Raw genomic sequence first — 110,713 nt, forward strand, 5'->3', positions numbered from 1 at the left:
ACGGCGATTCCTTCTTCCCAGCGAAAGCTGAGAATTGCAGGATGGAGGATGGAGATTGCGTGCGCGTGAGCAAATACTCTCCATCTCACCATACTTCCATGGTAGGTGAAGAGGTAGAAACCCTTTTGATGTTTCTAGTGGACATACAACTTTACTGCACCAGCGCTTCAGAGTTTTAGGATGTGGCATACGAACCACAGTGCCATCTCTTAAGAACTACCTCTCAACCACAGCCTTCTTGTGGCAATATGGGGATAATCACGATTATAGTGCGAATGAGCCTACCACTGTGATTTTGCCTAAAGTAGGCAGGGATTTGAGAAAAGAACTTTTAACGTGGCTGCTTTCCTGCAGAGGCCAGAACAGCTGCAAGGGTGCAGGTAGAGATCCATGATCAAAATTAGTGTATTAAGAAACAATGGCTTTGCAGTTTGGATTTAGAGAGAATCGGACATATACCGTCAGTTGAGGAGCATTGAGTAGGCTGAAGCACTTTGGGGGAGCGGGGGTTGTCTATACCCCAACTGAAGCAGGATTAGCAGAGCTGTTGCATGAATTAGAAGTGTCACGATGACCCCCATTTACATAGACACCATAGGTCTCTCCTAAACCCGGTAGCATTTCCAGGAACATCTCGCTGCTGAGAGACAATACAAACTTTGCAGAACGCTTAACAATTGAGCCCTACCTTACAGGGTTGTTGTAAGGATTACGGAGACAATGTATGTGAAGCGTTTCAATCACAAAAAAGTATTGTTACTAATTAGGGGAAACATGGAACCCCCAAATTTGTCACCCCATTCTTAGGCGGAGTAACTGGGGAGGAGTTTTGGCAATTTTCAAGGGGACAAAATGTGGCCAAAACATGGAGGTCTTTCCATTGGTGGCACTCCTGCTGTGGGTAGCTAATGATTTAATTTCCCGTAAGTCTCCTAAGAACAATGCTGCGATGGCATTTAGCATCACTCACCTGTGGACCTATAGGAAATAAAAATGTAACTACTCACAATTCGGAGGAGTACTACCAGTGGCTGCAGCAGCACAACCACCATTGTCAAGAAAATGGAGGAAATATCAAAAGGTGAGCTGTGGGAAAATTTATCTCTTGCCCCCTGCTCCCAAATTTCAAGCCAAAGGTTTTTCAGCTCAGCTTTACTATTATTATTTTCAACAATAGAAGTTTGATGCAATCTGCCACCAAAACCACTGCCACTCATTCCTGTACATTTTTACCGAGAGGCAAGCCCTACTATGTTCAGTGGAACTTACGCCTGAATAGGCACACATAGGAATATACAAATTAACCATACAACCTAACCATTATGTTGACTTTATTGTGTGTGTGTGTGTGTGTTTTAAAAAATTGTTATTTTGCAAGTCATTTTGAACCTCTTTTTTTGGAGTGGGGGAGAAGCAAGATGTAAGGATTTTAAGAAATAATTAAAGATCCTACGGACAGCGTAATAGATTATTTTAACAAAATGTTGGTCCTGTTCAGAAGACACCTTAAACCATGGCCAATTCACCATGGTTAAAGCCATGGTTTAAGGTGTCTTCTGAACACAGCCCGTCTTTCTGGCTTAACCACTGTGGTTAAAGCCATGGTTTAAGGTGTACATTTAACAGGAGCACGTATAGAAGACAGAGTCGGATCCGGACTTAAGTAATACTTACAGTAGATCCATTGAAGTGAATGGGACTTAAGGTGGTCATGATTAACTTAAGTCCCATTGAGTTGTGTCCAGTGTTAGTCTACTTACAGTAGATCCATTGAGATGAATGGGTCTTATTATGATTTAAGGTGTCTTCTGAACACAGCCCATCTTTCTGGCTTAACCACTGTGGTTAAAGCCATGGTTTAAGGTGTCTTCTGAATGGGGCCATTGAGTTGTTTGTGGTAGAGAAAAATCACCTTCTTCACCATTTATGTATCCGTTCAGTAATTGTCCCAGTTCAAGAAGGGCATTAGACAAATTCAGTAGATAACAATTGGTCATTGATAGATCTACATGCCACAATGGTTGTACAGAACCTCCATTGTCCAAGGCAGTGTTCTGTTCAATAGTGGTTGCTGGCGGTGGGGGAAACAGTGGCTCGATTTGACAGCCAATCTGCTCAAGTAAGCTTTATTTTATTGCAGGCCGGTGGTACTGGCATTTAAAATAAATAATGGCAGAATTTTTCCAAGATGCTCAGGACCGCAAAGAACTGAGAATATCTGTATAAACACTTTGTACATTTCAGGCATTGTGAGTCCCCGATTGTTCATCTCCAGTTGATACCAAACACGGTGGCCAGCCTGGGATAAACAAAGCTAAGAAAACACAATACACACACCTCTGTTTACAATACATACATCACAATCTTTGGCTGTATCTTAATGAGCCATCGGAGGCTATCACAAGTTGTGAAGGTCTACTGTGGTTCATATCAGTTTTTTCAGTTGCATCTGCTATAACAAGCTGAATGGCCTCTCGTCAGGGAGACGTTGGATATTTAACTAGATTCCGTTTGAAATTATATACTGCAACACCCAAATGGTTTGTGTACATCTCAACAAATCCCCCTTACTGTGCGTGACTGCTCTCCTTTGTGGAAACTTGCATCCGTTTTGATTGGTCAGGTGTACATTTAACAGGAGCACGTATAGAAGACAGAGTCGGATCCGGACTTAAGTAATACTTACAGTAGATCCATTGAAGTGAATGGGACTTAAGGTGGTCATGATTAACTTAAGTCCCATTGAGTTGTGTCCAGTGTTAGTCTACTTACAGTAGATCCATTGAGATGAATGGGTCTTAGACTTATTTTCATCGGGTCTACTCTAAGCATGACTATCTATGGATCCAACCCAAACTTTACACTTTGGATGGCATTATAGGCTTAGAGCCAAACTACACAAGACCTAGGAGATCTCACCATTAGCTCATCTGACATTTCCATATTTACTTTGAGGCAGCTGCTGGAGACTCCAATTTTGGATGATGCTCAGGGAGGGGTTGTTTAACCCGCCCGGCTACCATGAAGCGTTTTCGAGCTAAATCTAACACATTTTCCATGTTGTACCACTTTCAAACTTGTCCATATACTTTCAGAAACCCAAAAAATTAAAATTGGATGCTCGAAAATGTAAACATATTCTGTACATTTGAAGCTTTGAAATCACTGCCTTTATTAAAGATTTACAAGCAACTCTCCTACACGCTTGCTTGCGCATGAGTTATTTAGTAGTCTCAGCAGGATACTTGCTGAGCTGCCCCCAGGAAATAGAAATATGGCAAATAATAACATCAAATAGTACCGGTAGCCTGCCATTCAACGCAGCTGAATTTGGAAAAGTGGAAGTCAAGTATACAAGCACTGCAAAAAAATCAACAATCCCCAAAACCCAACAATATTAACAGCCGAGATTAAAACAGTGGCTTCAAAAGCAAATGTTACTATAAAATCCGAACTTTACCCTAAATATATTGATCATAGCTTCACCTAAGAAAGCTAGATTTCTTTTGAAGTATTTGCAAGAGCACACACATGGATGTTGGTGAAATCTGCAATAGAATCAAATGAGTTTGGATTTCTATGAATCCAACCTGTGTTTTCTGTGGCAGACAGGTTTATCCTGAATTGCATGGATTTTGCAGACCTGCGGGGTTTTTTTTTTAACTTCCTGGAATCTTACACAAGTTTAGTCATAGAAAAATATGCAAAATTTAAAAAAATATCCAGCTGAAATTCAGTATTTTCCCCATATGCTAAAGCCTGATAATGCACGAACTGCATATTTTTTTTTGGGGGGGGGGGAATTGCACATTTTTGCAAATGTGAATTTGTGCAAATGTGAATTTCCACAGATTCAGGAAATTGGGAAAAAAATCTGATTCTGCCAATGAGCATAGAACAGAATGAGAGGCACCTGACAATCCACGAAATACAGACAGAACAGATTTTACAAAGTCTGTACAGCCTTAAGTTCATGTGAAAAACGTGTCTCAGTGCCAACAAAGTTCAAGCTGAAGCTTGGAAACGAAGGAATTGTAAAACCTCATCTCAAATGAGACATGAGCTTTTAAACCCTCCAAATCCTTCTCTATTAGATAAAATATAGATGGATATAGTAAATGGCTGCAGGAACAGCAAGATAAGTAAAACAAGGCTATCCTAGCACCTCTGCTGAGACAACAGTTACCATTGGCTCCTCCAAGCCAACACATACCTGGCAGCCATTCCGTCAAGCAACCTGAGCTGTTTCCATCCCAGCTGGTTATGTTAATTAGTGTAACTTTAAGAACTGTTGCCTGAGTTTGCTTGTTTCTCTCTCACTCCTGATCCCTTTTTCTTCCCGTGCCAAGTGTTCTTGATTGGAAACCTGAGTGCAGGGCCTGTCTTGCTACCAATATTTCTATGCAGCTCTAGGAACCTTTTTGGCTAAAGCGAGATCAAAAAAGCTTTAAGTAAAATAAACAATCCAACCCACCTCATATGGAGGACGCATCATGGGTAGCCTCCCCAATCTTAGTCCCAGGTCTTGCCCCTCCCACATCTATCTATCTGGTCCTGCATAATCTAAAGGAGCAAAGCCGCTCAAGTAGATTGTGTGGGGTAGGCAGAAAGATACTTCACAGGTTACATGTGGAGGACGTGCTACTGTTCTATGTACGGGAACTTCATGTATGGAGGATGAGTCATGTGAGCCCCACCAGAAGTGGGAATTTCAGTGGTGCAAGGAATGGACGGCTGCCCTTGGGAAATACAGAACTTCCTTTCCTTTAAAAAAAGACATGCCACTGCACCTTTAATCAGCTCCACATTTGCTAGTATCAAGGAATTCTTGCTCCGTATACAGTGGGGGAGTATATTGATCTGCTACACCACGTAAAGCCCTCTCACTTCTGCATTGTGTCCTCTTCTTTCTGGAGCCGAGTTCATAGTAGAGATGTCCTACTCAGAAAGGGGAGTCTGGAAAAGGGAAGAGACTTTCAGACCATACCAGAGCTTTCCACAGGCAGAGCCACTCATGATATGGGAGAGGAGATGAACAAAGGAGCAGGCTAGTGATAATGCAAGGCCCGCCCGCCTGCCCCAATTTATTTTAGTGGGCTTATAATCAACAACCTTTTGATTCTCTTCAGATATCTGGCATGAGAGGGAACCCCTATATTTGCTTTGAAATTAACTTTGGGCAATATTTCAGTGACAATCTCCTAGGTGGGTCAAAAGTTAGGGCATGGATGTCCAGGTGACTTAACAAGACATTCTCCAGCTGTTATGTAACCCATTAAAGGCACCAAATTCACAGCTTTTAGATACCCGCCCCCTCAATGTGCAACATCAGTGGACTGTTATGATATGCATCTTCTCATATAGTGATTGGCATATTCCTTTAAGGTGCAATCCTATGCATGTTTAGACAGAAAAAAAGTCCTACAACTCCCAGCTGCTGGCTGGGGAATGCTCAGAGTTGCAGGACTTTTTTGTCTAAACATGCGTAGGATTGCACCTGTCGTGCTTCCAAGCCCTCCTGCTGCAGTGCAAGACAATACAGAGGCCTGTCAAGTAATCCACAAAACTTTATGAAGCAAATAAACATCTCTTTGCACCTGAAGAGAGTGTAAACACTAGGAACTTTCCTCTAGGCTAAAATTTAGCTAACTAAGCAAGACAATTGTCCTTCAACAAAAGAGGCTGGTATTTCCCCTGAATCCCTTAACTTCAGGGAGGATTCCTCTGAAGAAGCCTTTGGTGAGAAGCTAGCTGAGCTGATTGCCTCTCACCTGCTTTTAGCTCCACCCATTTGCATCTTCAGTGGACTCTGGGATCGGTCAACTCTGAAGTCCCTTCCCCCTCTGATGGGGGCTGGACTCGATGGCCTTTTAGTACCCTTCCAACTCCGCTAGTCTATGATTCTATGATTACTGAGTCCTCAAAGACTCTGAGGAGTTCGCGTTTCCACTGATCAGGTCTGGTGAAGAGCCTGGGAGAATCTCCTCCCCTGCTTCCTGTATCGGCTGGTACATTTCTAGTCCTGTTTCTTCTGGTTCAGAATCTGATTCTGATTGATAGCCTGAAACTCCTCCCCCACCCATTAAGATGAACAGGCCTGATCATGACACCACCTTTAAAGTACAGTTATTTCAAAAGTTAAATGTGAGTATGATGTTATTGACAGTGTCCTTTGGGACAAGGGCACCCAAAATAGTTCATTCACTCCTAAAAGATAGATACCAAGTTTTAATTGAAAATACTGTAGACATAGTCTACAATGCATATTTACATCTCTCTCTCTCTCTCTCACACACACACACACACACACATACACACACACACTGATTTTTACTCTCCATCACAACAGTCTACTACTGATTAAAAATGTATTCTCTTTTAATTTTCAAAAGAACAGTGCAGAAATGAAATCACAGGATTACATTCCTTAACCATATTATTATTATTATACAAACCCAGACACCAGTGAATAAAATTTGACGTGTGCATGTATATAGAGGGATATCATTTTAAAGCCACGGGTACTTTGGTACAACAAAGTAATGACCGACATCGTTATGCTGGCATCACAGTCTATCAAGAGACATATAATAAAAACTTCCACATTCAAGAGTGTAAATCTTTAACATGTACAGAGCTGCCGCATAGACCAACATCAAACATGCTCAGAGTAATCTTAACAGGGGGAAACACACCAAAGCAAACAAAATATACCCCAAAAAAGAAAAAGAAAAAGCAATTGATCAACTAGAAGATTGTTAGTGTTAAATCAGAAAGACAAAGGATACAAAATCTGGAAAGGATCATTTCAATAAATATGTTGAGACAAGGTACATGAAGCACCTGGAATATAGTTATGTACACTGAAACCTCAATTGTGTTGGGAGGATGGGCAATTATAGGAGGGAAATATTTCATAAAAAATCAGTTTAAAATGTTGGTATGAAATTAAGTGTAGAGCATAAACATTGCCACATGCCCTACTCTAAACACAAAGAGAATAAAATGTGTGTGTGTGTGTGTGTGAGAGAGAGAGAGAGAGAGAGAGAGAGAGAGAGATGTAGTAGTTAATCCCCAGTTCCAGAATTTGCCCTATGCAGATGAGGTGGAGAAGTCATAACAAAGGTTCAGCATAGTCAAAATGAAAGTTTGTTGCTTGCAGGGCATTCTCATTCTCATTCTCATTCTCTCTCTTGTATGAACATTTCTTGGTACAATGCTAACCCTGCCAAAATAGCAGGGCTCTACCCACTTCCCAAAGACCTGATTATAATTCTGCCTCTTCTCCCTGTGATAATTTGCTCTTCTTAATCCACTTCCGTAACAGCAGGAGACACAGCTTGATTCAGATTATGTTTCCTTTAGTTTGACCTTCAGGAGAGAAGAGAAATCCCTGACCACCTCAAGAGAGGAGAGAGAGGGAGAGAGAGCCTTGTAAACCTCATGCTCCTGAGAGAAGCTACAGAAGATTCCATAACCGGCTCACACGTGCACAGTTCCCAATGGGGAAGCGCTCAGGGGTCACAAACAATTCTTTCAGCATTCACGTATTTTAACCCAGACCACCATTTTGCTCACTGGGAAAGTGGGACTTCAAGGGGTAGGCTTTGTTAATAAAACACCAGGCAAAGTGTTACTTGAGTACTTTGTAGATCTGAGACAGAAAGGTTCTGAGACTAATATTCTTTTAGTAAGATATTGAGCTTTTCTTAAAGAACGTGCCAGTCCAGTATCATTTTCAGAGCACCACATGTCTTTCACCACACAGTCTGTGTACTTCCTCACATAAATACAATTAGATCAAGTGATCAAAGCTCCCCTTCACATGTGGCCAAAGCAGTGTGCAGTCCCACGTTGCTGCAGTATGCAGGGGAATACTAGATGCATTACAACACATCAGCAGGCGAGAAATGGCTAAATGGTGCTAACGATCTTACCACCACCACCACCACCAAATCCAATTCTCTCCTCATCTGTTATGTGTTAGGAGTCTTGTGAAACCATCTAGCAGAAGTGGTTTGGCCAATAATTAGGATATGCCATACAAAAGCATTGCAGAAATGCTTGAGAAGTTGTAGAGTGCCACTGTTTGTTCCTTTTGGACACTGTTCAACTTTTTCAGCCTTCCCCAACCTGGTGCCCTACAGATGCATGGAACTGAAACTCTGAGCATCTGGAGAGCACCAGGTTGGGGAAGTCTGGACTATGGGGAATGTGTCAACAGTGTTGTCTCTGGCCACAGCTAGACCTAAGGTTTATCCTGGGATCATCCAGGGTTCGCCCCTGCCTGAGCACTGGATCCCCTGTGTGTCACCTAGATGAACAGGTTTGACCCTTGGACGATCCAGGACAAACCTTAGGTCTAGCTATGGCCCAAGTCTCTCTCCCTCTTTCTCAAACACCATGAAGCTATGTTTGGTTGCAAATATTCAGCACCCATTTGTCTCTGCTGTGGCCATAGTTTTAAACAGATCAAAAGGAAGCCTGCAATTACAGTAACATTTTATTTGCATACCAGCATTTCTATTGCCCTGACCATTATTCATCAACGAACTGCAGATGAAATGTATTCAAGTATTCCATTGTGTGTAACCTTCTTTTGTGAAGGACCGTGAGGGCAAGTTAACTTTCCTACATACTTAATACTTGATGTCACCCTTACACATCCTGCTCCCCCTCATTTCCGGCTCTGATGAGACAGTGAAGAGGAGGTGGGATCACAAGATACCACAAAAGATTAACGATGTGATATGGAATGAATCAGAACAGACGTCACTGAAAACCTCAGATGGACTCTAGCGTAGCAATCACAGCAGCCTCCTAGTTGGATCCAGACTTCAGGACATGGTCGTGGATTAGAACAGAGATGGCATCAAGCCAATCTGGGAATTTGCATCTTGGTGGCCAATAACCACAGATGGATTAGCACTATGTTCATTTGTAAGAGTGAAAGAAAAGCATGCAACATTTGGAAACAAAGCGGCATGCTTCTCAAACATCTGAATCCTATGCATGCGGGGGCCCGAGTATGCACAAGAAAAGCCACGATGCCAACAGCTGCCCTATCTTGTTCAGCAGAAGTACTTAGTGCGGTCAGAGGAGCATGTGCGCATAGAACGTTCACCCACATTGTCATTGCGCTTTGTAAAAAGGACAGGTGGACTGAGATGGAGGCATGAGCGGTTGGACCTTTGTGCCTTGCCACGGCACTACTGCTACCGTTTCTCCTGTGATGCTGCTGGCAGTGAAGGGCCATGGGGAGATGCAGTTCTGGTGGGCAGCTCAGCATGACGGTCCAAGATGATGGCCACATATGACTGGGCTCTCATGACTTGGCTTAAGTCCTTGAGGCTGCTGATCTAGAGTGGGGAAGGGTAGCAACCAAAATATGCATGCCAGACCAACAAATATACCTACTATTGGGATATCAGTGTACCTGTCTCTCCAACTTTGGATTTACACTGCAAGAACCACCAAATGGTGATGTCTAGTCAAGTGCAACTCTAAATAAATAGTCTGGGATCCCAATTCTACAGTGATAGAACCTGTTGCTTAATACTATTCAGAAGACAGCATTGATGGGTTGGGAAAAGCAACCCACAACTGAGGATACTGATGGACGTATTTAAAAAGGGGGACAGGCCCTTCCTTGAACTCTGAGAAAATGTCTCTCTCCTAAGTCTCTCTCATACTCATTGTTGTGATAGGAGAAACTCCAATGGTGAGACATCTGTCTTCCTCAGAACTCTTTAAACAGACTGCATGTTTTGGAATATGGCCACTCTCCATATATTTCATAAACTTGTACAAGTATGGATACCCCAGCCAATATAGCTGGAGGCTTCAGGAAATCTTGGGTGCTGGAATGTTGTGGAGGACAGGGTCCCTGTACCTTTAATAGCATAGAGAAGAAGAAACTTCAGCAAGAGCAGTTTGCATCACAAACCCCACCTGCCAAAATTACCCTTTCTTCACATCTTTTAAAATACAAAGGAATACTTTGTTCTAGTCCCTGTAAGGAAACTGCACAGGTCAACATTCTCCATTGCATGGAGCCATTAAAAGCACAGGGGGCTCCCTTTGAATCAAACGTTTCCAATTTATAGAGGCATTTAGACTTGATAAAACATTAATAAAAGATAGAAAGTTGGGGTCTCCATAGCAGGTAGTGAAGATGTCTTGCTATTTTGTCATTGGTCAGAAAAGGAACTTGTCCGTGGCAAAAAGGGAGATAGCTACTCTTGCATGGGACCATCACTCTAGTATTTTTTTGTTTTGTTTTTTGTTAAACAATATATTTTAAAAAGCCAAACTAGCAAAATACACAGGTTTTATGAACTGCTCTACCAGCTCATCCATATCAGCTTTTTTTGAAGAAGTCATTTTGTTAGATGCTTTGCAGGGCAATTACTTGCTGTGGTCAGACAGACACTCCACGCTTGCAGCAATCCAGCAGCTGCCGCCATCTTGCAAGCGCACATTTTCAGCTTCAGTGAGCAGCTTTCCTGTGCCAGAGATCTTGCCGCCCATGTGCTCCTATGCACCCTGCCGCCACCACCCCTCAGGCTGGATTCAGGATCTGAGGGCCCTCCAAGAAGGCAGCTTCAGTGGAGATCCTGAACGAGTGACAGATGGCGGGGCCTGATTTCAGAGAGAGTAACACAGAATACTCTAACCAAATTATTTAGGCAAGCAAGCCAATCTATGCTGCATGCCAAATTCTTCTTTTGCTTTTTGCTTCTTCTTTAAATGTCATCTCCCAACTCTCCATGTTGTTACTAATCAGGCAGTTTCTCAGCGTTTTCCATAACAGGGATGCCCAGTCCTGCCTTCCACCCTCTTTCTACGTGAGATCACAACACAATAATCCAGTCAAGATGAAGAAGAAAGCCAAGAGCACATGGTTCTTAAGAGGTGGGTGGAGTTGGTCCAGATTTCTTCAGCCTTTTCAGTGAGAACTGGTTAGCCTCATTGGAACCATCCATGTTGCTCTATGACTTCACCAACAGATCCTCTACTCTGAAGCGGCATCATATAGGAATGGTACATAACAGAAGGAAAGTGGCTGATTTTTTTTTTTTTAATTTCAAAAGATACATTTTACTACATCACTGTCCTATCATATTAGGCTCTAAAGTACACATGCCCTTATTGGACACCATAGCAACAGAAACAGAATCACCCTTCCTACTTCCACCTCTCTATTCCTATACCTATCTTTCAAATTTTAAATGCTTCAAAGTGCCGGCCCATATATTATGTATTTCATCAAGGTTTATGCCTTTCGGTGCTCCGTTTTCCAAATCAACACTCACCACAGTTTCACATTACGAAGTGAACCACTTGTAAAATAAAAATAAAAATCCACAGTATGAGAAAAAGGGCATTAATTAGAAAAGCTAACTGCACTCATATGGAACTTAATAAATACCCCTCCTTTCTCTTTCTCCCCTAAGAATAGGAGCCTCCATTTAAAAACAAACAAGCCACAATTCTAAAGTCTCCGGGGGTAAGTGCCCATCACACCCTTGCACATATTTTTAGGAGACAGGGCTGATACGTTGGCCTGGGTGTTTGAAGGACAGGCAATACCTTTTAGTACAGAGCCAAAATTTCACCATACTATTTCTTCCATTCTTAGCCCATATCCTGCCAATCTTGATGATCAAGCTTTAACCTTACACAGCCCTCCAACTTATTCTGGATTCTAAGCGTATCAGGAGCTCAGGCAGCTAAAAAGTATTCACAATGGCAGCTTGGTATTAAAAAACAAACATACACATAAAGACATTTATAAATAAGCCACATTAAATACCCTTTTGTTTCTTTTTTATAAATGGTCTTTAGCAAATGCATAATGTACACTGTAATAAAAGGCAACCGGATTCGAAGTGATGGCACAGGCCTAAAGGGTAACCCCATAAAAGCTATCTCCTAATGTTTCAACAATCCTGTCCCCAAGATCAGGAAGTCTTTCCTCTGTTTACTAGGCTAATTGTATTGAGAAGATGAGGGCCTTTGGGTTTTCCATGAAGATGGCACTGCAAAGGAGCATCTGTTCAAACACAGAAGCATGACTCTTTCAGCATCGAAAAAAGCCAGGCTTGCTTACGACAACAACAGCTGCCCCCACGTGGGCTACAGGAGCTTCCAGGGTAGAATTTTGTGGCTCGTTGACCTGCCTTTTCTGGTTGGGCAATTTCTCATCCGTTCTCCTCAGCTCGAATGACCAAATCAACAGGCACACTTCTTCTCTTCCGATTTTTCTGAAGCCAGCTTCCCCGAGTTTCCCCCGTTGGCCGTGTCGGAGACTTGAGTCTTGTCAACACACTGTTCCATACGTTTCATTATCAAGTCCAAGAGCATTTCCACTGCTTTGTCCACGTTTTGGCCAGTCGCTGCACTCGTTTCAAAGTATGGAATGCTAACGTAGGAAAATATTAGAAATCTTATCAGAATGGGTATTTTAATGGGAGCACTGAGAACACTTTGGGTGGGATCCCCAATGTCAGCTATCTGCCAGTGGATCAGAAATCGCAGGTGGAAACAGATTTTCCCTCCTCCCTGCAAATCTGCTCTAAAGGGCTGGGGACCCCCTTGGGCTGATTTAGGGGATGCACAGGGTGGCGGAGGAAGAAAAGCAAGGGAAAGTCCAATTGCATGAGCAAAAGTCTGCTTCCTTGACATTGGAGTCTTCCCTCAAGTCAGAACTACTTGTCATAGAACTGGTTCATGGGCCTCCAGTCCAGATCATTCTCTGGGAATCCTAAACAAACCTATTTTGACTCCTCCCCAGTCTTCCTAACATTTAAGAATAGAAACCACAACTTCTTATCATTGCAGGCCCTTGCTTCAGGAGAACCAGATAAAACAAAGTTTCAGCTCCACCACCCTGTATAGAAAAGCAAAGCCTATAAAGATAAAATGTTTTGCATCTTGATCAAAATTCCCATTTTAACCAACTAAGCATTTCTGGTTTTATACATGTGGGCAGCACTGCACATCCCAGGAGAGACAAATGGAAGTGTTAGGGCATGACTTTTAAGAACCATTGCTGTCAATAGGGTTAAACATGTGCTTAATTCTCTTCCGCTGAAACTAAAGAGACTTTAAAAGGTGCTTTTTCATTGCACCTTGCTCTTATTCCCCCACGACTGCGATGGCCACGTAGATTTCTGCCGAAATTAACTCAGCGAATACTGGCTTACCCATATTTGTCTGCAAGATCTTTCGCTTGTCTTTCATTGACCTCCCTCTGATCTGACAGGTCAGCTTTATTTCCAATTAATACTATGTCTGGGTTCTCACAATATGCATTTGCTTGTAGTTGGCCTAAAAAACATAAAGGAATGTTGAAATGCTATCTGGAAACAGATCAGTAAAAACAATTGTTTATTCAGTACAGACATGTTCATTACTGATTCTTTTAGATCAGGGCAAGTTATGTGCAACAGAAATGGAACGATAAAGGATTTTTTTTCTTGCCCTAGAGTACACTGTATATTCCAATAAATAAATATAATGGGAAAGATATCAAGTTAAAATGCTGAATCTACAAAGGGGAAGTAGCATGGACTTTCTTCTTTCCATTATAATAGCAACAAAACAGTAATTCACATGTATGTGGTTTATCTCAAGCATTCAAAACACTTCACATACCTCATCTCAGTAATCCTGATAATAGCCCTATAGGGTAGGCCAAGATTAATACAAGTGTGATGGTGGTTGAGGCTTAAATGTTGCATTGGCAAACCAGCCCAATTCAAGGTGCTGGTTTTAACCTATAAAGCCTTACACGGCTTGGGACCACAATACCTGACGGAACGCCTTTCCCGAAATGAACCTACCTGAACACTATGTTCAACATCTAAGGTCCTCCTCCGGGTGCCTACTCCGAGAGAAGCTTGGAGAGTGGCAACAAGAGAGGGCCTTTTCTGTGGTGGCCCCCCAACTGTGGAACAATCTCCCTGATGAGGCCCATCTGGTGCCAACATTGTCATCTTTTTGGCGCCAGGTCAAGACTTTTCTCCCAGGCATTTAGCAATATGTAATGACCCTGGGTCTGGTTTCTTTTTGGCTCATTGTTTTTAAAGTTGTTATAGTGGTTTTAAATGTATGTGTATTTTGCTTGTTTTTGCAGTTTTTAATCTTTGTATATTGTTTTTAAGTGTTTTATCTCATGTGAACTGCCCAGAGAGCTTCGGCTGTGGGGCGGTAGACAAATGCAATAATTTATTTATTTATTTATTTATTTATTACATTTATATACCGCCCCACAGCCGAAACTCTCTGGGCGGTTTACAAAATAAAATAATAATAATAATAATAATAATAATAATAATAATATCCCCATTTTGCAGATACGAGCATGATGGTGGTTGAGGCTTAAAACAGGAGTTGGCAGAAGGTAGTTCTTCAAATGTTTTGGACTTCACTTCTCAAACGCCCCTGCCAGCATGGCCAATGGTCAGGAATCTGGAGTTGAAGTCCAAAACAGCAGAAGGTCTACTTTCTGAGGGGCTCCAAGCAAAAGTCTATGTCATCCACATTCTGTGGCTAACCAGATGCCTCTGGGAAACCTACAAGCAGAAAATGGATGGTCCTTTCTGAATTTGTGGTCAAGGCAAGATTTGAACCAGGAACCTGCTGGCTCACACCTCTTAGCTCACAGGTTCAGCAGGGGTTCGACATTTCTTTTGAAGAGACTCAGGAACGTGTCCCGGGGCATGGGTTTTTTCTTTCTTTTTCTTTTTTTTAATCATCCCAAACATGAACAACGATGCTATCTTATAGGGGGAATACTACTGCATGAAGGATGACAGATGCTATATAGTCTAATCTAAAAGCACTCAAGACCGAGAGAGGCAGCTGCTCCTTCCACTTACTCATCCAGTTCCTGACATTTAAGAAGCTCTGTTGACTGGTGAGATCAAACATTAACAAGAAGCCCATGGCATCTCTGAAAAATGCTGTCGTGAGACTTCGGAATCTGCCAAGAAAAAGTGAAAGGATCAGCGTACAGAGTCAGCTCAGAAAAAAAAAGTAGGTAAATGTTTCCCTGCTGCATTGTTTAATGATGCTGAAATCAAAAGATAAATGACAAGAGAAAGTGTTAACATTCTCTTTTTTGTAGGGACAGGAAATATATGCCCTGATTCACTGTTAGCCAAATGTTCCGGTAGAAGCAAAAGAGCCCACAAACCATCCTGTAGCCCACAAGGCAGCCCCCGAGGGGTAACGTATTTGCTCACATACATCTGTTGATGTATAGAGAAGGGTGCAAAAGTTAAGATTCTGCACCCTATGTGAATCATATAAATTAAGAGGGGGTTTGCATATTTGCATGTTTTGCATAATTGAGTCTAGTTTTGCTATCAAGGGGATGGGCAAACATCTATTCAGGGTACTGAATCATGGACAGTGGAAAGCTGATTCAGGCACCTCTCCCTTCAAGCACAATCCTAGCCATAACAACTAAGAAAGTGGGGGTGAGGTTAAGTGAAAGCTGAAAATTATATGACATTCTGCACTTCTGCAGAATTCAACGCACAGACAGAGAGAGAGAGAGAGAGAGAGAAGGAGAGAGCTGGTAATATCCAGTTGCTTGCCATCATCATTACTAGGGCTTTCACCTGATTAATTAACTGACAAAGATTTACATAAAGCTGTAATCAATTTTTTGCATTCAATCTGCAGATGACTAAAATAATGGTTCAAAGGCGGCGAGGGAAGGGATTCTTTCTTTGCTTGAAAGATGATGTATACACACATCACAGCAGCCACCATCTTGGGAGAGGCATTCCCTGCTGCGTGGAAGAGAAGGAATGCCTCTAAGATATTGCCTGTCACCCAAGGTCGTTGGAAGGATAAAAATAATTATATCAACAACATAATAACATCAACATCAACAACAACAAATCACTACCCAATTGATCAGAGGCAACTTTTAAAAATACAAAACCTTGAGCTTCAAAACTAAAAACATAAAGCTACAAACTGAAATAATTGTTGCATTCTTCTCTCTCCCTCCCCTCTTCCTTCCTCAGGGCAAGGGGCTGGCCTTTGCTGCTTATGAGACTCTGTAAAGTACTATATAAAAGACTAGTGGCCCTATATAATTAACAATCATAAATCAAAATGTTAATTTATTAGACACACTCACAGAGCTGCTTCCTTGATTATGACATGCACAGCAGTTCCCTGCCCATGTAATCACAGCAAAACACATTTTATGGGTGACTGAGTACACATTTTCTCTTTGACAGAGCACATCTCAAGTTTCAAAAAATAAAAGAAAAACCATCCACTCTAAAACAGCCCTTGCCTTGTCAACAGCAAATATAATCCTGCCCTTTAGATGGAGCACACGGGATGATGCCTTACTGTTAAACCATTGCCACAGGGTCACCAGATCACTGCTGCTCAGGTGTGCTGGAAAAACACTGCAGCGGTTGCAGTAACAAAAAACACGTGTTGGCTTCATATGTGCTACCACCCCCCATGCACGGATAACCACTGCAGCTCCTGCTGGAATCAACGGCACATGATGCCGATCCGAAGGCAGGAAGAAGCACAGGTCATAGCTGAGTTTTTAATAAAAAGGCTTGGAAACAACCCAGACAAGAAAAGGACTGTGGAAGTCATGCAGTGCTGTGCATTGTGATAGAGGCATGAGGGTTAAGAGGTGAGAAATTTCCGATGAGGGTGTGAAACTGCATGGGGGAGATAATCTCAAACAGATTTGTGGAGTATATAAATTGTTTCTTTTCCAGTCCCCCTAAAAATGCATCACATCTCTTGCCATCTAAAATTACTGATTAATTCAACTTAAGAACTAGAGTACATTTCCCCCTCCTTTCAAGAATACAACAAAAGTATTTTAAAAATTACCCTTTTACTAACTTGCCTAACCTGAAATGGCTTAGCAGTATCTAATGGAGCGTCTTTCATTTGCTCTTCCAGTTATATCTGCATCAGAGATTTTAAGTTCTTGTGCATTACCTTTCTTGCCCAGCTGTGTCCCACAGCTGCAGATGGACCTTAAAGGCCTTCCCAGGAGATCCATTTGAGCCCCGGCTGTTGTACACCTGAAACACACCAATGGAAGCCTAGCTGTTTATTAAGCCCTTTGGTCACTGACCAGATGCAACTTCATAAAGGGCGAGAACACACAACAGACTGGCAGAGCACTGATCAGGGAAGAGGTCAACAGGTGCTGAAATGGTCATGTGGCTGTTTTGTCACTGTATGGTGGATGCAGAGTTAGACTTGGGCTGGAGAGTCTTAGCTCTGGTGGTGGTTATTATTATTAATTGCATTTGTATACCGCCCCATAGCCAAAGCTCTCTGGATAGTTCACATAAAACACTTAAAAACAATATACAAAGATTAAAAACCACAAAAACAAGCAAAATACACATACATTTAAAACCACTACAACAACTTTAAAAACGATGTGCCAAAAAACAGACCCAGGGTCATGTAACAAGAAGCCACCGTGGTTGAATTCCCTAGTGGGCCTTCTTGTTCTGGCAGTGGCCACCTTTTGAATATTCGGGTCACAGCAGGGGCACACTATGGCTTCTTGCGACGTGTGAACCCTGCGACGGTGGGTTGTTTGGATAGTTGAAAAACTACCTGCAACCCTAAAACAGCCCATGGGTTTTGTGTGGCTTGTCAACCACCCCAACAACCCACCCTTGCTGAGTTCACATGTAACAAGAAGCCACATTGGTGGGGGCTTGGATTGCCAACCTGGTGCCCATGGGTGCTGCAACCCATGATGGCTAATAAGCCACGGTAGGTTGCGGTGATTGCGTGAACCAGGTCTTGGAGTCAAACCTCACTTGGCCATGAAGATGACTCTTGTTCAGTTTACCTCACAGAGTTGTTGTGCTAACAGCCTGAGGAAATCCCATGCAGCTTGTAAGACAGGTGTGCATAATAGAAGCTGCTTAACACACTGAAATTGTGGCCTGACCAGACAGACCACACTGGGACAGAAGACATGTGCAGCTGTTGGTAACAATGGCTCTAAAAGACTGCTTTGAGTTGTCTGAAAAGTTATCATTGTTATACAGCCTAAGTTGTAGAGTGTGGGAGGTATCTTAGCCTTGTGACTTTGAGGTTTGCTAATTAAAGGTTGACATAATGAACTCCTTCCTGGGAATCATAAGGTGTGCATTTGCCATCTTTAGGGAGTGTGTTCCTAATGAGTTCAGCCACAGTATATTTCAGCCTTCCGCAACCTGGTGCCTTCCAGATGTGTTGGTCTAGAACTCTCGACATTCCACACGTTTGGCTATGATGGGGGAGATTTGCGCAAGTTTCAATCGCTGCTCGATTTGCGCAAGTTTCCCGTTTGCGCAGAGCGAGCAGCAGTCACAAATGGATGTCGGGGACGAGACAACTGTGGCGTTACACCCTACAAGTCAGTTCCCAAATGTATGTCTGAAGTTTGTAAGTCTGTGGTTTTTAGAATGTTGGCCTGAGTGGGCGGAGTTAGAATGTCTGGGGAGGGGGAGGAGTGATATATAAGGGAAGGACTGAGGGGATTGAGAGGAGACTTTTTAGGTACTCTTAGAGTTTTTAGCTCTCTGTATGTTAGCTCTCTGTGTTTAGAGTACTTAAGTTCTGGAGAATTTGAAGTTCCGTGTAGAGAGTGGTGTCTTTGGAGTGTGGTGTGCACATAGTTGTTGTATATTAAACAATACTGATAATAAAGAAAGCTCAAGAGTGTTTGTGTGAGAGAAAGGAAAGCGTGTATGTGAATGGGTGGAAGGATTGGATGAAAGGTTTCAAAAAGGGTTTTAAACGTTTTATTTTGAAACAAAGCTTGTGAACTTTTAAAATATGTTTTAATTATTTTGTTTTAGCTACCACAAAAATCCCACGTGTCTGTTTGGCATATATTATCTGAAGTTTATACATTTAGCACCCACTCTGACAACAATTCACCTCAGCACATATAACTCACAGTGTATTATTTTATATTATTGAAATCCTTCTCCGTTTAACCCCTTTCTCCACATAGTTTAGAGGAAGGTGGTTTTTGTCCCTCGCTTCAGGCATATCAAGTGGTGGTGCTTGGCTTGAGCAGGAAGTAGCCGTGGCCGGGCCTGGTGTTCAGAGCCTGTGTCGTGGCAACAACCACTGAGACAATGTTCAGAGAATCCTGGCGATCTCAAACATCGCTCATTTGACCATCCTACCTGTTAGTGAGCTCCACAGAAATCAACAGGAATTACTTCAGAGTGGGCGCGTACAGGATTTCACTGTTTATACACTGGGAACAGCTCTGTGAAAGTGAGGCCTTAGTAGCAAAAAAGAAGAGTGGAATAATGGCAAGCCTATGGATGTTTTTTAGAATGGCAATTTCTCATCTATGTTTTGTGCTGTTAACAAACAGAATTGCACACAGTCACTATCAAGAATTATCATCTGAAGGAGACACCATATAGCTTTGACATGGGGGGCGAGATAACTAGTGTAAACCAATGTTGCGAGGAATGAAGACTGCAGCAGCAAAAATGGCTTCTAGCATTTCTGAAAAACATCACACTGCCCCACATACCATTTCCAAGTCCTATCCTACAGCAATATAGAGTTCTTGGAAAACTTACAAGTGTCTCTTAGCTCTGAACCCCAAATGCGACCTTTGATGATTAGACAAGCTAGCAGATGAGTGGCCGAATGGTCCCTGTAGCACTGGGGTCTTCAACATGGTGCCCTTGGGCATGAATATGCCCAAGGACACCTCTCTTGGTCCACCAGGCTAGGCTCCCCATCCCTCCTGATTTTAATATTATTTCTTAAAGTTTTTTTAAATTATCTTTTTTTTAAAAAAACTGGAAGCTGGCTTGCTGCAAAGAGAATTGCTACCCTCCAATGCCACCTTTATTTAGGTTTTGGTGCTCAAACTCCACCTCTACCCTATACTTAGGTTCTTGGACACGTTTTCTTTTTAGTTTCATCAGTTTGGATTCTGGGAAATGAGTGTTCTTTGACAGGCCAATACCCACCAGGGCAGCCATTTTATGAATCGAAAAGGCACCGGCATGGCAGCTACTTTATGAGAGCACCCATGACACACTTTCAAATGTCCAAATTGCTGCCATGGCAAAAAGCTTGGGGACCTATACCTGTAAAGGTTTTATTGCAAGAAGCAAGTCCGCTCAATTTCCCTCTGACGGCAAAGCCTGCTTTTTGAAAAAAAAAACTATTTTAATGTGTTTTTATTCTGTTTTTATTTTATTTTATCTTGTACACTGCTCTGAAATTTTGAATGGAGAGCGGTATATAAATATTCTAAATAAATAAAATAAGTCATTTTTTAAAAATTAATATCAGAATATAATCAAGGCTATTTGATTGTTTTGCAAATCATAGCATACCCAACCTCCATAGACCAGGGGCATATCTACACGGGCTCTTTACACCGAAGTAAATGAGCAGATGTGCATTTTAGGACACATGACGCTGCCGTTCATTTGGAGCAGCGCCGTGTTTTTAACCCGATAATGCGCATATTTACAGTTGCGATTTAACACATTTCTTGAGCAACATACGAATGTGCACTGTGTTAAACTGATGTGTCGTCGGGGGAGTTAAATCACCTTTTGACATGTGGGCGTATCTTCCTGGGCAGGACAAAGTGATTGGCCGAGCTCCCGCCTTCCCACCTATCACATCCTCCTCTGGCTCCCTTGTTCCTTCGCACCCTTTCATTTTTTAATTCTATGATACTCCGGAGCGTATATTAAATATGAAAACAAACAGGGGGAAACAGGCAGCCAGAGGCAGGAGACGTGTTGCTTTCAACGCTCTGCTTCCCCCCTGCCCTTTGTTATCCTCCTGGGCTGCCTCGTTCCTTTTCCTGGCTCATTCCTTTCCCCGGCTCGTTTCTTTCCCTCGCTCACTGTTGGTGCTGCAGTGTGATGCTTGTTACGTAGATTCGAATCTATGAAAATTCAGCTTTATATTTAATGAGGAGCAATCCCATTGTCGTATAGACGGGGACCAGGAGTTAAAAGTATATGAAAGACTTGCTAAACTGAAACAACACGTAAACACAGGCTCTGACTGAACAGACAAGTTGCACTAAATTCAGATGAGAATTACAGAAGGTGCCTGAGATCCCTGGAGGAATGTCACGATAAAATGAATGTTGCAACATTAAAGGTAGACCAGTAGCTTGCAAATATTTGGAATTCTTTCTTATTTGAACGCGAACCCCAGAAAGAGAAAGCTTCTTTTTTTTTAACCATATATAGAAAAAACTCACCACCCGCTTTTCCCGGAAGTCGATTCCTACTGTTGTGATGAACTTTGGATTGAACTTGTTGTCTGTGTATCTGTATAGGAAAGTTGTCTTCCCAACCCCAGAATCCCCAAGGGCCAGGAGTTTGATCAGATAGTCGTAGTCCCCATCAGTCATAGTGCTGACCTTGATGAACCTGCAGAGCAGAGAGAGGAAAAAGCCAGGTATGAAGACAGCAAAAATAATAATAATCCAGTGATACAAAATCCACTGTGAGCATTCTTAAGGGCTGGTGGAATCCAGCTCTCTCTTACCTACAGCCTACCACTCTTTCCCCACAGCATCTTCCATTCTTGGAGTGAGTAAACCATGGCTAAGGGGCTGTCTATACACCTTATTTGACCCATGGTGGCACTGCGTTGGTTATATGACACAGCTGCCAACTCAACCCAGAAAATTTGTTAGTTCTGATATCAGGACACACAACAAACGCTGAGGCTTTTTAATCAAGCGAACTGCGTTTGCAGTTGTGCAGTTTGTCCTTTCTTTTTTCTTATTACAGCTCCTGAGGAAGGATTCCTCTGAATCCGAAACGTCGAGCATTTTCACATCATTACAAAAATAAAAAGTTCATTGTTTATCTATACACGGTACCAGAGCTCGTCTCTCTTTCTTCCACCTTCCACCATATGACCTTGCTTCAGCGTCGAGGTGGGGGTGTTCTGGGGCAGATGGCAACTGTTGATAGGTAGCCGGAAGGCTGGACAGAGGGCAAGGAGTGGGGCCTATGAGCCGAATGGCCACCGGAAAGCTCGGGCTCTCTCCCGCAGTGGGGATTTCCTGCCCCCACCCCGCAGCAATGATACCGCAGGTTTTACAAGGAAGGAGCAGCAAAGCAGTGCCGTGAAGACATCCCCTAACAAATATATATTTCAAGTGGACTAATTAAGATTGCTCCCATGGCATTTTTTAATTACAGCCCCCAGAAGAAGTGTAGGCAACGTTTTGGGGCCATGGGCAAATTTGACAATTTGAGAAACTGGCCTGCGCACTACCACAAAATGGTTGCCTGAGAGGCATGGCAAAGGGCAATAACCTGCCCCAAAGACATGAGTATAAGGCAGAGATGGAGCCTGAGCCCCAACATACTAAAGTCCTTTGAACCCACAGTTTTCAACACCAACAGAAATCTATTTCACAACAATCCCAGCTGCTGGTAAGAATATATTAAGTGGGCGGGGGTAGGGCACCTTTGTGGGCACCAAGAAAAGCATCTGGAGGTGGACTGGTGCCCGTGGACTCCATGATCCCTATCCCTGCCTTATAATCTATTTTCATCCACAGTTCTTGGTATGTTTTACTATGCAGTTTACTGTTGCTGTGGATTTCTTGCAGTTTTTAGTATTCTATTAGTATTCTATTTAGTTTTCTAGCTTGCTTTTGTTATACCTTGTTCTGAATGTCATAGAAAGGCAGGCAAGAAATACCAAAATAAATAAATACATAAATATAATATATCTGTACCAACATCAATTGAAGTTTAGGTTTTCCTTTTAACCAGGATTTACATGTTTAATGCTGGTTTCAAAGTTGGCTATAGGGGAACCCAGATTGTTCTCAGCTGTAGCTCAATATCCAGACCAATGTGTCTCTGAGCTCCATCAGACGGGAGATCACGCTTGCCTACCATCGCTTCTCCACCCCCGCTTTTGTTGCTTAATACTTTCTCTTTCTCTCAGGGAGAGGAAAGAGGAAGTAAAGAAGCACATGTGGCCCATTCAGGGGATGTCTTTATCACGCCGCTTCTCCTGCACACAGCAGGAGATAGCAGCAACTTCTGTCTTTAAAAATAATACGGACTTAACGGGGGCTTTTTTTGTCACACAAAGAAGACTAGAAGGGGTGGGAGGCAGACAACGATGTGAGCGGGACCCGCAAAAATCTGTGAGTGCCCAGTAATGAGCTTGCAATAAAACGCTCACCTAATGATGCCCTCTTAATGTGGTTAAAGCAGGAAGGGAGAGGAAGTTCCCCCCTCCAACAGAAGAGGAATTATTGAATCCTACAGCTAGTTCTGAGTCCCCTACGAATAGTTAAGAGGGAACCAGCATTATGTCTGAAACAGTCTTACGTAGTTGCCATCAACCTCTCCTTAAAATTTACTTCTCCATAAGCAAGTCTGAATCAGAACTCACAACTTTGGTGATGTTTGACTTTTCTTAACAAATTTCAGTAACACTGCTATTCCCATCCCTGTCCCTCACCCTCCAAAACTTACTTTTAAAAGTGGGGTGTGTGCAAGGGGGGGAGGAGGATAGGAGGACATCAGTTTTATTTCCCAAGTGTGCCTGCCAATCTGGATGTGATTTTTTGAAATATCCTGTTCACTGTTGTGGTACGAAGGCACAGGGCAAGTTGTCCTTTGAAAAAAGTGTTGTTTAAAAAAGTCATTTAACTTTAGATCAACAGATTCCCCCCCCCCCCCTTCTTGTGAAGAGATGGCCACCCAGTTTGGTTTACTGATCGCAGCTTGCATCTGGTCAGATACCTTTTGTCATTTCCTATCTCAGCATTTACCCTCTAAAATATATTTATCTGCACACACATGCTCTTGGGCAGATAACAGAGCAACTTATCGAATGCAGGAAACCCAGGCAGGTTTTAAGAAAAAGAGTCATACTGCCTAACCTACGCTGATCAAAAGGGAAGATTATCCAAAGAATTATCCGTTTTGGGATCACTATTCCTTTGTTCTGTGCAAAGCAAAGAAGGGAGACAATGCATCAGATAAAAATCCTCTAACAACTCCCTTGCTGGTGCTTTAAGCAAGAGAACAAGGCAGTCACTCAACTACAGATCCAAATGTAAAAATAAAAGAGAAACAAATTCCCCTGTCTGATGCATTAAACAAAGACGTGTAGAGAGGAATTTTTCCTCCTTCTCCCTTGATAATAGAACTTGGGGGGAACACCCAACAAAACTCACTGGACGAACAGATGGAAGTTCTTATTGCCTGACATATGGAATTCACTGCCATAAGAAGTGGTGATGGCAATTGAAGGATAAGGCAATAAGGCACAGCATTCGCCCACAATGCATAAATGGAACCTCCATGTTTAGAAGCAGTGTACACCTGAATATCAGGTACTGGAGACCAGGGCCGGTGCCAGACTATTTTGCGCCCTAGGCAAGGTGAGCTACTTTCACACACACCCACAAAAAAAATGCCAACTTTGATTTTTAAGAACTTATGTTTCCTGGAAAAAATAAGCACAAAACTTGAAACTGCTAAATTTATTTTAAAGTGCAAGAAATACGTCATGCCAATTATAGCAAATGAATTGGAAAGGAACGTCTATGGGTCTAAAATGCATTATTTAATAGGAATATCACCTCCAAATCATCCCCCTCAGCGCGCACACACACACTCTCAGCATCACTCACTCCAAACAAACACATGCATTCACTCAAAGACCCATGCACCCCATGCACCCATGCATTCTCTTTCTCTCTTTTCCTTCTGGAAGTCCGAACGTGGAGCCGCCCCACCCTCACCCCAGCGTCCCTGGCTTCGCTTCAGCTGGGTGGGCGCGGGGTGCCATCTCGCCCGCCCAGGCCCAGCTGAATCCTCATGCTGGCCCGGCTCACAGCCAACGTGCGTGAGTGCTGCACTGTGCCCGGCACCCCTCTTAGCTTGGCGCTCTAGGCAGCCGCCTGAGTGGCCTCTATGGTAGCACCTGCCCTGCTGGAGACTAACAACATGCAGGGCTGTTGCTTCTCAAAGGCATCTGGATCACCCCAGAAAAAATAATCCTGGATCATATGAACCCTTGATCAGATCCAGCAGGGCTTTTCTTACATTTGTATATAAGAATCTGTGCAAGTGAAGGCCTTCAAGGATACACAAATAAGCTCCCGCTGTGTTATGGGTCCATATCTTTGTCTTTCTTTTGCAGTAGGAATCCAGACCTGCAGCAAAATATTGTACTATGGGGGTTCTGTTCCCAGTCATGACTCCTTTCCATCCCACCCAGCAAACACTCAGAATTCTATGACCACTGCGCATGCTTAGTCAGTTCTGGGTTTTTTTGCCCCCATAAGTCCCCCCCCCCCGATTAAAGATTATTCCTACATCTACAAACTTTGGGGTTCCTTCAGCATGTTTACTCCTTCCTTTCTGTCTCGTTACCTCTATTTTGGTTATAAAGCTGTTATAATTCGGTATCGAAGTTCGTTATTAGCATATGAGAGAATCAAACTCCCAATTATCTGAATACTTCAGTGTCTTGTCAGTACATCCTTTGGTAAATTACAACTCAATTTATTTGAACAACTGATTCATCTTTTCCACGTCCCTGAGGATGAACTGAAGTTGCACTTTCTGTCGGACATACTCATATATCCAGAAAGAAATTTAGAGTGCCAGTACAGAATAGATGGTAAGTCTTTGGAAATAATGTAGATTTCCTGCCGTTTCTAATAACAGAAGCTTGGACATTTTTTCCTCTGACCAAGAAGACTGTACAGCAATTACAAATTTGAGTATCCCCTGATAGACAGCTTCTTGGACATGCCATTGAGGAAATACTGCCTCCTGAAATTTGAGGTTTATCCCCATTTCAAAACTAATGTAAGACTAACTTCATCTCTAACTCTGCAGGAAGAATTTACCTAAATTTAGCTTGTACTTCAAAGAAAGAAGTTCAAGTATTGGATCAGCTACCTAGGGAGGTTGTGGGCTCTCCCACACTAGAGGCATTCAAGAGGCAGCTGGACAACCATCTGTCAGGGATGCTTTAGGGTGGATTCCTGCATTGAGCAGGGGGTTGGACTCGATGGCCTTGTAGGCCCCTTCCAACTCTGCTATTCTATGATTCTATGATTCTATGTTTCATCACCTTATGTCTTCAGATTCCATGCCCAGTTAGTTTTAATCAAGTGCCTTCCTCTAGTAAGCCTGAAAGTAATTACAAAGCTCACAAGGCCCCCACTGAACCCCCCAGGACCGCCGTCTCATTTGCCATGTTAGAGTCGCTGTGTTCCTTTTGGAATTATAATCCAATTCAAGAGATGTTCTGAACAACTTTATTACTGCTGAACCTGACAGCTCATTCCTCTTGTTGTTCCCTCGCTCCAGACAAAGAAAAAAAAAGGAATGAATTTATTACATACATTATGTAACAGTCCTCACACATGGCAAGGAAAGATACTGTATTTCTTCGATTGTAAGACGCCATTGATTGTAAGATGCACACTAATTTCAGTACCACTAACAGAAAAAAAGCTTTGATTCTAAGAAATAATAAACGCACCCGTGATTCTAAGACGTACCTCGTTTTTAGAGATGTTTATATGGGGAAAAAGTGCATCTTAGAATCAAAGAAATATGGTATATTCCCTTTTCCAAACACACTCCATAGAAATGGCAGGGGTACAAAAAATGAACTTCTCTGGAGGAAATATTCTCTATGGACAGGGTTGTCCAACAGTGTTTTCATTATACCTTAATCAACAGAACCATAAGGGTGTGCCATTGAAGGCACACCTTTACGTCTTCATCCTCCAAAGCAAACATTTATTTATTTATTTATTTATTACATTTCTATGCCGCCCAATAGCCAAAGCTCTCTGGGTGGTTCACAAAAATTAATGTGATGAGAGATAATTCAATTGCACGTAGTTCAGAAGGACTGTGACCCTAGATACACTTTCCTCTTTCCTTCCTGAAAAAAATTGCAGCTTCCAGACATGCTGTTTCTGCAGAACATGCAAGTTGCTATTGGTGCACATGACACTGCAGTTGTCTTTTGCTACATGGTGATAATCTCAGTGAAGGAAAAAGATGTGTGCAAAGATGTGGGCAGTTGGGTTGGCTAGTGGAACTGGTTTTCAGCTGTGTGAGAATTCTAATGTTTCATTGGGTTTCTTTCTCCAGGGCATTTTGAAAGCATGTTCAAGGCAGAAATACTTGTGTCATGTACTATTCTTTAATTTTATTTTATGTATAGTTTTCATTCCTCCGCTCCCCCACACAAGAAAGTGGTTCTCAGGGTGGTATACATAAAAAAAAATCAACATCTAAAATATAATTAAAAATAAAACATTGGGAAAACAATACATAAAATTGGGAGGAATAACTTTTCAACCAGCTAAAATTACAATAATTTAAAATGGTTTTAACTTAGCACCCTAACAAATAGTGTTATTGTTATATTTTATGGCAATGACATTGAATGTTGACAGGTTTGATAACTTTGTTATCAAGGGGAGGTGCCAAAAAAGCAGGGGGCAGTTCATCTGGTTTAAAGACAAAAATATGAACTGATTTTTAATCAGTTGTTTGTAAAAATATTTAGGGGGCAGACCCCTCTGCCAGCCCTGCCCCCGACTACAGGCCCATTTGGAAGCAAACTTTGAAAATGAAGCCTTTTCTCGCTTTGCGTAGCAAGAATCAAGCAGGCCTTTCAAACACAACTGTCCTTTATTGCTACATCACACGTCCGGAAATAAACTCCTAAATTGAGCTATGGCAGCATGCAAAGTACAGGACCTCAGAAATGTGGTCTCAAAAGCACCAGCAGTGAACTACAGTGCCCCCTGGCATATTTCACCGCCTCCTCAAATGCATTTTTTTGTACTGGTTGTGAAGACCGAAGACAGAACAGCTATATTAAGGTTTGGCAAGTATTTGAGGATGGTTCTGTGTACTACAAGTGGGCGAACTGTGATCTATTGAGCCTCTTCAGGGCAGCTCAAGAAAGGGAACGTGAGCTCCTTTCTCTCCAGTGTTGGGGCTGCTGATTTGTCCCTCTCCAGCCCCTGAAACCTCACCAGTGACACAATGAGGCACAGGGAGCATGGGAAGAACGCAAAGGCCGTGGCAGGGGCCCAAAGTAAGGGTTTTGTGATTAGAACAGGCCAGCATGGGCCTCTTGGGAAGCCCTCAAGACAGAAGGCCATATGAAATGTTTAAGTGTTAGTAGTGTTAATAACCAATTGCACTCTCCCAGAGCTATTTTCTAAAGTCGGGTTTGAAGTTTTGAGCCCTACAGAGAGGCAAGGTAATAAACTCAGGCCCTTAGAGGCCTGGAGTTTTCCTATTTGGAGGTGGTATCCCTGAGAGGCGTAGTTTCATTTCTCCAGTTTCTCCAACCCCACATCTACAGCATAAACCCCACGTTACCGGGAAAGGCGAGCTAAAGCAAGGAAGGTGGGACTCTTGAGGAGGTGGGGATCCTTCAGGAAGTTGCTCAGGGGGTCCAGGATGTAGAAGGAACCCTGACAGGGGGGCAATCCCTCTTTTTGCATGGGACAGGAATTTCAAAAAGCGGTTGCAGGGGAAGCGTCAGGCCTTGCTTGAGGTCAGAGCAACAATTCAAAGCTGCTCTGCCGATCCTGTGGCAAAGAAAAAGGAAGCGCCAGAGAGCATTGTGTCCTTTGTCGCACCAAGCCGGCGGTGCAGAACAATTAACGTGGTCAACCAAGCTGTTATCTCATTTAGTGTTGTGTACTGCCTCTTTAAAAGGCCTCAGCAGGCCACGTGAGAGGAATGCTTTCACTTCAGGGCAGATGTCACTAGGAACAGCTTGGCCAGCCTAATCTACTGAGGGGCCAAGGAAATCCTGAGCATATTTATTTATGTATTTATTTATTACATTTCTATACCGCCCAATGGCCGAAGCTCTCTGGGCGGTTCACAAAAATTAAAACCATAGTAAGACAACCAACAGGTTAAAAGCACAAATACAAAATACAATATAAAAAGCACAACCAGAATAAAAACCACACAGCAAAATTGATATAAAATTAAAATACAGTTAAAACAGTAAAATTTAAATTTAAGTTAAAATTAAGTGTTAAAATACTGAGAGAATAAAAAGGTCTGCTTTCGTCAACTGGCGACGAAAGCAGTACAGTGTAGGCGCCAGGGGGACCTCTCTGGGGAGCTCATTCCACAACCGGGGTGCCACAGCAGAGAAGGCCCTCCTCCTGGTAGCCACCTGCCTCACTTCCTTTGGCAGGGGCTCACGGAGAAGGGCCCCTGTAGATGATCTTAAGGTCTGGGCAGGTACATATGGGAGGAGGCGTTCCTTCAAATAACCTGGCCCCAAACCGTTTAGGGCTTTAAATGTCAATACCAGCACTTTGAATCGGGCCCGGACCTGGAATGGCAGCCAATGAAGTTGTAAAAGGACTGGCGTGATGTGATCTCGCTGGCCAGTCCCTGTTAGTAAACGGGCTGCCCTGTTTTGTACCAGCTGAAGCTTCCGGACCGTTTTCAAAGGCAGCCCCACGTATAACGCATTGCAGTAATCCAAACGAGAGGTTATCAGAGCATGGATCACTGTAGCTAGGCTATCTCTGTCCAAATAAGGGCGTAGTTGGTATATCAACCTAAGCTGATAAAAGGTGCTCTTTGCCACTGAGTTCACCTGTGCCTCAAGTGACAGTTCTGGATCCAAGAGCACCCCCAAACTACGGACCTGATCCTTTAGGGAGAGTGCAACCCCGTCCAGGACAGAACCATATATATGACAGAACCAGTTACCAAGGACAATCGTTCAGTAGTAGGTAGTAGTTATTATTATTATTACATTTGTATCCTGCCATTTTTCCTCTTGCAAGTTATACAAGATAGTGTACATGGTCCTCCTCCTCTCTATTTGTACCTTCAGAACAATCCTGTGAGGTAGGTTAGGCTGAGAGCCAGTGACTGGCTCAAAGTTTACCCAGTGAGCTTGATGGCTGAGAAGGGACTAGAACCTGGATCTTCCCAGTCCTAGTCTTACACTCTAACCACTATGCCACATTGGCTCTCAGTTCAGTTGTTCGTGCTCCTCTTACAAATCAAATAATGTTCAGTGTTTCTGTAAGCTTGAAGACATCAGGAGTGTGTTGCTCTTTGCCATATACAAAGGAATAACCTTTTTCCCCCAATACTTGTGTTTTGCTGATGTATACTCTTCCTGTTGCCTCTTTCCTTCAACTTTGTCATTTGTTTTTACCAAAGGAGAAAGAACAGCTCCATTTTTCTCTACAGGCAAAGAGAAAACTCAGTTGGGCACCCAAGTTGACACCCTTTCTCCAAATGCTTTACAAGGTTATTTTTTGGAGCAATCTTTGCAACTTAATCAGGAAGTAAATGCATTTCAAGTGCACCAATACTTAAAAGCCCATTATTATATTTACGATTTAGTGGCCAGGATTAAAACGCTTTTAGAAAACAAGTCATTCAACTATTACATCCTGTTCATTTTCCTTGTCAGTTGCAGAACAAACAGACTTTTCATTCATACAGGGTAAGGTAATGAGACCTAGCCTTCACATTTAGAAGCTAACCAAAAAAATAATAAATGTTCTTTCACAGATGTGCAGTTTACCAGAATACTGAGAAAAACAGATGGAAATTGTGTTGCCCTCCAATCTCACATTCTAAGAAATATGTATTCTCAAAAACTTGTTAACTATTGATCACATACCTATCGCCTTTTCAATCCTTTTCATTAAAAAAAAAAGGGAGAGAAAGATGCAACACAAATCTGGCTAGTGCAGCACAGCTGTTTTTCCTCTCCTTGGATTCCCACCCTCTGTGTCCTTTTGCATGTAACACTAAACTATGGTTTGCCTTGGACTCCTGTTATTTCCCCCTTTGTCTTCTCTTTACAGCTGGTGCTGGAGAAGATCAGAAGCTTTGGCTTCTGGTTTTAAACCTACCATTACATCCAAACTTGGGAGAATTCTGGCTAGTTTCAATTCTGGTTTGTTTAAACAAGCAGGATCAAACCATGATTTACTATACTGGCGTGACTAACAAGTTTAAACTAACCAGAGTTCTCCAAGTTTGGATATATTGAAAAATTCCAGTTTAAACACACAAGTATCTGATCTTCTCCTTGTGACTGTGCCAGAGGACAGATAAGGGGAAACACACAAGCCCAAGGCTTGGTGTTGCTCAGGCATGTATGTGTGAAATGAGCGATAGGGTTGCCATGTCCAGATGCTGAGAGGGCTGCAGCACCCCTGAATGGGAGAGAGAAAATTTTACTAAGTGCAGTTTTCTCTCAACACAGTGCTCCAATGTGGAAAAGATGGACCTGGCAAGACTTAGGCCATAGCTAGACCAGGCGAAATCCCGGGGTGATCACCACATGACGCACAGGGGATCCCAGGATCAGGGAGGGATGATCCCTCCCTTGCCCCGGGATTGTGCCCTCCCTTTCAGGCCTGTTTTTTCCGCGGTCTTGGAATGTGTGGCCGGGCACTGCTGTTTGTCCCGGCTCCTCGCGGTTCCTCGCTAAGAGCCAGGACCCGCACATGGTGTGCAGCGCTCCTCAGGAGCACTGTGCCCATCGAGAGTAGGGTGGGGGGAGCGGGGAAATTATTTTTTTTAAAAAAAATCTTACCTTTTGTGCACGAGCGTTCGTGAGCTGCTGCCTCTTTAAGGAAAAAATAAAAAATGGCGGGTGCAACACCTCTCCATCTGAGGTCGTAGCGCGCCGCATGTAAACTGAGGGGGGATCTCGCGATAAAACCATTGCGAGATCTTCACCCCTCCGTCACGGACTAACAGGTAGGTCTAGCTAAGGCCTTATCCTTTCTTATGGAACCCTTTCAGAGTTTGAATATGGTAACTATTCATATGAGGGATTCCAAGCCTTTTTGAGTTCGTGGGCACGTTTGGAATTTTGAGAGAGTGTCATTGGCACTCTCACAAGATGCTTCTAAAGGAGTTGGCCGTTCATAAAACGGCTAACATGGTGGGTTCTGTGAGAGAACTCTCAAATTTCCCAGATCAGATGCCAAAATGCTGAGACTAAAACAAAGAAAGAAAAAGAATGTCCAAGAACCCAAGTACAGGTCTGAGGTCCAAAAACAAAAGAAAAACCACTCTTTCGAACCCAAACAAACTTTACAGGAAGCCAACCTTCTAATCTAAAAAAGATAATTAAAAAAAATCTTAAGAAATAAAATGAAAATCAGAAGAAGCAGGAAGCCCGGTGGGCCAAGAGAGCTGTTGTAGTTACATTGGTGCCCATGGACACCATGTAGGAGATGCCAGTATTATACTTTTTCCAGGCAAACATAAAACAACGCAGTCAGTATTGTCACTACATGACTAAATCCTCAATGAAGATGTGGTCCCAAATATGGCATTTTGCACTCGGCTCAGTTTTTTTCTTCTTCTTCCCTGCCAAACTTCTAGTAAGATATTAATAAACCCCTTGAGTTTCACCATTTTCAAAACCTGCTTGGTAGCTACATGAATCATTCCTGTCACAGATTCCCGGAAAGCAGGCATGTCTTTAATAAGTACACAGCCCATTCTGTCACCCATGAGCAATAGAACTAGGTAACCGTGGCTACTGATAATAAAATCATTGTTTGGCAGGGCTCAACCCATCCAGTGTAGAAAATATCAGGCATATGCCAATGGCAACGGCAACCTGTTACTGAACACCTACTCATTACAAGCTACCGCCAAGATTTCCATTCACACAACAGCAATCAGGAGTAAATTTTTTAAAAAAAACATGCAAAGGCTTAACGGCTTGGAGTTGCTATTAACAAAAACACCAAAAGAAAATCAAAGTGATGGAAGCAACTCCTGGGGTGGGGAGGGGCTTTGAATCAGGATTAAGACAGGCTGCACAGAAACTCGAAACTACAATAAAATCAGTCACACTTGCTCTCACATCCTGAATAATTCAAAGACATTTTACAAGCATTTAGACCCATTCTTCTCAGTGGCAGGTGAACAATGAGAAACATGGGTATTCATTTCAAAGATGCTTCCTTTCTCCTCTTGGCCTTTAACTACTGAGTGACAGGCAGAAATTCAACAAGCTCAGAGTTTCCCACACTGCACCTTTCTGGTCCCAAAAGCTTCATTTCCTGAATTAATTCTTCTCATGCAACTCTTCCCAGGGTCACCAGATTCAATGGAGGAAAAGCAGGAGTCCTGTGTCTTTAAGTGGCCTAGAAGAAAAGTTTTCAGCAAGTTTCTCACCTTTTCATGGCAAGTTGCACCTGCTGAAATTCTCTCTATAACACAGTTACAGGAATTGGAAATTTCTTTTATTTATTTCTTTTATCACATTTTTATACCAGCCAATAGCTGAAGCTCTCTCTAAATTTGACCCTAAGTTTCACTTAGGGTTAAATTATACATTATGTTAAATACATAGTATGCAACTATGTCTGGGATTTTCAAAATTTAATAGTAAGTGCAGGGGAGAGGTGATTTTCACTGGGACCACATTGTGTGGAGAGGATAGATATTTAATGTAATCCTGGTGAAAATTACCCCTCTACACTACCATTAGCCTTTTGAAAAAATCTTCCAATGGTGCCAATGGGAGGGTTTCCCGCCCCCTAAGCCTAATGACAATCCACCTGGATTGTCATTAGACCATCAATCAATTTAACTGGGTAGTGCTGGGACAAAATACCCACCCATACGCATAATTTTTGCAGCCCCATTGACTGGCCACAGAAGTCGGGGGGGGATTTTAGTGATTGTGTGGGTGTGGGTGTTCAATGGCATGATTTAGGGGAGCACGTCAGCCAGCAGCCAACATTTTGTTTTCCGCAGTAAATCCATGAGAATGACAAATGCCCCAAAATACAGAAGGAATGTAGTTTCATCCCTGAAATTCTCCCCCTGGGACTTTCTGCCTGCAAAAGATGTGCTCTGTCAATGAGATACCCCCCACCCCCAGTTAATTCCTATAGGGCAGTTACTATGAATATCACTCCAGGCCATCTCTGTTACTGGAGGCCCAGGTGACCTCGGTGGCCCAGACCGCCCATTGTGAACCACCCAGAGAGCTCCGGCTATTGGGCGGTATAGAAATGTAATAAATAAATAAATAAATAACAACTTCAGTTGGTGCACCAATTATGACCATTCCTGGATAAGGATACCCTAGTAATGGTGATCCATGCACTAGTAACCTCGTAATTAGACTACTGCAATGCTCTCATTGACCCTGTTCAGACGACATGCTAAGCCACGGTGGTTAAGCATTTTGAGCTAAACATTATGGCTTGTCATGTGAGCCATTCCAAACCATAGTGGCTTCATAACTGCAGTTTAAACACACTCACTAACCATTTGCTACAAAAGAGTTAGCGGCCTAAGCATGGCTTACTGTGTTGTCTGAACAGGCCTGCTGTGGGGTTGCCCTTGGGCCTCGTTCAGAAGCTGCAGCTACTGCAGAATGCATTAGCTAGGATGCTTACTGGGACAACCAACTTTGTTCACGTAACACCTATGTTAAAAGCTGCTTATTAGCTACCGAGCCATATCCAAAGTTATGTAACTCATACAAAGCCCTAAACAACTTGGGACCAGGATATCTAGCATACCGTAGTCCAGCCCACCTTCAAGATCATCAGAGGAGGCCTTGCTGGTCATTCTGAAACCAACAGGTTGTCACCACATAATACCTTGGCCTTCTCGGAAGCGGCACTCACCTAGGCTTGTCCTTCGTAGGGAAATCCTCGCGATGGACCTGGCTCAGCTTGCGTTTGCGAGCTGAACTACCTGACAGTTCCTGAAACCCGGCGATTTTGATGGGGGGGTTGTGCAAAATGGTGATGGCGGCAACAGGACTCCCTGCTGCTGGTGCCAGCACTATAGCTGCCATGTGCAAACCTCTCATGCTCTCCTTGCTGACATTGGCAAGGAGAGTGCAAGGGGTTTGCCCATGGTGGCAGCGAGAGCCCCCAGCGCCGCCACCAGTATCACCACGTGCAAATGGCTGCTTCTCTGCCCTCCTGGTACCCAAGAGGTGGAGAAGGAGCCATTTTCACACACTGAGGCCATTGTGCACATGTCTTTCCTTCTCCCTCCTGGGGTCAGCAAGGAGAAGGAAAGACATGCGCATAGCAGCCCTACCACTGTGCACAAAATGGACGATGAGAGGGGAGCACGCTCCCCTCTCACCCTCCTGTTCCTGCTGCTGCCTCGCGGGAGGATGATGGGGGAGCATCATGGCACTCCCCTCTCATTCTCTCTCTCCTGCTGCCGTGCCGAGGCAGAAAATGCTGGCCCCATTCAGCGTGGGCCAAGTTGGGCCGGTGAAGAGATGTCCAACCGGAGTCCGGGGAAGATCAAGCCGGTGACAGCCCCCGGAGTGCCACCTCCCAAGTGGATTCCTCCAGCACCCCTAAGCCCACCCTCGGGAAACCCCTCCTCCATGCAGTGCAGGAGGCAGAAAACATGGTGTGTTTCAAACTCCTCCTGAAAATGCACTCATTCACCCAGGGTTTCCCTAACTTGTGACTAATTGTACTTAAGCATGCTGCTCCATCTTGCTGCTGCTTCTACTGCTCTGTACTATTGCCATAACTGGAATTGTTCTTAATTATGTATTCTAAACGTGATCTTAATATATAACACATAAATAAGTATTTTCAATCAGCTCTAGGAGTTGCCACCTTTTTCTGGCAGAGTTTGTGTGCCTTTAACTACAAGCAGACAATGGCGATATGAATTTCCCTGTTGAATTTCTGTCTGTCATAATCTGTTATAAAACTGAGTCTAATGGCACCTTCAAGACATCTATCTGGTATAACCTTCCATGGACTAGAGTCAACTTCATCAGATGCATGAAGTGTTATCCTCAGTTGCCATGTATGTATACACAAGGGGGGGGGGAGAGAATGTAAATAGCAAAGTTAGATGGAAATGAATGCAAAAACAAAAAAACAAAAAGCCAATCTGTAAAATGCAAACAACAACAACTGTCCAAGGCACAGGAACCCAGCTGGGATGAGGAAGAAGAGATGGCAAACTTCTATTGTAGCACTCATAGTTTACTGACAGGCCAGCAAGAAATGCTTTGAACATAAGAAGAGCTATGCTGGATCAGACCAAGGGTCCATCTAGTCCAGCATTCTGTCCTCACAGTGGACAACCAGCTGCCCACAAGGAAACCACAAGTAAGACATGAGTGCATCAGCTCCCTTTGGAGCTTCAAAATCACAGAATAAACCTGGTGGAAACCCAGAATGTAACCTCACAGACAAATTGGCAGTAGTAAGCCGTGCTGAATCTTGCAAGTGTGAGGCACGTAGGAAATAAAAGCTGTGGCGTTGGTAGAACACGCCTCCCCCTTGGCTTTATTCTGCTGCAACAGCTTATTTCGTAAGGACAAATCCGGTAAAGAACAAATACGTCATTTGAAACTCGCAAGACTCCCATAAGGTGTAGCCAAAACGCTGAGCTGTAGCTGGGTGAATGCCAGCCCCAACTTCCTTGAGCAGTTGGCTTTGCCCCACCATTTACCTCCACAACCCCGTCTTCCTCTCACTCTCCATCCTGTGGGGCTCCTACCTTTATCCCTGCTACTTCCCCAAACCATGCATTGCCACTCAGTTCCTCACAATGGAAGTGATAAGCCCACATCTGGACTGGTGAGTCCTTATGTGAGTCATTGCTCCTACTCACAAAAACGAAGCGAAAACACCTATCTGACAGCACATAGACAATCAGCCTGCCAGGAGAAACGTTTGTAGCCTCGCCTTCTTCCTGATATCTTGTTTTCTCTGTGCAGAAAGGAGAGGGTGGGTTTTGCCCAAGGAAAAGGGGGCAGGTCTCCAAAGACTGGATCGCCTTCCACTCCTTTCCATAATTTCCTCTCCCGCTGGTGCCAAAGTCATTCAGGCGGACAAACAGATCTACCCCTAAAAGTCCGGGTTCTTATTATAGAGTTGCCAACTGATCAAACGCCGCACCTGAGCTTGTGCCTTAAACAGCCACTTGATATGCAGAAAATCAGGATAAAGGTCTCATAGCAGGGCAGAGATGTTTATTATTATTATTTATTTATTTATTTATTTATTTATTTATTTATATAGCGCCATCAATGTACATGGTGCTGTACAGCAGCAGTCAGGCCCCCTCCATCTACAGCTGGAAGGCCCCCCCCTTCCTGCTATCAACTCCACCGCTGGGGGCTTTAGAGGAAAAGGAAGCAGAAACAGTAGCCCTTCTGCGATGTTTAGATCCATCGCTTGCTGAACTTTGCAATAAGAATCTAGTGCCCGAATTTGCTTTTTCCCTCCTCCCTCCCAACTCCCCTTCCTTCTGTGCCGTGTCTTTTAGACTGCAAGCCTGAGGGCAAGGACTGTCTCATTTCTTACCTTTGCAAGCTACTCTGGGATCCTTTTTGGTTGAAGGGCGGGATAAAAATGCTAAACCTAAATACAAATGGGCAACCCTCCTGCAGATAAGGAGCGATACTAATTTACCACACAAAGGCGGGGAAACGGCAGGAGCCTTCAGCTGAAATGAAACCAGTGTACCCATGAAGGTATCAACACTACAGCCACTTCTGCAACTTGTGGCAAGGTTTAGAGGTGAAGGCAAAATACACACGCAGGCACCTCCTCCTCAGTCACATTTCAAGGAAACAGGATGTTGTGGGAAAGAGTTTTCCCTGTCAGAGAGGCTAAAATCAGAAGTAATTTCACAGTACACCTTCCCTGCTTCTCCGTTCTTCCCGTTCACAGCTGGGTGCACACTTGCTCAGGGATGAAGGAAACTCCAACTGTGCTGGATTTTGCATTACCAAGAATTAACACTGTCTTTAGGTGGCATCTCAGGAAAATAAAGAATTAATCTTATTATGTATGAGGCAGGAAGTGAGAGTACTTCCTGCATCACTGCAAGCAAACAATGAGGTATTGTTTATCACACCGTTTTTCTTTGTCCCCTTACTCGAATTATATGTATTTTCAAGTCTTTCTACAAGGCACAATTGCCCTGGTATTTCTCAATCAGAAAGTATTTATGGAATTAGAAAGATTGCTACTGCAAGTTGTTGTTGTTTTAACAGTGGAGTTGCTACCTTTCTCTTGACAAGGACTCTGTGCCTTAAACTGTTGAGTATTTATTATTATTATTATTTATTTATATAGCACCATCAATGTACTAGTAACAGGTAGAGATTCATGTTGACTTTTCCAATTTGTCCTGGAACTGCTACCTTATCTTGAGGGTGCACCTGTTGGATTTCTGCCTGTGGTACAGCTGTTAAAGGCACAAGGCCTATCTCAGTTAAGGTATATTGTTTCATCTGAACTTAGACTAGGGCCTAATCTACACCAAGCAGGATATAGCACAATGAAAGCGGTATATGGTACATGTCAATGGGCCCCAACAGTTGTCAGTGCACTTCAATACCACTATAAAGAAATAGTGCAGTTCCTGCCTTTTATATACCACTTTCGTGGTGCAATATCTTGCTTGGTGTAGATTAGGCCTAGGTAGAAGTGTCACACAACACATTCTTCCCCATTAGAAGATGACTTTAAAAGAAATTAAGGGTTACACAAACTTACTTTTAGCCATGTCAGAGAAGAAAAAATATTGTATGTGTTTCACTTTCTGATCCTAATTTGCCCAATAACCTCCACCATTTTAGTTGCCCACAACTTGCCAGTTCCCATGGTAAATCATTATCTCAACCCTGCACCCAAAGGTCAACAATGAAGACTTAGCCGGAGGACCATTATTCTTACATTGAGAAATCAGCTCTCCCCACTACCCACTCTTTATAGGGTGGCCAATTGCAAAAGAGGACAGGGCTCCTTCTCCTACATCTCCTATGTAGAAGACAACCACACCTGCTGAAATCCCCTTCTGCATCTGGGCACGCTACTTCTGAGCTCCCACCAAATCCCTCTCATTCTCTAAAGGCCTTTGAACCCTAAGCCACATTTCTTTCACCAGCAAGGGGGCAACAAATGCCATTAAAAAAGGCAAGCAAGCAAACAATGAGCTTAAACTTTAAAGAAAACTCCATGGAACAGTTTGGAGGAACTCTGCAGTGATGTTTTGTCACAAATGGTTATATGTTGTAGCTCACACATGAGTAAAAATGAACAAAGCTTTACAGAGGAATATAATATTAAAGGTGACTATATGAAAAGGAGGACAGGGCTTCTGTATCTAACAGTTGCATTGAAAAGGGAGTTTCAGCAGGTGTCATTTGTATATATGGAAAACCTGGTGAAATTCCCTCTTCATCATAACAGTTGAAACTGCAGGAAATTATACTAGAGAGACCAGAATTAAAAGAGGGCAGGGCACCTGCAGCTTTAACTGTTGTGATGAAGAGCAAATTTCACCAGGTTCCCCATATATACAAATGACACCTGCTGAAGTTCCCTTTTCAATTCAACTGTTAAAGATACAGGAGCCCTGTCCTTCTTTTCATACGGTCACCCTAATATGGTCACCATATAATATTACTTGGAAACTCTTTTCTGGCCCCTGCTGAAACTTGTATCTCTTCCACCCTTGGCCTCCTGAAGCAACATTCTTCCCTACTCACTACACTGCTTCAGCTTTCTGCCTCTCACTTGACTCACAGAGACTTCAATGCCATTCTAAATGCACTCATTTGAGAGCGGTTGTACCTAATTTACTGAGATGTTAGAGAGGAGACTCGGATCCCTCAAATCCTTCCTTATTCCCTCCCCAGCCATTCACCAACAGACTTTAAGGCCAATCCAGCTTACCTTGTTAATATTATAGAGGACTCGGTTAACAGGCAGAGTGGAAATGCAGGTCTTTGGAGAAAGAACCAATTGCTGTTTCATGACTCAGCAGGCCTTTGCCTCTGTCAAAATGTGCTCCACCTTCAAATGCTGAACTTTCTTGGAGAGCGTGCTTCTCTACCAACCCCTTTAAACCTACAGCCAATTTATTTTAAGGCAAATTCACACATACTTCTGCATACAAATCACCCGATTTCCTGTCAACCCAACTTGAATTGAGATAATGCTGAGCCAATCTTGTGAGTGGCTCAACAGGTGTCCGGACTTCAGGTCAAACCATCTGTTGAACATTTTGCAAAAACAGACAGTGGCTGGGTTCAGACGTCACGTTAGCCCAGTGTGGATTGCATTTGAGAGCAATCCACTGTGAGTTAGTGTGTCGGGCGGGCGGGCGTTTCCCCCTCCCCCCGCATGATGGGTACTGTATCCACATCTGTTACCCACCCTCTACAGTGTCATGATGTGGGAGTAGCGCCGTTAAATCTGGCGGCTCTGTGGGAAACATGTGTGAGCATGGAACTTGTGGTGACGCTCTAGGCAGCGCAGCCCGATCCTATGGTCTCCGTTGCATAGCAACAGATGAAGTGGCTGTTGCGGCCTGATTCCCACTGTGGTGGGAGCAGGACGATGGGGACTTACCTACAGAGCAGGGATGGGTAAGTCAACCATGGTGCGCTGCTTGGTTCCTAGTCATGTGAAGGGCGCGCACACTGTAGTTTTCCTATCCCTCCCCCCAGCATCCGTGATTGTGTGAACAGGGCCGTGGAAGAACCTGGATACCCACTGAATCACAGGCTGACTGCAAAAGAAATATAGGCTTAGTGGGAAATGGTTGCGTGAACCAATTCTTAAACTTGAGAGCAGTATTTTATATTGCTTTCAGTCATCACAGCAACATTAAACTGCCACTATAATTTTATGTATTTATATAAAATATTTGTACCCCCTCTATTTAAAAAAATATATCAAAAATTTAGTACCAACATTTTTCAAGGCAGCTGTCACCATTTTATAGTATGGCGTGTATTCCTAATATATACATTGTGGAGCTCTCATGTGTACTCTTACTTAGCTTCCTGCATTTCTGGGAGCACACAGTTATCACTTCAAGCAATCACAAAGAGTGAAATAGATAAACATGCCAGAACATATACCTTCTGTTTCCTGGTTATGAAACCCCCAGACCAGCATGTACAGTTAACAGAATATTACAAATAAACCTTAATGATGAAGAAAAACACTGCAGCATCGTTCAGAAATGGGACTTGTATCAAGATATTCTCCGATCTGACACCAGAGATGCCCCCACAAATCTGTAGCCTGCCACTTGGAACACGGCAAGGCGGAAATAAGTTTATTTGTGTTTTTTGGCAGCCTCCAACTAAATGTTGTCCCTTAATTTGGACCTAAAGCAGCTTGACGGAACTCAAACTCTCTGCTATGAACAGAGTTGGGAAAATCTGACTCCTCAGGATGTTGACAATTTCCCCACCGTAATGCAGGATGATCCACACTCCGATGCTGGCACCTAGGAAACATTTATAATTATGCCTCGCATCTCTTTATGTCTGGCTGTTCACTCTCTTCCTCTGGACCATTTTGCTGTTGTGGGAGGGAAAGATGTTTGAAAGAGGGGTGGGTGGGGGGAAGTAACAGATGGCATTTGGGGAATGTGCAACGTTTCCCTTGAGTGAGAGCCTCAAAAGATGTTGCCTCACAGATATCCTTTCCTCTTAGGACATGGTTGGGTACCTTGTGGCCTCCAGATGTTTGTTTGTTTGTTTATTACATTTCTGCACCACTGAATAGCTGAAGATCTCTGGGCAGTTCACAGGTTTTGTTGGTGGGCTGAAACTCCCATCACCCTCACCATTGACCTTGCTGTGTAGGGCTGATGGGAGCTGCAGTCCAGCAGCATCTGAAGAGCCACGAGCTGCCCTAGGAGCTGCCTAAAGCAGTGGTTCCCAATTGGGGGTCCGTGTAACCCACCCAGGGGGTCCGTGGCACCATTCACATATTCACCATTCATTTCTGGAGTCCACTGACGACAGATTCCTACCAGAAGTAAAGTATAACATCAATGAGCACCTGCTTGATTTAGCAACTAGCTTCAGAGATTACTTCCCTGCACCTAATCCTGAAAACTCATGGATAAGGAATCCTTTTGAATGTGGTGATGTACAACTAACAACTCTATCTGCGGAAGTCACTTGTTGACGTGACTTGTGATGGTTCATTGAAATCATTTTTCAAAGAATATGGACTGGGCCCAATTCTGAGTGAAGGTTTTTCCTGATTATGTTAGGTGAAAAAGCTTTGAAACATCTAGTTCACTTTTGTTCCACATATCTTTGTGAACAAACATTTTCAACATTTTGTTATATGAAGAACAAGCATAAAAATCGGCTTGATGTTGATCCAGATTTGAGACTAAAAGTAGAAAATACTGAACCGGATGTGGAAGGGATAATTCGGGACAAAAAGAGTCATGATTTCTCCCATCACATTTAGGTTTAGTAGCTGCTAGACATGTCATAATTTGTTCAATTGTAAACTAGACGTTAGTAAAATTAAATTCGTCTTTATATTCCTAACTAAATCATTGTCATTTTTGCGTGGTAATATCACAAATATCACAGATTTTAAGATCTGTGGGTTTTTTTTTGTATACCTAAAATCCTTTGCTTATTAGGGGCTACCCCTTATTTTCTCCAAAAAATTGCTTTGCACAGGTAACTACCATAGAGATACCAAATTTTTCAAAATTCCATGGCTTGGCATTTGAAAAACAAGGGGTCCACAGTACGTAGCTAATTGGGAACCACTGGCCTAAAGGAAAACATTGGTGCCTTTGTGACATTTATTTATTTATTTATTACATTTATATACCACCCCACAGCCGAAGCTCTCAAACATTAGCAACCATTACAGCTCTCCTCATCTCAGACTCATTTGCTTGTCTGACAATGGACACATCTAACATTAAGAAAAGGAGGAAATTCTGCCATGCTTAAACATGAAATGAAAGAGTTAGAATCAATGGGGTCAATAGAGAAGTAAAGTGAGAAGACACTAGCACAGCAAGAGTCTGGAAACAGAACTCAGGGCTAAGCAACTGCTAATGCTGGTAGCAGTGCCCCATCACCTGTTCTCACACTTTAGGTGGGAGAAATGCAGAACTGAGCGGTGGTGTGGGAGCTCAACCCTTTCTTTGCCTATTTCCCAGCTCCCATATGGTTTTCCTGGCCATAGGGGTTTCAAAACATGTTTGCAAAGGTAGAACTCATGGTGAAGGGGTGGTAGAACTGAAATGTGCACATCTTCTTAGCTAGAGCCCACCCTGATGGTCACTTTCCTCTTCCTATTCCCACCATTTGGTGGGTATGTTGCTACTAACATGCATGCAACGTGACTCAAAGTGTATTGTGTATCTTGGGAGTGTCTGCCTTGAGAGTTTCTCTATCTTGTAAGGGAGGCTGCACACTTTTGCCTAGGCTTTAAATAGCTGCTGATTATACTACGAAGCAGATTTTATAAGAAGTAACAACTCTAATACTCTTTCTTTTTAGGCAGATACGATCACTGTCCATCATGAGAACTGTTCCTTATCATTGTTCAAACTTTCTCAACGCCTAAGCCAAGCTGGGTGTGCAAACACAAATGTTATCAAAACTTCTTGTACAGTTACCTTGAACACCAGAGGTTTTGGGCTAAGAACAAAAGAGCCATGCTGCATCAGACGCAAGGTCTACCTAGCCCAATGTTCTATTTACACATTGACCAATTAGCGGTCCGTGGGAAGCCCAGCAGCAGGACATGAGTGCAAGTGCACCCTCCTATGTTCCTCAGAAATTGGTATACAGAGGTATGCTGCTTCTGAACCTGGAGGTAATATATAGAATAAGGTCTACTAGCGTCAGATAGCCTTATCCTCCATGAATTTGTCTAAACCCCTTTTAAAGCCATCCAAGTTAGGTGCCATCACTACAACTTGTGGTAGTGAATTCTGCAGTTTAACTATGTCCTTTGATCTGCCCTGAAACTCTCACCATTCAGCTTCACAGGATGACTCCAGGTTCTAGTATTATAGGAGAGGGAGAAGTTCTCCCTCTCCCATGATGCTATAAACCAGGGACATCCCATCTCTCCATCAACTCTCTCTAAACAATGCACATTTTTGTACACCTCTATCATGTCTCCCAGGACTTCCTTTGCTCAATTCTTGTCCAAGCTAAACAGTCCCAAAATTGCTCCAGCTGCTTGATCATTTGGGTTGTTTTGTGGGGGGCAGGGGCATGTTTTTCAATTCCACAATATCCTTTTTTAGGTGCCAAAACTGCACGGTATTCCAAGTCTGGTTCCATCATAGATTTGTATACGGGCACAGTATGATATTGGCAGCTTTATTTTTAGTTCCTTTTCTAATTATGCCCAACATGGAATTTGCCTTTTTCATAGTACTGGGTTGACATTTTCCTCAATCTATCCACTTTTTTCATCGAGCTATTAAGCTTCTATTTATTTTTTAAGGAGGAAGCACGAGTCAGTCAAAGCTTAACACTTTTAGGGACTAAACTTGCCACGCAGGGCACCCGTATGTATGCTGAACACACGTTCTCCCTGTTCACAAGGAAGGAATTGACGATTTACAGAAAATGGATTATGCAAAGGAGGGAAGTGCAACCCATCCACCTCCTCTGTTTTACCTTGTTACACTCTGTAGCTTTTAAACAGGTTTCCTTGGTCTGGTTCTGATACTGGAAGTGAACAGTACAGGCAGAAAATTGTTTAGAGTTATGGAGCTCAGCAAGGAAATGTCGGGAAGGGACAGGTTTCGTTTCACTTCACTTCCCCCTGCCCTCTGCTTTCTGTAAAGAGGAGACCCCTCCCCTGCCCCTGCTTTACATGAACCGGGCAAACAGATGTTTAACATACTCTGCAAATCTAGATTAGGCCTAAATCTCACTGTTTTGAAGACCAAATTAGACATGATGTTAATTGCATGAGTGCAATTAATGTGCACATTGTTCTTATGCAAATAGCAGCTGTGGGGATGCCTGAGCAGTCTTGGGACTGCAGGGAGATGGGAGGGGAAGGGCTAAATCTTTATCCCTCTGCAAGTGAGAGGCTTCCCTTGAAATGCTTCAGAAAAAGGGATACCTGTAAAGATTGTGGCAGGAAGATAAAGGGTTAACCTTCTTCTCCCCAGCTCCCCTGGTCCCAAAGCGTGCGTTAATTGCACTCATTCAATTAACATCACAACTAGTCTGACTCTTAGTAGGAGAGATGTAAGCACATGCTTAAATCTCCCATTGAAATCAATGAGATGTACAAGTGCTTATATGGTTGTACTGATGCACAGTTTTGTACCAAGCCTAAAGGAACAACTTGTAGCAAGAATGACAAAGTTATGAATTAGAAAATAATTCTTTGATGACCATTTCCATGTTAGTCAGTTACAGCAAAACTAACAAAGAGTCTGGTGTCAACTTAAACACTAACTAATGTAATATGGCATAATATATTTGATAGTTTTTAAGGGGCCAGAAGATCTCTTATGCAAGGTCAACCTGGTGCTAACGTTGACCCTATTCAGATGACACGGTAAGCCACGGTGGTTAAGCATTTTGAGCTAAATATTATGGCTTAGCGTGTCATGTGAACCATTACTTAACGTGTTGTGTGAACCATTCCTAACCATGGTGGCTAAGTAACCATGGTTTAAACACAATCACTAACCATTTGCTGCATAAGGGTTAGCGGCCTAGCCATGGCTTGGCATGTTGTCTGAACAGGCCTAATGTCATCTTATCGATGCCAGGTTAAGACTTTCCTCAACTTCAAAGCATTTGGCAGCTTGCGATAGGGCTTTTTAATGTGAGTTGTTTTTATCGAGTCCTGGGGGTAATCGGCAAAGCAAGTGAATCAAATACACTTCTTGTTTATATATGGATCTTCTTCAAATCGCTTTGGTCCAGCAGCAGGAGAGCTGAATGTCATCAAGCCCAGAGGTGCTGCTCAGCAAACGGGAGAAGCTTATTTCCACTCCTGTCCAGGCTCCCCACTGCTGCTGTGTTCAGATGAATGGGAACTGCAGGCTAGATACTCACTGGGAAAGCAACTACTTTGCAATTCTGGAGGCTTTATGAATGAAAAAGACAGGCTGGATACTCTTGACTGGCAAAAGCTGCAATTGCGAAGGCTAGGAACAGTGCTGTTGAGCTTTTATGAATGAGAAATGGGGGCTAGATAATTTCCTTGGGGAAGGCAACAACTGAGCAATTGTGGAGGCTGGGAACAGCGCTGTAGCACTTTTATAAATTGGAAAGGCAGGCTATTTACTCTGACTGGAGACAGCAGTGCCAAGGGGGGGGGGAAAGCGAATGGGGAGGGGTACCCCCACCCCTTGACCTCGTAAATGCCAGGTCACAGCCATATCACAGATGTACGCCCAGGGTTTAATGTGACGGGATGGGGCACACTGCAGTGGAACCACCTGGGAACCGCTTTAAGTGAAAAATACAGACTAAAAGGATTTCTAGAAAATCTGGCTTTTCAACAAAGAAGCTGCTGGTTGGCTGTGGACTGGTGATGACGTCACGTGTCTCAAAGGACCTCAAACTGCTCTCCCCCCACACTAAATGAACTGCGATATTTTTAGGCATCTCAAAATGTTTTAAATTTCACTACATTAAAGGTTTTGTATCATGCTTTAGTATGCTGAATTTTAGGGTTCTGATTTTTGTAAATGCCCAGATATGTTTGGCTAAATGTAATAAATGTAATGTAATGTTTCTTGTTTTTATGTCCAGAAACACTTAGCTAGGAGTTGCTTCAAAGTACAACTTAACTTTGAGATGAAGCATAACTTCACGTTCTGACCATTTACATTCTTGGGCCTTCAAATATTTAATTTGATTCTTCCGCTCCATTTTCCTTCTTCTTCCAAACACTTCATATAAAGATAATTTCAAAACTTCAGCAAGTCATTCAATAGGAAGTGCCTGACTGAGTCCACACCCACCTGAACAACACACAGAAATAGCCACAGACTTTTCTTTCTTGATATTTCACTTTGGTGTCTTGAAAGTTTTTGGTGTATCCTCTTTTTCAGCAATGTACACCCTTTTCATGTTTATGCAATGTGTAAATAACCACCAAATCTTGTTGGGGGCATCAGAATCTTGTTGCTTCTCCCCTGCAAACCCAGAACTGACTTCAGGAGGTGGAGGAGGGCCATTGGTTCCCTGTTCCATGGCGTCCCGTTGCTGGTGGCCAGGCCACCCAGTATCAGGAGTGGGAGCTAGGATGTGCTTCCACTGCAATGGTGTCTTTAAATGCAGCACTGTATTTTTCCCTACTAGCATAAATGGCAACCATCAATTCACAGCGCACTTGCAATTCCTGCGTAACATGGGGCTAAACCTGCTTCGTGGCCTTGGTGACCTCAGCCATTAGGAATCAATCCTACTTCTACTTGCAAAGCTCCCTCTCAGATGCTGTTTCTCGGTCACACTATAAGTGTGACAGAAAGTTGGGAACCAGCTTTTTTTTTTATATATAGATACTTCATTCAAATAATAATGTCACATATTCCCAGTATTGGGTTACCACCTCTGTCTACTGACTTCCTAAGGCATTCCCCAATCTATCTAGGGAGAACCACACTCCTAAAGAAGGGTTCCAGTTGCCTATAATTTGCAGGCAACAATACACATTTGAGAATAAATGCTGTGTATTTGTACTGCATTGTTTTCAACGGGACACACATTTTAAAATGCATTTGCATGCATATCTCTGTCTACGTTTTGACACAACTATTCATGCATAAATACCCTTTTAAGTGCAGCTAGAATTGGGTCAGGATGACCTGCAAAACCTATAAGCATGATGGGATGGAAAGTGAATGCTGGAAACACTAGGGGTTAGACGCTGGAGGGAAGAACCTCTCCCTCCCTGCCTAGTATCAGATGTGTGTGGATCAGTAGCAGAGGGGATGTATGTGAGAGTAAGCTCTGGGGCAAAATGCAGGTGGGGAGGAGGGGGACAGAATTTCCTAAACTGCAAGTCTATCTGTCTGTCTCCTTTCTTTCTTCCATCCATCCATCCATCCTCCTTCCAGCCTCAGCCACCCCTTTATTCCTAGGTTTCTATTCTCTACATATACGGGATACATATCTTTCCTCTAAAGAAATGGACGATATAACAGGTTAATGCTTCAGTTTTTAAAAACCACTAATCCTTAATTAAAATATATTATAAATACGGTGCCAGATTATGCAATTTCACACACTATGGTCAGTAAAGTGTTTATTTGAAAATAAGTATATATCTTCCTGAACAATCTGCCTTAGGTACTTCTGGTTTCTTGCTTTCATACCCATGAAAGTCGCCATCAAACATGTCAACATTTAATTTGCACAGATGCTTTGCCTTTATATGTTAACAGGAAGATAATATTATTGGTCAAAATAATGCCCATTTGGGAGAACACATATTCAATACAGCTGTTGCTAACAGGAACCAATATTCTGTATTGCACAACCTTAAAGAGGTTGTGTACAGAGTCAAGCTCCACATTTTTTCAACAGTTGCTTCCTCCACCTATTTGCACATGAATTTTCAGTCATGACAATCATGCACTTCACTGTTTTTTATGGAAACAAGCTCTAAATGCAACAGCTCCTGCATGAAATTCAATCACTGCTGAGAGCCACGAGGTGGCTGGAAGTGTAAGCTCATGACTCTGAAGTGGAGGCATTATCACAGTGCAGAACAACTGTGGGAAGGAAGGGTGCTGGTGGGTTGGAAGGAGCCCAATGAACATAAGAACATAAGAAGAGCCATGCTAGATCAAGAAGGCTGCAGAAAGCTGGAGTGTGTTCAGAGGAGGGCAGCGAGAATGAACAGGGGGGTCTGGAAACAAAGTCCTATGAGGAGAGACTGAAAGAACTGGGTATGTTTAGCCTGGAGAAGAGAAGATTGAGGAGAGACATGATAGCACTCTTCAAATACTTAAAAGGTTGTCACACAGAGGGCCAGGATCTCTTCTCGATCTTCCCAGAGTGCAGGACACGGAATAACGGGTTCAAGTTAAAGGAAGCCAGATTCCAGCTGGACATCAGGAAAAACTTCCTGGCTGTTAGAGCAGTATGACAATGGAATCAGTTACCTAGGCAGGTTGTTTGGCTCTCCCACACTAGAGGCCTTCAAGAGGCAGCTGGACAACCATCTGTCAGGGATGCTGTAGGGTGGATTCCTGCATTGAGCAGGGGGTTGGACTCGATGGCCTTGTAGGTCCCTTCCAACTCTACTATTCTATGATTACCTTCCCATTACTCTGGAATGGGAAGCCCTATGAAGAGAGACTGAAAGAACTGGGCATGTTTAGCCTGGAAAAGAGACGATTGAGGGGAGTCATGATAGCACTCTTCAAATATTTGAAAGGCTGTCACACAGAGGAGGGCCAGGATCTCTTCTCGATCCTCCCAGAGTGCAGGACACGGAATAATGGGCTCAAGTTACAGGAAACCAGATTCCGGCTGGACATCAGGAAAAACTTCCTGACTGTTAGTGCAGTACGACAATTACCTGGAGAGGTCTTGGCCTCTTCCACACTAGAGGCATTCAAGAGGCAGTTGGACAGGGATGTTTTAATGTGGATTCCTGCACTGAGCAGGGGGTTGGACTCGATGGCCTTATAGGCCCCTTCCGACTCTATTCTATGATTCTGTGATCAGACGAAGGGTCCATCTAGTCAAGCATTCTGTTCACACATTGGCCACCCAGCTGTCAACCAGGGACTCACAAGCAGGACACAGTGGAACAGCACCTCCCTTGCCCAGGTTCCCTAGCAATTAGTGTATATAGGCTTGCTGCCTCTGATACTGGAGGGAGCACATAGCCATCTGGACTAGTAGCCATCGGTAGCTTTCTCCTCCAGGAATTTATCCAACCCCCTTGTAAAACCATGCAAATTGGTGGCCATCACCACAACTCGTGGCAGCAAATTCCATAGTATAACGATGCGCTGTGTGAAGAAGTCCTTCCTTTTATCTGTCCTGAATGTCCCATCAACCAGCTTCATGGGATGACTCCAGGGTTCTAGTATTACGGGAGAGTTAGAAAAATGTCTGCCTAGCCACATTCTCCATACCATGCATAATTTTGTACACCTCTATCATGTCTCCCTTTTGCCCTCTTTTTCCCCATCCTAAACCATTCCAACTGTTGTAACCTTCCCTTATAGGGGAGATGCTCCAGGCCCTTGATAATTTTAGTTCCCCTTTTTGATATCCAGGAGCCCATATAAACCTAGCTTAGATGGCTTTTTAAAAGGATTCAACAAATTCATTGAGGTTAGGGCTAGCTAGCTAAACAGAATGTCCAACCGGAGAAGCAGTGTATTTCTGAATCCCAGATGCTGGGATAAACAGGGGGTGGGGCAGGGGGTTGCTGGCTTTGTGTGTTGCTTGTGAGCTATCCAGAGGCATCTGGTTATAAATAGGATACTGAATGACATGACCCCTTGATCTGATCCAGCAGGACTCCTTTTATGTTCCTAACCTGCAGCTGGACTTGGCTGGAGGATAGCCAGACAAACATGGCTGGGGAGCAGATTCGTTTGGCCATTCCCCTCCTTCCTGCTTCACCCACCTCTGCTGTCACTTGTCAGGCCCAGGGCTCATGCTGGCAGGGCTTGTATTTCTTTGACCACAGACTGAGGCTCCAAACGGAGCAGCAGGAGCCTTGGGCGAGCTAAGTGAGAGCACTAGAAGTCATCTCTCTGTATCCTCCTCCAGGCAACCTAGCAGAGCAGCGTGAGCAGGTGCCCCCATCTGGAGTGAGTTAAATGGCAGCAGGGAAGGGTGGGCACAGAGGGGGGAAATTCTGCCTTAACCAGTTTCCTCCTTTCCAAAGCCACTCGTGGGTTCTAGGCAACTTGATCTTGATACTGATTACAATTTTCTATCTGTCCACATGAAAAACTGGCAGAGGGCATCCCTATCACAGTCTAAATAACATTTGTGTAGCACTTTCAAGTATTCAAAGCATGGCTTCCGTGAGATGTACTCCCAGTTAAATGTATTCAGCAGCCTTCCCCAAGCTGGTGCCCTCCAAATGTTTTGGATTATAAGTCCCAGCATTCCTGACCATTGGCCATGCTGGCTGGGGCTGATGGGAGTTAAATTCCAAATCATCTGGACCAATTTGGGGAAGGCTGGCATATAGGATTGGAGACTTAAAGTAACATGTAGTTTGGCCCATCTGCACATTTGTTTGGAAGTTGCCCCACCAAACTCAAACTAGGCATATCTATGAGTAAATATGCACAGGCTTGGGCAGAATCTGAGCTTGACATATTTTCCTGAAGCAGCTGTTGTTGCTTTGGGGCAACAGCAGAAAAGACCCTACTTCTCTCAGGTGTCATCTCGATATCCCAGTTGGCAAGACTTAGAGCTGAAATAAGTGTAGAGCTCTAGAGCTGAAATAGAGCTGAAATAGAGCTGAAATAAGTCACTCTCCATTACTTTTTCTACTGAAATTGCTTCCAGGACAATCTCCATTTCCCACCACACACACACACACAAGTATTTGCAACACACAACAGTGTTAAAAACATTTTCTAACCTAGAAGCACAGAAAACCTTTGCTGCTTTACCTTCTTCACTTATTTTATGCTGGGGTAAAATCTACTGTCTGGATTGTATGGAGGTAATATGGTAATATGGTGTAACAGAGAGGAAGTTATGTCCTCTATGGTGTAATTGGTAAAAGAGCAGAATTCTGTCAGTCCATCCATTGCTTATGTATACCCATGACCCACATGCGACCCCACAGAATCCCAGTGATGTTACTGATGGTTTATCGGTCTATATAGAACTGGATGATCAAACCTCCATTAACTTCAATTGGAGCAGGTTGGGACCCAATATATTGTTTCAGTTACCTAGCAATAGAAAACAGAATCCCTATTATCTAAAATATCTATAATTGCTTGGAGATATCCGCTTGGAGATTTTATTATATTAAGCCTCATGTAAGTATTACTACTACTACTCCCTAGCTACCCAGATACAGGCTGTGCCAAATCTTTCCCAATATCACCTATACACACACAACTTCATTTTCAAAACTTCTTTCCCCCCTTTAATTACTCATTTATCCAAATTTCTGATAATCAAACACCTTGATCTTAAAACACATTATCTAGAGGTAAGTCCTCTTGATTTCAGTGAAACTTATTTCTATGTCAGGCATTCAGTGTCCTGGTGTAAGCTTCAAATAGCTGAAATCAAGCTGAATTTACTTTAAATATATTTAGGAGTGGTGGACACACAATGTCAACGTCTCACCACCATCTCACAGCAATTCAGGTAAATTAATGAAGATTATATATAGCTCATGCACTGCAATCTTCTGCGTATTTACTCAGACATAAGCCTTACTGTGTTCTAGGGTGACCATGTGCCCTACTTTACAGAGAACAGTTCTCTATTTGAAGGCATCCGATAGGGGTCTGATGGCAGGCTAAACTGTCATTAGGGAGCTCTAAGCCCCGCATGGCACAGATTGCAGTTGAAGAATAGAATTTGGAATGGAAGGTAATGAAGCAACGCCGCTCCTGGAGCCCTGGATGAGCTGAAGACAATAGCAAACATGTACAGAGGGAAACAGAGGCAAGGGAGGGAAGTGAACTAAGTGTCTGAGATGCCTGGCTCAAAATCCTGGAAATATGTTGGGCCATATGAGGATTGAACCACTGACCCTACAGCCCACAGTTCTTAGGAGCTATGCCCAATGCAAGACATCTACTTCCTGGAATCCAAGTAACCCACAAAACCTTCAATACTGCAGACACATATGCATTGTAAAGCCTCCGAGGGGTAGTTCCAGGCAATAGGCTGTTTCCAGTGGATTTGGTCTGTATTGCCTAAATGGGTGCAGACTAAAGGCATTAATGGGTGCTTCAAAAGGCATGAAGCTCTATCTACGGATGCAACATGGCGGGTCTATCTAAGCATATAAGGCAGCAAGGTGGTACAAGTAAAGAAGGAAACTCTGGGCCTGGCAAAATAGGTTCGGAGAAGAGGGAAAGCTAGAAGCAGATAACGAGGAATGGGTAGCATGCCAGGCAAACCCCAGGGGACTCTTAGTATGTCCTGGATCTAGTGAACAAGACTTGAGCAATGCTCCCGAGTGCTTCAAGGCTGTTCAAGAGTGCTCAAAATACGTTTAGTTTCAGGAGCAGTTATAAGCAGTTATAAGACAATGCAAAGGAGATGACAGTTTTGGACATACTCCGATTGAGGTTAAACAAAGGAAGTAGCTTGACTATTGGGAATGAAGAGGAGCCTTCCAGAAGTTCTTGGCTTCTGGCTAGCTGGCTAAGCTTCCAGAAGCCATGGTTTTGAGGGTTAATCAGGCAGAGAGTCTTAGGACAAGGGAGACCATGCAGGATACCCAGGTGGCTCTTTAGCTGATCTATCTGGAGGTGAAAACGCCTTAGGATTGGCCTACATTTCCTGCCAAAGCTTTAGATTAGTCAATTTGTAAGTTATCTCATGGGTTGCTTGTCTGTGGTGGTGACATGGAAGTCAGGAAGGGATCCAGGCTTCCCATTGTTCCCCTATCCACATGAGGGACACTCCTTTTAAGTGAGTTACAGATCGTGAGGTCTAATTACAATGAAGACAAGTAGCTGGCATACTACCATCTGAAACCTTTTGGTCCTAAGTGCCACGAGTCTCTTGCCTGTGCAGCTTTGCCCCTTTTGAACAAGGTTCTAGGGTGATGCTCAAAAATACTAACTGTACAAGCCATCATGGCTGCGATCCTAAGTAATATTTATGAACCTGATCTGCAAAGGGCGCAAGCAAGAAAAGTCCCCCTGTTAGGACAACACACAAAACAAACGGGATTACCTTGTTCATGGTAATCTAGGACTCCTTAGAATCCTGGCTTACCGTTCCATGTGAACATGGCCATTGTGTTCAATGGGGCTTGCTCCCAGGAGACTGTGTACAGGATTGCAACCTAAATCACCTTTGACTGCCACTTTTTCCCTCCTTAGCAAAACTATTTCAGGTTACGCCTTTTTTCTTTTCTTTTTTTAAGTTACCACAGCACTTCCTGTACACATCAGCAGAGATCAGTATCTTAAAAACTAACAGCTACATTACAAAAATGCTGTTAGAGAGTTGTACTTTGTAAAAGCCATATTTTAAAAGGCCACAAGTAATAGTGAATTGGGAAGTAATAGTTCGATCAATTAGAATAATTTATCTCGAGAGAAAAAGCAAAGCTATTTTCACATCTGCAAGGTGTCCTGCGATCCTGCTTAAAAGCTTCATGTGTAAAGTAGAAGCGTAGAATAGTAGCTTTGGAAGGGGCCTATAAGACCATCGAGTCCAACCCCCTGCTCAGTGCAGGAACCCACCTTAAAGCACCTTAAAGTAGAAATAGTCTGGCAAAAAAACCAACCACCCTGCATCCCTGAGATCTCCCCAGCTGTTCGACAGGCAAACACCCAGAAACAAGCAAGGTGTTTTTAAATTGTCTGGTAAAAGTTTGCATTTAAAAAAAGCCTTAAAAGCCCGTGACCTGGCTTACAATTCGTTCAGAAGTAACTAACAGCAAGAATTGAAAAATAATATTCCAAACCTGTTTGTCCTTTTTAAGGCCTACCGTCCTGGCATACCTTCAGGTCTGGTTTTCTTTTAGCAAAGTTACTGAGCGGTTAAGAACGTGCTTACAGGAATAAGGGTGTGGGAATACATTTGCGAAATAATAAACGGGCTCTGGGTTTCTCCCCTCTCCCGGTTGTGAAACTTACCGGTGCGTAAAGTTGTTCCTCTCCTGCGGATTTGGTGTCCGATTACAGGGTCCAATCCCCGTTTCGCCTTCCCAAAAGACTCCCCCCACGGTCAACTCCTGATAGCCAAAAGAATGCTCCGAAGCAACCCAGCAATCCTTGAAAACATTGAAGTGAGTGAAGGGGGGCGGGGGAAGTCTTCTGGTTGCAGAGCCCTGGAAGATTAGATTTAGCCCTCGCTGCTCGGAGCACAGCCGCGCAGCAGAAAAGTCGGCTTGCTTTTGACTCGGCGCCACCCCTCGGCTCTGAGCTCACAGGAGCTTCTGCCTGAAAAGGCTGATTGGAGGGAAAAGGCGTTCCGTGTCAGCGTCCACACGGATGGGAAGGGATGTACCCGGGGCAGAACGTGCTCATGTCATGACTCAAATGCATACCCTGCTAACTGCTAAGCACACACTGCTCCTTGTTAAAACTTTGCAGGCTCTTTTCTGTTCCTTGCATGACTAACTTGGAGCTCTCCATGTTAGTGAGAATGTTAAGAGTCCTGTATTAAAAGGACAGCGCAGACTTCTTTTGGTAAAATAAATAGCTCTTTGCTTAAGCATTTATAAGCCACATTCTTCATTAGGAAACTGCACCCAAAGTAGAATGCAAAGTGGGGTCAAAATGTGACCCACAAGCTTTATTATACATGGCAAAGTTTAGCTAGGCTGAGCTTCAAAATCTGCTTTTACTGTAGGAGTCAGCCCTGGGGCAGATAAAATAGTGATATAGAAGAGTCATAGGCGTGCACAGCACATTTCGTTAGGGTGTGCACCCAGGAATCTTTTTTAAAAGGCAACATTTATTGAATACTCAATCATAAAGGAAATTATTTTTCATTTATTAAACATTCTATACACTGATGCCCGACTCCGCGTTTGGCTTGCCTGACCTCAGGTGGTCTGTTGCAGGTGAGGGTGGGGAATGAGGAGACGCTCCTCAAGCGCTAGCATTGGTGGGGCTTTATGGTGACACTGGATGGAGATGGGGCTTATAAGGTGATATTTGCCTCCAGAGGCCCTCCTCCAGGCCTCTTTGAAGCATGGTTAGAGTAGCTCCTGACAGAGCATTCCGGAGGGCAGCGATAGGAGTGTTCCCACTGCGTCTGAATCCCTATTGGATCCCTACTCAATGGCCCCCTCAATTCAGCACTTATTGGTTGAGACATTAGGGTGAGCCCTTGTGTACGGCTATGTGAAGAGTGCAGTTAGAACATATACAGAGTCCTTTGCCCTGACTATTAAGTAATCAAAAGACGTTTGGAAAGCTTCGTCTGTTACGTGCATAACAATTCAGGTTTTCCTGGTAGTTGTTTAATGAACTGGGACGATGGTCCATGCAATGAATGAATGCACCCAGGCACTCGGGTTCAAATACCCCCAGAGATAAATATTACACACACTGCACACACTGATATTGGCTTGGGAGATCCAGAATAATGGGGGGGGGGGGTGTTGAAGTGGGCAAGGAGTGCACCATTGAGTATCAGAAGTCCTGCTAAGGCCAGAAACTACGCAAAATCCTGCTTTTAACCTCCACCTCCACTCTAATGGCTGAGGAGAATGAAGGACCACGGCGGGTGGCCCAATGCTCGCATGTTGCTGTAGCTACAAGCAGGATGATAATATAGAAAGAATCAGGAAATTGTGAATCAAGGTTTACCAAACAGTTAAAAAAAATCCATGATGAATCATTTAAAATATGTACATTGCACAATTGTACCTGGGGGGAAAAGTCATCTCTGTAGATGCTGCTGTAAAAGCTCACGTCTCAGATGTCACAGAATATTTGATAAATTTATGGACCCACATACCATGACTTAACAAATACTTTGGGAGATAAAAATGATTAAAACGCGTATACATCACTAGCCATGTAAAATATGAGGAGCACTATCAGTCTCACTGCTTAAGATGTCACCATTAATTTGGTTTATTTTATATGAATACAGTCCATTCAGGTATTTATAGTGGCGCATATTAAATTGACCAGTAGTGCAATTGACCTCAGTCAATAAAAGTCCCAAATGTATCATGTAATCATCCAATCCTTGCCTCATTTCAAAGGCTGGCAGGAGCAGATTAACCGGCAACTACACGAGGCTGCAATTTAAAATGGCAGCATGATCTAAGGTAGTAGCTGTAGTTAGATCTCCAAAATGAGTTGTCCCTATACAAGCTCATGATTAAGGTAGCTTCTTTGAAACAGGTAATTGGGCTGGCTTTGAAGCATTGCTTTGAAGCAAGTCAAACAAGCTTTTTTGTTTTTTAAGGAAGGTTCTAGCCTCTAGCTGCTCTAGCACAAAGGCAAATTGAACTTAGGCACCCACACCCCATTAGGGACACAAATCGCCTCAATATAACCCAAGACACAGGTTGTATTTCCAATAAGAATTCAAAAGTAAGAGATCTCCAGAGACAAATTAGAAGTATGAATCAACAGAAGAAGAGCACGAAGTAAGAGCACATGGCTTAACCTTGCTTTACCATCTTATATCAACTTAATTAACTGGAAGACCATATTAATTTCTTGTAGTAACTTTCTTTAACCCCTCACCTTTCTCTTCACCTGCAATGGAGATACATTTACTCACATGCATCCCTTGTTATACTTGGCTTCTAGTGCCTCATCCCTCTGCTCCCATGCCTAAGTCAGTCAAATTGTAAGCTTCTTGGGGCAGAGCTTCTTCTTTTTTGTTGAACATTGCCATGCAGATTATTTGCTACATATTTATACTGCCCAACAGCCTAGGCTCTCTGGGCAGTTTACAACTAAGGCCATAGCTAGACCTAAGGTTTATCCCTGGATCGTCCAGGGGTCAAACCTGTTCATCTAGGTGACACACAGGGGATCCAGTGCTCAGGCAGGGGTGAACCCTGGATGATCCCAGGTTAAACCTTAGGTCTAGCTGTGGCCTAAAACCATGATGTGACAATGCAATTTAAAACTTTAAAATCACATAAAACCAGCATAAGTTACAGTCCAGGGAAGACTTGCCTAAAGAAGTATATTTTTAGGAGGCGTTTAAAAATATTACATTTTCCTGTTTATTTATTTGTTACATATTTATTTGTTTGTTACAGATATATTGATGGCCCTTTGTAAAAAAAATTCTGTAGTAATGTTCCAGAGGTCTGCAAATATGCAAGACTATTCCAGGAATGGGCCAATGCATCAATTTTGGTTTTGCTCTGTATCATCTTTTTCCAACTTTAATTAAATTTTGTCCTATTTTGCATGTTTGTGATCTTTTTTTAAAAAAAAGGTCCATGTATAGATTTTTGTGCAAATTTCCCTTAAATTATGCATTTTTATATGCATGTTGGCCTATAATGTACCCATTTTCAAGCAATTTTCCTAATTGCTTGAAAAAAAATATTCTCCCAGTATTTTAACGGTCTATAAATTAATTTTAACTTGAATGTTTTAAATTTGTATTTTAAATTTGTATTTTTGCATTGCTGCTGTTTTTATTTTGGTTGTGCTTTTATATTGTATTTTATATTATGGTTTTATACTGTTGTTTTATACTTTGAATGGTCTTAATTTTGTGAACCGCCCAGAGAGCTCCGGCTATTGGGCGGTATAGAAATGTAATAAATAAATAAATAAATAAATAAATATAGAAATGCAATAAACAAATAAATAAATAATATAGTGTGTTTTTGTATGTTATTTTCACATATTCATGTGCATACTTTCTCCTAATATACACGTTTTTACACATTTTTGGTATAAAACTGCACCACAAAATTCAGAAAACTGTGAATATTGAAGCATAACTGTTTTGGTTCGTGTGTTGCTTCGGGAAATGCATATTAGGTAGGTTTGCATTAAAATGCAAACTATATGAATTTCTCGCCTATCCACACCATTGATGTGTTGGTGCTGCATGAGTGAGGGATGTTTAGAGGTGACAAAGGGGAGATACGATAGAAATTTATAAATCATTCATGCTGTGAAGAAAGTGGATAGAGAGAAGTTTTCTCTGTCTCTCATAACACTAGAACTTGAAGTCACCAAATGAAGCTGATTGACAGTTTATTCAGAACAAATAAAACACTGTACTTCTTCACAAGATGCATAATTACTTCATGGAAGTAGAATGTGGTGATGCCCACAAGGGTTTAAAAGTAGGGTGACCGTATGAAAAGGAGGACAGGGCTCCTGTATCTTTGCATAGACAAGGGAATTTCAGCCGGTGGCATTTGTATATATGGAGAACCTGGTGAAATTCCCTCTTCATCACAACAGTTAAAGCTGCAGGTGCCCTGCCCTCTTTTAAATCTGGTCACAGATTGTAAGCTGCCACAGCCTGGAAGACCTTGATGCAGGGCTTCCTGAAGGCCCCTTGGCCTCACCTTTCCTGGGCAGGGAAGGCAAGGGATGAGGGAAACAGGCTCTGTGGGAATCAGCCACCTCAGGTGCACCAAGAGCCAGTGCATTCCAAAGGCAGTATCTCCCCCTCATCTTAATGACAGCATGGAAACAAGAAAAGCTGTTCCATGGGTCTCCAAAGGACAAGAGGTTCTTGTAAGAACCTTAGCTAAGGTTCTGTGAGTGGGTCCTTGTGTGGGCCTTGAGGTGTGTGTGTGTATGTGAGAGAGAGAGACGCCTTGTCTTGTGTGTGTGTGTGTGTGTGTGTGTGTGTGTGTGTGTGTGTAAATGCCTTGGGGTTTTGCATGGGTGAGTCTGTGGGGGTAAATGGTTTGGGGGTTGTGTATGCTATGGGTGCAAATCGGGGGGGGGGTTGCTGATGGGCAACATTTAGTGCAAGAATGAAAGACGTGATTAATGGAGGGGGCAATTCTTCTGTTCTAGTTCTCATGACCATAAAGTCACTCAGTTATCTATGCAATGGAAGTTGTTTCTGGAATTGGAGAATGTGGGTCCAAAGGAATCCTTGTGTGAGGCGTTATGAATTCCCTGACCTACTTCCCCCTCACAATCTTAAAATTTATGTGCCACAGTTTCCCCTTTCTGTGGTCTGGATTTATTTATTTATTTATTTATTTATTTATTTATTACATTTCTATACCGCCCAATAGCTGGAGCTCTCTGGGTGGTTCACAAAAATTAAAACCATTCAAAGTATAAAACAACAGTATAAAACCATAATATAAAATACAATATAAAAGCTCAACCAGATAAAAACAGCAGCAATGCAAAATTAGAAATTTAAAACACTGAGTTAAAATTTATTTATAGACTGTTAAAATGCTGGGAGAATAAAAAGGTCTTCATCAGGTGTCTAAAAGCATATAATGTAGGTGCCAAGCGAACCTCCTTAGGGAGCTCATTCCACAGCCAGGGTGCCACAGCAGAGAAGGCCCTCCTCCTGGTAGCCACCTGCCTCACTTCCTTTGGCAGGGGCGCACGGAGAAGGACCCCTGAGGATGACCCTAGGGTCCGGGCAGGTACATATGGGAGGAGGCGTACCTTCAGATAGCTTGGCCCCAAGCCGTTTAGGGCTTTAAATGTTAATACCAGCACTTTGAATCGGGCCCGGACCTGGACTGGCAGCTAATGAAGCTGGAAAAGGACTGGCGTGATGTGGTCTCGTTGGCCAGTCCCTGTTTGTAACTGTGCTGCCCTGTTTTGTACCAGTTGAAGCTTCTGGACCATTTTCAAAGGCAGCCCCATGTATAACGCATTGCAGTAATCCAAACGAGAGGTTATCAGAGCATGGATACCTGTAGCTAGGCTATCTCTGTCCAGATAAGGGCGTAGTTGGTATATCAACCTAAGCTGATAAAAGGTGCTCTTTGCCACTGAGTTCACCTGTGCCTCAAGTGACAGTTCTGGATCCAAGAACTTTCTCCACACCATGCACAACTTTCTAAGCCTCTATCATGTCATCCTTCCACCACCAATTGCCTTTTTTTTTCTAAATGAAGAAGCCTTGATGAAGAGCAAGCCCTTCCCCCATGTCAATGACAGGTCTATCAATGTTTATTAGCCATGATGGCTATATTGAGCCTCCATGTTCAGAGGTAGTTTGCCACTGAACAACATGGAGGAATGTTACCTTCACGGTTGTGGGCTTCCCAGGGTATCTAATTGGTTATGGTGGGAAATAGGATATTGGACTTCAGTGGCCTTCCCTGACCTGGTGCCCTCCAGGTGTGTTGGATTGCAACTCCCATCATCCAGGTTGTGGAAAATTGGGCTAGAGGGACTTTTCACCTGATCCAGCATGGTTCTTTACATTTTTAATAAACAAGGTTCAACATCAGAATAAGGAATAATAAGCACACAGCTTGGTGAAATTTCAACTGGGTAGTGGTAGCCGAGTGACTTGGTTTTCTGTGTTGCCATCATTCACCTTTGCTGGGCAGAGAGATTTGAACAAGAGGATAAATGTCTCACAATATAAATTAATCTATGTAACATGATTGCAGTGTGATTATGAGGTGTTGGAGGGTGGGGGGGAAATGGCTTGAAATAGATCTATGACTAATTACTTTGAAAGGGCTGTGAGATAGTACATGTTAACAAAGTCAAGTTAATCAGCTGTTGTACGCTAGTACTACATGGCAACGTGTCGCAAAGTATACCATGCAAGCTTGACCTACCTGTCAATGTACCAGCAGAGATATGATTCACTATCCTGACGAGATGTTAGAATTGTGCATTGCAAATAATGAACAAGCCTTTCATTTTCAATGAAAAGCCTAGCCATGAATTTGTCAAACAGTGTGTAAACTGAATGTCAGGGCTGGCCTTACCATTAGGTAGTGTGAAGCAGATGCATCAGGCAGCAGATGATGGGGGCAGGGTGGGGAATGGCAGTAGGGTGCCATAGCTTAATGCAAGGTTCACAGAATTGGTCCTCCTTCACTCTCCTCCCCTGCTCCAGCAGTGAAGAGGTCAGAAGCATCAACTTCTGTTTCCAATGAACCACAGTTTGTCATTTTAACTATGTTGTATCCAATCAAGCTAGGATCAAAAACCAAGGTAGGATGTAAGAGAATTTCATTTTTACTCGCAAAACATGCAAGAATCTCCCGTTTGAAGCCCTGAACGCAAACATGAGTGTAAGCACATGTCTGTTGAAAATGTTTGCAAACTGTTGAACACATGCTTGTTTTCTCATTCCTAATTCCCAGTTCAATTTGCGCAAATTTTCTAATTTGTCTTCCCCAGGAGACTGAATCAGCCCACTTTAATCTATGGAGGATATTTGTGCAAATTAGGAGATTTGCACAAATTTGGGGAGATTTGTGCAAATCTCCCACATGATTGCTGCTCGATTTATGCAAGTTTCCTATTTGCATAAAGTGAGCAGCGATTGGAAGGGTGAACAAGAATCAGGCATGAGATGAGCAGTGAGACAATGTTTGGAGAATCCTAGCGATCTAGAATATAACTTGTTTGCTGTTCTCTACAGAAACCATAGCTAGAAATTGACTTGTTTGGACCAACCGAAGTTAAAACTAACCACGGTTTGTTCCAGTAAACTATTTATTCATTTATATGTGTTAAGGTGCCTAATAAAACAAATTATGTGAGCATCAAACAAGAACAATTAAAACATAACAACAAAAATATAATAAAAATGCAAAAATTATTCTTCAAAAATCCAACCCAGCCTAAAAATGCAAATATACAACTATCAACACGATAAAATACAAATTCAAAATGGTGGAACTAAAAAAATCAAGCAAATAAGTGGAGTGAAAAACCACCATCGATATCACACGGAATCAAATAAAAGACCTTACTAAGCTTGGGAGAAAAGGAAAGTCTTAATGCAGTGCTGAAAGGACGACAATGCGAGTGCGAAGCGAGCGCGTATGGGGTGGAGAGCACTACTGATTATATGAAGATCTTTGCCATGGAGAGGAGAATTGGAAGGTGTAATAATAAGCCAGGATTGCTGAGAATTTTGGCTTATCATTCAGGAGTAGCATGCTCACGCACACTGCCTGATTGCTGCTGTCTGGCTCCTCCCACCAATGAGGGGAGCTAAACTAGAAAATAACAAGGAATCAAAGGCTTCCTGTTACAGCTGAACCCTTTCCCCAGCTTGCCATTCCGCTAACAAACCAGGAATGGCAAACCAACTTTAAGTCTTATCTTCAGAGTCTGGTTTATTAGGGGAATGACAAACTATGAGTCCAGGTTTTTATGTTGGGGAGTTTTTGCTTCTTCATTAGTGCCTGGTTCATTAGTGCCTGATGTGGGGGAGCAAAAAGAGGGCAATCACGTAGTGTGCATCAGCATGGTTCTTCTGAACAATAAGCCAAACTTCTCATCAATTCTGGCTTAGCATTACATCTGAACACAGCAAATACGGTGCTTTATTAAGAGCTTGTGCGGAATCTCTGTTTTCATCCCACTTCCATCTCATAGCTGAAAAGCCTTAGTGGTGCTTAAGGGTCCCCGTATAAGAAGAAGAAGCCTAGATGACCTTTGGATCCCTTCTGTTGCAGTGTTTTTATTTAGTATCATTTCCTTCTCCGTTACAGTAGTAGATGAAAGCATTGAGGGACTGGAATTGCAAATACCTGAGTGCTTTCATTTTTAAGGCAGATGGCCTGGGTGAAGATAAAAGACGGGATTGAAAAGGATTAATTAGCATCTACCAAAGAGGAATGCAAAATAGGGGAAATAGTTCATAAATATTCATCCATGTTTAAGCATGTACTTCCATTCCACCCTATTTGTGTCCCTGGCAGAGCAACATTTCCACAAGCATTTGTCTAACTAGGGATTTACCACTGCAAATCTTTGTAAAAAGGACGTGAATATTCATAAATAGAAGTCAAGGAAAGTACAATTTTCAGTCTACCACAGATTAAGTTTAGAGTCAATTTGCCACAAAAACAAAATTGTTGGAGAGAGAGAGATATCAAGGTGTGATGAAGATTTAAATACTGAACAGTACAAACTATGTATGTATGAGTGTGAATATTAATTATTAAATGTATATCCCACCTTTCTTCCAAGGGGCTCAAGGCTGTTTACACAGTTCTTTCCCCAAACACACAACCCTGTAAAGAGGTTAGGCTAAGAGATAGTGACTGGCTCATGGTCACCCATATTTGAAACCAGATGCTTTAACATAGGAACAGTGTGCGATATTCTTCCCATTTTAAAGGCCACGTTTGGATGTAACGGTGGTTTCCAGCTGCAATTTGTGGGTTAATTAATTGTGGGGATGCACACTGTGCACAATGCGTGTCCGGTTTTCAGGAACAACCTACAACGGTGGCATTCGTAGGTTGGTTCCATGACATCCGAACCTGGTCACTTGGGGTTGTGCATAGGTTATACAACTCCATGTTAACCCATGGTTTGTTCTTGGGTTAATTTGGTGTTGATTAACCCACAAACAGCCCCGAGTGCCTGGGTCTGCACATGAAATAAACAACTTACGAATGCCTCGGCCGTAAGTTGTTCCTGGAAACTGAAAGTAGCTTGCGCACCGCATGTCTCCCTACAATTCATGGGTTAATTTATATGGGTAAATTAATCCACAAATTGCTGCCAGTCACCACCATTATATCCCAACAGGGTCTAAGTGTCTCAAATGCCTTACATACATTAACTACCTGATAAAAGCCCGGTAAGGCAGGTCAATGTTATTACGATGGGAGGACTGATGCTGGAAGACTGAAGCTTGTATAAAGCATCCTAGTGAGTTAATGGCCTACTTGAGGTACTAACCAGGAACATCCTGTTCCTGCAGGTTTAAACTATCATGAATAGTTTTCCACAAAGAGCTTCAGCTACTAAACAGTATAGAAATGTAAGAATTTTTTTTTTAAAAAAAAAATACAAGCAGCTGCCTGAGAATGAGTTTCGCCATCTAGCCCAACACTGGAACTCACTGGAACTTAATCTGACTGGAACTCACTCTCTTGGTCCCAAGCAATGGTATTTCTCATCCCAGGTACCTGAGATCCTTTTAGCTAGATACATCAGAGATTAAACCTGGGACTTTCCACAGACAAGGTGTGCACTCATTAAGTCATACCTCCCCATTAGAACTCCTTACAAACAATTTTTTCATTGCTTTACTCAGACTTAGTTGATTTTGACCTTAGCAAATTGTGTTATGTGCTGCCTATTCAGATGGCAGTACCAACTTATATAAAAGCCAGGAGCCACACTACTGCTTTATAGCAGTATTGAAATGCACGGCAGGATCTACACTATTGCTTTATAGTGGTACTGAAGTGCACTGACAACTGTTGGGGCCCATGACACATCTACACCAAGCAGGATATAACACTATGAAAGTGGTATGAAAGCGGTATAAGGTATGTGTCAATGGGCCCCAACAGCTCAACTTCTGCAATGTGCTCTACATAGGGCTACCTTTGTGCCTAGTTTGGAAACTTCAACTAGTTCAAAATATGGCAGCCAGGCTGGCCACAGGTACACCTAGGGGGGGACCACATTACACCAGTTTTAAAATCACTTCACTGGCTGCCAATTAGTTTCCGGGCCAAGTATAAAGTGTTGGTTATCACCTTTAAAGCCCTACATGGTTTGGGTCCAGGCTACCTGCGGGATCGCCTTCTCCTGTACAATCAGCCCCGCACACTCAGGTCCTCTGGGAAGAATTTCCTTCAGCCAGCCAAAATTAGGCTGACAGATATTACCCAGAGGACCTTCTCTTCCACTGCTCCCAGACTGTGGAATGGCCTACCGGAGGAGATTCATCAACTTAACAGCCTTTTAGCATTTAAGAAAGCCGTAAAGACTGATCTCTTACAGCAGGCCTATCCAGTGGAATTTTAGGATGCTTTTAGGATGCTTTTTAGGATGTTTTAACAATGTATACTATGTTTTTAATCAGTACTTTATGTATTTTATACTTACTGTTGTTCCCCGCCTCGATCAAAATGGAGAGGCGGATAAGAAAATTTATTATTATTATTATTATTATTATTATTATTATTATTATTATTATTAGTGCACTTCAGTACCACTATAAAGCAGTAGTGTAGATCCTGCCTTTTATATACTGCTTTCATAGTGGAATATCCTGCTTGGTGTACATGAGCCCTCTGAGTTTGGGTGTAATTCATTCTTTTATTTTTTCAACAGGCCGCAATGTTAGGTTATTACCTACATGAGAAGTGTCTTTGCAAAGTTTGAACGAAATTTTATATCAGCTTAAATAACCATATACAAACTTCACTATATATTGTTTACCTAATGTGTTCAAATATAGTTACATTTAATGTAATCTGCTCACAATGACATTGATGGTGCTATATAAATAAATAATAATAATAATAAGAAGAAGAAGAAAAAGATAACCATGGTAAATGAAAAACATTACTTGAAGGAGGTTATTTGCCTAGTCTGAAATGCATTTGTATTTTGTTGCTTCTCTGTAGCCCAGCCAAAACTTTAATGCTTGGGCATATCAAGAGCACTCTTGCTAAGTTCCCATTCATTTCCTCTTGCTAGAAGAGGCCTAGGACATGAACTGTGGGTTCATAAGGCAGCCACCTTTCTGAAGCTAAGCAGGTCTGGTGAATGCCTGGATGGAAAACCAGCTGGAACCCATGAACACTCCCTTAACTTCCAATGAAGAAAAATGGGATATTAATGTAATAAATAACATTCCCAGTGATAGTACAATCTTATACATGTCTACTCAGAAATAAATCCCACTGAGTTTAATAAGGCTTACTCTCAGCTAAACAAGCTTATAGGATTGCCACCTTAGAGCACAATCCTATGAATGTTTAGACAGAAAAATGTCCTACAACTTCCAGCATGCTCCAGCTGACTGTCTAAACAAACATAGGATTGCACCTTAAAAGTCTTAGGTTTTCGGACAAATGTCGGTAAAAGAAGCCACTGCAGATTCTCACCCCGCCCCCATGTCATTTGCATGATTCCCCATGATGCAGTATGGCACACAGTGAGGCGTGGATGGCTTCCTACCCACCCTACAACCAGTACTGCAAATTGTGGGTTTTAGGTAGGTACAGAGCCAACCCCACCATGCGCTGGGTTCAGACAACACGCCAACTTGTACTGCATCATAGGGAATTATGCAAATGATGGTTGCGTGCAAGGCATGCATGGGGGACAGGGGGAGAAGCCATAGTGGCTCGTTTTGCTGTCTGGTTGTCCAAAGCCAGCACTGTTTACACAATGCAGAATAAAATTTCTTTTTCGTTTTAACTGGGCACAGGACTTTCATCCTTCCATGTGTCTTGACAAATGTATAAAGTAATCTAGGATGCTCTGTGTGTGCTGGAAAGGGCTGAAGAGGAATTGCTCTTTAAAATCTACACAGCAAAGCTAACTGCTGAATATGATGGGAAATCTGAAAAATGGAGCCCATTGTGTGTGTGTCCCCCCCCATTTTTTCCTATCCTAGTAATGAAGTTAATCTTTTGTGGGCTAAAGCAGCCACAGTGCCATAAAATTAAGCTGCTACATGAAAATATCAAGGTGATGTTGTTGCTGAGAGATTTCAGGAAGGAAACCATCTTGTGGTTTAGTACAACAACGACCTGGCTTTTTACTCCAAACGTGCCTCTGTAAAATATCTGTAAATGTGAAAACAGTAATATCTGTAGAATAGTAATAATTCTAATCTGCTCCCACACATATGAGATACTTTCCATGCCTGAGAATTTATGCACCGAGCTTTCCTGAACATGCAAGTTTCCATTTGATTTTACAGATAATGAAAGAATCTGAGAAACTTCAAACATCAAATGGACTTGAATCTGAAGGCAAAGTTTTAAATTTGATACTCTCTGGTCATAGCCCTATGGAACTGGAGAACCATATGCTATAAGTGTTGGCATGTATGTAAAGTGTTGGCATGTTTGTAAACCGCCCAGAGAGCTTTGGCTGTGGGGTGGTATATAAATGTAATAAATAAATAAATAAATAAATGTATGTGTGACTTGCTAAGCTGTGGCTGGCTAGGCCTACTTGGACAAATCTATCCAGTTCTGAACTCCAAACTTCAGCTTGCACAAGCTAGCTGCTAAAGTGTGCTGCTATGACTCCCTTCTCAATTGGCTTTAATTTCCATATGTGTTCCATATGTCCTCAACATGGCCCTCCTAAGAGAAAACCAATGATGCTCTCTCAACCTATGGAAAAGAAGATAGCCTCTATAAGCATGGTCATCTACCCCTTTTAGAGTGGGTGGGAAGTCCAATGGGAGGGGAGGGGAGTCTTCGCATTCTACTGGGAATCCATTCTCCTATTGCGATGTTCTGTTAAGCACTTTCCCAGATTTAAATATATGAATATATGTATCTTTTAATAGGGCATTGAGACAGGATAGGGATTCTGTGGGTATGCCACCCATCCCATTACCCGAGGTGGTCTCAGAGGTGGTTTTGAATTTCTCTAAATCAATTGTCTTGGGGAAACTTAGGTTCAGGGCTGGGTTTGATGGCTTCCATGGGAACCATAGGCCTGTCTCACTTCATATCTGGCCCCACAGGGCAGAACTCCATTGTTATGGGCAGACCATTACATAATAAGAGTTTAGATTTGCTAGTACTCTGAACCTCTGCAGTTGTGGGGACCCTGATAAGATGGTGTGCCCCCAGAGATGAATGAACCCAGGAAGTTTCCCAAATGTTCTGAGGGATTTTCCAGCCACTAGAGCTGGCAATCCTGTCGAAGCTGTAGTTGACTTGTAACATGGGGAGGTGATTGAATGCAACCGAGCCTGGGCTAGAGCCCATTTCAAAGCCTATTCCATGACAGTAGGGGCAGCGAAGAAATTATTCTCTGCCGCAGCCACAGTAGCATAGTATTGTCCAGCAGAGTTGTTTTGAGTTGTAAAGGGGCTGCTTCATTCTGGGGCCCCAGAATAGTGAACGGATGTTCTTGGCAAAATGCTATGACGAGTTTGCAAAACACTTTGTTGATAAAACTGCTTGCATCCATTCCAAATTGAGAACAGGCTCCAGGGTGATGATTAGGCAGCTGCTTCTCCAGTTTTGATGGATGAGTTCCATCTTGTTGAACCTGAGGATGTGGGCAATGTGCTATGAGGACTGTGGCCAGTCACTTGTCTGTTGGACCCTTGTCCATCCTGGTTAGTACAAACTGCCAGAGAGAGAGAGAGACTGGACAATTGAATGGTGGAGGTAGTAAACACTTTCTTGGAGGTAAATGTGACCCAATTCCTTTAAAGGAAACTGTGTAACATCATTGGATCCCACCACCCTAAATAACTATCAGCCAGTGTGTTCTGGATGGGATTGTACTGCCTCGTGAAGGATCATATTCTCAACTCGAGGGAACATCTGGACCCAGCAGGCCAGGAGAGCCTTTGCCTGGCTTTGGTTGGTGCACTAGTTGCACCATTTACTGTAGAAGGCAGATCTGACCACAGTGATCTATGCCTTAATCATCTCCTGTTGAAACGATGACAGTGTGCTCTATTTGGGGCTGCCCTTGAAGAGCGTTTGGAAACTGCAGCTAGTGCAAAATGTATCGGCCAGATTGCTTTCTAGCGCATTGTTTGTTGACCATGTTTCAATGGTCGTGCACTAACTAGCTGCCAATTTGTTTCTGGAGAAAATTCAAGGTGCTGGTTCTTACTTACAAAGCGATATTTATTCATTTTATTTATTTATTGCACTTGTATACCGCTCCCATAGCCAGGGCTCTCTGGGCGGTTTACAGAAATTCTAAAATTAAGATATAAATGAGTATACAAAATTTAAAATTCTAAAACACAGAACAAAGCCATAATGCCAGGATACCTGAAATACCACCTCCCATATGAAGCTACCCATATTTTAAGATCTGCTTCAGAGGCCCTTCTGTATGTCCCAGCACTAAGAGAAGCTAGATTGATGAGAACATGGAATGAGGCCTTCTTTTTGGTGGCATCCCAACTGTGGAACTTTCTCCCTAAGGAGGTAAGACTGGCCCCTTCTTTATTTAGATTGCTTGTTTGCACTTTGTATAGCTCCTTTAATGTTCTGGCTGGTTCTGAATGGATTTACAGCCCCACCAAAATCAGAGCTACCAGCCTACACTGATTAAACTGTATATTCTCTGCCCATATGTATGTATGTATGTATGAATGTATGTATTTAATATGTATCTATGGTTCCTCCAAGGAGTTCAGAGTCATGTAGTTAGGATTACTCCATTTTATCCTCACAACAATCCCGAGGTAGATTTCGCTGTGACAACTTTGTGATTACCACTGGGCCCTTGTGGAAGTGCTGCGGACAGAGGAGATGATGTGGTGTGTAGTCAGAGAGATGTGGAGTTCGCAGAATATACAGTTGCTGTTTCAAACAAACAGAAATGTGAATTTGACATTAACTGACCGCCAAACCTGCACTGCACAGGCTTGGTCAAACCTGGAATAGAATAGTTGCATCATCCTGAATGTCCAAGGGAGACAGTTCAAGCCTAAAAAATTATAATCTGTTTCATGATCTGTTATGAGCAAATACAAGAACTAGGAAACACATCCGAAGTACACCGCTTGTCTCATTTTAAAACGAGTGCAGTTCGTGATAGGTTTCCAATGGAAATATTGAAAGAGATGAGTTGTACCCAAGACCATGATGTCTTAGGCTGGAGATTATGTCAAATCAAGTAGAATTCAGATGAGTCATGGTTCTTTTCCTTTTCCACTAGTACCCCTTCCCTTGAATGACAATGTAAGTAAACAATAACTAAAGTATATATAGAGAAAACTCATCTAGGCACATTGATTTCAGGTCAAATATATCACTCTTCCTTCTCTATACCCGGTTCAAACTAAGGGCTCATCTACACCAAGCAGATAATCCACTATGAAAGTGGTATGAAAGCGGTATATAAAATGCAGGAGCCACACTACTGCTTTATAGTGGTATTGAAGTGCACTGACAACTGTTGGGGCCCATTGACACATACCATATACTGCTTTCATACCACTTTCATAGTGTTATATCCTGCTTGGGGTAGATGTGTCAATGGGCCCCAGCAGTTGTCAGTGCACTTCAGTACCACTATGAAGCAGTAGTGTAGATCCTTCAGTGCACTTCAATACCGCTATAAAGCAGTAGTGTGGCTCCTAGCTTTTATATACTGCTTTCATACCACTTTCATAGTGGAGTATCCTGCTTGGTGTAGATGAGCCCCATGACTTGCTTTCAGTTATTCATACGTAAATTGCACTGATTGGGATTTAATTCCTAATAGAAGTGCTTAAGATGAGGAAGGGTGTTAAATCCTCCATCCTCCACATCCCTTTTCTTTTCCCCTACTTGTTTAATGTTTCTTACCAGCTAATACATTCTGCATTCTCCCAGGCAAAGGGATAAACATCTACTAAACTGCCCCAAGGGACTGCATAGCGTTCCCCCCCCCCTCCTAATCCTTCCCATTTCCCACTACACAAAAGAAGTGGGATCCTGCAGAAAAAAATGACTGGGTTCACACAACAACGCTAACCCACACTCAGCGGTTGAATGTGGGTTGTTATTGAATCATGGACTATTGTTGTAGCATGGGTTATCGTCTGAACAGAGGGTGTCTTGGTAACCAGGCAGTGTGGTTCATTTTTCTCAAACAAGCCATCTTGACAACTCATGGTTTGCTGTTGGGTGATTCAGGATGGTTAACAAGCCACCCTGCAGAAAACATATGCATTTACACAATACGATAACCCATGGTGCAACAACAACTGCTTATGCTTTTTACACTGTATTTTGTATTTGTGTTTTTAGACGGTTGGTTGTTTTATTATGGTTTTAATTTTTGTGAACCGCCCAGAGAGCTTCGGCTATTGGGCGGTATAAAAACGTAATAAACAAACAAACAAACAAACAGCTCACGGTTCAACAACAACCCACACTCAACCATTGAGGGTGGATTAGCATGCTGTGTGAACTCAGCCAATGTTGCAGTGTGAACTGCTTCTGTTCAGGGTTCCACCCACTCTGATCCTCCTCCCACCCCCGATCCCACACTCAGTGTTTTTCTTTTCATAGCATCATTCAATCACAGAATAGTAGAGTTTGAAGGACCAAATTTACACCTATAAGGCCATAGTGTCCAACCTCCTCTGCTCAGTGCAGGAATCCACTTTAAAGCATCCATGACAGTTGGCTGTCCAGCTGCCTCTTGAAGGCCTCTAGTGTGGGAGAGCACAACCTCCCTAGGCAATGGGTTCCATTGTCATACTGCTCTAACAGTCAGGAGTTTTTTCCTGATGTCCAGCCGGAATCTGGCTTCCTGTAACTTGAGCCCATTAGTTTGTCCTGCACTCTGGGAAGATCAAGAAGAGATCCTGGCCCTCCTCTGTGTGACAACCTTTTAAGTATTTGAAAAGTGCTATCATGTCTCCCCCTCAGTCTTCTCTTCTCCAGGCTAAACATGCCCAGTTCTTTCGGTCTCCCCTCATAGGGCTTTGTTTCCAGACCCCTGATCATCCTTTTTGCCCTCCTCTGAACATACTCCAGCATGTCCACATCCTTCTTGAAATGTGGAGCCCAGAACTGGACACCATACACAAGATGAGGCCTAACCAGTGCCAAATAGAGGGGAACCAGTACCTCACGCGTACTTCTGTTAATGCAGCCCAAAACAGCATTTTGCCTTTTTTGCAGCCACATCACACTGTTGGCTCATCTTCAGCTTGTGTTCAGCAACACAAAGTACCACATGACATTCTGATTAACAAACTAGCTAAAAGTGGGCTAGATGGAACAACTATTAGGTGGATTCACAGTTGGCTACAGAATCGGACTCAAAGAGTACCTATCAATGGAACCTTCTCAAACTGGGGAGAGGCAACGAGTGGGGTGCCGCAGGGCTCAGTCCTGGGCCCAGTGCTCTTCAACATTTTTATTAATGATTTGGACGAGGAGGTGCAGGGAACGCTGATCAAATTTGCAGATGACACAAAATTGGGTGGGATAGCTAAAACCCTGGAAGACAGAAACAAACTTCAAAGTGATCTTGATAGGCTGGAGTGCTGGGCTGAAAACAACAGGATGAAATTTAATAAGGATAAATGCCAAGTTCTACATTTAGGAAATAGAAACCAAATGCACAGTTACAAGATGGGGGATACTTGGCTCAGCAATACTACAAACGAGAAGGATTTTGGAATTGTTGTAGATTGCAAGCTGAATATGAGCCAACATATGGCTGCAAGAAAGGCAAATGCTATTTTGGGCTGCATTAATAGAAATATAGCTTCCAAATCACGTGAGGTACTGGTTCCTCTCTATTCGGCCCTGGTTAGGCCTCATCTAGAGTATTGCGTCAAGTTCTGGGCTCCACAATTCAAGAGGGATGCAGACAAGCTGGAGCGTGTTCAGAGGAGGGCAACCAGGATGATCAGGGGTCTAGAAACAAAGCCCTATGAAGAGAGACTGAAAGAACTGGGCATGTTTAGCCTGGAGAAGAGAAGATTGAAGGGAGACATGATAGCACTCTTCAAATACTTAAAAGGTTGTCACACAGAGGAGGGCCAGGATCTCTTCTCGATCCTCCCAGAGTGCAGGACACGGAATAACGGGCTCAAGTTACAGGAAGCCAGATTCCGGCTGGACATCAGGAAAAACTTCCTGACTGTTAGAGCACTATGACAATGGAATCAGTTACCTAGGGAGGTTGTGGGCTCTCCCACACTAGAGGCCTTCAAGAGGCAGCTGGACAAGCATCTGTAAGGGATGCTTTAGGGTGGATTCCTGCATTGAGCAGGGGGTTGGACTCAATGGCCTTGTAGGCCCCTTCCAACTCTGCTATTCTATGATTCTATGAACAATTCCAAGATCCTTCTCGCTTGTAGTATTGCTGAGCCAAGTGTCCCCCATCTTGTAACTGTGCATGTGGTTTATTTTTCCTAGGTGTAGAACTTGGCATTTATCCCTATTAAATTTCATTCCGTTGTTTTCAGCCCAGCAATTAATAAAATTGTTGAAGAGCACTGGTTCCAGGATCCCATTCATTACCTCCCCCCTCACACTTTGAGAAGGTACTGTTGATAAGCACTCTTTGAGTCCGATTCTGTAGCCAACTGTGGATCCACCTAATAGTTGTTCCATCTAGCCCAGTTTTAGCTAGTTTGTTAATCAGAATGTCATGGGGCACTTTGTCAAAAGCTTTGCTGAAATAACTGTATATTATATTATGTCCACAGCATTCCTGCAGTCCACAGGAGTGTGTGTGTGTTACCCAATCAAAAAATGAGATCAGATTAGTCTAACATGATTTGTTCTTGACAAATCCATGCTGGCTTCTAGTAATCACTGCATTGTTTTCAAGATGCTTACAGACTGACTTTTTTATAATCTGCTCCAAAAATTTCCCAGGGTGATTTGAACTCGTTCAACGAAATTTCCCTGGAGATTTGAACTTGTTCAAAGAAAATAGGTGTTCCTTCACCATTTATCAATCTTGAACTGCAATCCTTCCCCTTCAGCTTGTACTTCCCTTTTGCCAGGATGGTCATAGACCTGGTTTTGGGAGAAGGCTGAGCTGAAGTAGGAAATGAGCAAATTCGGCCTTTTCTTTTTCATCTGTCTATTTACCATCCTCACTGAACCACCATTTCTCTCCTCTGTCTTTTACTATGCATACACCTGAAGAAAGTTTTTTTGGTTGCTTTTAGCATCCCTTGCTAATCTCAGTTCATTCTCAGCTTCAGCCTTCCTGACGCCATTTTGGCACTTCTGTGCTATCTGTTCGTACTCTTCTTTTGAAGCCTGGGCTTCCTTCCACTTCCTATATGCGTCCTTTTTTGTTTTCAGGTCAACCCTAAGCCTTTTGTGGACCCACATTGGTTTCTTCTGTTGCCTTCTATCTTTTTTTCCTTGTTGGAATTGTTTGTAACTGTGCTTTTAAAAATTCCTTTTTAAAAAACTCCCACCCATCTTGGACTCCTTTTCTCATTAGGGCCACTTGCCATGGGACCTTACTTATATTTCTGAGTTTATTAAAATTGGCTTTCCTGAAATCCAGAGTACATGTATGGCTACACTCAGCTTTTGCTTCCTTTAAAATCAAGAACTCAAGTATGACAAGGTCACTTTCCCCCAGAGTTCCCGTAACTGCCACTTTATCCACTAAGACATCCCTATTAGTCAGTATCAAGTCAAGGATAGCTGATCCTCTAGTTCCTTCCCCCACTTCCCCCCTCCTCCAATGGTCTATTCAGCACTGTGTGCTCCCTGAGAATTTATTTATTTATTTATTTATTTATTTATTACATTTTTATACTGCCCAATAGCCGAAGCTCTCTGGGCGGTTCACAAAAAACAATGTTCTATTTTCCATTGGGCTATTTCGCATTTCCTCCATCCTTTTTGGTTGCCCCTTCTATTTTGAGGTTTGGGAGTGAGATGATCCCACCAGTGCCCAATCCCAGCTACATTAAAATCTTGGATTTCTTTGTTGATTTCTATGGGCAGCAGCAAAACCTTATGGAATAAAACCCCTAAAAGTTGGACATCTGCCCTGAAAGAGTCCAAAAGATAACTCAATAGCATAGAATGTTGACAAATTGAGGGAAAGAAATGGACAACTGTTGGAAGGGGCCTATAAAGCCATCGAGTCCAACCCCCTGCTCAGTGCAGGAATCCACCTTAAAGGTGGTTGTCCAGCTGCCTCTTGAAGGCCTCTAGTGTGGGAGAGCCCACAACCTCCCTAGGTAACTGGTTCCATTGCCGTACTGCTCTAACAGTCAGGAAGTTTTTCCTGATGTCCAGCCGGAATCTGGCTTCCTGCAACTTGAGCCCGTTATGCTGCACTCTGGGAGGATCGAGAAGAGATCCTGGCCCTCCTCTGTGTGACAACCTTTCAAGTATTTGAAGAGTGCTATCATATCTCCCCTCAATCTTCTCTTCTCCAGGCTAAACATGCCCAGTTCTCAGTCTCTCTTCATAGGGCTTTGTTTCCAGAGTAATGAGAAGGTGTAAAAATAAAGTGGGGGGAAAATGATGTGAGAAGCCCCGATGGAGTGGGAGCCGTGTGGGTGGAAGAACAGAATGGAGTGTCTGGAGAAGGAAGAAGCAGGAAGAGATGCATACAGAATAATAGTGAGACATCTAAGTTACCCCTCTTTCTGGTCTTCCCCCTATCCAGACAGATGTAGGTGGCCCTGTTAAGCAGCCCCCTGGCTTGGTGTGCTGCTTGGTAATGCCAGGATGGTCCAAAGAAGAGCAGTTGCCATCCATTATTTCATTGCGGATGGAAGGGCCAACCTGGTGTTTGCCACCCAAACCTGGGTAGATGAGCTGGGTACCACTGGTCTGTCCTAGCTCTGTCTGCCTGGATACATAGGGTAGAATCCATCTGAAGTCCTACTTAGAGTAGACCCATTGAAATGAATGGGACTTAAGTTAGTCACTCCAGGTATAAGGTGCAGAATAATTAAAAGAGTAGGAATCTTATAGTTTACTATTCTTCTCTTCTCATGTATTGGTATTTCTGAAGTTTGCATTGCAACTTTAGGCCAGTTCACACACGCATGTGTATCACTGCTGTATCAACAGCATGTGAATGTGCCATCATAGACGAATCACAGAAGAATACAGCTTTTCACTCCACAATCACCTCAAATTCAGTGCTTTTCGGTAGAGCTGCTTCGTTTCACATATCTGATCAGTAATCAAATGAAAAGAAATCAAGATAGTGATACCAAGCACATTTGGGGTGAAATCAGGCTACGTTTGTAGAGCAGTAGGGTCGATTTGCATTCAGTACAAACAGACCTTTTCCTCTTAAAGGTTGAATCCTGGGAAAACTGCTTCTGCAAGATGGTGCTGACTGACTGGCTAGTGCCCATGATGTCACAATGTCATCTTACTGGGGAAATTTTCCAACTTTTTCAAAAATGTTTATCTATTTTTATAAGACAAGCAAAGAAGGTTAAATCCAACCCTTGCACAACGGGACTTCACCTTGATCTCCTCCGCACTGCAGACCCCCATGTGCTCTTAAATTTGCCCTCCAGAGGGCCCCACAATCCTCTGGAGCAGATTTGAGAGATGGGGCTGCAGGAGGAAAGAAAATCCATTCTGCCAGTGAGTTCCATTCTGCTAGTAGATGGCCAGCACTGGATCCAACACTGAATGTATAAAGAAGTAAATATACATGTGGAGCTTTTTGATTTATGAATTACATTATGGAAAATTGAATTCAAAATTCATTTGAATTACTGCTGGGGCGGGGGGGAGAGGAGATTTTCCATTGATTTAGAGTTCAATTTGCCAAAAGGCAATTCTGTTGTGCAGATTTTGCAGCCATGGGCAAAACCAGTGTGGTGTCGTGAGACTTGGGAGATATGGGTTCTAGTCCCTACTCTGCCATAAAGATCTTTGGGTGCATTTGGGCAAGTCACTGACTCCCACCCTAACCTACCTCACGTGGTTGTTGTGAGAATAAAATGGAGAGGAAGAAGGTTATGTAAGCCGCTGTGGGTTCCTTGCAAACAGAAAAAAGGTGAGTTATTGTTAATAACTTATTGTTATTTATATAGCACCATCAGTGTAAATAAAACTAAATAAAAAATATCAGGGTGAAGAACCGGCTTCAAGTCATGTCCACGGTTGTGAGAAGGAACCAGTTCTGTCTTTTAGGTATATCCCAACGTACATCTATTACCAAGCATATATATTCTGGAAATTCCTGTACTGGCAGCAGAAATGGTGCTTAGTAATGCTTTTGATTTAGCATTACCCAGTCTAGACAGGTCTGTATTATTTTTTTTAAAAAAATAATGTAATATGCAGTTACAGCCTTACAAGAATAGAGAAGAAATAGCTTGCTATGTCTACAAATTGAGCATTTGACGGTCTCAGCATTGTCAAATTTAAAAATGCCCATGGGGGAAAAATATCTATGGAAAAGTAGAAAGAACTGATTCAGCAGAAAACTTCAAAGGAGAGTGAGGGTGGGGGCATAGGGGGGGGTCAGAACCAGTTTTGATTTCAGCTGCTTTTAGGGTCACTGAAATTAAATTGCTAAGAAACTTACCAAACTAAATTAGTACAAATCCTCATACTGTGCTTCAGTAAATAATCAGTTAACGATTTTCATTTTGCTATGTGCTTTATTATCTTAACTTAAAATAAGTCACATTTCAAGCAAAGTAAATATATTACTGCAGCAAATTGGATTAGAAATAGGACGTTCTCCCCTGGTGCGAGTCATGAGAATTGTAATGTTGGATCAGATAAGGTTCTATCTAGCCTTATAATAGTTTTTCTTACAGCATCCATTACCACTTTTTCATAGGAAAAACAAGTTTTTTAAATCACGTAGATTAATCAACTGAAGCTGAGACCAGAAAGGTGTCTGAAAAAGTATCTAATGGTTGGAAAGTGAGGTTCCAGCACTTAAGGCTTTTCTTTGTGCAGAATCTGGACTATTTTGCATAAGAAACTGCCTTATATCCAAACAGATTATTTGTCCATCTAACCCAGTATAGCCTAATCTGACTGATAGATGCCAGAGATTGAAACGGTGATACTCTCCATGAAAAGCAGACATTCTACCACTGAGGTATGAACTCTTCCTAAAAGTTCTTTATGGTGTTAAAGAATTTTATCATTAATAGAATGATAAAAGAATTTTATCATTAATTTTATCATTAATTTACCCTACCCAGTGCCTGTTTGCATTCTCTTCCCCTCCTTATTGTTTTATCATGGTTTTATTAGAATGTAAGCCTATGCGGCAGGGTCTTGCTATTTACTGTTTTACTCTGTACAGCACCATGTACATTGATGGTGCTATATAAATAAATAATAATAATAATAATAATAATAATAATAATAATAATAATAATAATAATAATAGACAACAGCAGCCTTATTAAAAAAAATGGAGTCGCTCTTACCTGTTTTGTCACTAGAATCCTTCAAAGCAGGAAAGCGAGAAAAAATGAAATCCTGTTTCCCATCACAGCTTTTTCATAAGACTCTGTGGGTGTTGGGTGGGAAAAAAAGGGCAACATTAACAATGAAGTGAGCTTTGTCTTCCAAGGACAGCGCATCGTACAGCTTGTTGATGGATGTTAAGCATACAGCCCTATGTAGATCATATGAACAGAGAAATAGTTTAGCAAATCATGCATGTAAAAAAATGCACCCAGTAATGCTGCCAGAGTTCACTCGAGGCCTATAATGAGATGTTTAGTATATACTGTCATCTAACTTGTTATAAAATACTTAAGGGAACGGGCAGGAAATGTTCATTGCCATTTCTCAAGCCATTTGTATAAAACACATTGGTGTCAATTTTAATGGCTATCTGACCACTGGAATTTTCATCAGATAAGCGTTTGATTGCGCGCACGCTACCACTCCCGGTTTTTCACGCGTCCTTTAAACGATGTCCGCCTCCCGCTCCTTCTTGCCTTTTTTCTGTCATAAAATGGACCCCTTTTAATCCGACTTTTTTTTTAAAAAAAAATGGAATGTGCCACCATTTCCTGCCACGTGCAGGAAAAGTGGTGCAATAAAAACAGCCCCTGAATGGGCCGCATGGTTTACTTCCTTTTTCTTCTCTGGGAAGAAAGAGGAAGTAATGTGGGACAGGAGCGGGGTGGAGAAGTGATGGTAGGGAACCGCAATTCTCCCCCTGCCTGATGACGCTCTTAGACAACAGATGCTTGATTCAGGTCTATTCTGTCTGGGGATAGTGTGGGAAATAACAGGCAGATAGACCAATTCGGACTGGGGATAGAAAGATTCAGGTTTCCACTTTCGGCCCAACCATATGAGATGTGGAAGAACCCCTAACCCCCCTCTATTAACCCCACAAGAGACGAGGGACAGGCTAAGCCCCTCTTTCTCTGGTGCCACTGGCCCTGTTAAAATCTGAACTCCCACAGAGAGTGCTCTAAAGATTTTTTAAAAAGTGGGCAGAAATCTAATCACAGGTCTCCTGCTTCTCACATAATCTTCCCTACAGCAGCCATTTTGTGAGAGCAACCACAACACTCCCTCAAAATTCCAAATATTCCCAGTGACCAAAAAATGATGGAGAACCCTGTGCTAGGCCATAAATAATAATAGAAGAGTTCTTCTCCATTGTCTTATTTCTTATTTTGAGACATATGAGGAGCACTAAAAACTTGTTAGTGAGGTGGGGGGTATGAAAAAAAAAAACATTTTAAAGAAATAGTCCCTGTCAGAAGAGTGCAACAATCTTCAACTTGGACTGGATGCTTTATTTCCATTCGTATAACCCTGGGAGTAATAGCCATCAGACTGGAAAAAATCAACTTATATCCCCATACCAAAAATGGGAAACACTAAAGAATGTTCCAACTATCGGACAGTGGCACTTATTTCACATGCCAGCAAGGTAATGCTCAAGATCCTGCAAGGTAGACTCCAGCAATTCATGGAGCGAGAATTGCCAGATGTACAAGCTGGGTTTAGAAAAGGCAGAGGAACTAGAGACCAAATTGCCAATATCCGCTGGATAATGGAGAAAGCCAGGGAGTTCCAGAAAAACATCAATTTCTGTTTTATTGATGATTCTAAAGCCTTTGACTGTGTGGATCATAACAAACTGTGGCAAGTTCTTGGTGGTATGGGGATACCAAGTCATCTCGTCTGCCTCCTGAGGAATCTGTATAACCAACAAGTAGCAATGGTAAGAACAGACCATGGAACAACGGACTGGTTTAAGATTGGGAAAGGAGTTCGGCAGGATTGTATACTCTCACCTTATCTATTAAACTTGTATGCAGAACACATTATGCGACGTGCTGGGCTTGACAAATCCAAGGCTGGAGTTAAAATCGCAGGAAGAAACATTAACAACCTCAGATATGCAGATGACACCACTTTGACGGCTGAAAGCAAGGAGGAGCTGAGGAGCCTTATGACAAAGGTGAAAGAAGAAAGTGCAAAAGCTGGGTTGCAGTTAAACCTCAAAAAAACCAAGATTATGGCAACCAGCTTGATTGATAACTGGCAAATAGAGGGAGAAAACGTGGAGGCAGTGACAGACTTTGTATTTCTGGGTGCAAAGATTACTGCAGACGCTGACTGCAGCCAGGAAATCAGAAGACGTTTACTTCTTGGGAGGAGAGCAATGACAAATCTTGATAAAATAGTTAAGAGCAGAGACATCACACTGACAACAAAGGTCCGCATAGTTAAAGCAATGGTATTCCCCATAGTAACCTATGGCTGCGAGAGCTGGACCATAAGGAAAGCTGAGCGAAGGAAGATAGATGCTTTTGAAATGTGGTGTTGGAGGAAAATTCTGAGAGTGCCTTGGACTGCAAGAAGATCAAACCAGTCCATACTCCAGGAAATAAAGCCAGACTGCTCATTTGAGGGAATGGTATTAAAGGCAAAACTGAAGTACTTTGGCCACATAATGAGAAGACAGGATCCCTGGAGAAGAGGCTGATGCTAGGGAAAGTGGAAGGCAAAAGGAAGAGGGGCCGACCAAGGGCAAGACGGATGGATGATATTCTGGAGGTGACAGACTTGACCTTGGGGGAGCTAGGGGTGGCAACAGCCGACAGAAAGCTCTGGCGTGGGCTGGTCCATGAAGCCACGAAGAGTCGGAAGCGACTGAACGAATAAACAACAACAATAGCTGTTACTGGAATAAACTCCCTGGAGTTCCCCAGAAGGAGGGTAGGATGCAAATATGATGAATAAATAAGATGAGATGAAACCTTTGCAGGTCAAGAGAAAAGCTAGCAGTCCGTCATTGGAGTTGGCTGACTGAACTGTGTCTTTCATTCATCTGTGGGGAACAAGTTACACATCTTGACTGAGCCTTGTGAAATTGTGGACAGAGAGAGGAGGCTTTAGTAGTACATATGTTGATATCAAAGTGCTACACTCATGTTTTAAGTTCGGAAAGAAGAACATATAAAAAAATCCCGAAAATCCCATTACTTGCTCCTTGCTAAATTTTCATCAAAAGCCTGGTTTGGAGCTTATCTGAAGTTGCAGGTACACCTCTGCAGTTCCGCTCTTTGAGATTGTTTCTATAGTCCTTTTATAGGCTAAGTAAAAAGCAGCTGCTCCTTCCATTTCTAGTGAAAGGATCTTAGACAGCAGGGCTGGGAAGAGATCTGCCTGCCACCTTGGAGCCCAGCTGCCAGAATAGACAATATTCCATTAGATGGACTGATGACTTGTTATAAAGTAGCTGCTTTGTATGGACCATTACTGGTCCAGTGTTAGAGCATAGAGTAGCACGTCAAAGTTTCAGTTGCCATGACAGTTTTGTTGTCTATACATGACCCGCCCCCATAATTGCCGGTACCCCTTCTGGGGAGCTCAAACCAGAGGGAGTTTGGCTGGTGACAGGCTTCAGGAGTTCTGAGCTTCTTCAAGGGTCAAAGCACTGATTCCACCTCATTATCTTTAAAAAGTGACCAGCGATTCAGCAGGAGAAGGCATCAAAATATTGCGTAATATCTATGATATGCTGCTACCAACTGCAAATGATGTTAATACTTGTAGAACAAGATAGAGACAAATTGCAGCATGTCTTGGAGAGGCGGGGGGGGGACTCATGCTTGTACTGGTTGTGATCTTTAGGAGGGACAAATAACCCCGCTGTAGCTGAACAGGACCTCAGACACTGTCAAAAAGAAAAGGGCATGGCATTAAAGAACCCATGTTAGATTTTGCAGGGTTCGGTTTGTGTCCTTATAGCTAGCAGCTACTGGTCTCCATTTAGTAATAGTAAGGGGCGGCCTTGATGGCACTGCACTGATGCCCTAAACCCCACAGTTTTGCTTGTGTGGGGATCCCTATGCCAAGGAGGGAGTGTGGGATTTCCAGAGTTCATTCAGGTACTGGAGCCGCCTCCCTCCCTCTTCCTGGCTTCCAGCGACCAATTGCCAGGCGCCATCCTCTCAGAACATCCCCCAAATCAACCACGGAGCGAGGTCAGGTGGAAGATCTGGCGTGACCTTGCTGCCACTGAAAAAGTCAAGGTAACTCCCTGACTTTTTTTACTGCGCAGGTTCGCGGGAAAGCCCTGCGATGGCTGTGAATCTGCAGCTGCGTCATATAATAGATGCAGAGCTAATTCGCAGCCCCACAGGGCTTTGAGCACATCAAGGCCACAGCTAGACCTAAGGTTTATACTGGGATCATCCAGGGTTCGCCCCTGCCTGAGCACTGAATCCCCTGTGTGTCATCTAGATGAACAGGTGTGACCCCTGGATGATCCAGGGATAAACCTTAGGTCTAGCTATGGCCATAGACAGTCCCATAGTTTGTCCTAAACTAAAAATGCATTTTAAGCCTTTTAAGACAGAAGAAGCATTGGAAGGATTCCTTGCAACATATCTGGAGAAAATCAGAAAATCCTTTCTGACTTTGGGCATAATAAATGTTTTACCAGGCCCCTTAAAAATATTTTCTCTCGTGTTTTGGGACATATACGTGCCTTCCCCTCTTTCTGTTTCTTTAATAATTTGTGTGGCCCAACCATGTTTCCTTCCAACAGATGAAGAGTTTCGAGCTCCAGTTTAAAACTTATGACTTTATTTTTTGCCAATGTTTCCAGAATCATGCTGAATGCCTCCCCACAAGACTCTGTGGTATTTTTAAAGGTTCTTAGCTTTCATTGTTCCAAACAAACAAATAGGATAGCTTATACAACAGCAGACATTATGATAAATCTGGACTGAACCACAAGACTGCACGCAACAGGGTGAAATCACCCAAAAACAACAGCACTCAAGTGTCAGGGGAAAGGACTGCACCCTATCCTCCCCACTATGCAGGGATGTTTTCTTTCTTTTTTAAAGGAGCATTCAAGCAGGCACCTGCAACCCATGGACAATAGTCCAGGAACAATTTAATCGGTTGTTTGTATACACCAGGCCTCAATAAAATTTACTAGCATTGATTATTAACTTTATGAGGGAGTCTGGATACAGTGTTCTCATTTCTTTTATGTACAGCTGTAGTCCAGTTACTGTCAGATTCCCACATTTTCCTCTGATATAGCGAACGTTTCAGAGAACAATAAAAAAAATTGGTAAATCTTTAGTCCTGCTGTGTGAATTGGGTGAGTATCCAACAGAAATGTGTGAAAATGGCATTCTCTAAGGAATGCTGAGTAGTAACAGCAGCGAAAGTGGTAAGCTTTAACAAAGGAAGCGCCCATTACGTTTACACTCACAACCAGTACCATCAGCGGCAAAATGGGTACGTTATTTGGTGGGCATATCTACAATATGTATATCAGACTTTGGAAGGGAAAACTGTAAAGTGTGAGGGGAAAACAGATGTCTCTAGAGACATGAGATGAACTAGTGCTGAAACTCTGTGATTGAGCACTACTCCAAGGCATATATTCATCACATTTCAGATGCCCATGTTTTCTTCATACTTTATATCAGCAGTGGGCAAATTATTTGGCCCTGAAGCTGCATGAGGTATCAGGTGTTGTGGGGGGGAAACATACATGTATGTATGTATGTATGTACACACACACACACACACACACACACACACACACACCATAGCAAACACCAGCGTACATGTAGGTATCTTTCCACTACATAAATGCAAATTGCTTGTTTAGTAGGTCCGCTTGAAGAGCATATTAAAGTAGGGTGACCATATGGAAAAGAGGACAGGGCTCCTGTATCTTTAGCAGTTGTATTAAAAAAGGAAATTTCAGCAGGTGCCATTTGTATGCCTGCAGCATCTGGTGAAATTCCCTCTTCATCACAACAGCGAAAGCTGCAGGAGCCCTGCCCTCTTGACCAGATACACTGTTCTCATGAAGAGAGAATTTCACCAGGTGCTGCAGGCAAACAAATGGCACCAGTTGAAATTCCCCTTTCTTTCTTTTCTTTTTTTAAAAATACAGTAAACATTTAATTCCGCACGAGCAAAATGTTTTACTAATGAAACATGGGTCGCAAGCATGAGATAAACACCCTGCCATCCAATAGTCAAATCAGTGGGCCCCACCCTTCTCCCTTCGAGTTGGCCAAGCGTTCCCTATTTGCCCAAGGGTTGATCTACAATCTCATCTCTTTATACTTTGGTGAACTCTCTATAGGCAACAACCCCTATAGGCCTGAGTTCAGTGCTCCCCCTTCTCCCCAAAGTCCACTCTCTCAAGCCACTGTCTCTGTGGCTTTGTCGTGGAACATTTCATATAGTTTGGACACATCATCACTGGAGACACGGATCCAGCCATCCTGGCGCATGTGATAGAGGTTGACTGTGCCCCCTGAGTAGGCATCACTGTGTGTGGCTTGGTAGATTGCACTGCGCGCCAGATCGTAGGCTTCCTCGACTGAGAGATCATGGGAGTAGCCATGGTCCATCACCCTGTAGGCATAGACAGAACCAGAGCCCACAGAGAAAACCGTGCCTGAGATGCGGTTCCCTTCGCTGTCCACGTAGTACAGACCTGGCCCTCGCTTGTCCCAGCCACAGATCATGGTACCCATGGAGAGCCCCATGCCCTTGTACTGATACACCACGTTGGCCAAGAGCTTGGAGGCAGCAGCCACAGAGAACCACTCCTTGTTGCGGAGTTCATAGATTCGGCACTGCCGTGCCAGCAGACGCTCCCAGAAGCTGCAATCAGCTGCACCACCAGCCATGGTGCCCAGCAGGTAAGGGTTGATTTCAATGACTTTCTTTACTGTTTGTGAAGCAATGTAGACCCCTGCTGTTGCCCGCAAATCCACTGCTACAATCACGCCATGCTGAAACTTGAAGGCCAGAGTGGTGGCCCCGTGCAGTAGCTCAATGTCGGCAGCCTCCTTGGCGGCGCCTTGGCTCAAGCTGGGACAAGGGGCGGCCAAAGCCAGCCGCGGCCCCGAAGCCTGAGCCGCTGCCACATTCTCACCCCCACCGCAAGTGCCGAGCGCGGGCAGCTGAAACTCGCACCCGGCCCCCAAACCAAAGAACCCGGCCCTGTTCACGGGCAGTTGAGGCTCCAGCAGACTGGCCAGCACCATTTTGGGTCAGGGTTATCACCGTGACTCTGAAATTCCCCTTTCTATACAACTGAAAGAAACAGAAGCCCTGTCCTCCTTTCCATATGGTTAATCTAAATAAAGGTGGGATAATTTTCTGATATTTGACATCAGACAAGTCAAGAAAAGATGAAACTAACTGGAAGAAATGAAAACCCTTTCAATCTAATTAGAATGATTTGCTCTAACTTTCATATTTCCTTTTCTAGAAGTGCTATTGGCAATTCGAGCATATATTTCTGACAAATATTTTATTAAAATATCCTGAAATATAACAGCCCTCTCCACTTTGGGTTATGCAACAGTGGTTCCTTTTTAGTCTATAGACATTTCCAATTCAAGGTATCAAAATGGTTGACAAGATGGGATGAGCAGTACTCCTGTGAGTTCAGGAAAATCACTTGTCTCATTTCATATGGAAATGTGTTCAGGGACGGCGATATTGCCTCTAGACATGTAAAATGTCTCTGGTAAAACTGAATTGCAGTTTCTCTGCTCCTGCTTCTCTAGTGTAAGCAAGACCGAGACATTTTTCAGAAGGCAGGGCTTTAAAGTACATCTACACTTTGACAGTGTTTTTTTTAAAATGAAGGCATAATATTTTAATTTTTTTCAGTGTCTTTAGACAGTAGAGCAGATAACAATATGATAGAGACAGATGGATCACTGTTTGCACTGCACTTTAGTTAAATGAGAGCCTGGGCATTTAATAAACAATCCAGTTAATAAGAATTTATCAATAAGACACAGACACAAAACAGCAGCATCCAGCTTTTTTTTTTTTTTTTTTTAAAAAAAATACAGTTTGAAAGCAATATAAACAAACATGTTTTCAATTGAAGAAGCATACGATGGCAGTGGGAGATATAAATCTATTTTGGAAGGGAGATCCACAAAGAGGGAGCTGCTACAGAAAAGGCCCTGCCCTATTCCCCAGCAGTAGAAAAAGAGGGGGCATGGAGCAAGACCCCTCAGATCAGAATCCTAAAGGGAAGTATCAGCACACACAGAATTGGGCCCAGAATATAAACACACATACAGGCTCATGCTTGTGCACACACAGGCATATATTGCCCTGGACTCCTGCTCTGGCCTGTTGAGAAATTAACATCATGGCTTCAAATAAGGTTTGCATTGTTACATTCATCAATAATGGCGGACTAGTAGATGACAAACAAATGCGCCCAGGAAAGAGAGCAAAAGGGGACAAGCTACTTATGTGCAATATAGCATCGGCACATAGCACCAACTGAGGCTTCACATTTGGGCAGTCCAATAAGCAAACTGGTGTTTATTCGTTCAGTTGCTTCCGACTCTTTGTGACTTCATGGACCGGCCCACGCCAGAGCTTTCTGTCGGCCGTCGCCACCCCTAGCTCCCCCAAGGTTGAGTCCGCCACCTCCAGAATAGCAAACTGGTATCTGCTACATAAGAATGCTAGAACTCTGTCTACACTAATGGTTTGCCAAATGCAAGTTGAAAGCCAGTGCCAGGCAAAGGGAGGAATGGCAGTGGAGGTGAGGAGAACCCCAGCCTGTACCAGCCAATCGCTAAGTTTGCCAGTTCTGCCAGTTTCATCAAATTCAGCTCTTGACCCATTAGGATCCACTTGCTCCTCCCCTTTCCTGCTAGGTTTCTCCATGCAAGCCTAGCCGGACCAGACAATCTTCATCTGGTCCAGTGCAGCATCTGTGACAGTGGCCACCCAGATTTTCCAAGGAATGATGCAGGTTGTCAGGTGTTTGGGTCTGGGGCCTAGATCCTCTAGCAGGGACTCAGAAGCAACTCCCTTGCAACAGCTGTGTAGTGGGAAGGAAAAATGTATCTTGGGCTGAGCTCCTTCAGAAGAGCAATGGAAGCGGGAGGCTGCGATGTCAGCGGGGTGGTGAATCTGCTCCGGGTTCCGCTCAGAACTCTAAAGGAGCAATCCAAAGTGCTGCGTCCTTTTTGGAAGTCAGGTTCAGCACTTTGGATAGCTCCTTTAGAGTTCTGACTGGTTCTGATGGTAATTTTAAGCTATTATGTTTTATATTGTATTCTGGGGTTTTAATTTTTAGGAACCGGCCAGAAAGCTTCGGCTATTGGGCAGTATAGAAATGGAATGAATGAATGAATAAATAAAATAAGGAGTTTTGCACCTTGGATAGCTCCTTTAGACTTCTATTTGGTCCTGACTGAAGCCTGGAGCTGATTCACTTCCCCTAACTTCTGTAAGTTGTCTGTGCAGCCATGCTTTAGGTTGGACTCAGCTTGGCGCTTAGTGGGTCCAAGGTACGAAGCTCCTTATCTTATTTATTTATTTATTTATTTATTACATTTCTATACCACCCAATAGTGGTTCACAAAAATTTAAACCACAGAATATAGCACAAAATGCAATGTAAGATATAATCTCTTTCCTTCCAAGGCGATATATCTTCAGGACCTTTTAACTTCCTTTCCTGCTCTCTGGCACTGGCTGAGTTCTCCTCTCTTTTCTTATCCTGATTTCTTGAGCCCCAAGAGCTGCATCAGTCTGTATCCCCAGCACTGATGGTTCTATGGTTCTTCCAACCCAACTCTGACCTTAGCTAGACCTAAGGATTATCCCAGGCAAATGGAGGGGTCGTCCCTGCCTGCTCCCGGGATCCCCTGTGTGTCATTTGGATGCAAAGGGATGATCCCGGGATGATCCTGGGATATAGGCCTGGTCTAGCTATGGCCTCTGTTTCTATTTAGCCAGGTTAGTCATTCAGGGGCTCCTTCAACTGGGCAGCCCCCAGCCCAAAGCATGATCATGATGGGACACGTGACAGAAGACGGCTCAGCATCTGGAGGTGAGGTCTGCTTCCTCTGATGGATCTTTGGTTCCTAATAGTCACTGGCCCAGTTGGCAGACCTCCATGAATTACAAATTCATGGCCATTGCTATTTACTTTCGCAACATGCTGGGTGGGAATGGATTCCATACATGTCACGTAAAGAAGTACTTTGTTTGTCTGCCCTGAACTACTTGAAGTGGACAACTCAGAGTGAAAGTGTCTCAAGAAAGCTGAAATCATTTCCATTTCTTAACTCTCTGCTTTCCGCTTCATTTCTTATTTTCTAACCTTCAGAGACATCTGCTCTTGTTCTAGAAACCAATGAATCTACTTCAGGGTTCCACACAGACTCAGTGAAACTGAAACAGCTGTCAATAACCCAGCCTACAACCAGAGATTAGGTATCAGTCATCTTGAGAGGTTTGCCACTAAATATAACAGCATGTCAAATGACTGAGTGGCAGAGCAGAGCTGGCTGAATAAAACGCTGCTCCTCTCCTGAATGCCAAAAGCCTCTGATGGATATAAAACTTAAGACGAGAGTACACTCTAAGGCTTAATTAAAAGGCAAACATTTATCTGAGAAAACATCAGTGACCTGTCTACATAGCTGTCTGACTATTGCATGTTAAAAACAAAAATATACAAATGTTACAACTGATATATGATAGAATCTGTTGTCAAAAGTAAAAAATTAGCTTGGACAGTTCAGGTATTGATTTATTTTTAGGTTGATGTCCAGGAAAGCCTCTCTGCTGGACTAAAACAATATATATGAAACATTACAGCTTACAAACTCATCCTTCTATGCCAGTTCTCTGCTCCCTCTCCTGTACATTATGGTCTTACCCATCACTCATCGTGTGCCACGACATTATCCCATAATTCAGTGGTTTGCCTCACTTGAACTGAAAAGAGTGGCCTAAAAAGACAACCTTCAGTATTCTATAGCTACACATTGCAAAGGGATATGAATAATGGTAAGCAAGGTGGCTTTCTTCCATGAAGGCTGCCCACCATGACTCAGATCTTGCTGAGGAACTCTTGAAAAGCTTCCTAGGAAACCCAAGAAAAACCAGCCAAGATGGGCATGGATCTAAACAATATACCTTCCACGATGGAAGAAGTATGAAGTAATCCACATAACACCGACATTTCTTTTGACATGCTTAGCCCAGATGCTGGCACAGCAGTCATGAGCAAGTCAGACCAGATTGGAGAGGCTTTACAACACATACACACCAAATTGAGCAAAACCATGACAACAAGCTATAGATCCTTCACATGTCAGTGGATCTTCCCACTCACAACCTGGAAAAGCTCAGGTGAATGTGATTCTGCTCAGGTGGATGGAGTAGAGAAGAATGGTTTCGTTGCCACCTCATTGGCCTGCAAATGGCATAGGTGATCATATTCAGCATGGGTCTTACACTTAGAAACATAGGAGCTGAAGAGGCTTTTTAGGCTATCTAGTCCAAGCCCTGCTCAGAGCAGGGAAACCAAAGCCTGAGCATCTGCAATAGATATCTGTCCAGACTCTGTGTATGAGGACAGAACATAAGAAGAGTCGTGCTGGATAAGACCAAGGGTCCATCTAGTCCAGCATTCTGTTCACACAATGGGTTCTGGGGCATTTGAGACGCAGATAGAGAGCACTATAGGGAGGGGAGACTCTGCTCAATTACCCACTCCATGTGTCCACCACAACACTAAGGGCTTAATCCTATGCATGTTTAGACAGCAAACATCCTACAACTATCAGCATTCACCAGCCAGCATAGGATTGTGCCCTAAGAATGTTGACTCTAACATTATCCCAGAAAATTCCCCGAATCTAATAGGCTCCATACGTCTTCAGCGTTGGTCCACTGTACACTCCAACCCTTGTTAGTGACAGTATGTACATTCACAAGTACAATGGATGACAGGGCAACCACCAATTTGCCACATTTTGCCTTCTTGGAAAAGTAGGACTTGTTATACAGAAAATGAATGCATGTCTTCAAGAGGAAGGAGGGAAAGACTCTGGCAGTATCTCCTTCTGTCCACAGTTGAGATTTGTCTCTACTTTTTTAAAAGAACAAAACGAAACTTGTATTGTTTAAAACAACATGGCGAAAACTCACAATGTGATGCAAGAGAGTGTTTGTCACTCGCCATAACTTTTGATCTAACAGGGTCCCCATGACTATATTTCACACAACACTCTGATCACTAATGCCAGTGATTGCTGGGAAACATTTTCCCAGTGTTAACTGTATCACAATTTGAGTGTTGTGTCAGTCTTTTTTCTTTTCTTTCTTTTTTAACAGAGATTAAGACAGCAAGACTTATGCAGACTTATTAAAGAGTAAGCCCCTTTGAACGGGATGGAATATAGTTCAGAGTAAACATTCATAGGCTTGTCTTGCACAGTTCAGGAGACACCGTGGAACTATAAGCTGCTCTCTTCAAGGTTCCACACATTCAATTTCCTTCCAGTTACCAGGTCAGAAGGCCTGATGTCTCTCTAATATATGCTAATAAAACATACATCTTAACTAGTCCAACTTCTGATGAGTGGAGAAGGTGAAGATGGGAGACCCTGTGCTGATGGATTTGTGTGCTGCTTCGTGGATTGGTGTCCGTTGTAATTTTTTCAAGTGGGAAAACTGTGCCATGGAGAGTTTCCAAATATCGACCAAAAATGCAGCAGGAGGAAAGGTTGAAGCTAATAATTCTGATGTCAGACTAATTGGTGAAGCACTTAGACCAGAGAAGGATGACTTTTCCCCTCAACTGGATGTCCCCTTCTCTCACTTGTCCCCTTCCTCCCCCTATTTTGTTACATTGTGACGCTAGAGTACTTTCTAATTTTTTCCATTTACATCGCTCAAGGTTCACCACAGGGATTATGTCCAACAGCTTCACATGTTGTAAATTCAAGTCTTAATTGTGTCCTTTCGGTTACTGATCTGGTGACTAGCAAAATATAACTTCAAGGTTATATTGAGCTTCTCCTTTAAGCCATGCTTATTAAATCTATTATCCTCTGTTTACACAGCACTCACTACAGAATGCTCAAACCAGTGGCGGGTTTAACAGCAAGACCTAAACATTCTCTGGAAGCACAATCAGGGTTAAAACTAGGGTGACCATATGAAAAGGAGGACAGGGCTTCTGTATCTTTAACAGCTGTATTGAAAAGGAAATTTCAGCAGGTGTCATTTGTATATATGAAGAACCTGGTGAAATTCCCTCTTCATCACTACAGTTAAAGCTGCAGGTACCCTGCCCTCTTTTAAGTCTGGTCACTCTAGTATAGTTCCTGCACTTTAACCATTGTGAAGAAGAGGGAATTTCACCAGGTTCTCCATATATACAAATGACACCTGCTGAAATTTCCTTTTCAATACAACTGTTAAAGATGCAGGAGCCCTGTCCTCCTTTTCATATGGTCACCCTAGTTAAAACTGTTACAATTTTCATTGGCCACCCTGCTAAATTTTGGGTTAGAGGTTTTGGGTCTCATAAATAGGTCCATATAGACAGTTTACAGTATCTGGGCAGTAAACACAATGCATTCCATCCCCTATGGAGCCTTCCCCAACTGGTATTCTCCAAATGTGTTGGGCTGCAATTCCCAGTGTGGGCTGAGAATGATGGGAGATGCAGTCCAACACATCTGGAGGGCACCAGATTGGGGAAGGCTTCCCTAATAAACACTAAAGAAAGTTTAGTGTTTGGTTATAACAGTGGGCTAATCACAGAAGATAAGGAAGACATGGCTTATTGTAACACAAAATTCACTGGCCAGGTTCAAACAATCTTTCCCACTTTCATAACTTTATGAAGCCCAGTAGGAGCATCAGGACCTGGCACCCCTCCCTGTCTTGTTCCCCTGGTTCATTCCTAGAGTTTCCGGCTGTGGACATAACAGGAAGTTCAAGCTGGCTCACAAGCGAAGGAGGAGAAGATTGAGGTTTACGAAAGCAGGAAAGATCGTCCGAAACTGGCCACTGTGTATTTCGTTTTATGTACAGAGCTTGAATACGCAGGGCATTTGCCTGTCCTTCATGGAGTGCCTGTGCAATCAAAGCATGAATCACGGTGATTTTCAGGATGGCCTTGTCAACATTGTACAAGAGGCTGCAGAGCAGAGGTTGTGTATATCCAGCTCTTGACTCTGGATTTGCAAACGCCTGGTCTTAAGAATGTTAAATAACCTGTTTGTCCTATTCAAAGTACAAATATACATGCATTTTAAGGGCTGCAAGCTTTAACCAATTTTACTAGTAGATTAATCCATTAAAGACTTAGTTGACGAATTGGTGAGGCCAATTTTTTATAGGTATGGGGAACTTTTTAATCAGTGGGGCTGGCAGGTGAAGGTCCAAATGTGTTACTGCATTGGGGAATGAAAAAGAATGTATTAAAGATGGTCTTTCCACCTAACAGTGAATGATAGATTTTGTGTATGAAATTAATATTTCGCATACTAATGTATTTATTGATTTTATTTTATTTGTACCCCGCCTTTCGGCCAAAAATGGGATTCAAGGCAGCTTCCTTTGGTATCACCAAAAAACCCCAAGCACTTTTATTTACAATATAAAAATATATTTAAATTTAATTAAGCAATCAATTAAATGTTTGAAAGGCAAATGATTCATCTGCTAAAAATCCTTTAATTGGTGGACAGCTGTAAAAAATATATGTTAACACATAGATCTTTTATGTCTAAAGTGTGTGTGGGTGTATTTATGTGTGCTGGAAAGGAAATGATTAAATCAAGCCATTTTAACTAACAAATCTCAATGGAAAGACTCCCATGAGCATATCTGCACATTTCAATTACAGTGTAAACTCTTTACATACCACAGATATTATCTGACCTTGTTACTTCCAATTATAAACAACACAGCTTGTTCCAGACCCCTAGATTTTACTCAAGAGGTTGTGCCAACTTGCTTGTGAGTTTGCTTTCCCTCCTAATCATGTGTGCAAGGAGGAAAGGGCCTTCGCGGGAATGTTTGATCTTATGATAGTTTGGCACACAAGACTTTTGTCTGCAACAACACACACTATCAGAAGGCCGCAGAGGCTTCCTGAATGTCCTTGTTACTGGGGCAGAAAATGCAGTAGAATTCCCATTAATTTTATCCCTAGGTATTCAGATTTTACTGTGTTCCTCCAGTGTATTTAACCATTCAGGCAGAATGATACACTGGAGGCTTTATCCGAAACAACCGTGCTTTATTATTTAAACAATATAGCTGATTTTTCTTCTGCTCTTTCTGAATTTCTGTCTCCTGTGTGTTACCTCAGCCCTTCAGGCATCACTGGGTAAGAACTTTGGTTCACATACTCAGTTCTGTTGCTGATAGGCCCTCTAGTCATCTCAGACTTTGTAAATAGCACTCTTATTTATTATTCAACTTGCTAATTTAGCCAACGGTTTGGCCCTCCAGACAATTAAAAAATGACAGTGTGGGGCTAGAAAATTATTGTTTCCTTATAGTTTTGAGTTTGCCTTCCCCCATTGAGTTTGCCAATGGTTCTCAAATAATATTCTGAGTTCCTCAGTGAGAAAATCAGTAATGGCAGAAAGGGTCTCTGGCCTGAGACAATGCACAGCAACACTGGGTTGACTCTAGCATGAGTCAAGGTAGCATGGCCTCAGGCAGCAGATTTGTGGCAGTTTAGCACAACAAGCAAGCACCTTCCTGTCAATGCCATGGCACACAACCTCCCTCCGTTGCCTGCCCGCCGGCCAGGCTTTCTGTGCTAACAGCTCCACGTTGTTGCAGCAGTTTTTCACTGTGGCAATGTGGCAGCAGGCTAGGTGGGAGCCAGCACTTCTCAGATTTCACACCAGTGTCTTGCTCCCTGAGGAAGGATCCTACACGCCCTTCCTAAGACAGAGTCATTGGAGCAAGATCTGAGAAGACACCAGACTTAGCTCTAGGAGAGTCATTTTGCTGTAGCAGGAAAAACTCATTTTTTAAAAAAAATTCTCCACTGCAGTAAAGTGTTGGTAGCAGCACTCCTGTGGCTGGGTCCAGCGCCTCTTTGAAGGTTGGCAGGACAGTGGCCAGCAGGGACCTCTGGAGTGCCCACCTGTTGCCAAAGGCCTCACTCAGAGGCAAATTCCTCAGAGCAAGGCATTGGGCCCAAGTAGCAGCTGGGCGGTCCTCTCAACGCTGGGGTGGGGGAAGAAACAAAATAGTCCCCAAATAAGACCATATGTTTTGGCCATGATGTCTCCATTTTAAATCCAATCTCAAAGTAAAGATTATAGACTGGATGAATTAGTCAAGAATAGATACTGCAGTACTTGAAGCCCGTCCAAGGTTATTGCTTTTCATACAACGGAAAAAGAGCAAAAATAGTCCATATCAAAACATCATCAACAAAAAAACATGGCTACATTTGCCTTAACTTTGGCTTTTGTTGATGCAATCTCCCCTGCCCCATTCAAGTTCTAAACATTGTCATATTTGGATTTTGAATGGGAAGGCGTTTTCCCATGAGTCAGACTGGCTGATACACTTGGTTTCTTCTTTGGTTTCTGATATACAGAACATGTTGCCCAGGTTCAAATCCTACAGGGTTATGCAAAACTAATTTTGAGATTTGGACAACTATGACCCAGTTCAGATGACACATTAAGCCATAGTGGTTAAGCATTTTGAGCTAAACATTATGGCTTAGTGTGTCATGTGAACATGACTTCATGTCTCATGTGAACCATTCCTCACCATGGTGACTACATAACCACGGTTTAAACACGCTCACTAACTATTTGCTGCAAAAGGGTTAGCTGCCTAACCATGGCTTAGCCTGTTGTCTGAACAAGCCCATAGTTTGAGATACCTCCGCCAAGAAAGGGGAAGAAGCTATCTGAAGACTTCTTGTATTAATTAGAACAGTTGTACAGCAACTATGGGGGCACTAATAGGAGAAAAAAGTTGTAATTTCTTTATTGAGCTCTGTTGAAATTTGACTAAGCCACAATTGTAGACATAATTCTAGAATGAGGCACACTGAGATAAAATGAAGCTATGTTCACCAGGGAGAACAAATAGTAACAGAGAAGAAAACTCTAGAATCCTAAATTGTGGAGCTTAACAGGCAGACTGTATGAAGCCAGGTTTCAGTAAGGTGACCAGATGCAACAGAGGACGTTTCCCGTTATCTTTAATGCTTTTACAGATAAGTACAGATGTCGTTCCTGACTGGCATTATGTCTTGGAGCTCTCTAAAACTCAATAAAGAATTCTTTCTCAAATATTTCTCTGGAAGTTCTTTAACTGAGCATTAGTTGGCCTCTGGGGTTCATAATATTTTTGCAATGTTCCTTGAAGCAACAACCTGACAACTATGCACTCAAATGGAATGTTCTATGCACAAGTCAGGCCAAGCTCCCATGCTTCAAAGATTTCAGAAAGACTTTAAAAGGAGCGGAGAGAAGGAACATAAAAAGAATGTAATTAAAGCTAAGGGTATATGAAAATATCACTTCTTGCAATCCTGTTCAGAAAGAATAGCGTCACAAACAGGTTCCAGCACAAATCAAGTTAAGATCTTGTAAATTAATCTAAGGTGCATCCAAAGTACCATAGATTCTTTGAGTACTCTAAATGTATTACTATGTATTGTTCATATATACCATTTTCTCCTTTGGTTCGAGTTCAGGAAAAACCAGTTCTTGAAACCAGCTGATTTATGCAGGGAGTAGCAAAGGGTTTGTGACATCAAGAACTAGGAGCAGTTTTTTAACCCTTTAAAATGTTGCTAATGGTTTGTGTTTAATGGGTGTGGAACATTAAATCAGATAAATACGCACGGGGGTTCCTTAAAAAAAAAACATGAGGTGGGCATTTTCATTGAAGCCTTGAGCTAAAGCTGACGATGCACAACAGGCATGAAAATCAATAATGTGGTTTGGAAAATTTGCATGGATCAGAGGCATATTTCACAGAAGGACGTCATGTGCAGTTACGAGCACAGGAGAGGAGAGTATTCAATTCAATTGACCTAACCCCTACATTCATTGTTTAATATTAGATCCAGTGCGACATTTTGGATCCCGCAGAAAGGTAATTGTTTTAAAGAGAGTTTGCTTCCCATGATATACACAATATTCCTTTTGTCCCTGTTTACACCTTTGCCAATTTTACTTTATCATAAGCAAAAATGGGATCAGTGAACAAAACACAAGCAGTGACCCATCTTCCAAGCCAGCTTTGACTCTTAAAAAGCAACTACCGCCTGTCTCAGCAGCATTCTCAGAGAAAATTGCCACATTTGTGAAAATGGCAGCTTGACAGCAATAGCAACAACAATAAAATAGAGTGCTTCTCCACTATACATTGTTCTCTCTCTCTCTCTGTTATTGCCCGACAACCTGCTTCGTTAACATTTCTCCCTCTTTCATTCACACAGAACTGGCCATTCATTTGTGTGATGTGAAGGCTCCTGTAAATGCTGAATGGAGAATGAGGAGGAGTACCTTATTTATTTATTTATTTATTTATTTATTTATTTATTTCATTTATATAATGCCCCATAGCCGAAGCTCTCTGGGCGGTTTACAAAAGTTAAAAACAGTAAACATTAAAACAAATATACAAAGTTTAAAAACATAAAAACAACAGTATAAAAACAAACCTGACACCTTCTAGATGTTTTAGATACAACTCCCAGCATTCCTGACCATTAGCCATGCTGGATGGGCCTAACAGGAGTTGAAGTCCAAAACACCTGGAGAGCACCAGGTTGGGGAAGGCTGCCCTACAGCTTGAGCAGGAAGCAGCCCTGTGCAGTTGTTATACGTAGAACTGGAGAGACACCATGAAGAACCATCTACAATTACCATCCCCTTCATAGCTGCTCAAGTTCTACATGTGGGCGGTTTTTTGAGAAGGGCCGGCATCTCCATGGTGCATCCACAGACAGATGTCAGGGCCCCAGCAGGGTCCACCACTCACACCTGACCAATGGCTGAGTTGAGGAGCCACCATGTTAATATCCCACAATGCCCTGGAGTGAAGCTATGTCAGAAAATGTCATTGTAGAAAAATGAAAATGGCTGCAACTGCTGCCCACTCCTGCCATCTAAGCCTAATGTGGCCCTCCAGTAGTTGAATGCAACTACTACCCCTATGGTGTCAGGATATCTCAGACTCACCACACAGAGCCAGGAGGCTTTTGTCAGCTCGGAACAATTTAGGCGATGTAATCTCTCTTTAAGACTAGATCCTGTAGCCTCCGTAGTACGTAATCTTTATTTCTTTTGAATGCTACTTAATTGCTTTCCCCATCTCTTGTAGTTAAAGAAAACCTTCTTTAACCGCATACTTTTGACAGCCTATGGATATGTCAGAATGTATGCCGGTTGCTACACAGGATGATATATCCATGCTACACATTATAACCAAAGGGAAACAAAGGAAAAACAGGCTGGACTCACTTAGCAATGACTGGGGAGTTTTACTTGCCCTGCCTCAGGTAAAACCTTAACAAATTCGGGGTTCAAATCTAAGATTCAATTGTGGGGGCGGGGAGAGCTATATGTAAGAGAGAAGCACCCCAGCTTGGCTTGCCCTGAAGACAGTTGGACGCATTCTTCAAAATTCCCCCTGCATTCTGTATCCCACTCAGCTTGGATGGACCTCCTCACTTCTGCTCTCTCGGACTCTGGTAAGCAATAAAGAGTTGGGAGGGTTGCAGGAAGGGTTCTGTCTAGGCTGCAGGGAGATCCTTTGGACCCCACGTGCCCACAGTTTTGTTAAGAACATAAGAAGACTTGTGCTGGAGCAGATCAAAGGCCTATCTAGAACAGCATTCTGTTCCATAGCCAGATGCCTATGGAAGTCCACAAGTAGAACATGAGTGCAAAAGCACCCTCCTGCTCACTTTCCCCAGCAACTGGTATTGAGAGACACACTCCCTCTAGAGACAATATTTATCCATCATGTCTATGACCTATCATTGGCCTTCTCATCCATGAATTTGCCTAATCCCCCTTTAAAGCTGTCCAGCTTGTTGGCCAAGACTATGGGCTTCTCTACGTGATGACTTTGTGGTACAATCAACATTCCTTGGGCACGGAATGTACTGGGAGCTTTACATGATACCGTCATTCTACTGTTTCTTTCCAGAGATTTCTCCTCCCCCAACTCGTTTTATTTTAAGCAGGGAGAAATGCAGTACTTTTTCTACTCGTGCCATCAGACCGCTACTGCCTGCCCATGTGTTGTTGCCATATCGGTTTATGTGGGCGGAGCGAAGGGGTGTGGTTATCAGGCTGTGACAACAATGGGGCGGTGTGTCACCTCCCCATTCCTGACACTTCCGCCTACCACCATTTGCAGTTGCATTGGCAGGTCAGCAAATCAGCAGGTCAGCAGAGCAGCAATTGCTGAACAATAGAACGCCATGGCTAAGAATGTGGAGTATGTTGTTTCTCCAGCTGCTTTGCTCCGCATAACCGCCAAAGTCATAGGATTTCTTGGGGGCCTTGATCTCCTGGATATTTGTGGGGAGACGAAGATACAGGAACAACTCTGCAGCAGCCATCAGAACATCGATTCCTTTGAGTATATAGCACATGAGATGTCCACACGTGGACATCTCCCCCACCCCACTACTTAGTTCTTAAATAGGAATTTCCCACTTTCCTTCCACTTGCTTTACCTCTGGGCACATGAGATTCTCCTCCTGCCTGTACAGGTAGTTCTTTGTGGGGTTTTTACAGTGAGGCTTGGCTACCTGGTCACCCATACTGGAAGGCTGTACCACTCATAAAAGAGTGACCAATAACCAGCTAGGTGGAGGGAAAGGGGCGTGAAACACAGAGGTGGATGTGAGAGTCAAACCAGCCAATGTAAAGGGCCGATGACTGAAGAGAGAGCAGAAACAGTAGTAAAGTTGCAGGAAGAAAAACCTCATGCAGAAATGTCCTATACCTTGTAGTCAAGAATCCCATAGTTTCATTGTGCAATGTACTTCCTTTTATTCATCCTTTTCCTTTAGTCTGTCCTGAATCTCCCACCCATCAGCTTCACAGCAGGACCCTGGGTTCTAGTATTATGAGGGGGGATTCCAGACGAAGCTTTTAGCATGCCATCACCTTGCCTCATTTGCAGCATTTTGGTGGGCGTCTAGATGTTGTTGTCTTCAATTGGTAACACTCTCATGTTTTGCCACCACCCTGTCCGCCTGTTAAGGAAAAATGGTGGAAGAATTGCCCAAGGCCTTCTGAGTAGTAGTGCTAGAAGCCCTCCATCTGGAAGCATCCTGAGAAAGGGAGAAAAACTCATCCCTATCCACTTTCTTCACACCATGCAGAATTGTATACAACTCTACCATTGCTGGGAGCATGCCAGCCTTTGAAGACTTCTCAGATTCAGGATATAGCCAAGACATCTATCTGTGGAAGTGCTACACTGAATTCTTGTGACAATGTTGATTTCAAAGTTTGTTGCTTTGCTTCTCTTTGGATGGGGACTGCTTAGTAATGCATGGTGCGTGTTTGCTGTTTTATATGAGAACTCTGGATGGCTTTCCAGACTGAAGAGAATTTAGAAGTCGTGATTTATGACGAGAGCTGCAGGGCAAGTATGTGCAATGTTAACGACTCATGGCTCTGGAATGCAACTGTGGGTGTTGCACAACACATGGTTAGGTATATCAAAAGCATTGTTTTGAACACTGTAAAGAAGATTGCATTGAAATTGACTGAGAAGATGTAGAAAACAGAAGCTTTTTTATAATATAGGGGGAAAAAAGTCAGTGATATATAAAAAAGTTGAACATGACACTCATGTCCCATGAATGGGTTATTCTAAACACGAAATGTGAATTCCATCACATCTTCTCTTACAGGATGGGGATTGGCTGACTTGCATATGTTACACACTTCAGAAATCATATAGCTGATGGTCAGTAGCTATAGGCTTCAAGAAATTCTAGAACAATCATTATTACCGTGACGAGATCCCCATCAACATGGTTTCCCTGTTGCCATCTCAACATTTCTGAATGTAAGGGAAGGTCAATCCATACATGGGTTCCAAACCCGGACAAGGGACGGAGATGATTCCTGACATGATCCCTCAGGCAATAAAAGGAGCAAATTCTTGAAAGGCCTGACAAACCACCCAAAGAGAGCTAGTCCAACTTCGGATCATATGTTGGTAATTCAAGGCAACATGGTCAAGGCCTAAATAAGATCATGGGGAAAAGTAAACCCTCAGATGCAAAGAGTTCCATGCCACTGCTATTGCATGGGCAACTCCTCGCCACATGAGTCAGGGCAGAGGAAAGAAGGTCCAACAGTCAATGATCAAGCCCAGTCTGCCAGTGCACTGAGCTGATGACGAACAAAGACACACAATCCACGGCAAATGAGAGTTCAAGTCTAGGAAAAGCCTCACAGCACTTTTTACTCACAGCAAGTTCTTAGTAATTGTCAGGTGTAGGTTTCAGCAAGTTATAGTTAGATTTATTAGAACTAGTTTAGGATGTCTGTGCAAGCTTTTCTCTGTCAGGATTCTCAAAGAAAGAGTTCACCCCCGTCCCCACCCTCTGGCCTTGAGCCGGTTAGAGTTCCCTGGAAAACTGACAGAGTGTTTAGAAAGGTGGGGAGCCCTTGCTGAAGAAGTTATGCAGATTGTGGCATCATCTTGGTGGGCTGAGCAGTGCCGCCCTGTTTGGACAGAGGCATGGCTTATGGGCCAGAGTCCTATCTATTGGGTGGTTTGAGGCAGTCCTACACCTCCCTTTACAAGCTGGAGCAAAGACAAGGAAACTTTGCTAGGATCATTTTTCGACTCATGGCCCGAAACCCCTCCCTGTTTGGATCCATCACTGTTTGGGACTTTGAAAGCACTCTACACATGGATTCTCTTCTATGTGGACTTTGGCTTACTATAGAATGTGCCATGAAAAGTACTGTGACGCTTTTCATAGACTTGAACTCACATTTGCTGTGGATTGTGTTTTGTGGTCAGTTCAGCGCAGCAGCAGGTTGGGATTGACTGTTGGATTTTTCCTCTGCCGACTCAAGTAGCGGGGAGTTCCCTGGGCTGAAGAACAAGCACAAGACTCCTTGTGCCTGAGGTTTTACCTTCCCTGTGATCTTATTTAGGGTGTGGCCATGTTTGGACTATCTCCCTAGGCATGGTTGTTAAGCCTTTCAAGAATGTCCCACTGTGATTGCCTGAAGGGTCGTATCAGGAATCTTTCCCCTCCTTTGGTCAGGTTTGGAACCCATTTTTTGAACCATTGAGATAGCAACAGGGAAATCAGTTTGTTATTGCAGTGAGTAGCATTTTGTCTGTACATTATCTTGGAGCCTAAAGCTTTTTGACCATTAATCAGTTTTAAGTATTTTTGAAGTGTGTAACCATTAAGCTTTTTACCACCTATCAAGTTCTCACAAACAGCTTCTCTGCCAAGACCAAAACAAGCAGGTGACTGTAGGTGTAGGGAACCACCCCCAAATCCCTTCTCTGAGAACGCTGACAGAGAAAACTCAGACAGATTCTGACATTTCAGAGGGCGAACAGGCTCAAAGCCTTCCAAACTACTTCAGATTAAATCTTAGCTAAAAAGCTACAAGACCCCACAGCAGTGCCTTAACTATCCCATGGCAGTCATTTTGTGGTGGTGCCCAGGGCAGTTTATCAAATTGCCAAATATGCCCGACAGGTCCAAAAAGGTTGCTTACCCCTGGAATAGAGGGCAACTGGCTGGTTGAACAAATGGTCCAATTCAATATGAAATACAATTATCTCAATCAAAATAAAATAAATTAGCAGTTACAAATGCCCATCAACAGGCTGTACTTATTCACAATATTAATTTCCCAAATACATAGGCTGTACATATATACAATACCAATATCTCAAAAACTGTTATAATTTCAGTGAGAGTTTGTTATTTATATTGAAAATGTGCTATATTTTTGGACACATATTTTTCCCCTTTAACCCCTTCTGTCTCTGTTGTTTGCAAGTAGTTAAGGATAGAACTGGTTAGTTAGTGTTTATTTTTTGTCTAATTCAATATAAGTTAGCTTTATATATGCACGGCAGAAAGACATCCTGTTTCCTGGAGGAGGCAAAGTCTTAGAGAGCTTTTCAGTTACCAGCCACAGACCACACTGGATGATGGGAAAGGACAAATAATTACATCAAGGGCTGCTCACTGTGCCAAAGGGTAAGAATCCATTTCTCCAGTTTCATATAGTGATAACAAAGACAAGAGATTGCTTTCAAAATTTGTACTCAGTATACTGATTAGTGCCTTCATCTGAAGGAACACCTGCAAAATAAATACAGTACTACACTTTAATATGAGTCAATATTTACAGGCCAGCTACTAGGATACAACTAGGATGAATAACAAGTAAACCAGCTTAATATCAAAGGCTTTCTACTTTGGTGCAAAATCACAACAGTAAAGAGTTCCTTACACTTTTCAACTTTCTTAAAAAAGGGAGGGGGTTGTACTATTTATTTATTTGTTTATTTATTACATTTCTATACCGCCCAATAGCCAGAGCTCTCTGGGCGGTTCACAAAAATTAAAAACATTCAAAGTATAAAACAACAGTATGAAACCATAATATAAAATACAATATAAAAGCTCAACCAGATAAAAACAGCAGGAATGCAAAATTACAAATTTAAAACACCAAGTTAAAATTTATTTATAGACTGTTAAAATGCTGGGAGGATAAAAAGGTCTTCACCTGGCGTCCAAAAGCATATAATGTAGGTGCCAAGCGAATATTTGCCAAGCAAATATTTAATTATTTGCAACATTTGTACACCAATCTTCATCTAAATAGATTCCGAAATGGTGAATAACAAGAGATTAAAAAGATAAAAAGATTGACACATAATATTATAATTATTCTTTTTAAAAACAGAGTGCCAGTTAAACTGCAGCTTTTCAACCAATGAATGCTTGGTTGCCTGCCTGTCTTCCATAGGCAAGGAGTTCCATTGGAAGGGAGCCACTACACTGAAGGCTCTTCTCCAGGTGGACCCCAATCGGACCATAGGTCCATGTGGAATCACCAGAAGCATGTAAGACAGACTGGTACAAAATTATTTTGTACCAATAATGGTTACATAATGGTTACATTTGTAACGGGCTCAAGTTAAAGGAAGCCAGATTCCAGCTGGACATCAGGAAAAACTTCCTGACTGTTAGAACAGCATGACAATGGAATCAGCTACCTAGGGAGGTTGTGGGCTCTCCCACACTAGAGGCATTCAAGAAGCAGCTGGACAACCATCTGTCAGGGATGCTTTAGGGTGGATTCCTGCATTGAGCAGGGGGTTGGACTCGATGGCCTTGTAGGCCCCTTCCAACTCTGCTATTCTATGATTCTATGATTCTATTTAATTCAGTGTGTAAAAGATGGGTGGTAGAATCACATAAGGTCAATTAAATGGGAGAGATGGAGGCAGTTTTACTGCTTTGTAAATAGATATCCTACCTCTGTTATGAAAAGAGCCCTAATAGATCTGGTAGTGCAGGTATTCACCAAGTAAGATCTTCAATGAGGAAGATATGACTGGGGAGGGGGCTTCTGTTGTCTGCCCCTTTAATGTCATGAACCCATTTCACACCCATTTCACTCCTCCTTCCTGAATTACTTGAGCAATTTTGCAGCTCTTAAAATGTTTGCATATATATATATATATATATATATATATATATATATATATATATTTAAAGGACCCTAAAAGAAAAATAATTGGATTTAGCTGGACTGTTATCAAGGTTATCTGACTTATTGCTACAAGCTCTTTCCAACAAAATGTAATTTTGTCATACTCCCATCAACAAAGAATACCATGAAATTGCATCTAACTCTTTAGTAGCTGAAAGAATTGGCTAATAAATGGAAGGTAATGGAAGGGTCAAGTATAACAGACTGGCTAAATAGGTGATGGAATCCTCTGTTTATGATACAAGTGACACATTGGTGAGATCTTGAGAAGATGGCAAAGGCCAAATAAGATAAGGTGGGTGGGTGGGGTGTCCCCAAACCTTTTAGGTCAGGGTGCTCTCTCAAAAATGGCTTGCCTATTCATAAAATGGTGGTGGGCATGGCTGGTCACAAACCACTTATTTTTCAGAAGGCAAACTGGTAAGACTAAAAGAAAAAGTAACTTGCCCAAGAACCTACGTACAAGGAACAGATGGGATCTGAGCTCCAAAACACAAAACAACTCTTTCAAACCCAAATAAAGATGGCGCTAGAAGGAAGAACACCACTTTGCAGGATGCCAACCACCCAATTTATTTTTTAAAGAAATAAAAAACAAGTCAGGGCCAGGGAGCTTGGTGGGTCCCAAGAAAGGTGACCACCGGCAATGTGTGGGAGACCTCATGGATAAAGAGATACTGTTCAAATTGGAATATATTTATGATTTTTGGGAATGTGCAGTTCCATCAAAATATTTTTGGTGGTGTTAAACTTCTAAGTTATGAAACTGAGGTAGAGAAAATGATTGTAGGTATTTCTGTATTTCCAATAATACATAATGACAGTAATTATATGGATTCCATGGAATTCATTGCCAAAATATCAATATAAAAATGGACCCTAATGTGAAGAATGAACAGAACATGGATGGTTTTAAAATGTTTTAAAGTGAATCGAAAAGATGAACAGACAAATGACTCACATTGCAGATAAAAAAACCGGCTGGGACTTCTCTTTTGGGGTGTAACAACATGTTTTCCCATTCAAATTATACAAAATGCTATAGAACAAAATCAAATGTACAGTTGTACAGTCCATTATTGTAGAGGTGGATCAAAGGGACTCAGTTAAAAAACATAAACAAAAAAGTTGTTTCTAAACTCATTATCAAGCAAACTTGAAAATATGATGAGCAAAGTTGCTTCTCTTCCTTACCGCTCTAGAAGGAGTTAAAACTTACTTTAGAAAAGTAATCCCTGACTTGTAGATGGCAAAACAAATGTTTCCATGCTAGAATGAGTATGATGCTACATTGGCATGTTTATGTTCCAAAGGGGAATTTTATTTCCCCTCTGAGATAAATATATAGCTCCTGCCGTAATAGCAAAACAAATACAAATACATCTTAAATGTCTTTGGAATGCCAGGCTACGTGGTAATGAGGATCTAAGAAAGTTAAGAAAGCTGCCAACTGTCACTGAAGCCTCTCTTTGCATGGGATTCCTTATAACCTTAGGCGATGAACAGCAAGGGACATGAAACTCTATAAATTATTCCAACATGCTGCCAGAATCACAAAACGGATCTCCCAGTAGTTTATGGCCTACTTCTCACTGACGCAGTAAACCTGCGGTTTGGGTGGTACCATTTCCTCCCATGACCTTCCTGCAATATAGAAAAGTAAGTATCATGGAATGTAAGCCTATGTGGGAGGGTGTTGCTGTTTTATTCTTTTATTCTTTTACTATGTCCAGCACCATGGAGAAGGGGGTTCTAGCCACCCTTGTCCTGACTAGCTAGTTGTTTATGAGGGATTTGTTCATGAGTTTTTATATCGAGGAGAATTCAATGATGGCAGCCAGCCTTCCCCAAGCTGGTGAAGGATGTTGGCTGGGCAATGGGGTGGAAAAGGCTGATGAAAATCCACTAAACTGCAATCAGAAGTAGCCCAAATACAGGTTTATCAATGGAAATTAGGCCGGTAACTACAAAATCTTTTTTAAAAAATGTGCACAAAGACTAACATAGACGTGTGTTTATGAAATAGTGCAGCCTAATCATAAACTGCAATGCACCATTTATGGGAGGCCATCAGTTCAGTCTCTTCAGGTGTTCTAGTCCTGGCATCAGGACATAATCAGTACTTCTGTTGCTGGATCTATGAATCCAGGCTGTTTTGTGGGGGGTTACTCACAGGCTTCACTGAGATACACTTGATGGAGAGAGACCTACGTTCCTAACAGTAAGCAACACCAGAACCTTGGGGAGTAGCAGGGAGAACTTGGGCATTAGGAAATTATCGCTAGTCTATTACAAACAACATAAAAGAAAATTTAAACAAGAGGAAGCCGGTAATGGATCACAATAAGATCCAGCTCCTAAAGGAAATGATGGCAGAGAATAGGATTGAGGAAAAAGTAAAACATTTTCATAATAATAAAGGATCTGAAAGCAATTTCTTTCAACCCCAAAAGTGATACTGGAGGTGCAGCCCTAATCCCACCATTGAAATGCTTCTTTCAGAGACGCTTCTGCCACACAGCAGGGAGAAGCAATGTAAACCAGGCAGCTCCACAAGGAGGGGATTGATAAAAGAGCTTCTCGACAAAAGCGATTTATCGCACGCTCGTGATGGGTCACTCACAGAAGTCCTCCGATGCCTCTCTTGCCATTTTCAAGTGAGAATCTGTCATTTTATAAAGCCCTGAAAATGCCTAACATGTTCCTCTTCTCCCTGTGCTACTCAGGTCTTCGACCTGATTTTTCAACGTCTGTCTGGGATGGTATATACTGCGTGCTAAAACAGAAACGTGACAATCCAAATTCTGCAAAAAGACAAGTGGAATTTTTCAACCTATATCCATTATGCCAATTAAGCAAAAATGCATCTTGTCAGTTATTTTGCATAATTTATTTTGCATTTCCTCTTTACAGAGAAGAATGAGAATCATAGGCGCTCAAGCCTCATCCCTGACCACTGGAAATTTTAATTAGCCCCAAGTTTCATCAGCCATTTACCGTTCACATTCAAGCATATCTTTTTTCATTTTTGATTAATTAGGCTTCTCTCAAAAATATATAGCTTATATGCCACTTAACTGGATGCTCAAGATGCCTAATAGTGGGTATATAAGCATACTGATAAAAAACCACAATTCAACATATATATCAAATCTTCATATGCATGAAGACAAGGGCCTTGCCTGGTTTCATACCCTTCCCTAATGCCACTTTTTACAGCTGTCCGGTTGCTGGAATACAGACTCAGTTGTAGGGGAAATCTATTTCACGAAGAGTCTTTTAGTCATCTTAGCACTCTTCCTCCATTCTTCTCGGACACGGATCCTGGCATTAATCAAAGATCGTCAGCTGGGAATCAAATTGCTATAAAGCATCCCATTTCTGACCTACTCTTTCCCCCTGCTACATTCCAACTTCTAAGTAATAATTCATTATTGTTGCATGAAATATTAAAAGCAGCACATTCTGCAGTGTCCTATTTATTTGTAGATTCTTTCTCTGCTCCTTTTACAATGCTGTTAAACCCACTCCCAGCCAGCGACAAGTTCTGAAGACACATTTTGATCATGGTGATGGATGGGCAGGCGGGTCTGGGTGGTGGTGGAGGATAGTAGAGACAGGAGTGTTGCTTCTCTGATGACACCAAACCACTTCCATTGAATAGGCCTACGATGCTACAGAGCAATGTAGCATCACTCTGCCAGGACACTGTAGGTCACTACAATGGCAGCCACTCGATGATCGTTGAACCTCCAGGAGAAAGGACCAAGGGCAGCCATGATGGGCCTCTGGTTGCTGCTTGAGAATGCTGGCTGCTGACTCTGGGCCTGTCTAGGATTGTGGATATGCAGCCAGCCACATTTATTTGCAACATGATTCTGCATCACTCTTGTTTCTACACTGCTTTAAGAGGAAGGGTGGTGGACCTTCAGATGTGCCTCTAAGTCCCTCCATTCTCTCACCCAGTGGTGCATAAAATTTCAAAGCATGGACAATAAGACCATTTTGTAATCCCCAGTCTGGTCCTGAGATTTTAGATCCGATGCTGATGATCTGCAGAAGTCAAGCATTTACTGCTAATTAGATGGATTTTTCCTCCTTTGATGTATTTTCCAGTACTCTGTCTAATCTAGTTTTAAATGGTTTTTATGTTGCTTTCTAAGTAAATTTTCTCATTATCTCCGTACTCAGACAATAAAACTGTATAAAATACATAAGATCCTGCAGGAGCAGAGTCACTTGTGGTTTTCAATTTGTGGAGCTTTAAAGTAATAATAATATTGCTTTCATTCATCTCATAGCCCAGCCCTTGCCAATGAATCCAAAATGTTCTAATGCCTTACTCAGACCATTTCACAGTGTGATCACTGGAAAAGTTGGATACCCTAAAATACACTGTAATCTCTGAGCGTACCAAGAAGGCAAAGACGGTCCATGTGAACATGCTGAAGCCTTACAAGACCAGAGATGAAAAGGTGTTGCAAATATCCTTGTTCTCTGGGGAAGAAGAAATAGGAATCCCTGACCTGCTAGCAGAAACTAAAACAGAGAGATGTTTGGACCAAGTCTCTTGGAATGATGGGGTGGAGAAACCTGAGCAGGCAGCAATTCTGTGCATTCTAGAATAGCACAAGAAGAGAAACAGCTTATTCAAACACTCCATAAACACTGGAGATCACTCAACCATCAGGTACACACCTTATCTGAGATCACCGTTGGTTTTCATAACTTCCATAATTAATTCTTGCAACGTTTAGATTTGTCAGATTTAGAATGTGGAGATGCTAGCTCAGAAAACTGGAATTAACTGAGATAGTGGGATTAATTTTTCAGTCTGCAAGAGAGCAATCCAATGGTCCCTGGGAGAACATCCCAGAGAACACAGGGAAGCTCGGGAGAACCCTTCCGTGGTCAGAGATAGCATTCTGATTTCAGAAGGGAGAGATGGAAATCCAACCCACCCTCCATTTCCTTGCAGCCAAGCATGGAAAGAACTGTGCTGGCTGCCCTCCAAGGTCAGAAAATCAGGGAAGATGCACAGGCAAAGATCGCTTCTGCCACTCCTCCCACCCTGTCAAGCTTCAGCCCAGGTTTCCGAGCAGCAAGGGTGCAATCAATAGGATTGTGCCCTAATTTAGCTGTCGCATTCCAACCACTGTCTTCTTCACTTTCTAGGATTTAACAAGGATGCAATCAGGCATAAGCAAGCAACATTGCGCACACATGGTTCGCAGCATTCTAGTTAGGGAATGTTGAGTCTACCTCAAAGCTACTATATGTGTGTGTGTGTGTGTGTGTGTGTGTGTGTGTGTGTGACACACACACACACACACACACACACACACACACACACACACACACACAAAGCTTTGAGACCACACATCTGCTTATAACACCACTGTCTACTTTAACTGGCAGCGACTCTTCAAGGTCTATGGCAGGGATCTCTCCCAGATCAGCTTCTCAAGATACTTTTTAGCAGAGGACTTATCTGAGATCTTCTTCATGCAAAGTGTTTGGTCTACCATTGAGCTACAGTTCCTCCTTGCAATAGTCTTGTCTGAACATCCTGTTTCTCTCTTTCTTGCATATTGATTTCTAACATCCAAAATCCATCTTCCACAGCAACCTATAATACACTGCAAGTGGATCGAGGGTCTGAAGCCTTTTCCTTTTTCCTCTTCCCACCTCATCATATGGGGGACACCATCTTTTCTCAAGTTACTTGTTTTTGTCACCCTCCATACAAATAACGAAAGGTCTGCAGAGTAAAGCATAGAAGTAATGGGTTTATTTACTTTGGTGTAGAGAGGAAACTTGACAAATAGCCTTCAAATATGTGCAGGAGTCCTTTAAAGGGGATAGGGATCAATTGTTCTTTTCTACCAAGAACAAATCACGAAGAATGAGCACAAACCTGGAATTAGGATGAACTTTCTGTAAAGAAGGTAGACCACCAGAATAGGTTGGCCAAAGTTTGAGGGAATCTTCACTGGGCATCCTTAAGGGCAGGTTAGAGAATTTCTTTGGCTGAATTCAAGTTGTGAGGCAGAAGAATTGAGGTTTTTTCAGCTTATATTTGGGCTTGATCCAAACGCTATGATTCTTTGAAAAGTATACAACGTACAAAACCTGATAATGTCAGCATGAGCTTTCCAATAGTGCCTTGGGGATTATAATGAATAGCTTTTGATGCCACCCAAAGTACCACTAATGGAATTGGATATATTTTGTTGTATAGCTAAGCTATCTTTTGTTCAGTGTAGAATTTTATCCATTATAAGGGGAGAAGGGCTAGAGAAGGATTAGAAGGATTTTTCTTCAATTCAGTGGTTTAGCCAACCACAGTGGCTCTAAATGTTCTGTTCAGCATTCCTGCACTTTTTTTTTAATTGACTCAAAAGATGGTAGGACACAAATGGAACAGCGGTCTTTAAATAATTAAAAGCATGCTAATCTTCCAGAAATGCCAGGAGGTACCCCAGCAATATCACATGATGTGTTCTTTCCCAAGGCCTGTTAATAGAAGGGATGCTTTTGTCTGAATGTAAATAGCTATGTGAATTCA

The 110,713-nt window shown here is 42.7% G+C and overlaps 2 protein-coding genes across 3 annotated transcripts; both read right to left on the reverse strand.

Moving 5' to 3' along the window:
* Positions 1 to 10,372: 10,372 nt before the first annotated feature.
* Positions 10,373 to 78,583, reverse strand: RAB27B (RAB27B, member RAS oncogene family). Of its 2 annotated transcripts, none has more exons than XM_063128695.1 (6): positions 78,502 to 78,583; positions 21,284 to 21,455; positions 17,002 to 17,087; positions 14,886 to 14,989; positions 13,209 to 13,332; positions 10,373 to 12,424 (listed from the first exon to the last, which is right to left on the reverse strand). In XM_063128695.1, exons 2-6 carry the CDS (start codon positions 21,434 to 21,436, stop codon positions 12,235 to 12,237), a joined length of 657 nt encoding a protein of 218 aa, XP_062984765.1. In that variant the 5' UTR covers positions 21,437 to 21,455; positions 78,502 to 78,583; the 3' UTR covers positions 10,373 to 12,234. The 2 variants fall into 2 exon arrangements, with proteins under 2 accessions (XP_062984765.1, XP_062984766.1); XM_063128696.1 differs by lacking the exon at positions 78,502 to 78,583 and adding an exon at positions 54,666 to 54,732.
* A 6,028-nt stretch (positions 78,584 to 84,611) lies between these two features.
* Positions 84,612 to 85,609, reverse strand: LOC134400369 (proteasome subunit beta type-5-like). Its single transcript, XM_063128697.1, has one exon. It carries the CDS (start codon positions 85,588 to 85,590, stop codon positions 84,736 to 84,738), a length of 855 nt encoding a protein of 284 aa, XP_062984767.1. The 5' UTR covers positions 85,591 to 85,609; the 3' UTR covers positions 84,612 to 84,735.
* Between the last annotated feature and the right edge of the window lie 25,104 nt (positions 85,610 to 110,713).

Source organism: Elgaria multicarinata, chromosome 6, assembly GCF_023053635.1.
Source record: "Elgaria multicarinata webbii isolate HBS135686 ecotype San Diego chromosome 6, rElgMul1.1.pri, whole genome shotgun sequence".
Taxonomy (NCBI): domain Eukaryota; kingdom Metazoa; phylum Chordata; class Lepidosauria; order Squamata; family Anguidae; genus Elgaria; species Elgaria multicarinata.

Bases quoted from the DNA above. Each gene is read 5' to 3' on its own strand.
- RAB27B (XM_063128695.1), bottom strand. From the start codon at position 21,436: ATGACTGATGGGGACTACGACTATCTGATCAAACTCCTGGCCCTTGGG. The intron at 14,990-17,001 runs GTAATGCACAAG...TTTTCTTGGCAG, and splicing joins GACACAGCTGGGCAAGAAAG to ATTCCGAAGTCTCACGACAG. The intron at 13,333-14,885 runs GTAAGTGGAAGG...TATGTTTTTTAG, and splicing joins AAATGTCAGGAACTGGATGA to GCCAACTACAAGCAAATGCA.
- LOC134400369 (XM_063128697.1), bottom strand. From the start codon at position 85,590: ATGGTGCTGGCCAGTCTGCTGGAGCCTCAACTGCCCGTGAACAGGGCC.